The following is a 144,179-nucleotide window of genomic DNA, read 5'->3' on the forward strand; positions in this document are numbered from 1 at the left end:
GACAGACATTCCCAACTACAAATTTTCTACCCCGCCCCTAACAACTCACAATGTCACCGTATCCCTTTGCCTATGAGACCTCCTAGCCCTTTGTCCACCCCCTACACCCCAACCACATGCACCACGACCCCTACTTCTACCTTGAAGTTGACCCCTCCAATAATCCACCAACTTGTATTTGAGCTATGAATGAACCATTAGCTCCCTCGGCAGTCCAAACACTAGCACAATCTCCCAATTGACCACATGGTCTCTCATAGTGTGCCACCCCTCCATAGCAACCCACCTGCGTGTGTTTTCATCTTCCATGGCTTTCCACAGGATGAAAGGATGGATGTTTGGTGGGTAGCCAGGAACTGCCACCCAATCACCAAGAGCCGTGATAAACCCTCATCTCGGCTTCACCAGCGCAAGCAAATCATCCAACCCCACCCTCCATTACGGTCTCACACAACGTTCCATTATTATTTTCACCTCTTGGACAATGTTACATTCCAAACCCCACACGTAGAACATAGAAGAATTGTCTGTATTCACTCGATACTTCATATTTGCCAGGAAGAATTCATACCCCAAAACTTGCCTGACCTGGATGAGAAAGAAGGGTTCATCCATAGTGAATACATTCTTCAGTCGGTCGATTGAAATCTTCCCCCAGAATACCATTTATTGTTTGGTCACTTTCAGACTGAAATTTGCCTCCATGATATTTGCTTGCCCACACTCAACTTCTACGGGAAGCTTTTGGTTTGTCCTTCCAACTCCAATATGAAAGACATATGCACAAATGCATAGGCGCAGACAATAAAACTTGCAGACGCCAAGCATGTGGGAAATAAATGCCCAAACCCAAACAAGCTGCCACCTCAAAAAATCTTGTCCTCCCAAAGCATTTGATAGTCGCCAATCCTTACAAGGAGTGAATGCAAAGCACGTACCAATCCAACTCATCACCAAGTCATCACAACCGATGTCACTCTGCCATCTCAACTGCTAGCTTGGACAACGAGTCAGTGAAGGCATTGCCTTCCCTATACACATGCAAGAGTGTGAATTTTTTAAAACCTTCTAATTGTTGAACCGAATAATTTTGACCCATTTGTCAAATTTCTAAACATGAGCACCACCATTGGAAATTGTATTTATTACAATTTGAGACTCTCCTTCAAGATGCAATTGATCAACTTTGATCTTTTTTGCCAAATCAATTGCCAACACTGTCGCTTGAATTTCTACCTCATTATTAGTCACATTCTCCAATTTTTTTTGAGTCTATGGCCAGGATGTTGCCATCAGAATCCCGAGCAACACACCCCGCCCTCAAAGATCTAAGATTCCCTTTCGATGCACCATCAAAACTAACCTTCACACAACCTTGCTCTAGTTTGTTCCACTCCACATCTTCCCTATTCGAGCTAGGATTAATCCTATATTACCCATTAGCAGGCAAACAATTAATGTTAATGTTGTTTGTAATCTATTTGTTATATTTTTTAGGTAGATTTATTAATATTTTAGTTCTAATAAATTAAAAAAATAATTTCATTTTTTATTAATATTTGGATTTTCATATATTTTGACTTTGAATTTAGTTTATTCTATTTTTATTTTAATTTTAGATTTAAGTTTGAAATTTATTTTCAATTATTTGTCTTTTTATGAAATTATAAATAATAATTAAAAGGTATTATAATTAATTTAATTTAAACTATTTATTTTATTCAAATTTTAATTTATTGTAGAATCTAGTTATATGTTGAATTTTTATTTTAATTTATATAATACATTTAATTTATATCTCCATCACTCTCTCTCTCTCTCTCTCTCTTTCTCTCTCCCCTTAACATTCCCACCCCTCGCCCTCGCCCTCGCCCACCCCGCACCCCTTCGCCCAACCCCTTCCCCAACCCCCCCCTCTCTCTCTCTCTCTCTCTCTCTCTCTCTCCCATCTATCTCTCCCACTATGCCTATCTCTATCACTCCCTCTTTCTATCCATTTCTCTCTCTATCTCTCCCTCTCCCTCTCCCCTCTTTGTGATACTCTCTCTTTCTATATCTCAAGTTATTTTTCTATCCTCTATCTATCTATCTCTCTAAATCTTTCTCACATACTCCTTGTTACTCCTTCCCATCTCCATCTCAATATCTCTCACACTTTCACACACAGTCCTAGTTTCTCCCCCTCTCTCTTCTTCTCTCTATTACCTCCTTTATCTCTCTCTTGGTCCCTCTAGCTCTATCTTCCCATCTATTCCTCTCCCTCTCCCTCTCTATCTATATCTCATTATCTCTATCTTTCTTTTATTCACTCCATCATCTGTGTGTGTGTGTGTGTGTGTGTGTGTGTGTGTGTGTGTGTGTTCCTCTCCCTCCTATTGGCATTATTGGCATTAAGTTGTAATTGGTGTCAACCGGTTTGGCCAAGTCACTAGTAAGTAAGAAATGACAATCGATATAAGAAGAGAAAGACAACAGGAAGGCTACTGGTAAAGAAGACTTACCGGTAAGGCATAAATTGGTATGAAGGTTGTTTGTTTGTTATGAAGGCACAACAATCCGTGAGCAGAACAAAGAGGATGTTTGATGGTCATACTGGTGAGGTGAACTAAACCAGTAGTAAACCTTGGTCGACAAAGAATGTCAAACCGACATAGTAATCCAAGCAGAGGTGGATGTCAACAAGCATAACAACTGGATGCCAGGTGGAGAGATTGCACAGGTCGGTAGAATGTGCATCGACATAACAAATCTGCAAGCATGTCTGCTTTAATGATGAACCCGCAAGTCATGGAGGACGCCAGAGGATTGTGGCTCGAGGAAGGCAAGCTGGCAAAGCAACATAACTGATCCTGCACGAAGATTTGATCTTTGTACTTGCTTGGTGAAGGAAACAACAAAGCCATTAATGGTGAATGACAGAGAAAAGCAAAAAAGCATGGTGTAGATCTCCAGATTTAGAAAATGCACATTGGAATACGAAGCTTTGATGGTGATTGATCAATGTCATGAAGATATTATCCCTGGAAAAGTATATCAAATCAAATCGGATTCGGATTGAGTTGAAGAAGTAAAACCTAACACGACAGTGTTTGAATGTATTCTTGGCAGGAATCCACGATTATAAATACATGAGCTCAAAACAAAAAAGGTTGATGCTTGAGGAGAAGAAGAAGAGTGAAGAGAGCTTGAGTGTAGACAAGAATAATCTCCCTTAGAATTTATTCTAAGAAAGTTGTAGAGTGAGTTAACCAGCAAAACGGTGAGAGGGTTTAATCAGCAGTGATTGAGTACCGGTATAACTATAGCAAGTCCAACAATTGAGCAAACCGGTGAGGTGTAGTTGAGTAAGGCGACATCCAAGTGTGATACAGTGGGTTGTGAGGCAGAGAGAGAGAGAGAGAGAGAGAGAGAGAGAGAGAGAGAGAGAGAGAGAGAGAGAGATCTCATAACCGGTAGTGTGAGATCCAGTAAAGAAGAGAAGACTAACTGACAGTAACCTATTTGATCAAGCGTTGCAGAACCTATTTGCAACAAGAAGCTATAACTGTATCAAAATTATATTTCAATATACATCACCAATTTGGAGCTTGGTGCAGGGGTTCGTGCCCTAAATTAGAAGGGGTTGGTGCTCCTTGGGTTGGTGCCCTAAATCTTTGTAATTCAGTGTTTCACTTGTGAGGATGGATTGAAGTAGTAGTTTCCAACAACATTTCTCACCGAGTTTTTTCCCATATTGGGTTTTCTTCATACATCTGGTGTTGTGGGTTGCATTTGTGTGATTGTCTTCTTTGGTTTTCGCATTTGCTTTACTGGTTTGATTGTCTAGTGCTTAAGATAACAACCGATATTCTAAAGTTGCTTTAAAAGTCTGAAGAGTTTAGGAACCACTGATTCACCCCCCTCTCGGTGGTACTTTGTGTTCAACACCTCCCTCTCTACTTATTCATATATCTATCCCCCTCTCCACCTATTACAAACATAACATGATCTTGTTGGTAATGGAATCTAGTTATCTTCTCGATTTAGAGTTTATTTTTTAGTCATGCTTGGATCCCTATAACTAGATGAATAGTTCTTTTTAAGCTATCACTTCTCAATTAAGACCTTGGTTATACAAACAACATCAATTTTTAAATAGCTTACCAATTGAACTTTCACATTGAACAAATACATACAAAATACACCAAAATTTTCCCTAATCGACCTTTCACACCTCTTCAGCAACCCATTACACACCAAAGTGCGATTTCTAGTATATAAATTTAATGTTAATGTAAGAATAATCAATCTAAAGTCATCCCTTGTTGGACACACAATATCATTTGCTTAATGATCAATTGATTTCATATTCACTATACTACCAAAATGAAAAACTACTAATAAATCTCTCGATGCATCCATTTCGGATACATCTTTCAAACTCTTGATGCCCAAAATAAAAAAATAAAAAAATAAAAAAAAATAAAAAATGAGGGCATAGTTAGAGAATATTCACCAGTAAAATAGTCCATTTAAAATTGAAAACGTACCGGCATTTAAGCTGGTTGCAAATTCCAACCCTGTACACACCTGGACCAATGCTGCGCGTCTATTGACTGATAAAACGAAGATGTTCTCACCTGGGACCATCGTAAGTACGACAAGAGTGATGGCGTCCTGTTTGTTAGTAGAGCTAACTGATTCATTGAACACAACACGATGTATCTACTCTTCGCCATCCCTCCTCCTAGCAATCCCCTACAGCCGCTACAGAGCTCAAAATGGCAGCTTTTCCCGCCTTGAATTTGCATTATCTACTGCACACAACTCCCAAACCCTCAAACGTCAAAACCCCAAGAAGGCTCTCTATCAGATGCAGTGACGACAATCCCTACGGAAAGTGGAGGGGTATAATCCCCGGAGATGGAATGGCGTATAATTCAGAATGTGGCGTGTTGTTCCCTGAGAATGCATATCGCATCAGTAATACTTTCGTCCCACCTCCTCGGCCTCGCAGAATAATTCTTGTGAGGCACGGGCAGAGCGAAGGCAATGTGGATGAGAGCGCGTATACTCGAATCCCTGATTCAAAAATAGCTTTAACGGAGCAAGGGTGGCATGAAGCCGTAGAGACCGGGAACAGGATTCGAGAATTGGTAGAAAGGGATGGTGCTGACGATTGGCAGGTATATTTTTATGCGTCGCCCTACAAGCGCACTCTTCAGTCTCTCAGAGGAATTGGCATGGCATTTGAGCGCCAAAGAATTGCAGGGGTCAGGGAGGAGCCCAGGTTACGAGAACAGGATTTTGGTATGTAACTTTTGTTGTCAATTAGTTGTTCAAATCCCTGGCTGCTGAGATGAATATCCAGTAAAAGGTCATAGAATGCTGGTGAAATTAATGAGAAAGCTTTTGTCTGTCTGGTGAAAGCGTTTTTGTGTCCCCCCTCTATGATGTGTTGAACAGTTTTTTCAAAATGACGTCCTTGGCCGTAGCCTGTCCTACGAGGGCCGTCAAACCGATTGGCCAGTTTATGAGTGGTGTATCTGTGCCATGAATTTCACCTAGGACTTGCTCCTAGCCTTATGCATGCTCTAAGTATCTATACCATTCAGTTTATTGAAGATTTGCACATGGTCTAATTCTAGGACTTACATTATAGCCTTGTCCATGCTATCTGAGCCATCCGATTTGCGCAGAACTTTCACATGGCCTCTTCCGCACTCATTCCCACTCGGGCATTACTGAACATGGGACGTGTTAATACAAGTTTGTCACCTGCCATTTTGAAATAGCGCACGAGTATATGAACAAGGGTGCCACCTTCTTACGTTTGGATAGATTCATCCATAGTTGACAACTCGTAGAGGACTTGTAGAGTTTTTGCAGAGCTTAAAAACTTGCAGAGGACTTGTCGAGTTTTTTGCAAAAACGCGACGAGTCCGTAAAAAAACTTGGCCGCCGATTGGTAAAAGCCGACGCAAAAAGTCATTTTATTTGATCATTTTCAGTTGGGTTTTTTGTTGAGAAGGGGGAAAACACACTCCACCACTCTTGCAAGGTGATTCCCATCGATTCTTGTCAATTCAAGTGGATTTGAAGATTATGTCAGCCTTGTAGTTCATCCAGTTGTGAGCGCAATTGGAGCTTGTTTGAAGCCATCCACACAAAGAAGAGGAGCAAGTTAGCGCAAAAACGCCTCAATGATCTTGTCTTTGTGCAATATAATCTTCGGTTGCACATAAGGAAGGTAGAGGAAACATCAACTGGTCCACTTGACTTGGATGATATAGATCCTTACAGTGATTGGACATCACAAGAGCAGCCTCCATTGTTTACAAAGGATGACATCACTGATTTGGAGAGGCAGGCTATGGAGGAGGAGGGGGGTGGATTTGGTTTCACGCTGGATGACATTGAGGAGGATGAGGAGTCATTGCCAATGCTAGGAGCAAGTAGAGACATAGCTCATCCAGGATGGAGGACGAGCCACAGCCCGAGCCAGACATACCGAGCGAGGAGGCATAGTCACACTCACGAGTCACGCCATGCCCACAATAGACTTCTAGGACTAGAACCTCTAGTTCTACCTCTCCCCCAGTTTATACTAGAATTGGGAAGAGGAAGATGTAATTGTAATGATGTATTTACTTTTAGTTTTACAAAAACTATTTAGTATTTTGCTTCCAGCCATCAACATTCCTCATGAGGATGCGATTTTGTACCCACTTTGCATTTAAATATATCTAGACTCAGCTTGTTTCTTTTGTGTTCTCATTTACTGACTCATTGGATGCATCTTCTCATTGAATTTTGCAAAAAAAATGCATTTCTAATTAAATTTAAGCGTGTTTTTAAGTTGCCGAGTACTGGCCGAGTTTTTACCGAGTTTTTTTTTCCAAGCCTTGGCGAGTAGTTCAACTATGGCCGATAGACCAACCCATAGATGAGGGTAAGGTTTGAGTCCTGGAATTCTTGTTTCCTAGTGACAATCGATCTCTAGATAGGTTGGATATTGCACTCCTTGCATTCCAACATACATCTTAAAAGCCCCAATTAATGAAGGACTGAACTACGTGTTGTTATAGAAGTAAAACTTGCACTTGACGGTCCTAGAGTTTTAGAGAGTTGTTTTAACTAAAGAGCATTGAGAAGGACAGTTAAGCAGTAAAAGAGAGTAAGCATGGCATGAAAATAAAGTATAACACAAGACTGACCCATAGAAACCCAATCTTGGTGAAAATTTCAGAAGAGTGAGATCAAATCCCCTCAAGTCACCATTTCCAAATGCCGATTAAAAGGCTTATTGATTCCTTGAGGCTTTCATGGACATTTTACAATACTCATAGGAAGCTCTTAGACTACTCTGCACTACACATTTACAGCTGAAAAAAATGACAAAACCCAAAAACATGAAGGAACCTCATTTCTAGTTACAAAAGGCTCGTTATAGCTTGTCCTTTTGGAAATGAGAAATTTGAAGAAGTCATATGTCCCCATAAGCTCCAATTATACCCTCTTCATTGTTCTAAGTTATTCAACATTTGTGCATCTTTTGACTTTAGATGATGGGTTCAACCACAGTTGAATATGTTGTCTCCAGAGTGTTCGTCGTGAATAAATTCCACTATGGTAAAGCTTATCAATATGACATTTTTTAATTGTTGGCAAGTTCCCTTAGTTGTTTGGGTTACTTGAGTGGCTTTTGTTCAATTGTTCCACCTGTGTACTCCTAGTCACGTGAGTGCACAAAAGAAGCATGCAATAGAAATTTTGTTAACAAAAACCACATTTATTCTCATTCATTTCATGACTTGTGTAGAAATTTAAATGAGGAAGCTTCCAAAAATAAGAATAGCAAGATACCAAGAAAATACTATTTCTAAACTAATACTATTATTTTTGTTGGAAATGTTTGATGGTATGAAGACAGAATAAGTATTCGGTAGATTACTGAGGAGGGGGGGGGGGTGTGAATTAGTAAACTAAAAAACTGATACAAATTTCCCAAACTCAAACCCAATCACATATAGTAAACTTATCAATAAAATATCATTATCAAGATCAATACTCATAAGAATACCGGTTGACTGTTATAGCAACTTAACAGTAAACAACTTTAATCTTGTAAACATCCAAATGCTTAATCATATATCAACACACTCCATCTCTCAATGCTTCCAGTTATCATGTCTTATCAGAATAGTTAAGTAGTTAATCAAATCAACAAATAAGATCATAACCACAAAAACATTCACCACATGACACAAATGTTTATACGTGGAAAACCCAAATAGGTAAAAACCACGATGAGATGAGACTCATAGGATAGCTATCTGAACTCTTCTGAAGTTCGCCCTGTTCGGAGCCAACCCTGTTAAAGCTTTTACAATAAGTCCTGTTAAGAACTGATCCTGTTAGGAATCACCCGGTTAAGGGATTTACAAATGGCTTGATAAAAAGCAAATACCCTGTTAGGAGTAACCTTGGTAGAGGATTTGAGAATTCAAGCTAATGGACCACCTTGTTAGAGGATTTAAGAAGTAACCAAGCTTGTTAGAGCTTACCCGGTTAGGGGATTTCAATTCTGCTGTAATTGTTAGAAGACAACAGGTTTTTCTTGATTTGTTTGAATAGCACTACATTTGCTTGATCAGATCCTTTTAAGCTTCAATCTGCCTTTGCACAAACTGCAGATTCATTCTTCGGTTAGGCAACCACACACTCAACTGATTTCTGCCAACACCTTTTACAAAACAACTTCATCGACCTTAAATACAAATCAATTAGGTTGGTAACATAACAAAAACCTAATTCTCTCATAGAGATTACAAACAAATTGGTTCAAGTGTGACTGTTGGATTTACATAGCAATCTATACACATTCTTCAAGAAAATTCCAACTACTCCATGATCACCGCTTCATCGGACTTGTAACTCATCATGCGCTTTGCATTAGATGCAATCCACTTTGCTCATTCCCTAGACAATCAAACAAACGCACCATAACAATCTGAACTTATCTTCATACAATGACCACACGTGTCATCATCATTATCGCTCAACATCAGATAATAAACCAACATAACCATTTCAGCAAACTTAATCGGTTAGGGTTTAACAAAAACAACTGGTAGGGTTTACCGGTTAGATTGCATAGAAAGGGTTTAACCTTCTACATCGGTTACTGGTTCAACTCACATACTTACATACCGGTTTACAACATCTTCCATAAAACTCTTCTTATCGGTTACAAGACAATATCAATAATAACAACAATATCAGCAATATCATAAATACCATTACCGGTTCAATTGACATCAATGACAACATAACATATCATTAATGCAATCTTCATGCAAATGCCAACAATGTTGCCATTGATGACAAAGCATGTTTTGTTCAAGAAGGGAGATTGTTGGAAATATGGTCATTGATGTCAAAGTGAGATTTTGTTGGAAATATTATCATTGATGACAAAGGTTGTTGATTTCAAAGTTTGGGAGATTGTTTGTTATATTGGCTTTGAGTGGAGGCCAACTGATGAAATTTTATTATTTTGAAAGATGTGCAATTGGAGGCCGACTCAATAATTTTAATTATTTTGAAAAAGGTGTAATTGGAGGTCGACTCTTGGAATTTTATTATTTTGAAAGAGGTGTAATTGGAGGTTGACTCATGGAATTTTATTATTATGATTCAATTTTATAGGGCTGACTTATGTGTTTTATGTAATTAATTTTGGCACCCAAAGGGGTATAAAAAGGTGAAGCATATTTCTAAGCATGATGGGTGAGAATATTTTATCATTCGAATATAGAGCAAGCAGATTTAATGCAAAGCAAATTTTGTTATTTGTGAAAGTGCAGAAAAGAACGTTCATCGTTCATTAAAGAAGCAACATCCAGAAGGTGAAATTTTGCAAAAGAGGTTGGTGCTTCCTAAATGAAGAGATTGATGTTGCTTGCTGAGTTGGTGCTTGCAAATATTGTAAGATCATTTTTTTTGTGGCTGGATTTGGATGGTAGATCTAAGCAGTTTCTCTTCGTGGTTTTTATTTGAAAGGGTTTTGTTGTGACCATTTCACACATCGCCCCATTGCAAATGGAGACCCCCTCTTTTTTTGCTCGTTTTTCGCTCGCCTTTCGCTTTGCTTTTTAGGGTTTTGTTAGTCAGTCAGTTGTCTGGATTTAGGGTCAACCCTTAGGGTTTTAATTAACCTCTTTTCAAGCCAGAATCCAGTCAGTTTTGAGAGCTTTTGAGCTTCCTTTCGTTGAATGCAAACTTTGAATGCAATGATTTCGCCAGAATGGTCTATTTTCAATTGGAATTTTGAGTGCAGAGCTTAAATTTGTCTAAGTGTTGAAGGTGTAATGTGAATTTTTGTCCAATTGACTAATTTTGACCGAATTTTGACTTTTTTGATTTTTGATCCCGGGCATGGGGAATGATTTGTTTTCGCCTCGGGAATTGATTAAACTTGTAAAATCATGATATTTTGGCCTGTAGGAGCAAAATCGCTCCTGTCCCTCAGTGAAGGACCGGAGCTCATTTTCGAATATCTTACTATCCTTGCAGGGTCAAGGTGAATTTCGAGTTGGAAATGATAGAGAAAGGCGTGATCTTTCCATTGAATATAAATTGAATATTTTCACAAACACAGAGGTGCCTCTAGGAATCAAAATCGCTCCTGTCCCTCAGTGAAGGACCGGAGCTACAAATCGAATATCGCTTTGTCCTTGCAGGATTTTAATGACCTAACAATTTGAAATGTCCAAGGGAAAATGTTTTATCAAATGAATATAACTTGAAGTGCAAACATGAAGGAGAATGACCCAGAATGCTAAAATCGCTCCTGTCCCTCAGGAAGGGACCAGGGTGAAATACATTGTAGCTCCCGTCCCTCTCCCAGGGACCAGAGCGATATTCTTCATAAGGCGAGATTCAGGCGAAGATCAAGTCAAGTTTATGTTTGAAGGCAAGGACAGAGGTGAATTGAACTCATTGAAGATAAATTGAAGATTTTGAAACGTCAGCAAGGACCCTAAATGCTTAGGTTCGCTCCTGTCCCTCAGGAAGGGACCAGAGCGGTTTTTGTTGTAGATGATTTTCTCGCCCATTTTGAGTGGATCCCAAGGCATGGACGAATGGAATGGAACATTGCGAATCCGTTGAATATAAGTTTTAAAGATGACGAAGTGAAATGAGGCCTACAGAGCTAGGATCGCCCCTGTCCCTCTCCAAGGGACTAGGGCGATAGAGTGGTTATATTGTCGTCCCTTCAAAATTCAAGACATTCTAAGACGAAGAACAAGGTGGCGAGGGCATTTCAAGGCATTTCGATCAAGCAAGAAGTTACAAAGGTCGCCAAGTTGAAAGATTTACACTAAAGACTCCCAGTTCGCTCCTGTCCCTCAGGGAGGGACCAGAGCGATATTTCCATAAAGGCATAGATTTCAAAAGTTAAGCAAGTTTCAAGCGACCAAGGAGAATCAAGGGATGTCATTTCACGCATTGAAGGTAATGGCAAGTTGAAGAATATGAGAACAAACTCAAAACCTTGAACTTCGCTCCTGTCCCTCAGGAAGGGACCAGAGCGATATTGAATGTGTTGACTAATTCATGCAAAAATCACGTAAGGACAAGACTTCACAAGGTTGTAAAAGGTTCAAGGCGTCTTTTGAAGGAGATATACAAAAACTTCAAACGTAAAATGATCGTCAAATTGAATACAGAAGCTATATCGCTCCTGTCCCTCTCCAAGGGACCAGGGCGATTTATATGGAATCATTCATTTTCCTTCAAGTTCATGCCAAGTCAAGGTCTTTCGGGATCACACAATGTGTAAGGTGTCATTTGAAGATGATTTACAAAGGTCTCGAACGTCAAAATGTTATCAAATGAGCTATAGAGCCTATATCGCTCCTGTCCTTTGGACAAGGACCAAAGCGATTTCATTAAAAACACTCATGCTCCTTCAAAATCAAGACAATGCAAGGATTGGCGAAGTTAAAGACGACCTTTGGAAGACAATGAACGAAGAACGAAGATCAAATGTTTACAAATTTGAGCCAGGACATGGAGATCGCCCCTGTCCCTCTCCAAGGGACCAGGGCGATATTTGCCAAAACACATGATATCCTTTGAAGATCACGTTAAGATAAAGTCGCACATGGTTTTAAACATCATTTGGAAGGCGATGCAAAGGGAAATGGACGTTAAATATTACCAATTTGAGCTTAAAATGGAGAAAAGACAAGGATCGCTCCTGTCCCTCTCCAAAGGACAAGGGCGATGATCCTTTAAACATCAAAGTGTCTTGTGAAAAGCAAGTGGGACGAGCATGGAATGAACAAACGATGTTATTATTTGCCTTATGATGAAAATTGGAGTTCGAAGATGCAAGATCAACGTGAAAACATGAAGATCGCTCCTGTCCCTCTCCAAGGGACCAGGGCGATAATGGTTATAAAGGCATTGGTTCACACAAGCAAGACAATCAAACTCGAAGGACCCGACAAAGTGGTTGATTTGAACGCGGAGATGAAGACTTTGGACGCCAAAAACGCAAGAATCATGACCAAAATAGTGGATCGCTCCTGTCCCTCTCCAAGGGACCAGGGCGATGAGGTACGTATCTACCATTTTCAAAATTTTGGCGCTCAAGCAAACTTTTTTAATTTATTTTAAATGCTAAATCGATAATTTTAAAAATCCTATTAAATTAGCATTTAAATCTTGCGCTTAATATTTATTAATTATTTTGCCTTTAAAAAAATCGAACTTATTAATTAAAAATAAAAGGCATTTAATAATTAATTAATTAATAAAAAATCGATTGGAGCGCTTGGTATTTTAAAGGTCGGCCTTGTTATTTTATTAAAAAATCGTTTAAAATTGCCTTATTTTTACCAAGTCGGCCTTGGGGGTGAATGGTGAGGTGAGCGCTATAAAGGGAGAGGTGAAATCTTCATTTTCACAATATTATTTATCATCTCACACATGCGATTGGAGGAAGAAAGTGTGAATTGTGTTTGGAGAAGTGCGATTTTCATTCCAAGAAGGGTGGTGCGAACTATCATCCAAGGTGACGCTAACATCATCCAAAGGTGGTGCGAGACTTGGAGATTTATTTGTGCGAACTTGAAGATCCATTTGAACGAATTTTGAAGATCACGTCAAAGGCAACTCAAAAGGTGGCGAATTGCTATTTTGCTAAGGCGATTACATTGAAGGCTATTTTCGATCTTTTTGCCTAGGCGATTTTGTCCTTTTTGCATTCTAGAGTTAGCTCTCTATTGAGGTATGGCGATTTGGTTTTATTGTTTTATTTATTCATCGTCATATTTTAAATTTTGAATTTTTTGAAATTTTGAATTCCTAGCTCAATCGTTTCATTTTAGGAAATGATAACTCAAAGACTTATCATGAAGTTTCCTAAAATTTATCCTCTAATCTATGTTATTTATTGCAAAATCTAGTTCTCATTATGAAATGTTGTGTAGGTATGGCGACCCCGAAGGCGGGAACATCCACCAGTCGCTCAGCTCTCATGAAAGAAGATCAGAAGACCGAAGAAGTGGAGACCAAGATCGTGTCGAAGTGGAGCAACATTGGAGATACAAACTTGGGTAACTTTAGCACGAAGAAGTTTCGAGAGGTCCCTTACATTGGCAAGCCATCACCTGTCGCCCGGAGAATAATAGAGAGTGGCATCATTAAGGCGGCCGGCTTTCCTCCAGCTGTTCAGTGCCACGAGTTGATGATCGAGTGTGCCCGTCATTATGATCCACAGTCCAGGACGATCGTGTCCAATGAGGGAAACACTTTGGCGTACCTTTCAGAGGAAGCTATAAGTGAAGCTTTCCATCTTCCAGAGCAAAGGGACATGATATACAAGAGCATAGAAGGAGCCAGATCAGTGTACGAAGATGATCCAGATGCTTGTCTAAGCATTATCAATAAGAACTGGCTACTCAAGAGCCGTCCCCGTCTGAGCAAGGTCCCGAACACACCGCACAGGATTGATTTCCAAGAGGAGTACAGAGATTTGATTACCATGCTCAACCGAGTTACAGGAGCCCCTCATGCCTTCTATTTTGAGAAGTGGATGTTTTACTTCATCCAGGTGATCGTTCAGGGAAAAGGTACGATACATTGGGCTAGGATAATTAGCCATTGCTTGGACGTACAGTTGAGAAGACTCAAGGCTACTAAGTCCTTCCACATGAGTTCATATGTCATTTATGCCTTGATTAGGAGTGTTGAATACGCAGGACTACCTCACAGAGGAGTGATTGGAAGAGGACCCGACGAGGTCAGAGCTTGTGATTCCTATGCCTACTTGCATCATCCGCCAGGGAGCAACTATAAGTTGGTTAATGATACTTTCACGATGAACATCACCAGGACGTTGCAAGGTGGAATTCACAACAGGTTATCTCAGGATGCCCAGGAATTCATAAAGAGGTACGGTGCTTGGTTCATTCAGTTTCCTAAGTTCACTTATATTAGAGTGCATGGATGTCCTTTACCTCCATACATGTTGCCAAGATATCCGACAGACAGAATTGTGTTCCTTGAAGTAACGAGACAGTTGGCAGCATATGTGAAGGCATTCAGACACAGACATCAGAATGGAGTTCCAGTACCTATCATTTTGGGTAATTCAGTTGAGGTATGTCCTAATGCTTTAGCCATGGATGACGCAGAGAAGGAGTTAGCCTTGTATTCTTTTTCATCTTTTGCTTTGAGAGAAAGCTTTGATCCACATGGACATTTAGAGGAGACAGTCGGCAGAAGGTTTAGGCATGAGTACCAAATAGAAGATTTTATGATGAATCTCTTAGATGATCTTGAAGTGAAACGAAAAATGCATTCTAGATTGCCTTTGGATTTCATCAGGAAATGCAGGGTATACAGAGTGGCTGACCAAGCTCAGGACAGTGGCAGACATATCCAGTCTTCCTATGATCGAGAAAGCAAAACAATAAGGTTAGATTGGAATGAGCCCGAGGTCGTGGATTTAGATACTTTGATGGCACCAGTCTTGTCTTGTACTCGCAGATGGGTTGACATTCAGCATCAGAAGTTGAGAGAACAAGGCATAGCCATGACTTTCACTTTGGAAGAGAAACCTGCCGAAGGTGGAGCTAGTGTGAGTGAAGGCAATCCTAATCCTAGAAATTCAGGTGAAGGAAACCTTCGATGTGCCAGTGAGGGCAATCTCCATTCAAGAGGTTCGAAGAGGAAAGAGAGACCTGGAAAGAGAGAATCTTCCAAGAAGAAACAAGAGGCTAACAGAGATCGATTATCCGGTACTTCTTCTAGACCTGAGAAAAGAACAATTCAAGTGGAAGAATCCATGGAGTCGATGGTACAGAACGATAGGCAGGAGGAAGGACAGGCACAGCATGGGTCACCGGATGGATCTCTCCAAGACTATGAGTTAGATGAAGACAAAGAGGACAATGAAATGACATCTCCTCCCAGACAAGAAGAAATAGTGCATAAAGAGATTCAAGTTCAAGAAACAAGATCGATTATCCCAGATTGGTTGAAGGAAAGATTAACCAAGGTGATCGTAGTAGAGGACGAGGACAATGCAATTGATTTAGAGAGCCTTGTTGGATGCTCACATGAAGTAACAGAAAAGAAGAAGGCTACCAAGATGTCCAAGATGATTCGAGATGAGACTGGATCCAGGAAATTGCAGATAGCTACACCGGCAGCAGACAAATATGAAGGTGAGATCCTAGCAGAAGAATATGATATACAGACTTTTGAGTTAGGACCATCCACAGCAGAGCAGACTTTAGATGATGCTACCGATTCATTTGAAGCGTTGAAAGACAAGCTTAGAGAAGAAATGGAGAAGAATAGAAAGCTTGAGAGAGAGGTCGGTGCATGGAGGACATATTTCAGTCACATCAATGAACCTTTGGGACGTCAGGATCCAGTTAGATCACCAGTACAAGCATTGCCGCTTCAATCAATCAATGAAGCAGAAAGATTCAGGAACATGGTCCAACGTACAAGTAATTGGATGGATAGATCTCATACAGTGGCCATAGAATTTGTAACAAGGATGATGAAGATTATTCATCAAGCTATCCAGGTTCTTGAGATGATCCACAATTTGATGATAATAGTAGCTGCATTCGCCCATACCAAGGATGTTATCATTCCTGTCTTGAAAGTTATTAGACACACATCAAAGAAGATTTTAGCGCAGGAGAGGATCTTGGAAGGAGAACCTCACAGTTTGTTTCATTGGTCAACCTTACTCCATATGAAGAATGTTTTCTTTGAAGACATTAGTACTAGATGTGGCCAAGTTGAGGAGGTGATCAATCCGATCCAGGACAGAGTATTTGAGGTACTTCGTACCATTCTTGGCAGAAGGATCGAGGTTGAGACAGATGTGGATATGCAGGAACTAGAGGATAGAATCAAGATCATCTTTTGCAAGGACACAAATGTTACAGATGAGCAGTATGATCAGATGTTTGCCACCATGCTCCTGATTGAAAGAACAAAGGAACTTGAATCTACTTGGGACGCAGCTCTTCTAGATGCATTCGATCAGGTCATCCACTTGGAAGAGAGTATGAAGAATCTTCCCGAGATTCCAATTGCAGAAATCGAAGGAATCGTGACAAGATTCATTGCATATGCCAAAAAAGAACATTGGAAAGGGAATAAGGTTCTAGATAAAAGGTTGTTATAGATGACAAGGCATCTTATTTGTCATTGGTTTATGTCTCCTAGGTTTTTGTGCCAAATTTAATATTTGGCTATGTATTTAATATTGTTCAGTAAAAAGGAGGCCATTTGTAACAAACCCTAATTAGGGTTTAGGTGTCATGATCTTGTCCGTTGATCTACTTTCAATCTGGACCTTTCATTGTAATTGAGGATGCTATTTATACCCTCATTTTTCATTTCATTTGATAATAGTGTAATAGTCAATAGTTGATGTAATAGAGAAGAGAGATTAGAGCTAAAAGCAATTTTATTTTGTAGCAAGATTGAGTTTTGAAGAGAGGAATTCAAGCAATTGTTGTATATGATGACTTGGAAATCAATGAAATATTGAAGTTATGGTGTTTTGTTGCAAATTTCTTGAGTTATCTTCATGGTTGTTTGATTTACTTGAATTGTGCTCAATCAAAGTAGCTTGTTAATTTGAAGGACATAGTGTGAGACTTGATCTTTGGTAGGATTCGCAATCCAAACCACTAGCTTCTTGCTGATTGTAGGAACGCCTTGCGTGGTCGACTGGAGAATACTTTGAGTCCCTTTAACCTTCAATCATTATTGTATCTTGGATATGTACCTTCGTGGTTGTGTCTTTGATCTTTGATGCATTGAATATCATTTTGTTACCTTAGAAGATCGCATCAATTTCAATTGAGTTGTTATCTTATGGCAAAATTGAAGTTGGTTGAATCTTGCCAAGTCTTGTCTACACGAAGTCATTCTTAGGGTTAGATTAGATTAGACCTCTTTCAAACCCTACTCTTTTGTTATTTTTGAAAAGCTTCTTAGTTTAGTAAAATCTTGAACTTTCGGAATACGTAAGGCCCCTTGGAGGAAACAGCAAATCACATCATACCGCTGGAAGCTTGTCCACACGTAGAGACCCTACTAAAAGAACCTTGGAGTCTACCTAACTGATCCTTTACGCGAATCTTCAGCAGTTAGAGACTATTTTCTCAAGAGAGGATAAGATGCCTATTGGTATTTTATTCTGTGGATGATGGTGTACAAAATACACGTCAACAGGTTTCCACATGAATTTTGTGTTCTTAATTGTATGGATCTTGTGTTTTTGCTATTATTTTGGTTGTTAAATTTTAAATAAGTAAAATTTTGTCTTATGCTGATTCACCCCCCTTCTTAGTTGAAGTGTGTGCTTGTCAATTGGTATGGGAGCAGGTTCCTTTAGAAATAGTCTAAACGCTAGAAGGTAGATCTTTGGAGCACACATGGCTTGTCAAGAAGGTTTCTCTTCAAATAGAGCTCCATTGTTTTATGAAACAAACAATGCATTTTGGAGCATAAGGATGCAAAATTATCTAATGGCTTTTGGCTTTGATATTTGACAATCAGTAGTAAGTGGTTATACAACTCCAACATATCCATCAATGGATTAGGCTGTAAAGAAGGCTAGTGAAAACAATGCAAAAGACATGAATGCTATATTGTGTGGTCTATCCAAATTTGAGTTTGTCAAGGTAATGCATTGCGACTCAACAAAAGAAATCTAGGACAAAAACATCTATGAAGGTGATGACAAAGTTAAGAAGGCTAAGCTCCAAACTCATCGAGAGCCTGAAAATGAAATATGAAGAAAATGTTGCAACCTACCTCCTTCATGTGGATGAAGTTGTCAACGCCATCAAAGGACGCAAAATGATTGTGATTGTGCAAAAGGTGCTAAGGTCTTTCCCCCTAATATTTGATGCCAAAGTTTCCATTATTGAAGAAATGAAGGATCTAAATTTACTAACATTGGATGAATTGCATGGGACCCTAACCGTATATGTAACGAGGACAAAAAATGAAAAGCCATCAAAGAGAGAAGCAACATTCAAAGTTTCGAAGAAGGTGAAGAATGAAGAGTCTGAATCCAGCAATGAGTCAGATGCTGGGGAAGTCCATTTTGTAAGAAAGTTGAAGAAAGGATTTGACAAATGTTGCAAATGTGAAGTTGATAGTGTGTTAGCATGGTTGCCATTGATGTCAACATACTGATTGTGTGTTTTAGTGATTGGTTTGTGCTCCACATTTGTGATATGTTGCAGTTGTAGTCATGAAGCTTTGGTATGTTGTTGGATGTTGCCTTGGGATGTCATGCTTATGATTCGGTGCTTCGGAAGTTGTGCTCTGAAAGTGTACTTAATGGTGATGATATTTGACAATGCTCGCAATGCTCCACATTTCTCCGCATTTCTCCACATTTTTGGTTTTGTTGATGATATCTTGGATTTATGTCGTTCATGTCTTTATCTTTATTATTTTGATATGGGACGTGATGATGTGCTCCAAAGTCATGGTTGCGGATATGTTCATTCCGGGTTTGGTTGACCTTGAATATTTTTTTTTTTGCTCCGGTGATTGTGGCGTATGGATAATGTGTTGTTTTGATTGATGTAGTGTGGTCCACTTCTGATTCCTTTCCACCGTGGGAATGTTTAGTGTAGACCTATTTCAAATTGTGTTCTGGGAAATTTCTATGGTCAACTTGAGAAACTTCTTATTCAAGAGATTGGTATAAATAAAGGATGATCGTAATGAAGAATATATAGAAGCAAGTGGATTGAAAAAGAAAATTTGTTTTCTGTTGATGCGAATTTGTGCGAAGTTATGTGAAGTTGTGGTTGAGCAGTATGGTTGTGTGCTGTTGCTGTAGGGTACTAGAGGCAGTGAGTTAAAGGTTTCTTTCGACATTGTAGCATAGTGGCAGTTGTGCTTTAGTGGTGGATTCTTTCTTTTTCCTTCTTCTTCTGGGCAATGAGTCTTTTTTTGGCGGTTTTTGCTGGTAGTGAGCCCACCTGCAGTGAGCATTTTGGCAGTGAACCACCCTTTGTAAAAATCACCTTAATTGGTGTCACCCTAATATGTGTTTTATACTTGAGAATTAGCATTCTCTGTGGTTTTTCCCTTCTTGGGTTTTCCACGTAAAATCAGGTGTTTCATATGTATGTTTCATGTGTGTCCTCTCTCATGCTTATATTTGTTTATGGTTAAGTAATTAGGAATTAGATTATTGGATCTGCTTCTGTGGAATAAGTAAAAAATTTTAATTAACAACCAATTCATCCCCCCTCTCAGTTGTCCGGGACATTCAACAACAAATGCAAAGTTAAGCTACCATTTAAATTTTTAAATTGTGGTAAAATAGGAAATTTTGCTTCTAAGTGTCCATATGCAAAAAAGGATGATAGTAATGATGAAGGAGATCATAACAAGAAGAAAGGGAGTAGACATTATCAATACAAAAAGAACTTCCATAAGCAAAAGACAAGCCTCTACTCCAAAAGGGACAATAACTTATCTGAAGAGAGCGATGAAAGTGTCTTAGATAGTGACATAGAAGAAACTTTGTTTATGACAGCAGAAACAAGGGATGATGTCATGAAAGGTGAAGACAACTGTGTGAAAGAAAAGATGGATTCAAAAGAGGAAGAAGATGTAGAAATCGAAGGAGAAGTGGAGCTTGAAGAACTCATTTGTGCCCTAAGTGAGATCAAGAATCTTAAGAAAATGAATCTGAAAAAAAATTGTAGTTGTAGAAATATGAAAAAGAGGATTGTGATTCAAAAGAAAAATTGTCACAAACCTTGAGGAATCATAAAGGATCATCATCAGCCTAAAGATTCAATTAGAAGAGGCAAAGAGGATGGAAGAGGTGGTGAGAATTCAGCTGAAGACATAGGAAGAATATTGTGAGAATTCAGCTGAAGACAAAGGAAGAATACTGTGAGAAGCTAGAGTCTGAAGTTGTTACCTTGAGGAAAGAACTAGAGAAAGCAACTGCTGAGTTTGACAAAATTTGAAGTTTGAGAAGAGTACTGAAATTGTGGATGACATTATCAATTGCCACATGTCACCATTCATTAAGACTGGTCTTGGCTATGAAGAAAATCAGAAGAAGGCTAAAGAAGGTTGAATCCAAAGGCTATAGAACCATTGAAAAAGATAAATGAAGAAAAGCCTAAAGGCTATACAAATGCACTCAAGGGTCCATTAGTAATGAAAGCAACAAAAAGGAAGAGAACAGTGTTCTTCATAAAATCAGAACTCCTCACAAGGACGAGGATAAAAATAAATTCAGATGATCTTTTCCTCCGAGGCAGTTTCACATGACCACGTTCCAAAATTCTTTCGCTAGTGATTGCCTTTTTTTGTAATCATGTTTGTTATATAGCAACAGATTGTAGGGCACCTACAAGAAATAATTTTGTATGGAACAAAAACAAAGTTCTTATGGGTTCTTAAATAGAAACTACAATTCATTTGCTCCTTTATTGGACCACAATATTATGTGCTATAAGTGCATCAACTATGGTCATACAAAATGTTTTTGTTGAAGTGGTTTTGTGGGACCTTCTAGACAGAACACGAATGTGGTACTTTTGCTAAATAGAAGAAAGAACTTGCAAAAGTTTGGAAAAGGAAGCAAGAGCAAGAAAAATAGATGAAAGAGGAGGTTATCTAGTGCAAATTACTTTTCATGCCCTAGATGAAGGAAACCAATGGCACATTGACAGTGGGTGCTCAAGCCACATGACAGGAGTCATGAGCAAGTTTCTCACTTTGAAGATAGTAGATGGTGGTATTATGAAATTTGTAGATAATGCTAGAACGAAGATAACTAGAAAATGTACTCTTAGCTTGGATAATGGAAAGACAAAAACAAAATATGTCTTGTATGTTGAATGTTTGAAGCATAATCTTCTTAGTGTCAGTCAAATGTGTGATCAAATACATACTCTTACATTTCATGCTCAAGGTTGTAAGATTAAGAAGGCAAGTATAGGAAAAATAGTTGTAGAGGCAAATAGAACAACAAATAACCTATACATCCTTGGTGTGATCAAGGCAGAAGGATGTTATATAAGACTAAGAGATAAAAGTTGGTTATGGCATAGAAGAAGAACTTTTGATAATTAGACACTTTATAAGTCAATGTTTGGCAGCCTATTATATATGACAACATTAAGGCTAGACATTATGCAAGAGATACTTGTGCAAATAGTCAAAAGAATATTCAACAACTTGAAGGGCATTTTGGATTTTGGTTTGTGGTATCTCAGAGGTGAAGTTTTCACTAAGTTTAGTAGCATATACAAATGTAGATTCGTAAGGCAATGTTTGTTAATATCAATAGTATCATGTTGGAAAGGCAAAATACACGAGGCAAAATAACATAATAGCAGTGTCATGTTGCAGACAAGTTCTTTGGATGAAAGAAGACATTGAAAGATAGTAAGGTAGTAGAACAACATGTCAAGTTGGAATATCTCAAGCGAAAATTTTGAGTGTTTAGGAGAAGCACCGATTTAAGGGGAGTTAATGATTGTATTATCTCTCATCCTTGTAGATTTCTTGGTGATATGCTTTTAGAAGACAACATAGAGAAAGATTAGTCGGTGGACTTAAAAAAGAGGGAGTGTTACAGGAAAAGGGAGATTGATTCCATTGATGACTGGCGGAAGAATAACAAAAAGGGGGAGCATTGTAGAAAGAGGGAGTATTATGTTCTTGTTGTGTTCATAGATGACTAATTCTTTGCAAGGTTGTGTTGTGACGTATTCACAAACCGCCCCATTGCAAATGGGGACCCCTACTTTTTTCGCTTTGTGGGGTTTTGCTTTCTAGGTTTTAGGGTTTTGTCTGTTAGCCTTTGCGTGATGAGTGTTGTTAGGGGGATCGCTAGGATGGCAGGCTTTGCTTGAGCCGAGGTGAGTCTTTGGGGCCCCAGAATTAGGGTTTCTTTGAGAGTCTTCCTTAGGGCCTGGTTTTGATCTTGTTGCTAATTGTGTCTTGCTTGGTGAGTGAATATCATTCTTGAAGGTCCAAGCTAGGTCAAGTTGGTGAGTGGTGAAGTCTGGAATGTCATCCTGATCTTCAAGTGCCCTGAAATTTGGCTAAGTCTGGAATGTCCTGATCCTGAAATTTGGCTAAGTTTGGAATGTCCTGATCCTGAAATTTGACTGTCTGGAAAACTGAAGAATCCTCCAAAAACTAGATTTTGCAATATAACTCCTAGAGGTCCGAAACCACTCTCAAACATCCTGATAGTATATATGGAATATAACTTAAAGTATTCACTTATGCTTAAATGTTATATTCCATAAAATGATCCTAACGGAGAGACCAAAATGTCAAATTTCGCTCTTGACCCTTCCAAAGGGTCCAGAGCGAATTTCTCCATAAGACATTCTACTTTGACCAAAACCTAGAACTAATGCATTCCCAGGCTTGAATGAAGGTAAAACGCTTGTTTGAATGAAGAAATGTGAAAATGAAGTTAGGATCTTGGCCAAGAATAGGGATTTCGCTCCTGACCCTTCCAAAGGGTCCAGAGCGAATCCTTGAAGACCTCAAATTCTCACTTATCAAGGCCAAATTTCTAGTTCCTAAGGCATGTTTGAAGGTATTTTTGAATGTTCTAGCCTTGTCAAGATTGAAAGATGAAGGATTTTAGTCAAGAAGATGAATTTCGCTCCTGACCCTTCCAGAGGGTCCAGAGCGAAATTCTTGAAAAGACTCATTTTTCCTTTAGCAAGAGTCAAGACCAAGGTGGAGATGCATGAGGAAGGATCTATGTTTGCCTCCCAAAGAGGATGAAAATAGGAAAAGTCAAGGATCCAACCCAAAACATGATTTTCGCGCCTGACCCTTCCAAAGGGTCCAGAGCGAAAATCTTTGTAGCTCTCATTTCCTTTCAAATTTTGACTAAGTGTTGGTTTCTAGAGCGAAAATCTTTGTAGCTCTCATTTCCTTTCAAATTTTGACTAAGTGTTGGTTTCTAGGGCATGTTGGGGAATGAATTGGTATGTTCTTGCCTTGAGATGGAGTTGGATGATTTTGAAGAGCAAGATTTTAGCCTAAAAGAGAATTTCGCTCCTGACCCTTCCAAAGGGTCCAGAGCGAAATTCATCATAAACTTCATTTGCTACCTTGTTTGAGCTTGAAACCTCGTCCCTTAGGTGGAAAATGATCTAAGTTTGCTTCTTGAGATGGTTTGAAGTTGGAAAAGTGAGTGATCAAGCCTAGAATGAGATTTTTGCTCTCGACCCTTCCAAAGGGTCCAGAGCGAAAATCTTCCTAAAGCTCATTTCCTCCCTAGTTTGACCAAATTTTGATTTGCAGAGCATCTTGAAAGGAAGGATGGACGTGTTTGGACTTTGGAAATGTGTGAGAGCTTTGAAAAAATGAAGGATTCTAGCCAAGAAGGTGAATTTCGCTCCTGACCCTTCCAAAGGGTCCAGAGCGAAATTCCTTGCAAGCCTATTCTTTTGACCTTGTTTTGGCTTAAGACCTTATCCCTTGGGTGAAGAATGATGTCTAGTTGTCTTCTAGAGTGGATTGGAGTTGAAGAAATGGAGAATCAAGCCAAGAATGAGATTTTCGCTCCTGACCCTTCCAAAGGGTCCAGAGCGAAAATCCTCCTAGACCTCATTTCTTTCCTTATTTGGCCAAATTTTGATGTCCAAGGCATGTTGAAAGAGAGAATGGGCATATTGAAATCCTTAAGGACGTTTCAAAAAGTTGAGGAATGAGTGTTTTAGCCAAGGAAGAAAATTTCGCTCCTGACCCTTCCAAAGGGTCCAGGGCGAAATTCCTTACAAGCCTATATTTTTTACCTTGCTTGAGCTTAAAACCTTGTTCCTAGGGCGAAGAGATGAGATTTTACCTTGCAATGAAGTTTCAAGTTGAAAGAATGATGATTTTTGGTCAAGAATGAGATTTTCGCTCTTGACCCTTCCAAAGGGTCCAGAGCGAATTTTCTCAAAACCTATCTTTTCCCTCAAATTTATGCCAAGTCTAGTGTGGGTCAAGATTAGAGGTGTCTTTAGGCATGTCCTTGAATGGTCAATAATTATCAAATTTGAAGGAATTAAGCCAAATGATGAAAATCGCTCCTGACCCTTCCAAAGGGTCTAGGGCGAAAATTCTTCAACCACCTGTTTCCCCTTGCAAAATCATGTCAAACTTGGGTTGGATGTGAGAGGAGTAGTGTTTTCTAACCTTTTGAGGTGAATTCAACTTGAAATGATGGAGGAATAAGCCTAAATTAAGAAATTCGCTCCTGACCCTTCCAAAGGGTCCAGAGTGAATTTTCTCTAAATCACCTTTTTTTCCCAATTTTGTGCCAAGCCAAGTGCTGACTAGGGCGAGTTTTGATGGGAGAGGTCCTCAGGAATGACTTTGACTTAGCAATGATTATCAAACTTGAAGGAATTGAGCCAAAAAGTGATTTTCGCTCTTGACCCTTCCAAAGGGTCCAGAGCGAAAATCTTAAAACCACCTATTTTCCTTGCAAGTCTAGTCAAACGTTAGGTTTTCATGGCTTGGATGGGTGCGAGGAGACATGTTCTTTCCTTTTGAAGTTAATTGGTGTTGAAAAATGATGGAAATTAGCCCAAACCAAGGATTTTGCTCCTGACCCTTCCAAAGGGTCCAGAGCGAAAATCCTAGGATCACCTACTTTCTTTGCAAGACAAGTTAAAATTTTGATTTTTATGGCCTAGATAGGAGTGAGGCAATGTGTCCTTAGTCTTGGAGGTGAATTGAAGTTGAAAGAATGGAGGAACATGCTCAAAACTTGAAAATCGCTCCTGACCCTTCTAAAGGGTCCAGAGCGAAAATCCTAAAAACTATCCTTTTCTCCAAATTTTGTGCTAAGTCAGGCCTAGACTAGGGTGAGAGAAGCTATTTGGAATGCCTTGGAAAGATGTTTGACCATCAAAAGTGTGAATTTTGAGCTAGAATGAGAATTTCGCTCCTGACCCTTCCAAAGGGTCCAGAGCGAAATTCTGGATAGGTCCTGTCCCTGCCTAGTTTTTTGAGCGAATTCTCCTTTTTGGACTTTGTGAAGATCAAACCAATGTTGCCAAGTTGAGAAGTGGATTCAATATGAGGGAGTCCAGATGGAGTGAAGTGAAGAAAGTGAAATTTAGTGTGAATAGGCAAGCAAAAAGTGAATTTCGCTCCTGACCCTTCCAAAGGGTCTAGGGTGAAATTCTTCAAAATCACTATTTCCCCTTTGTGTCAAGACAAAATTTTGATTCCTAAGGCATGAAAAGACTGGAGGGAGGTTATTTAAGCCTTGCAAGATAAATTGAAAGTGAAGAAGATGGAGGAATAAGCCTAAAACAGGAATTTCGCTCCCCCTTCCAGAGGGTCCAGAGCGAAATTCCCAATTTCACTCAAATTGCTCATGATAGAGGTCAAGGCGTGGATCCCTGGGCTCTGTAGGAAGGAAAACTAGTGTGTGCTCGCCTTGGAAGGTATTTTGGAGAGGAAACATGATAGATTTTGTCCAAAAAAGTGAATTTCGCTCTTGACCCTTCCAAAGGGTCCAGAGCGAAATTCTTAAAAACCTCTCTTTTGCCCCAAATTTGCATCAAGATTGGTGCTGGTTGAGAATGAGGGTGTCCTTGGGCATGTATCTAAGCAAGTATGGTTGCAAAGTGAGAACAATTTGAGCCAGGAATGCTAATTTCGCTCCTGACCCTTCCAGAGGGTCCAGGGCGAAATTCTTATAGAGGCTGTCCCTAGAATGAATCTTGAACAAACTTCATTTTGATGTCTTCTTGTTGATGATTTAAGGTGTAAAATACTATGTTGAAATGAATTTATTATGTGTCCTTAATCATCTTTTGGTTTGTCTTGCAGTTGAAAGAAGACCAGACCAAGACAAGGACGACCTTCTCCAGTCTAGCATCAACAAGGATGACCTTCTCCAGTCCAGCATCAACAAGGACGACCTTCTCCGGTCCAGCGTCATAAGGGACGACCTCTTCCAATCCAGCATTTGAAGGAAAGGTACACCATCCATCCTGCACATCAAAGACAAAGGAGGTTAAAGCAAGGGTTCGTTGAAGAAGCAGACAGTTTCAGAAGAGTTAATTAAAGTTAGTTTCTCAGCATCATCAAATTGAGCATCTACCAAGTTACAAGTGTCAGATAAGTTGGCATCCCAGTTATCACTCCTCCATTCGGATTGGTCCACCTCAGCGTGTCCAGATTCAATGTACCTGACTCATTGGAGATGGCACAAACTTCGATGTACCTACCCCGGTTATCCATTGGTCGAATATTCTAGAGAAGACGTGTCCAAATAATGCAATTATTTCATTGGCCAGAATTGAGTTGTTGTAACAAACCCTAATTAGGGTTTTCATTGTAAAATCTCGGCCATTGATCTCAAGTTGATCTGAGCCATTGAATTGTATTGAGGGCACTATATAAGCCCTGGCTCCTCATTTGTAAAGGTTTATAGAGAATAGTTAGTCAGGAGTTAGAAGGTGAATACTTAGAAATAGTGAATAAGTCAGTTAATAGTATAGCAATTAGAGTAGAATAGAAAGAGAAGGCAAAGATTGTTGCCAAGATGTTGTTGTAAAAGGCTTGTAAAACTTCATTGAAGAAATGGTGAAATCTATGGGTCAATTCAACAATTTGCATGGTCTCTATACTTCTCAGATTTGATTTCATGTTATTAAATGAGTGGAAGAAATGTGTTTGATTGATGGTGAAATTTGTATATCCATACTACTAGCAGTTTGTTGATTGGAGACTTGCCTTGTATAGTCAATTGGAATCATTCAACTTAAGCTTAACTTCAATTGTCGCTTCTTCACTGATATGCATCAGCCTGATGGTGTCTATGCCTGTAGTGATGATTTGAACATCATAAAGCTTTCCTCCGAAGATCGCACTAATCTTGTGGAGATGGTCCTGGGATGTCAAAACAAGACTTAGTTAGAATTTCATCAAAGATCAATCATTGCTCCTACATTTTTAGTGTTAGAATTAGATCCTTCCCTTGCCCTCATCCTTTTTTCCTTTTTTTCAAAAAATTTAGGCTAGTGAAATCCCGTGTTCTAGTAATATTCAAAGCAAATCAGACGTTTAGTCATCAAGTGTAAGTCCCCTTGTGATTCCAACAAAATCACATCATACCACAAAGAGCTTATCCACGAGTAGAGAACCTACATACAAGAACCTTGGAGTTGCCTTGACTGATCCTTCGGCGAGATCTTCAGCAGTCGGGAAACTTTGCTCAAGAGAGGATAAGGTAGGTATTTTATTCTGTGTTCGCATGTGCATGAAAAACACATCAATAGGTTGCCATCAATGAAGTAGAGGGAGATTGTTGGAAATGCAATTGATGTCAATGTGTGTTTTGTTCAAGAAGGGGGATTGTTGGAAATATGGTCATTGATGATAGATTGAGATTGTTGGAAATATTGTCATTGATGACAAAGGTTGTTGATGTCAAAGTTTGGGAGATTGTTTTATTGGCTTTAATTGGAGGCCAACTCATGGAATTTTATTATTTTGAAAGAGATGTATAATTGAAGGTCGGCGAAATTTTATTATTTTGAAAAAGGTGTAATTGGAGGCCGATTCATGGAATTTTATTATTTTGAAAGAGGTGTAATTGGAGTTCAACTTGTGGAATTTTATTATGTAATTGTTGAAAAAATTAGTAAAAAAGTTGCTTAAAAAACTATGGAAAATACTTGTCAAATTTGGGTTAAAACTCTAGCTTTATGTAGTTAATTTTGGTGCCCAAAGGGGTATAAAAAGGTGAAGCGTGTTTGTCAGTGTGATGGGTGAGAAAATGTTTTATCATTCGAATATAGAGCAGAGTAGATTTTGTGAAGTGTGAAAGTGCAGAAAAATATGTTCTCATCCGTTGGAGCAACATGTAGAAGGTGAAATTTGGTGCCTCTTAAAAGAATAGATTGGTGTCTCTTATTGAGTTGGTGCTTGCAAATATTGTAAGATCATTTTTTTATTTTTGTTGTGGTTGGATTTGGATAGTAGATCCAAGCAATCCTTCTATGTGGTTTTTCTTCGAAAGGGTTTCTACATAAATCTTGTGTTTTTGCTATTATTGTAGTTGTTAAATTCTAAATAAGTAGAAGTTTGTCTTATATTGATTTGCTCCCCCCTCTTAGTATAAGTGTGTGCTCATCAATTTCTAATACCCCTACTAAACTAGAACCTAAGTCTTATCACATGGGACTCAATGTTAATGCAAGTTTTTCATGTACCAATTACCACTCAATTGTACTCATGTGTGAACGTACCAGATCATTAGGGTATACACATGTTAGTAGTCTTTGTAGAGTAGGATATAGGTACATGTATGCCATTTTGAAATAGTGCATGATTATATGAAGGAGGGTGCCACTATCTTACTTTTAAATAGACTAAGCCATAGCTGAGGGTAAGGTTCCCATTGGAATCCTTGATTCTAGTTTCCTAGTGACTATGTGATCTATAATTAGGGTGGATATTGCACTCCTTGCATTCCGACACAAATCTTAAAGGCACCAATTAATGAAAGACTTAACTACGTGTTGTTATAGAAGTAAAACTTGCACTTGACAGTCCTAAAAGTTTTAGAAATAGAGTTGTTTGAACGAAAGAGCGTGAAGAAAGACAATTAAACAATAAAATAGAGTAAGCATGACATGAAAATAAATGATAACACAAGATTGACTTATAGAAAACCAATGTTGATGAAAATTTCAGAAGAGTGGGATCAAATCCCCTCAAGTCATCATTTTGAAATGCTAATTACAAGGCTTCTTGATTCCTTGAGGTCTTTATGGACATCTTACAATGTATCCAGACATATATAACAGCGAAAACCCATCACCCTTAGGCCTTCCAATTGCACTAACACTCATACAAAGCTCTTAGACTACTCTCCAACACTTGCAACCTGAGTTTATGTCTTGTTACTCTCAAGGTGAGTGTTGTCTTCATGTGGAGTGCATTCGGAAGGGATTTATAAAGTGACTGAAATGAGATTGTTTATCCTCTAAACCAATACAACTGGACCAATTTGGATGACAACTCTCAAAGAGGCATTTGTTCCCAAAAGTTTAGGAACTCAATATATGGAGGAATGCTTTCCTCACATTCTCCTTTGGATAACATCTTGCTTTGCTTGGTCCTAGGCCCTTCAAACCAACTTGCCAAGTCTCTTTTACCTCCCTATTATTACCTTTTATTTAACCTGTAGCATAGAATTCTTGTCCAATTCATCTTGAGAATTAAAGGAACATGGTCTGTAATGGAAATTAACAAAGGTTCCTTTTCTTCATTCATCATAGAATGTGCATAGAGAGGAAGAACTTCAACATTAATAAGTGAATATGCTTTCATGTTTTGATGCAATTTAAATACGAAAACATTGCGTCCAACCTGCTTATCGTTTTCAAATGGGTTATATAAATGGTTTTACAATCTTGGCTTCTCTCTCTAGTCTTTCCTTGCTCAAGCACACCGTTACTTTGTTCCAAACTTGGAATGTGTGCTTAAAATAGTGGCGGATACACCTTGCTTTGTACTTGGCTTATGACTCGTTGGACCTCCCTTGCACTTGGAGGTGTATTTGTTGAGTCTTCTTAATGCTTCTTAATGAATTGTTTTGCCTTTGGTGACATTCAGATCCACTTTATTTTGAACCTTGTGTGACTCTCCCATCTCAACATCAAAGGGACTTGGTAGTAAGTAACAATAACTTGTTTTATAAGGAGAATCGTTAGCAGAGGTATGCAATACTGTAATATAAGACTTCTAGATATACGTCAAGTTCTCAACCTAATTCTTATGATGCTTCCAATTGTAACCTCCCAGAGTTAAGTCAAAATCATTTTTACTACTTTGGCTTGTCCACTTTTCTAATGTTGTAAAACAAGGTGAAGAAAGCTTGCAATATGAACATCAAATTGAATATTATTGCAAATCTGAAACTAAGATTAACCTTTATCAATGTGATTGTAGAATCAAAACAAGAACAAGAAAACCATTACACATGAAACACCAGTTTTATGTGGAGAAACCTTTTTGGGAAAAAAATCCACCACAAAAAGAGAGGCAAGTATATTACTGATCCAATGAAGAATACAACAGCAATATACTTCTTTGTAGACCTCTATAAAATCCGACAAAACTCCATTACCCTAGAAACTGAACAAGAGTGAATGAGTGATTCTAGCTTAAGACACCAATTTGTAGGAGTTTGCGAGGATGAATACCACTGTGGTATCACTAAACAACGGGTTACAAAACCACCTCGAAAAACTCATGCCTATCTCCTTGGAATGAGTCAAATTCACCCAAAAAAGCAACTTACAGATGCTCTTACAGTTGTCATAAGGCATCTCTCATGCATGTGTACCTATGGAAGGAATCTATCATAAATCATCATAGGTGTTGTCATAGAATATTATGACATCTATCATAACTGTCATAGATGATCTTACAACCCTTAACAAGTGTCCAATCACCTCAAAATAGAAGATTCCAAGAGGTGATGCCTAGCTATTTTATCCTTTTCCTAGAGGACAAATGGTAAAAGTAACTTTGCCTTTACATGATCTCTTTCACCACTGTCAGTTAAACGATTTAACCTCTTATGGGAAATATACAAAAGTACTTAGAAAAACAAAAAAATAAAGGATTTACAAGGTTGATGGCACCTAAATCCTAACATTCTTCCACTTGACATCATACATTGTAAATTAGCCCACAGAGATACATAATACAAATCAAGTGTAGTGATCAAGGTCCATGGCCTTTTTGCACCAAGAGAATTTATCCGTGGTTATTGGCTTTGTAAGAGAATCTGCTACATTATCCAAAGTGTCAACTTTTTCAATCAAGACCTGTCCACTCTCAACCATCTCTCACACAAATTGGTACTAGACATCAACATGTTTAGTACGAGCATACATAGGATATTTGGCCAAACATATGGCACTCTAACTGTCACATCCAATCCTCACTGGTCCTTCACATGCCCTCTTTTACTACAATTCCAACACTTTTCTTTTTTTGGGGGTCTTAGAATGTCCTTTTGACTTATCCTTCTTTTTCTCCCATTTAAGCCCTTTCTTTGTGATGTCCCCTTCTAGTTGACATCTGTCAGCTGAGTAGATTAGCCTATCATTGACCCTCATAGGCTGATGGGGTTGGTTAGAGGGTCCTTCGGAGTTTGATTCGTCATCTTCAGAGCGAGCACTCTAGGACTGGTGTTCGTTTGAGGTCTCCAGGACTCTGTTTGAGATACTTTCTATTTTTAGCAGTCTTGCTATTTATAGCTAGTGGGTTGGGCAGGGGCAGAGTATGGTTTGGCAGTCTCCAGTTCAGATGACAGACAATTCTGATGAATACTTAGAGAGATATTAATTTTTAATTATTTTAATTAAATATTAAATGGGCGAACTTTAATGTTTTAATGTTTTAAAAGTCACTTTAAGTTATAACTTAAGTGAGGGTCTATTTCTCATCAGATGGGGCCAGTTTTTATATTAAATGGAAAGTGATTTATTTTTGACACTTCAATAGTCAAAAATAAATAATAAAAGTTAAAACATCATTAAATGCCAAATTGCACCTTTCTTTTGAATCACGCCAAACCCTAAGTGGAGAAGATTAAAGAAGATTTTAGGTCTTCTTTTCATTATGCCGAGTTTTGATATTTTGGATTTGAGCTCTGAGAGGAGTTTTTGGCCAAGGGTTTCAGCAAAAGATTCTTCTGCAGTGATTAGAGGTATCAGTGCAGGAAAACGTGGGATTCTTGTACAACAACATCAGAGGCTATGAAATATTAGTTGATCTTGCTTATTCAGTTGGTTTCATTCAGGGACCAAGTTTGTGCTAATTAATCAGAGAGTCACCGTCAGTCTTCAGTGTTTTGTTGCAGCAGCAAGAGGGAAACAGAGATACACAAAGGGGATATTATTTGGTGGCTGTACGGCTGCTTGGGAGTTGCGCCAATCACTTGAAGGAGGCTGCGATCTGCATGCTGGAGGGTTGCAAAAATACATTAAACATAAGAAGAAGGTGCGCCTAGCCTGGACTCTTCCATTAAGCTATCATGCAAGCTGTTTGGGCCAGTCTAGAATAAATTACAGCATGCTGCCATAATGGACTGTGTATGACCAGCAAGAAGGAAATAAGGGGTTTCAGAATTTCTTGGTACTTATCAGTTTCCTCTCTAGTATTGTTTGTTTATGTATTGAGGTTAAATAAAGGTTGAATAAATGTAATAAGGGTTTGATCAGTTTACTATCGAATTATAATTGATTTCTAGCAATTCCCCATAGTTGCTTTTTGAGCTTGTAATGGTCAAAGTTATACTTGCTGTTCAAAAAATTGCAAAGAATAAACTTAAAACGCAAAAGGTTCAACTAAACTTCAGTTGTTAGAGTTGAGGGCCTTTTGAGGTTCTTACATTCTTCTTATACCTTCCTCAAACATGCAAGGCATCTTGGGAGCCAACATTCATGGTCTTTCTCCTCATCTCTTCTGAAAGGAGACCACACTATCCATCATAGGCTCGGCACCTCCACTACACATGGCAACAACTAGATTTTCCCAAGAATCAGGCAAAGAGTAAATTGGTAAGATACATTTATCTTCATCCTCAATATTAACATCTATTGAAGCAAGATGACTTATAATCAAATTAAATGCATTTAGATGTTCAACAATAAAATCGCCCTCTTTCATTTTTAGAGAATACAAAAGTCTTTTCAAATACAACTTGCTAGACAAACTCTTAGTTTGATAGATTTCACCTATTTTCCTCCATATCTTTTACGTAGTGTCTTCTATAGAGACATTTAAGAGGACAAAGTCTGAGAGCTACAACCAAATGGTTCCTTGTGCCTTCTTGTCATTTTTCGTCCATTCTTCATCTGACAACTGAGAGTTAGCTAGTTTCTTTTCTTCAGAAACATACAACCATTGATCTCTTTCTTCAAGGAGATCTTCAACTTTCAACTTCCACATCTCGTAACCAATGCCATTGAACTTGTCAATATCTTGATGAGAGGTGGAGGCCATGGCATACAATCTTTCTCAAATCTGCAAAAAACCCACAAAAACAAAAGCTCCCATTGTAGCGAAAAACCTTCAACACTTATAGAGAAAGGCGTCCCTCAACATAACTATTAGCTTTGATACCAAATGTTGTAAAACATGGTGAAAAAAGCTTGCAATATGGACTCTAAATCAAATATTATTGCAAATTTGAAACTAAGATTATCCCTTATCAAAGTGATTGTAGAATCAAAACAAGAACAAGAAAACTATTACACATGAAACACCAAATTTACATGGAGAAACCCTTTCAAGGAAAAAATCCACCACAAAAAGAGAGGCAAGTATTACTAATCCAATGAAGAATACAAGAGCAATACACTTCTCTGTAGACCTCTGTAAAATCCAACAAAACTTTGTTCCCTTGGAAATTGAACAAGATTGAATGAATGACTTTAGCTGAAGGCATCAATTTGTAGGAGTTTGTGAGGATGAATACCACTATGGTATCACCAAACAAAAGGCTACAAAACCACTTGGAAAAACTCACGTCTATCTCCTTGGAATGAGTTAGATCTTCCCAAAATAGTAACTTACAGATGCTCTTATAGTTGTCATAAGGCATCTCTCATGCATGTGCTCTTGTGGAAGGATTTTGTCATAAATCGTCATAGGTGTTGTCATAACTGTCATAGATGCTCTTACAACTCCTAACAAGTGTCCAAACACCTCAAAATAGAAGATTCCAAGAGGGGACGCCTAGCTATTTTGTCCTTTTCTTAGAGGACAAACGGTAAAAGTAACTTTGCCTTTACATGATCTCTTCACCACTGTTAGTTAAACGGTTTAACCTCTTATGGGTAAATTACAAAAGACATTAGAAAAGCAATAAGTTAAAGGGTTTACAAGGTTGATGGCACCTAAATGTTAACATCTAAGGATTAAAAGTAGTAATTTTTTTCAATTGAAAATCTATCTTCTTGTGTAGTGTTTTCCAAATTTTTTTTCCCATAAACTATGACTCCATGCTTGCAACAGTAAAACTTTGCAAACCAAAATGCACCCAAACATTAGCAAAAACAATTCAGCGGCTTCACTTGGTTTGAGGGTTGCTTTACAAAGAATGAGAATACACATTTTGCTAAACCGATACACAATAATAAACAAATAAGCATTCCTTCTTTTTGCATGGCAATCCTTCTACAAAATCCATTCTATAGCCTAGAAGGAATGGCAAAGGTTGGGACATGTTGACATGTTTTTTATGACAACGTCTAACACAAATAAAGTTGCCCAATGGTCACTTTACTCTCTCTTGATCAAAGTTCAATCGTATGCTAAGATTACAGTAAGTTCAAACGATTGACTCCAAGGTTCTGGTTATGCAATGGATGTGACTCAGTTGGCTTGATGTGATATGTTGGTAATCCAAGGGGACTTATGTTTGCATCATTCTTTCACTTCTTTGCTCTGGCTGAAAATTCGTCATCGGATATGGCAATTCTGCGATGCTTTTGCTTCAAATGAACTGAACTGGAATGGACTGAAATTAAAGGGGAAAGGGTTAGAAGGATCTAAATCTACTCCTAAGGGCAATGATATCAATAGATAGTGCTCTAATGGACGAATTCCAAATAAACCAAATTTTGCTTCGCCAAGATTAACTACAACTCCACAAGAACTGGTGCAATCTTCCAAGAATGTTGAAGGATTTTTACATCGAGAAAGTGCATTTGAATACCCAAAACGATGCAATCCAAACGACTATCCTCAATCGAACTTAGCACAAATTTAGTGGCTCAGGCTAACTTTACATTGCAACTTATAATCAACAAGATGCAAAAAGTATGAACCATGGAAATTCATCAAACACCATTACATTCTCCATTGAAATCAAAGCACTACTCCTACTCTAAGTGAGGAAGGTGATTCACCCATGCAAGTTTTGAAAAATAACTTAAATGGACACCATCAGATAACAATGTTTCGCTATTATTATCTCAAAACTTATCGCAACAATTTCATACAAATCTCCCCCCTCTTTACAAATGAAGGAGTCACCCCCTTATATAGGCTTCTAGCCTTGATTACATGCAAACCCTAATTAGGGTTTGACCCAAAAGATTCCACACACATGATGCAACAAGGTGGGAATAAACATTAATAACCCATCATGCCCATTATCCATTAATTACATTCTACCAAAAATGGCATCCACTTTGCATTATATCCACCACTTCTTTCAAATTCGCCCTATGTGTAATAAATGCTCCATCACCTCCAAAATCGGTTATATGCAAAAGATACTCCACCACTGAATTAAGTACGATGACCGCCATGCAATGGATTAGCCGCCACCTTGGTCAAATATACTAGCAATGAATGCGCCACTATGTTTTCGTGTACTCAATAGATTCTCGCCATGCAAATGGACCCTACCGTCATTCATAATTTTCCTAGTTCTGCGTCATTAATACGGAATATTCTCTTTGCATATCGCCAACTCATCCTTTACAAGGATCTTTCCATTCTTGGCCCACAAAAGACATTTTGGAAGATTTTCCTACCTTGAAGAATTTTAACAAATTTATCCACTCCTGCAGGAATCCTGCACATCTGGAATTCTTGGAGAGAGAAAATTCTTGAAGAGAGAATTTTGTCCTTAAGGAAAATTTCTATGCACACTTCATCTTGAAGGAAGATTTTCCTGACCACTAACCATTTTCATGCCTCAGGAATTTTCTCTTGTTTTGAGCTCTAGAGAGAGAAAATCTTCTTACTTAGCCAATTTTCCTTGTGCCTTGAAGTTCTTCACCTTGGGCACATTTCTTCCCTAAGGAATTTCTTCAATCTTTAGCTAAATTTCACAGTTTCCAAGAATTCTGTCCTGAAAGAAGGAAATTCCAACACTTAGTCAATTTTTTACTTTCCTGGAATTCTGTCCTGAAGGAAGGAATTTCCATCACTTAGTCAATTTTTCACTTTCTTGAAATTCTGTCCTGAAGGAAGGAATTTCCAACACTTAGTCAATTTTTCACTTTCCTGGAATTCTGTCTTGAAGGAAGGAATTTCCAACACTTAGTCAATTTTTCACTTTCTTGGAATTCTGTCTTGAGGAAGGAATTTTCAACACCAGTCAATTTTTCACTTTCTTGGAATTCTATCCCGAAGGAAGGAATTTCCAACGCTTTAGTCAATTTTTCACTTTCTCGTAATTTCTTCATCTTGGGTGTAATTTTCTCCTTGGGAAGAAATTTTTGATCCATTCATCACCTTTCCTATTTTTTAGGTTTTTTTTTCCATTTTGAGCTTTGGAGCTTAGGAGAGAGAAAATTCTCTCCCTTGACCAATTTTGTCATTGCCTTGCAATTTCTTCAATTTTTGGGCAATTTTCCATGTTTGAGGAGAATTTTTGACTTTCTTTCTTGAGGGGTTTTTTCTTTCCTCCTTATTCTTGACTTCATTTCCATGCCCCTCTTTCCAACTTCTTCCTTAGGCGTGGAATTGACCTTGTGGAGGAAAGTCTATTTGGAAGAATTCCTTCCTTACCCTTATCCGACGCTCCCCCTCTGATTTGGGCGTTGATTGCATATAGTGGAGGAAAATTCCTCCACAACCCCATTCTAGCGCTCCTTCCTTGATGCTGGGTGCTAATTCCATGCCTTGGAGGAATTTCACTTTCAATTGCTTTTCCTGAATGACCTCATTCCAGCGGTCTTCCTTTGATTTGGGAGTTGAAACCATATGATGAAGGGAAATTGGTCAAGGAGGAAAATTCCTCTTGACCCTCAGTTTGGCACCCAACTGCCTGACTTGGGTGCTGAATCCATATAGTGCAGGAAAATGTGGTGTGGAGGAAAATAATTCAACCACCTAGTTCTAGTGCTCCCCTTGATGCTTGGGTGCTAAAAGGACATGGAGAAGGAAATTTGGACATGGAGAAAAATTCCTCCATGACCCCAATCTAGCGCCCAATCCTTAACATGAGCGCCAAAAGTACCTAGTCATGGAATTTTGGGGGTGGAGGAAAAAGCTTCCATGACCCCAATTTGGTACCCACCTACTTTTGAAAGCCATTCATTGCCGAGGTAAGGATTCTCTTGGATTTTGCCAGACAACCAATTTTGCCCTTTTCTAGACTTGGGATGCCATCTTGAATTGAAATGGATTTTTCTGCCAAACTTAGAAGATTTTTCAATGCCTTTCCACTTCTAGAATGATTTCAGACAGTCATTTTTCGATCAACTGCCTGGTTTTTCACACTTTCCAGATATAGACAAATGTGCAAGAATACTTAGTCTTCAGTGTTGGGACCCCTGCCTACGAAGAACCTACCAAAAATAGACTTACCAAAAATAGTAAGCACTTCAAAACGTAAAAAATTAGGGCAAATCAAGGTGGGATGACACTTACTAAAAATAGAAACTGCAAAAAATAGTAAGTTTGATTTTTGGTAAAATAAAGACAATTCGGGAGGTAGTGTAATCCCCCTAAAAATAGGAACTTTCTAAAAGTAGAAAGTTACTCAGAATTTGCTCAAATTTCATTGGTAGGTTCCTTGAAGGGGTTTGATTCCAATGCAATGCTCAGTTTTTCCAAAACCCTAAGGAAAAGTTCTCAAATATAAGTCTGAAGGGCAAAATCCTAAAATAGGCAAAACAGGTTCCAAACATAGCCAAATTTACTCAAACTACTTGCAGACTTGATCAAATTCACCCCAAACACTTGCAAACCGAGGAGATCGAAAGGACTTCTGCGAAAAGACCCAAAGAACCAAAACCAAATGACCAAGATGACCTAAAAAGTAGGGGGTCACCATTTGCAATGGGGTGATGTGTGAAAACGTCACAACATGACATACCCAACTCCCAATTATTGGATTAGCGAGTACTATATAATACACATTTTTGAACAAAATTTGAATCAACTTGCATCATGGGCTAATACACATGCTTTTGAAAGTTTACAACTATTTTTGTGATCCTAAAGTACCTTGCAACCTTCAAAATGGGGTCTTCTCTCATCAATTGAATCTTCCCACCCTTTGGCACACAAAATTACTCCAACTAATAGAGCAGCCTGTTGATGTGTTTTTTATGACACCTTCAAACACAGAATAAAATACTAAGTATATTATCCTCTCTTGAACAAAGACCTCTCGAATGCTAAACTATGTGATCAAACAAGACGGCTTCAAGGGCCTGATAGTTAGGTCTTGACTTTATGTTGGATATAGACTCAGCGATATGATGTGATTTCGCTGGAATCACAAGGGGACTTGCGTCGAACATGGACGTTGCTGGAACATGAAGACTTCCTTAACTTGGAAAACAAATAGTAAAAGGAATTAAGGGTTAAAAAAGCTAATCTAATCCTAAGAATGTAGGAACTAATTGTTGATCAGGTGTGACCAAACCAAGCTTTGTTTCACCATCAAGGAACAACTACACAAAACTGGTGCAATCTCCTAAGGATAAACGAATGATTTTCATATCACCAATGCACATCAACCACACTAACAATGAGCATGAAGTAATAGAAGTTAATCTTTCACACAAGTTCAGTCGACTATGCATTGCAATTTGCAATCAACAAATTACAAGTAGTATGAACATTAGGTACACCATTCATCAACAATGATATCTTCCATTCATCTAACCAACTTTAAAGCAAATGCAAAGTAGAGACCATGCAACATGTTGAATTAACATAGAGAATTCACCATAACTTCAACGAAAACAATGTCTCTTACAACAAGATCTTGGCAACAATCTTTGCCTTCTCCGCCTATTCTAACTCCTACTCTAACTTCTAATTCCTAATTGTTGTCTATTGACGTTTACAAATGAGAGCATTGAGCCTTATATGGAGGTCTCTTTATATTTTGAAGGCTCAGATTGCTTCTCAAATCAATGGCCGAGATTACATTATGAAAACCCTAATTAGGGTTAGTTACAATAACTCCTTTGTGGCCAATGAGAAAATTACAATTATTTGAAGATGTGTATTACATTGAATGTGAACCAATAGAAGACGAGGTTAGGTATCTCGAATTGTGTCTTTATGGGAACCATCAGGTTCATTGTATTTGGACACTTTGACTTGGGGCCCTTTGATTGGATGAATGATGGCTAGGATGCCACCTCAACTTGCCTTGTAGACTTGACTAATTTGCCTTGCTCCACTGAATCTTTCACCTTGAAGTCTTGGATTTCTAGAGGAAATTCAGGATTTTGAAAACATCCTTTTGTCTTTGTTACCATCTTCCTCCAAGACTTGACATGTTAATCCTCCTATTTGCATTTGTGATGTTGTCTCATTTTACTTGTCTCTTACATTGATGTAATTCTTGATTTTATGTTGAACGCAATCTCCTGACCTAAAACTCCTTCATATTGTTCATGCTTGATCATCCTCATGACGTGGGACGTACCTTCGTTGTTGTACTAGCTTTGATTTTGATTTTTTCATCCTTGTCATGTCTGTCTTTCCTTCATTTGTTTGCCATCATGGTGAAGCCCTCTTCATGCCTTGAGCGAATCCTCATCTTTACTTTGATCTTGTGCATCTTGACGTCCTTGTAGGGCTTTCATCTCCACCCATTTCCTTGCATGACCTTGCTGAGTCCTTCATCTTGCACGCTCCATACACCACATTGCTTACATTCAACCTGAAAAAGACAAAAAACATTTAAATCTTGATTATGAATGAAACCTTAAGTAAGCAAAATGCAAGATAATTCACAAAACTCGTTCTTGAAACCCTTCAAAAATCTGGAAATTGTCCTCTTTTGGAAATGATATTCCAGATCTGAAAACACTCAGATCTGCTTGCAAAACTCTGATTTATTCTTTCCAATTATGACCTCCTTTGCTCCAGATCTGATTTTAGCAAAATTCGCTATCTCCTCTATCCTTGGGTCTGATTTTCATGGTCTGAATTCCTTATGCTGGTTGTGGCTTTGAATATCTTCTTCCCTTTGTCCGAATTGGTCATATTCTTCTTCGTGAGCGAACTTGTTATGCTTCTCTCCTTGCTGTGATTTTGAAACAAATTTCCTTGCTATGATTTTTCTGTGTTAGTATCCTTGAAGCGAACTTAGGAGAGCAGATTGGAATTTGATTTGAATGTGGTTTGGACTAGCGCTTCCCTCCTTTGTTATATATGTCTTTCTTATGAACAATCGCACCCCTTGATCTTCATACACTTCCAGCCGAATTGTCTTGGAAACATTTTGATTTGTTTGCTTTTGTTAAAAATTGTATTCGTTTTACACTTTATGCTTAAGCCGACCCTCTTGCCTTTCATGCGATTTTATTTTGTTTGAATTCTGTATAGCTATGAGTGGAAAATTGCATCCCATAGGGATTAATTCATCCCATCCTTGTTTGTTTTTCTAAAGATCATACCTCTTGAAGGAAAATCGGGCTATAGAGATGGTTTCGCATTAAATTCCAATTGCTCTTGTGGGGAAATCGACTTGCATAGGGATGATTTTGTCCTTATAAAAATTTGCTTAGCATTTTTACTTCTTTGATCACTCAAGGAGTGGATATCCGATATGCATAGGGGCGAAATTGATTATAATTCCATCGATCCTTGCCTTGTTTGGAACCTCTCGATGGTAAGGGCTGATTCCCATTTTAATTCAATCTTCCTTGGGGAACTTCGATAGGGATAGGATAGTCCTTATGAATTCTCGTTGTTAACTTCTTCCACCAAATGCAATGGTGGAGAATTGATCCCCATAAGGATCAATTAGTCCTTGTAAAATAAATCGTTTATCATCGCACAATCTACCTTTGAGTAGAAATCCAATTTGGATAGGGACGATTTGGTTTTATTTTCAAATTGATCTGTCCCTATAGATTTGATCAATTTTTGGAATTTTAGTCTTGAGTGGAGATCTGATATGTATAGGGACAATTTAGTCCATATGAAAATTCTCCTTTGCAAGTTTCATCTCCAAGTGGAAATTGGATAGGCATAGAGACAAATTTAGTCCCTCTGGAATTCGCTCAATGCTCGCTAGGTAATTTGTCTAGTGGAAATATGACCTGTATAGGTACTTTTGATCCTCATTTTTGTCCCTACTTTTGTCTCTATTTTAGATGTGACTTCACATAGGTAAGTTGACTTTTAGGCTTGGAGTGGAAAGTTGGTGTGTATAGGGACAAATTTGATCCCTATTTTTGACGTAAACCTCCTTAGGTAATTTGATCTGTGATGAGTTGAGTGGAAAATTGATATGTATAGGGACAAATTTGATCCCTTTTTTTGTCCTTAAACTTGTTTCATCTCCTTTCATCTTCCACTTGGAGTGGAAATTCGATTTCCATATGGATAAAATTGATCTTTGAGTCAATTGCTTATGAATTTCCTTCGTTCAAATTTGCATTGCTTGTTCAAATTACTTCATTTATCAATCCCCCAAGTGGAAAATTGATCTCCATAGGAACTTTTCACTTGTTCATTCCAAAATTAACATTAGCTTGCAAACACTTGTACAACCTAGCATTCCAAAGGACTTCCTTGCAATTCGACAACTTTTTGCATTCTTTGACAACATTTCTTGCTTCATGACAACTTTGACAATATTAGCTAATTGACAACTTTGATCTTGATACGACTGCCTCTCATAAGCAAAGGTTAAACCCAGGAAATTATTGCTAAGCCGAGGAAATCTAAGCAAAACACCTACCTAAAAAGCGAAAAAGTGGGGGTCCCCATTTGCAATGGGGCGATGTGTGAACACGTCACAACACAACCCATGTTGGAGATGAAAGTTTTCATGGGACTCACAGTCTGCTGTTTTTGATTCCTTGACATATTGAAATGCCTCTCCAAAATTTGCATCATGCTCATAAGCTTCTCAGTAAGGCTCGTGCACAAATGTCTTAATTTATGTTAGTTTGCCCACAACTGAAATCAACGGAGGTCTACTCACACCCTTTTGATGTCACCTCCGTTTAGGAGCAATATTATTTTAATTTAATAATAGCATATAATTTTATAATAATAATATTAATAATAAAGATAAAATAATAAATATTTTAAAATATATTATCTGAGTTGGTCACCATTATAAATTAACAAGTCTAAATATTTGAATTTGTTTTTGGAGTCGACTTAGGGTCTATGGCACCCAAGGACAAACAGATATAAAAGAGGGAATGCTGTGACATTTATCACCATCCAGTTTTGATTTTGTTCATTGCAATTTTGCATCATACCAATGCTTAGGACAAAACCCTCAAGCTAGCTAGACAGTTGGGATGCAAACCTCACTAGTCCTTGGTGTAATTTCCATTGAGGGAATTGAGTTGAGCTTATTTGAATTTGTTAATTCCAGGTCTGTGGTGGTGAAGGAGGAGAAGGTTTTGAAAGAATTTTCCAGCAAACAACATTCTAGATGGAAACCCAATTGCGTTGATCAGGAATTTATTGACAAATCACAAAGGCAGAAGCTGTAGAAGGGCAAAATTTGTTCCAGGCATCAGCACAGTTCAGTGTAAGCTTAATTCTGGAGGTAGCGCATTGTGAGAGGACAAATCACAAATCTGATCACATTTTGCTTCCAATTTATGGTCTACTACAAGTGTCATCTAGAGGCGTAAGGACTATCACCTGTGGTTGGGGTCCAGTGCACTATTCCAGAGCTGTCAAAAAGACAGATTGTGACTCTCATTGAAGCTTATCAATCTAAAGGATGATGCATTTATGCCTATCCTAAAAGAGACTCTCAATGAAACTTATCTATCTACTTTACACTAAAAGGAAATTGCACCTTGATAAAGAAATCATTGAGAAAAGTGAGAATCTTAGAGAATAGTGTTGTTTTCACTCCCATTTTTCCAAGTGGTTTTGTAGATTTTGCTTTGACAAATCAAAATGTGAAAATGCATCTCCACATGATTGTCCCTTTGTTCCATGTTTTGATTCCTTAGATGTGTTTTATCGTAGAATGATAAGGGCACTAAAGGATGGTGAATAATATGTGCCTTAAAAATCAAGAAGAGGATATATATGTCGAGTATGAATAATTCAATAGTCCATTAAAACTATTACCGTCGGTCGAAGATTTATCATAGGTTAGCCACCATTTTGCAAGAAAACATCTGAAACAAAGTTGCAAGGAAAATTGACAAAGCAAAATGGGAAAGAAGCTATTTGAGTGATCCAGACACTCTAGACACAAACGAAGCTGATGCTATAAAGGATATTTGTTGGTGGTCATTTTGGCTAGGGCTCAAAAAGGCATAATAATTTAGTTGGTGCCAAAATAGTCTTTGTTCAGTCTGAGTTCTTGGGGTGTTTCTGTAACCAATTGAAATTGTCCTAAACAAGACAAAGTTGCAGTTTTTGGGGATTGAAGTGTTTTCGGTTTTGTAGATTGTTGGGCTTCTCTTTGAAGCGATTTTGCACTCTTGTTGATAAATAGATCCTTTGAGGGCCTGTAAAGACAATCAAAACTTTTATAGTTTGCAATATTTAATTGCTAAGCTAGAGCTTAGGTGAAGAGAAAATTAGTGATAAACGTTTGCAGGATAAGCAATGCTAACAAAATCTAAAAATGTAACAGAAAAATAATGGCATATTATAGTATCTACAAGAGATGTTATCCTAGGGAATCCATTTGGGAAAAAATTCCATCAAAACAACACTCATACTAACTCGAATATTCACAATGCCATAAGGTATTTCTAGTGGTGCTTAACTGTAACCCATGTTTGAGTACTTGTAGGAAAATCAATACTGGAAATCATTAAGTGGTCTTACAATATAATGACTAGTTTATAGTGGTCGAGGAACCACCCATAAAGGACCCAAAAAAATTGTGGCAAGCTGTATAGTCTACAAGGGATGCAAAACATGTTAAAAAAATATCGAACTTGAGGAAGATGGGTGCAAGTGTTTGATTGCTGTTTTTGTCACAAAGTGTTCCTAGAGGTCATGGAGGAAGTCACTTGTAAACAATTTAAAAAGATAATGGCTTGAAGAGGCTGTTGCCTCACTCTTCCAGGAATTTTTTGCACACATTAGGTTTTCTCAAAACCTATTCTTTATTATGCTCTATATTTTTGATGTATTTCCGTTTGGCTCATGCTCATGGAATTTTTTTTACATTAGCATTTAAGCAACTCAATTGAGGACACGGATGCTATTTTCCTAGAGTAATTTGCACTAAAATAGCAAGCAACTCATTGGAGCAAGTTCTTAAGATCTGTGTCGATGAAAAATGGAATATCTTAAGATTTGTGTTGATGAAAAATGGAATATCCATACCATTTAAAGATCACTTAGAAGAAGACCTTTTTGATGGGCTGCCAAAGAAAAATGACAAGGGGTGCAACTCCACAAGAGCAAGTGGCATGTGTACAAAGAATGTCATGCCATATTACTAGTTGAAATGTGAACCCCTGCACCAGTGCCAACTCTAATTGCTCATGATGTACAAAGGGAAGCAAATCATGAAGGCAAATACCTATTACACCTATCATTGTATAAGTGTCCTCAAATTGCGAGGAGGGAGAGTGCCTCTTCCACTAATAAATGTGGGTGAAATCCTAGTTATCCAGGCTTTTAACAAATGAGTGACAATGTTTGCCACTGCTTTATTTTCCATTTAGAAACGAGGCTACTAAATATTAGAGTGCCTCTTCCACTAATAAATGTGGGTGAAGTCCTAGTTATCCAGGCTTTTAACAAATGAGTGACAATGTTTGCCACTGCTTTATTTTCCATTTAGAAATGAGGCTACTAAATATTAGAGTGCCTCTTCCACTAATAAATGTGGGTGAAGTCCTAGTTATCCAGGCTTTTAACAAATGAGTGACAATGTTTGCCACTGCTTTATTTTCCATTTAGAAATGAGGCTACTAAATATAATTTTAATTGGATTACCCCCTTGATCTGATTTTTCTCATCAAATCTACCTTCATATGTTATGGCCCATTACACCTTTCTCCTGTCTTGCCTATTGCTTCTTTAAAAGCACATGTCTTAAGTCATCTTAATAATATTGTCGTATTTCTCAAGCTGGTCTTTAGTGCATATGTTTTTGGTTTTTTCAGGAAATTTTCAAGATAGGGAGAAAATGCGTATCGAAAAAGCTGCACGTCTCCGTTTTGGACGCTTCTTTTATCGTTTTCCTAATGGAGAATCTGCTGCAGATGTGTATGACCGAATAACAGGTACCAGAACTTGCATAAATGCATCTTTGCCTCAACACTGCTTAGATGATCTCCACATTGACTTTTTAGTGAATGAGTTAACTATAAAACAGAATATAGTTAGTGATCAATAGTGTCTTCAAGCTCACTTTGGCTAAGATTGAATATCAAGAAGGTTATGGGGTTGAGACATATCGTTCATTATCTTAAATCACTTAGATTGTCGATTATGAAGTGTTAAACTAATTTTTATGAACAGAATTTATCATGCTAAACTTGCGAGTTCAGTTCCACTACTGTAAGTTGCAGGTTTTCTGTGCAAGATGTTGAAAATAATTTCTATTTACAGGTTTTAGAGAGACACTTAGAGCAGATATTGACATTGGTCGTTTTCAACCCCCTGGAGCAAGGTCAAAATTTATGAACTTGGTTCTGGTATCTCATGGGCTCACTTTACGTGTCTTTCTTATGAGGTGGTACAAGTGGACTGTCGAACAATTTGAGCGCCTTCATAATTTTGGAAATGCTGGCATGCTTGTGATGCAGACTGGTTCAGGTGGAAGGTATGTATGATTCCTTTCTACAGTGATAGTAACTGGTTTAAGTGGTATTTTAAGATAGATTGATTTTAAGCTAGATAAGGAGATATAGCATTCTAGTTGTTATTTGATAATGAACACAACGAAACTCCTTTTAGATCAACTTATGAGCAAGTTAATATATATGAAACTTCACACTTTTGTAATTTGTCCAGTATTCCTCTTAGAGGAAGTGTTTCAATTTATAATAAGATTTAATCATTTTGATACTGAAGTACGGAATGTTTTTAATATTCATAGTTTAATAAAGCATTCAAGATTTCTAATATGTGAATAGGAAGTGAACCAATAGAGAGAAAACTAGTATGAGGGGGTATATAAGCAGTTAGGGTTCATAAATGAACTTATTTTATCTCATTTAATGATCAAATTTGAGTTTGTAAGTTAGGGAAACTTAATTTATTGTAAAAAGTAGAATTGGACGAATGTGACATTTACTGAAATTCCTGCACAGAATAGGATTATCTTGCAACCAAGAGTGTGTACAATGTGGGCAATCTCTGTAGGAGAGATGCATGCCTCAAACATTAAATTTTTGATACTTGACTCAAACTCACCTATTTCATATCTTTTCAATACAATAAATTTTTTACTAAAAATAGTGAATTATGGCTTTTGGTAAGAACTGATGATGGATCCCACTTGGTAGTGATCAGTGTCTTTTGAAGTTGAAGCAGGTAGTAGGATAATAGTTCTGAATGTTTTGTGGAGGCATTGCAGTGATTTCCCCATAGGAAAGAACCCTGAGCTAATTTTCCATGGCTTCTAAGGATACTTAAGTTACAAGTACTGAAGAGGGTGTATGGATTATCTTAATTGTGGATTGTATTGTTTCAGTAGGCAAGGCAAGAACCAAGTCAGGACTTTGAATTTCTGCTGGGCATCCACCACCTTTTGTAAGACCTTTACTCCATTGTTTGGTGCATGCGTGACTTCCTTTCTATATGTCAAGTCATTCCCATAAATCCTTGGTATCCATTTGCCCAATATGAGTGTCCCAAATTCCTTTAGTGTCTGATTGAAATGCCTTTTTCTTATCAATGGCCTTAAACTTGTATTTCATGCAGAGGTGGATGAAGAAATAAAACTCATTAAGGTTTGGCAATGGGATGAAAACCAATTGCAGCCATGAAGTGTAAAATGCAAGTTCAAATTCTGCGAAAGGCAAAAGCAGTTGAAAGGAAATAGAATTGGTTTGATTGTAGAAGAAAATGTCAGATGAGTGCAATGAGTGCTAGGGTTTGGCAAAGGCAGAATGTGGTAGGAGATAACTTTAAAGAAAATTACTCAAGTTTTAACAACATAGTAAATAGCCATAGGCTAAAAATCACAAGAATTTTTTTGCCTTTCATATAACATTTGTTTAACATGATCAATATTAAATTGGAAATACAATCATTACAAAAATGATCAAATCTGATATGCAACATTTCAATAATGAATTTATAACAATCTTTTCCTCACTTATTACATACATGCATTGCATAAAAGCAACATGATTATTGTTACACTAGAGTGTGTTATAGAATCTTCCATATTTCGAATCCTACATCTGTCTCTCAAGTCTCAAGGAGTTGTCTACAAGTGAGAGGGCATCACGCAAGTGATTTTCCTCCAACCGCACAGTAGTGGTCCCCTACACACCTTCCATCTAAAGTGGCCCTACCCTTCACGAAGAGTATAGACAAAAGAAACCAACAAGTTCATGCCATCTGAGACCTAGTGCTGTACCCTACATAACCCAATCGACAATACAACTTTAGACATTCCTATAACTAAGTATGACCAATCTCTGTTGATTATGAACTTTGGGACATTGTGAATCAATTAAATGCAAGCAGAGACTTTGCATTACTTTGGACAAAGTTTTAATATGATAGACACTTCCATGGAAAATGCAGTTGTGTGTTCACACACTTCTAACTCGACTTGGAAATGATGTTCATCCTACGGTTTAACACACAATTGACTCATTTGACTGATCATCTACTTTTCATAGAGGTTTAAGACCAAACATGTATTCTTTCTTTTGTCAGAAAATGAATAAGTTATGGAATTATACATTTGACAAAGAACTTCCATTTTGCGTACTTGCAATCTACAGATCTTGGCTATTGCCACGTGTTCATATGTCCATACGATTAATTCATGAGTATACTACTCTTTTAAGTTTCACAACATAAGACATTTTTACTCTATAACAGGTTATAACAAATAATGTTACCTTCCTACCACAGAATCGTGATTTTGTGATTGTCACTGAAAGGTCTTGACAACTTGTAAATATAGAAGACTAAGAGTTTTTTTTTTTCATACTGTTTAAAACAAAATATATTCATTATTTACTTATGGTTTTTTATATTTTCCATATTTGGGCTTCATTCAAGAATATAATTTAAAAGACCAACAAAGGTACAAGAAGTTATCTAATTCTTTTTGCAATAATAAGCATCTATACAGATTCTATGTCATAAATAAAAGCTTTGAGTAAATCAGATTACTGACTGCCATAATAACCAATCCAAGCATCAAGCTTTTCATACATATATACATATATATCCATAATAGCCTATATGTAATTGTGTGGTGTGTGTGTGTGTCTCTCTCTATATATATATGTTGATCAGATATTTAGTTTTAAGAATATATAAGAATAGTGCTGTTCATTTCAAATTAGCAGGATAAATGAATCAATAAAAGCATATACTGTTGTTTCTTCCCTACCATGAAATGAATTCTCTTATGCTAGGACTCAATGCAAAATTAGCACAATAATAAGACTATTTCTGAATTAAAATCTTATATTTATGAAAGCATGCCCAACTTTTGTTCTTCCCTCACGCACGAGAGCAGAATACACAACCAAGCTAAGAGAAAATTTTCTTCCAACACAGCAAACTACACAACTGAGATGTATATTTCTCATGCACTGTTCTGAAACTAAGCCAAAACCATCTCTTTACTTGCACGAGCAACTCTCCAAACGCCCAGACCTGCTCACGTTGGGTCTGATTTATTCCTCGAAGCACAGCAGTCCTGTTGGTGGTTGTTTTATCATCTACCAAATATTAGAATAAGATACCCCAAGGATACTCTATCCTCTCCCTAAAACCACCGCTTATGCTAAGATTGCGAGAAGATCATATGGTGATCCCAAGGTCTATATGTGCGAACAAGCGACTTTAGTGGGATAGCTTCTTGGGTAGTGTATACTGAAAATCTCAAGGGGGACTTACATTGTCAACTCATATCATTCAAGCTGTACTTAGGCAGATTTAACAATTTATGCTCTATGTTTTTGGATTTTCTGGTTTAGGACATTAAAAGAGAAGATAAAAGAGGATAGGGTTTAGGAATTCTAACTAATTCTAGGAACTCAAGAGACGGTATAGACGGTGAAACTAATAACAATACTCTGTTTCGCCACACTTTGGACAACTACGCAAAGTATGTGCAGTCTTCTAGGATTGTGCTTATGATTTTCACACTTAGGAATAATACCAACAATTGAACAATATTATTCCAAGTAGAAGTTAAACATCCATATTAAAAGCTCAGGCTAACTTTACACATTGAATGGAAATCATCCATCCAAAGAAAGTATGAGCAAAATTTCACCAATCTATACTATCAAATCTATCATTCATCTAACGACTTTAAAGCAAATAACTTAAGCAAATTTAATCTAAGTGTTGAAGGAAATATGCAACCACGCAACCATTTAGCAATAAAAAGATTTCAAGACGATATTGATAATGAACTTTTATTACTCAAATAGCTCTAAGCAACAATTTCATAAATCTCTTCACACTGAAATGAAATGAGAGAATGAGTTTATATAGAGTTTCTGAAAACAAATGAATGGTTGAGATCGATCTAAGATCAACGGTCGAGATTAAGACAACCTAACCCTAATTAGAGTTTCCCAAAATGAGATGCAAGATCAACTGTAAATGAGACAAGTGGCACAAGATGCTATCTTTTAAGATTGCACCCCCTTCTTCTGATATTCGATGAACTTGGACACAATCTGGTCAACTTCCTCCATTGTGACATGTGGCAACATGTTGATCCTGAATTCTAATCCGTCCAAGTCATCTACACATAGAGTAAAAGTGATTTCCCAGTCTAGTTCTTGCTTCTAAGAAGCATCTCTGATTGACAGGAGGTTCGATGCCTTAGCCAAATTGCTCTTCAAGACTGGTCCTATGATGGCAAAGAAAATGTCTTGCGTTCTGACCTTCAGATTCTCCAATTTCATATCTCTTTCTTGGATAGTTTCTTTCCCTAGTATCTCTGCAACTATAAGGAAAATCTTGTCCTGAATTGCCTTTATCTGTTCTTCTATTCTATCAACATCAACCTTTACCTTTTCTAAGACTTCATTTCGTGCAACTAGCGTCCAGTGCCAACTATTGAAGTCATAGGCAGCCCCTGCCTCAATTATCTTTCCATTAACCAATTCTTGTGGTGGTACTCCTTTCAATTCTCTAAGGTATGGGATAATTTCTATCTTGGATATCCTGGAAGTCAGCCCACGCTTCTTCCATGTTCACAATCCTGGAAAGTAAAGAAGAAGTTTGTTCATATGCTAATCATATTCCTTCCATAAATGTGGCTTCTTCTTTTCTTACACTTTCCATCCAATCTCTAGTCTCTCTTGCTGTCACTGCTTGTTCCTTAGAACCTTTGACTACCTACTGTGAATTCAAAAGTGGGAGAGCCTCTAGACTGGCTTGATTGAGTGGCTTAGTTAAGTGCTGAATATATTCTTTTAAGCAGTCAACTTCTCTTTTATGTTCATTATTCTTTCCTACTTCCCTATCTAGTCTTTCTTTCATGGAAGCAACTGAATTGTCCAAATCCTCAGCTTCCTGCTTCTTGGTAGTTGGTCCTGTTGTGACCTTTTCACACATCGCCCCTTTGCAAATGGGGACCCCCTTCTTTTTAGGCCCCTTCGGTCTTTTGGCTTTGTTTTTTGGGTCTTTTCGCAATAGTCTCTCCAGTCTCTTTTCTTTGCAGGTGTTTGGGGGGTTGAATTGGTCAAGTCTGCTTTTCGTTTGAGTGATTTTGGTGAAGTCTAGGGCCTGTTTCGTCAATTTTAGGATTTCTGCCTTTAGTCCTAGATTTTAGGGGTTTCTATTAGGGTTTTGAAAAAACTGAACATATCATTGGAATCAAGTACCTTCAAGGAACCTCCCAGTAAAATTTGAGCCAAAACGGAGCAACTTTCTATTTTTAGAAAGTTCCTATTTTTTTAGGGATTTTACTGAGTCTCGGAATGTCGTCATTTTGCCAAAAATCAAACTTACTATTTTTAGTAAGTTTCTATTTATAGTAAGTCATTCCTGTGTCCTGTTTGAGAGATCTAACACTGACATTTTGAAAAGTTTTCTATTTTTGGAAAGTTTGTTTTAACAAGACCATTCAGGCAAATGATGAAGATCAAGCATTCATGAATATTTCCAATTCCGGAAAGTCAAAAAGCAGATAGGATCAATCAAAAAATGACTAAGTGTTGGCATCGAGTCCTGAAGTGGAAAGCTCAAAGAATCATCCAAGTCTGGAAAGCAACGTGAAAATCCTTTAGCAAATCAATTTGACATCCAAGTGAAGGAGTTTGGCATCAAGGAAGGAAGAAATGATGAATTTCCTTCCCTTAGGCAATCCAGCGCCCAACTAAGGATGAAGGCGCCAAAATGCTCACACCATGGAATTCAAGGAAAATTGTGAATTCCATGCCTTAGTGAAAAATTCGCCCATGCACAGGAAAGGGCGTTAAAACAAGGGAGTCAAGGAAGAACTCCAAAGTGTGAAATTCCTCCTTCAGTACAAAATTTCGCCCTAGGAGTTGGAAGGGCGCCAAAGTGCCCATGCCATGGAGAAAACCAAAATCATGAATTCCATGCCTTAGTGAAAAATCCACCCATGCATAGGAAAGGGTGCCAAAACAAGGGAGTCAAGGAAGAACTCCAAAGTGTGAAATTCCTCCTTCAGTACAAAATTCCGCGCCTAGGTAGGTTGGAAGGGTGCCAAAGTCAAGAGGTCATGGAGAACGTGGAAAATCAAGATTTCCTTGCCTCAGTAAAAATAGTGCCCAAGGAGTACACAGGGCGCCAAATAGAAGGAGCCATGGAATTCATGGAAAATAGTGAATTCCTCCCTCATAAAGAAATTGCACCCATGCCAGGTGAATGGCACCAAACAAGGGTGTCCATGGAAAGCATCAAAAAAAGTAAAAAAATCCTTGCCTTAAGGAGATTTGTGCCTAGGCAGGATGGAAGGGGGCCAAAGTGCCCATGTCATGGAGAAGCCAAATAATGATGAATTTCTCCTTCATGAAGAAATAGCGCGCCTAAAGATGATGAAGGGCGCCAAAGTGGGGGTTGCATGGAAAATGAACACTTGATAAAATACCTCCTCCAATTGAAGAATACGCCCTGGCCAAGGAAAAGATGACGAAACGACTCTTAAAGAAAATCAAAGGAATGAAGAAATTCCATGGCAGAATGAATTCCACGCTTAAGTTGGAAAACTCAAAAAATTGTCTAAGGCATGAAAATCCAAGGGGTCAAGGAGGAATGAAAAGCAGAAATCCCCTCGGGGAAATTTCTGAAATTTCCATTTTTAGACACCAAATCTCGTCTAAATTTCGAAATTTTTGCAGATTTGGATTCGTAGGAGAATTTTCTCTCTCCTTGACCAAAACCCTAATTTTGTGGACTATCTCTAAAAAAAAGGAGTGGAAAATCATCAAAAATCTCTTCTAGAGCAAGGAAAGTTCGAAAAACTTCAAGAAAATTCTTCTTGAATCAAATTTTCTCTCTCCAACAATTCTAGATGTGTAGGAGCGGATATATGACGACGGGGTCCACTTGCCTGGCGAGGATCTATTGAACGCATGGCAGTATGATGGCGCATTCATTGTCGGAATATTTGACCAAATGGCAATCCGGTCATTACATGTTGAATTTATGGCAGATTCTTTTTGCATGTAGCCGTCGCATGGGGAATGATGGGCATTTATTTCTTGCATGGGTGTTTATTGTATTTTGGGCATGTTTGATGTAATTGGGTGCATTTAATGCACTGATGGACGCTATTTTTGGGCTTTTAGAATAATTGTATATTGGCTTAGTGGGCATTAATAGTCGATTCCCACCTTGTTGCATCTTGAGTGGGAAATCTTTAGGGTTTGCATGTAGTCAATGCCAGGAGCCTATATAAAGGGGCGACCCCCCTCATTTGTAAGGAGGAGAGATTATTGTCTGAGATTGTTGCTAAGGATTGTTGAAGTAGCCAACTTAATACATTGTTTGATTTTGATAGTGTATTTTTGTTCTATTTTAGCAATCTACATGGTCTTTCTCTCTTCAGTTAGAATAGATTTTGCTTTATGTTATTAGATGGGCTGGATTTGATAGGATTGCTTGTTGCAAGATTCGTGCTCATACTTTTGGTGTGCAGCTGATTGTTGCATACTGTGCAAAGTTAGCTTGAGCCTACGTTATTTGTGTATGCTTAACTTTGATTATCAGTAGAGATTGTTCGATTTGATGGTTTCTATTGATGATTTGAAAAACTTTAACACACCCTTTGAAGATTGCACCACCTTCGTGTAGTTGTGCATTGCTGGCGAAGCGAAGCGTGGTTGGATTTTGCATAAGTAATCCCGTCTCCGTGTTCATAGCATTAGATTAGCCTTAGCTTAGTCCTCTAAACCTTTCCTCATTTACTTTTCCGCATATCTTAAATCCAAAAAATAGGGCTTTCATTGCAAATCATTCACATAGAAATCCTTGAACTTGCATAAGTTTGTTATCCTCTTCAGGTGAATACGTAAGGCCCCTTTGGTTAACAGCAAACCCATCAATCAACTGAGTCACATTCACACATTGAAGGAACCTTAGAGTTAGCCGTTTGAACTTTTTGTGCAATCTTAGCATACAGACTAATTTTGTTCAAGAGAAAGGTGACCGTTGGTAACTTTATTTTGTGTTCGACGTAGTCCTAAAAAACACGTCAACAGGTCCCAAATTGAATATAGTGATTTCGTGTTCATGGAGACCAATATATCCCTTTGTGAAGTAGTCACCGATGAGGAGGGACCCCAAAGAGATCAATCCGGACCGGTCAGCAAGAGTAAACACAATAGAAACACAAAGATATGATGGAGGCAATGCAGAACAGGTTGTTTTATTTCATGAAAATAGATTACATCCAACCGGTAACAACCGGGTTACAACATACCGACTCACAGGCCTAGTAGAACATATAGAATAGATCACAACCGAGACCTTGAATCGTGAGATCTATCTTCTACGCACAGTCTAGCTACTTGATTCTCTGATTGATTACATTCTAATGCGCAATTACAATTATATATCGATCCAAAGGATCCAGGCAGCCCAAAAGGGATCAAAACCCGAAGAACAAGACCTAACGTGTAAAATAACAAGGTTGGCCTCCGCCAAGAGATTCCTCCGGAAAATCCAAAGGATGAAACGTAGATCACAGGAAAAGGTTGGCCACACGCCAAGGAACATCGGAATCAAAGCCCAAGGCTCCGCAAGCTTCGGAAGGGGTTCCGATAGATCACCAAAAATAGGTCCAGGCAACCAGTAACAAGAACTGCCAACCGGTAGCAAGAAACTGTCAAGTAAACCTATAGCGATATCTTGCCGGAAAATGATTTAAAGCGATGCGGTCTAGAAGTAAGAAAGATGATTAAGTCTTCAAGAAGAATCCAACTCCACAGGATCTAGTGAGCCAAAACCGGGACACACAGAAAGGAAAATTGAAACTGCAAACAAAAAGCAAAACATAAAGGAAAATGTTTTTGGTTGATGCAAGATTGCTATGAACCGGGGATGCTCCTGCATCACTTTGCCTTGTCTACTTTTGGTACTGCAATCTGTATTGTCCTGCATCCTGTTTCATCTCTCTGGATGGAGAATTATCTGGTTGGTTTCTTCACAACAGTTTGCTCTAATCTGACCATGTCATGTCCCTCCCTTGATCGTTATATATATACTGAATGAAGCAATTATTATTATTAACTAATATAATGATTATTTGAAATTTATTTATTTATTAGATATTATTATTTAATTGATATTTTTACTAATAATAATATTTTTTAAATATTCAAATAAAAAAAAAGAAGAATTAATATTATATTATAAACATAATTTAAGTATTCTTAATTGTAAATACAATTCATATATTTAAAATAATAAATATATAATTGTGAAAATTAAGGATGATAATTGACCAATATAATTGTTGAGCGCATTCATTATGGTGAAATATGTAACATCGTAAGGGACAATACAATATATTACGATAATATTGAGAAGAACAAATTGACCAAGTCTAAAGAAGTTGTCAAATACCAGTAAACACCATAATCACAAAGGGTATAAATTATTAATACTTCGTAAAGAAGCCAAAATATCATACATGTTAAGGGAGGTGCTTAAGATCAATCTCCCCAAATCCGTTAAAGGGAATGGAGTATGTTTATCGAAAATGATGGTACATATCCAAGTTATTGAAACGTCTATAATTCAGTCATCACATCGTTGGGAAAGGAATAGAACGATCAATAAGTCATCATCGATTAATGATAAAGATTAGCGACTTTATCTACAAGACTAATTGAGTAGAACTAAATAGATATCCATCAAGGAATATCGACTAAGGATGAAATAACAAATGTAGTAGAATTATTAGTTAAGACTTCATATAAATTCTTAAACGTAAAGAGACACCATTCGTATATTATTTGGAAATGCGCTTCATAACTAAGAAGTAATAAATAAGTGTTCTTAGTTTATAAACTACACTTGGTTTTAAGAAGCTGTCTGATTAAGAAATAAGGATGCTTAATGAATAGAAGAGATTTACATGGAAGGGTGTGACTGAAGAAGGATACCGTTCAATAAAGTATTAAAGGAGAACACTGAGAGGAAGATCATATAGAAGGGAGGGAGATGGAAAAACAGATTGTGAATCAAGAGCAGATTGAAAAGAGGAATATATATATATATATATATATATATATATATATATATATATATATATATATATATATATATATATATATATATATATATATATATAATGGGAGAGCCATCGATCATATTAGAACTATTAAGTTTTAGGTGGTAGCATCCTTGACCGTGATGGTATACATGAGAATGTATGTTTTATATATATGAAGTTTGATAATGTTTCTATGCAGAATTTAATATTAATAGAAATATTAACATAGAGTGCAATATAAGGATACCCAATAACATGACAGTGGCAGACCAGATCTGACATGCGTCAGATCTGTCTGCCATTACCAGCCAGTAAACAAATTACTAACTAGGATTGCTTTAAGTTGTAATAATATTAGTAAATTATATAAAAGGATTTAGCTGATACATAATTAATATTAGTAAATTATATAAAAGGATTTAGCTGATACATAATTAATATTAGTAAATTATATAAAAGGATTTAGCTGATACATAAACAATTGGTAATATTACACTATATATATATACTCAAATCAGAGTACGGGATAAAATAAGGATTGTAAATATAGATATGGATAATAATAAATATTAATATAATAATAATATTTTTAGAAATTAGTAATAATTCATATAATTAGTAATTAATAAATACGCTAAGGCTTTGTAAATGGATCTGAGCAAGATTAATTATTTATTATGATAAGATAGTAAGTACCTGATAGAGTATAGAAGGATAGAACATTACAGATTTGATTCATGCTAAGGTAGTCTTGACACTTAATCAAGTTAGTTTAAGCCATAAGTAATTTGAAATGATTAATTATGGTTAAAATAGACCAAACCCTAGTAGGGGACATTACAGACCAAGAAATCAGCCATGTCATCTTCTTGTTCTTCTACTTCTTGTGTTTTTATTTTCAATCTCTCCCTCAGCTAATCAGGAACAGTGGGCTGCTTAATGCCTTCTACTTCTTGGTTGTCTTCTATTTCTTGGTCGCTTTCTTTATGTGCAATACCCCAGAGAGTGGAAATCATTCCCTCTTGAAACTCTCCTTCTTCAACATCCATTTCATTTTTTGATTCTAGAATTTCTGTGCCAGTAGGAGATGGTGGTTGTTCATCTTCTTGATGGACTGATTCTGCATTCTTCTCATGAATTGGGGAAGGAATTTCCATCTCTGCCAACGACTGATCGATGGCCAAGACATCTATATTTGCAGATGCGGCAGAACGAGATGGTTCCAACTTCCACCCTTTGTTTCTTTTGAACAAGTCCTTCAGTCACAATTGCCTTTCCTTTAGTTTTTGAAGAACTTCCCACTTCTTTTTGTTTTGCACTTTCAATTTGTCTGGCACCTTGAGAAGCTTCAGCATTTGAGGAACATTCCTTTGCTTCTCCCATAAAGTCATATGTCAAGTTTACATTTATTCTTCTTAGCCTTTGGATCTGCTAATCAACCCACCAATGGGAATAGTTTTCTAGTGGTCGCATCAGGGTAGCTAAGTCAGCATGTTCAAGTTCAGACCATTTGATAGGACGGAGAGGCACATCCTCATCAAAGTGTGGCTGAGTGTACTCTTCACTTTCTTCCACTTGATCTGGTATAGGGAAAAGTTCAGTGATTCTAATCAAACAAATTGGCAACCTAGATCACATCCCTTTCCTGACAGCATACTCATCAACAACATTTGCCCAGTAGTCTTCTATATCCACTCTATGTCTAAATCTTTCTCCATTCACTGATTCAATATTGCTGTGAGGATCAAAGTTTGCCTTGGATTTGTAAAAGGTAAAAGAGTACCATTGCATCTCCAATCTAGCTGTTTCAGCTGCTTGTGTTGAAGGACAAGATTCAAGCATGTTTCCAATAAAGAATGGAAAAGAGATAGCAGCCTTCTGCCTTATTTTCTTGAAGCTCTGATATGTTTCTAACTGTCTGAGAACTTCCAACAGGACCATCTTGTTGGTTGGATAGATTGGCAATCGGTAAGGACAGCCAGTGAAACCTTGGATTTTGATATAAGTGAACTTTGGAAACTGGATAAACTAGGATCCGTACTTGCTGATTAGACTTTTTGATTCAGGAGAAAGTCTCTTATGAGTACCTCCTTGCAATGTTCTTGTGATATACATGAGGAACGCATTATTCGCCCGTTTAAAATGACTTTTCTCTTGAGCTGCAGCTGAGGATAACAACCATATGACTGGAATTCATTCTCACCACCTCCAACTATGCCTTTGCAAATCAGTCCTGAATATTTCATAGGTTGCAACCAGTAGATGGATTGTAAGAACTCCTTTAAAATGTCTTTGTCCTCTCCAAGTTCATCAACTATTCATGAAGGTTGTCGTTGATTATGAGAGACCAGTTAAATAACTTGGTTCCTGAGGTGATTTCATCCATGAAATAATACATCCATTTGTGGAATGGTGCACCTTTAGGGCTGCCCATTATTTTGTTTAGTAGCAGGATGATATCACCATATTCTTCTTCAAAGTAAGGATGCAACAGATGCTTTGACACTTTCCCGTGAGGTCTTTTCTTCTCTAACCAAGACTTGTTAACATTTGCAACATAGAGTTCAGACTGACTGTCATAGACCCTCTTGGTTTGCTCCTTAGTCTTGTATGTGGCCTTACTATGGCTTGGTATGCCAAATGTCTCTTGAATGGATAATTTTGAAAGATTAGCCATGACTCTTCCATCTGGTGCAATTATCTCTCTTGATTGTGCGTTATAGTGCAAGGCACATTCAACTATCAGCTCAACACACTCCTTGGCTGGTGGAAATCCAGCTGCTTGGACAATTCCTTTCTGCATCATCTTGCGAGCAATAGGTGTAGGAATGTGTCCACCATGTCCATACATTCTTTTCTTAAATTCCTCCAAATCAACATGTCCGAGGTCTGTGTCAGTGATGCTCTTCCATTTGGATTTGATATTGGATTTCAACTATGCTTCCCTGTTGGCGAACTTCATTGGTGCTTCCTTGGTCATCCACCTGAAAAACACATGAAAACTTAATGTTATTTTGAGATTTTAATTCTGATTTTTAATCATTTTTTCTGAAAATTTCACTTTCAGCCTATTAAAAGGTTAAGTTTCTGCAAAAAAGAAGACTGAAAGTGAAGGGTTTGGCCAAGAAATTGATAAAATTGAGGAAAATAAGAAAGTGACTGAAATTTACCTTCCACTCTGAAAATCTGTCTTAAAATCAGAGAAAGTACTCAATTTCTTGACCTCTAACACTTAGAAGATTATCACTTCTTGAAAAATTTCTCTTCAAAAATTCAAAAATCACAAATTTAAATCTGTCTTAAAATCAGAGAAAGTACTCAATTTCTTGACCTCTAACACTTAGAAGATTATCACTTCTTGAAAAATTTCTCTTCAAAAATTCAAAAATCACAAATTTCGAGAGAAAACTTCTCATCAATGCTCTCCAAATTCTCAACCTGAGTAGTGAATTGTGAAATGAATTGGTTGAAAATATAGAGTTTAGGGTTTTTAAATTTAGAAGTTTTATTTTTGTTTATTTTTTTATTGTTTTAATCTTTCCAAAATGGAAAGTTTTTATTTTCTCTCAAAATTCCATCCTTTGCCAAAAAAGAAAAGAATCTTCTAGAATTTTCTTTTAATTTCCAAAATTCTTGAATTTTTTGAAAATTCAGTTATGACAATCAAGAAAAGATTGAATAAAGAAATAGGAAAGAAAGAGGAATTTAAAAAAGAAAATGAGCAGCTGAGGAATTATATCCAGTACTTGACCAATCCCATTGCTCAAGGAGATGCAGCGGTTCCCTTGCTTTTGGCTCTTCCACATGAAAGAGTTGAATATTTTGAAGAAATGAAGGTGACAGCTTAAGAAACTAAGGAATGGATGGCAAACATCAATAATGAAGTAGTCACGTTCGTAGAGGAATTGATATTGGCACATGGGCAAACTTCTTCATTACTATCTCGAGTTCAAGACATGGTAGAAATGTGGGAGGATCTTCAAAATATTCAAGACAAAGTAATCCCATGCTTGAAGGTGTTGAAAGGAATTCCCAAGCAGGAATTAATAGATGGACAGGTAATTGCAGCTGGGGATATCTATGATTTCAACACGTGGTATTGGGCATTGATAGCAAGAAATGAAGTTTTGGATAACATAAGGGTTGATGGTGTCAAAATTGAAGAGCTGATTTAAGAAATTCAAAATAAGATTTTCCTTATAGCCACTAATGTGCTTGGAAAGGAAGCAATTCAAGATAATGAAATGAGCGTGGAAAATCTAAAGGTCAAAGCTCAAGAGAATTTCTTCACTTTCACGGGATTGATCCTTAAGCAAAATTTGACTAAGGCAGCGACCTTTTTCATTGAGAATGCCTTTCAGAAATAGGAATTGGATTGGGAGAATGCTTTTGCCACCTATGCTGATGACTTGGATGCGATCGAATTCAAGATAAACATGCTGCCACATGTCACAATGGAAGAGGTTAATCCTCTTGTGTCCAGCTTCATCGAATATGCTGACACCAAAAGTGGATAAGAATGCATTCTTCTAGAAGAAAGCTTCTCATGACACATGTCTTTCTTTTATTTGCTCTTATTGGATAACTATTGTAAACCCTATTCAGGGTGTTTGTGTTTTGATCTCAGCCGTTAATCTCTATTTGATTTGGGCCTTTCGTTCATTTTCAAAACTCTATATTACCCATCTTCTCTCATTTGTATGGGATAGATTGGTGAAATTGTTGCTTAAGACTACTAAAATTAATAAAGTTCATTTGCATTGCTTTGAATCTCTATGTTATCTTATGGTTGCATGGTTTCATATTTTCTTCAACATTAAATAGAATTTGCTTTATAAAGTTGTTAAATGAATGCAAGATTTGATAGTATTGGTTCGTGAAATCATTGCTGATACTTTTGATGAACAAATGATTTTTGTTCATTGTGCAAAGTTAGCTTGAGCATATTCTGTGGATGTTTAACTTATACTTTTGAATAATTATTGTTCATTTTGATGGTATTATTCATGGTATGAAAATTATAAGCATAACCCTTGAAGATTGCATGCACTTTGATTAGTTGTTTAATTTGGCAAACCAAAGCGTGGTTTAGATTCACCCAATCATTACTGTCTCTTAAATTCCTAAGAATAGTATAGAATTCCTAAACCCTTTTCCTTTTTTCCTTTGTTTTTGAAGTCCAAAATAAAAAATCCCAAAACTAAAGTGGAAAGTTTTCATTGTGAATGAAGTTCTCAAGTTCCCCTTGGATTACCAGCATACATCACCAAACGAGTTATATCCAACACTAAAGTCCCTAGTTCGCAGTAAAAACATTGGAATCGCCATATGATCTTCTTTGCAATCTTAGCATACGCGGTGATTTTATTCAGGAGAGGATAGTGTCTTTTGGGCATCTTTCTTCTGTTTTCGGTGTGTCATAAAACACGCACCAACGGGACCCTTAAGCACAAGGTAAAATCAGGGAAATTGGTGTTTTAAGCACTTATGCCCAAGTCTAAAAAGGTCCAATTTGCCCCATTTTACCAACAAATTTTAGAATTTTCAAGGGGCAGATTAATTCAAAGACACTACAAAGTATGTCGAAGAGTTTTTGACTCAATTTTACTTGAACAAAATCTGAAAAATTTGAAATGCCCCTAGACATTTTACAGGGCAAGATTTTGGATAACATCTTGCACTTTCTGAGTGCTCAGTCTGATTTGACCAAAAGAGAAGCCAGTCCCTGCAACACACACCCATAAAGGTTACATAAAGACTGATGTTGAATCCACTGGGTGATAGATTTAGAAACCATGAAGAAAAAGAGAATACCAAATAAAAAGGAAAGAAGGAAAAAGAAGGGGCAAAAATACAACAAAAATTGAGACAAGGAAAAATCTTTTTAATGACAGTAGACACTGATTTTAACTGAAAAGCTGAAACTTTAGACCTACCAACAAATAGTTGGTATGGTTCTCACTTTGATACCCATTATATGCATCTTTAAATAGATAAGGTTAGTGGTGCATTGTGTGAAGTATCTTGAAAGATATTAGTTGGGCTGAAAAATGACCACATAGGCTTTATCATGAATATTCTCCAAGAGTTTCGTCCACTGAATATCGTCTACACATCTCACAATGTCATGTCAGTGGCCCTGTTGAACAATACATTTTTCTAATCAATATATTTGGCAGCTTGCAACTTCAATGTTTTAGGTTTTGCATCCAATGACCTGGACATTCTCTGTAAGCAACGAAAAGCACTATATTTGTGTACCATTTGTACATGGCAGGAGTAAATAGAACTAAAGGCAATACCTCAGGTTGAGTTTTTCTCTTGTAGTAGAGCAGTATTCATTCTTTTTTATTATTTGACATAGCACTTTCCCTCATACAGGGCTTGTTTGTTTAGTCTGAGGATCAAATTCTTGGGCTTTAGCAATCCACTCCCCTTTTGGAACCCAATTCCTAATGTTTAATTATTGACTTTATTGCTGGATCTTTAACAAAGACATTTGTGCGAGAATATAGAATATACCATCTGAATTATTTCACTGTCTTCACTATAGAATAGTGATGCTTTTCCATTTGACAATACTTGATTTTGTAGTCCTTTAATATGAAGCATCTAAAAGTGACGTTTTATTTGATTTCATCATCATTCTTTGAGTGAGAATTGGTATGCCATGAGTCCATGACACATAGCTGTAAAGAATAAATTCCTTTTTGAGGTCTCTTCTTGATTTCTTCAAAAGCTTTCTTGCCTTTAGAGTTCCATTTAAATGCAGCTTCTTGAATTATCTAATAAGGGAATACATCGAGTCAATTTAGCATAATATGGAAATATGCTTTGAAGGGAATTTACCTTTCAAAAGAAGGATTGCACGCTAGGCTTGCATTTAGAAAGAGATAACTGTTGTGTGGCCTTAAGTTGACTGCGATTGATTTTGGTTTGATTTTTAAATTATGACCCAAGAGTTTTCCCTTTATCACTGCAAAAATAGTATTTTTGGAATTTAAAGGAATCCCGTGTTAGGTGGTCTTTTTGTTTCTGGGAAAATTTTAAAATACTTTAAGATTGTCCAGGTAAACTGCAATATTTTTTTCATGGGGTCACTAAAACCAAATCCATGGCTCTTAGGAAAGTGGTTTCTGCATTCGTTAATCTAAATGACATTCTTTTTGTAAACACATGCATCCCAAGGGGTGAAAAAAGCTGTTTTATGTGTCTTCTGGCATTACCTCTCTCTAGTTGTATTTGGATGAACCATCCAGCATGGTTATCATCTTAGAAATAGTTACTGATTGGAGAATTTGGTCCTTATTGGCAGAGGATAGTTGTCTTTAGGAGAAGCCTGATTTATAGTTTAGAAGCTACACATATCTAAGTCTTGCCTTTCTTTTCTCACATTTGGACAATGTTTGCTATCCACCTGGAATGTTGGAGAGGGTAGATTCTACATGCTGCCAATAACATCTATACTTCCTCTTGCTAAGTCACAGCATTCGGTGAATTTCATGGTTGAAATTTGAATTTTGCCGAATTTCAATTATTTATACAAAATTTGTTAAATTTTGGCCATTTATTCGTACAGAAAAACCCTCCTTTGCGCATCTCTATTTCCACCATTTCCTTGCATCACTCGACCTTGGGGACGATTGAAAGAGAAATCTGTGGCTGGTGGCTGGTGTGTGTATTCTGGCAAGGTGAGTGCATTTTGTGGAGAGTCGACTCTACAACTTCCATACCATTCTCAAACTCCTGCTGCCGACGTTGTGTCCAGAAGAGGCAACTCAGCAATTTCCATACTACTCTCGAACTTCTGCTACTGCTGCCATGTCCAAGCAGGCCATTCTTTCCTTACATCTCCACCATGTATTTATTTGGTTGTTTTAGGTTTTATTTTTCTAAGAATTTGATATAGTTTATACTCTATTTTTATTAATAGATTTTATAAAATTTATAAACTATAAATCAACTATATTAAAATACAGATATATTAAATTTTTAATAATATAAATCATAATTATATAAATTTTAATATGTTATTTGATTAGGTATATATTTTTATCTTAAAAAACTGTTATATTAAATAAAATGATTTTATATTATACTTAATTAAATTTTTGAAACATATATGTTAAATAATATAATTATATAAGTGTTATTATGATGGATATATTATTTATATTTAAAAAAATTATATAAGGCTAATTTAATGTCATTTTTTTTTCTGAATTTTTACCCTTGCTGAACTTCATCCGAATTTTTTGGTTGCTGAATTCAAATTCAAATTCGAATGTTGTGATAGAGTCCTCGTGTATAGTTCCAGCCATCTTGGAATTGTAGTGCCTGGCATGTAGCTTCAATGGGTTGGTGTGATAACATGTTTGTAGGCTTGAAGAATTTGAGGTCTTCATATGACCAACCGAATACATTCTATTCTTTTAAAAGAGCTATAAATCTTCTCTATTCCTTAGGTGAGCAACACTCACCTAGATTAATTAGTATGGGCTCTTTGAGTGCCCAAATTTTAGTTTTCTTTTATTCGTGCAAGCATTCATTGCCTTTTTCAGCCTTTTTATTTATGCACCCGTCATTTTGATCAAAGAGATATTCAAGAGACGTTTATCCTTATGGAATTTTGTTCCCTTATTGATCCGGTGGATATTTTCAGTGAAAATTGAAGTGTCTCTAAATCTCCAAATTTTTGCACCATCAGAAAGATCTCAGCGTCCTGATTCCAACGCAACTTGAACGGAGCAAAACGGAGTCCGTTTGTGCAAGTTATGGCCGGTCAAAGTTTGGTCAAACTTGGCTTCAGGTGGCATCCAAAAGGCGAAAAAATGATGTCATCAAAATTTGTCAAAATTGGCATCATCGCGTAGAGCTCGTCAAGACGATTCCAACGATATGCTATTTGTCAAAAACAGAGTTCGTATGCTCGAGTTATAAGCAGTCAAAGTTTGGTTGACTCAAGAGCACAATGATGACGTCAGCATCCGTACATGATGATGTCAGCATGTTTGGTGGAAAAAGAAATATGGATTAAACCATATTGTTAAAAGAAAATATGTATGGTTTAAAAATTAAAAGATTTTTGTGATTTTAAGGAGGATTTGGTGGGATTTTATCCTTTAAAGTTCTCTTCCCTTGCCCATAAAACAAGGAGAGGAAAAAAATCCCGTAAACTTACATTTCAACAAAATAACCCCTTTAACCACCTTTCTCATATTTAAAGGGTCTATTTTAAAGCATATCCAAGGGGATTATTATGGTGGTTATTTGGTTAGTAACCAAATTTTTATTAACCAAACAAATTTATTTTGTTAGGGGGATTAGTTTTACTTGTAAGGCTTATAATTATAAAAGCCAAAATAGGTTATTTTGTTATTTAAAAATGGGGCTATGTAATTATTATGTTGGTTATATGGTTTTAAGCCATTTTTGGTCAAAATTATGTATAAAAGGAGGTGATTTTGTATTTGGAGGGGCAATCAAAAAGTTGGAGAATTATTGTAATTCTTGAAGGAGACTTGTAGAGAAATTGGTCTTGGTGAAGTTTTGAAAGAATAGAGAGGTCTTGTAAGGAGATTTTTGAGCCATTCTTGTACGTCGGAGTTTTGTTGCTGCCGAAGTGCTCGAAGGAATGGACTTGGTGCATTTGTAATTTGATTTTGGAGATTAATCGGATCGGTCGTACTCTATTGGAGCCGACCCGGAGACGTAGTCACGTTGTGGCGAACTCCGTAATCAAACTTTGTTTGCGCCTTCTATCTTCTCTCTCTCAATCTTGCTTATTTCACCTTAAGATTTTAAGTTTTGATGCATAATTTCATTTATGTATAAATGCATTAAGACTTCCGCTAAATTGATTTTATTTAAGCATTCCATACTGCAATTAGTCTAGATCCGTTTTCAGATCACTTATAATTCAATGTGATCTTCTATATTGTTTTCTTCATTAGTTTCTATTGTCATAGATTCTTGATATGCCAAATAATTTCCCTCAAATAAGATACTACAACAGTTATCAGCCTTTTCAAGGCAGTGAATGCTATAGCAGTCGACATTAATAACTTGCAAGTTTGTAGAATTCATGTGTAACAAGTCTGTATAGCATTTCAATGGTAAAATTTTCATATGTGAATTTAAGATGAGCAAGGAACAAATATGCAGAATACAATTGAGCCTGCTTTACTATATTCTTCTCTGGGATGTTGGATATTTTGTCATTGATGTCAAAGGTTGCTTGGTTGAGCTACCTGGCTGTCTACTTGAGCTGGTTGCTTATTTGGTTGAGCTACTTGCCTGTCTGGTTGAGCTACCTGGTTGTTTTGTTGAGCTTCTTGGGTGTCAGCTTGAGCTGGTTGTTTGTTCACGTCACTTGCCTACTTGTTTGCTTGTTTGCCAAGTCAGAATTATTTGCCATGTCATTGTTTAAATATTCAAAGGGATTTAAATGAGGTGGCTAAACTTGGTGTTTTGAATGTGGTGGCAAATATAAATAAGCTTTCATTGCATTGGAACGGCATCAAAAATTAATTACTGGCATTTTCTTTAAAAAAATTATTACTCCTTCCACTTTGGTCCGACGGCTTCTAATGATTCTTTTAATGCATCAAATAAATGAATTATGCATGGCTCAAATTTTGTCGTTGATTGTTCATTTCATTAGCTGGCCGTTGTTAAAAAAGGGAAGTGGTGTCGTGCAAATTTTTGGAGTTATTTGTATCATCGAGTGGAGCTGGCAGCATTTTAAATATTGGAGTCATGTCTATCAAATGAGTGGAGGCTGTGCATTCTGTTTGAATTGTTGACAATTCCTTTTATAGACGGGGCGGTGTTTCACACAACATTTTTTTAATGGGACAAATAAGGAATTGTTCAATTTTTTTTTTTTGACTGTCTTTGAAAGATATGTGTGTCGTTCCTGAGTTTAAATTTTTTTGATCGAGCAAGTAATGGGTGCTGGAAAGTTTTCATAATGTTTTTGAGTGAAGTGACTTAATGAATTGAGTGGTATGAAGTGGTTGAGGTGTTGTTCAAATCATTTGTTGAGCCGTTTTCAATTCATTTTATGGTTTTTGTTATTGAGCGTGAGCGGTATTCTTTTTGCTGAGCTTTTAGTTGTTTAAAAAGATTGGTGATGGGTAGTATTCTGAACAATATTGTTGAGAAAGGAAGTATAGTATGCTGTTAAGTAATTGTTAGTTGTGTGAAGGGGCAGTGCGTTGAAGGTGCTTGTTTGGGGGTTGTGCAATCTGGTAAAACAAAGATATTTCTGGTTTCATCTGCTGCAAGCTCATATTGTTTGTTTGAATTGTTGACAATTCCTTTTATAGACGGGGTGGTGTTTCACATAACATTTTTTTAATGGGACAAAGAAAGAATCGCTCAACTTTTTTTTTTTGAGTGACTTTGAAAGATGTGTGCCGTTCTTGAGTTTAAAAAATGTTGATTCGAGCAAGTAATGGGTGCTGGAAAGTTTTCATAATGTTTTTGAGTGAAGTGACTCAATGAAACAAGTGGTATGATGTGGTTGACGTGTTGTTTAGATCATTTGTTGAGCCGTTTTCAATTCATTTTATGGTTTTGTTATCGAGTATGAATAGTATTCTTTTTCCTGAGCTATTAGCTGTTTAAAAAGATTGGTGACAGGTAGTATTTTGGGTGTGCTGCAATAATATTTTCCAAAAAGGGGTTTTGAGTGTGTGAAATAGAGGAATGAAAGAAAGGACATCGGTGAGAAAGGAAGTATAGTATGCGGTTAAGTAATTGTTAGCTGTGTGAAGGGGCATTGTGTTGAAGGTGTTTGTTTGGGGGTCGTGAAATCCGGTAAAACAAAGATATTTCTGGTTTCATCTGCTGCAAGCTCATATTGTTGGTGCTTCAAAGAGGGTTGGTGCTCACTTTTGTAATCTGGGTTGGTGCCCATTTTTTGTTTATGAAAGCTATTATATGTCGTGGTTTTTTACCCAAAAGGGTTTTCCACGAGAACTCTGGTATTTGCATCTTGATGTTTTACTTTGATCTATGTTTTATGAGGTTTCATGTTTTTTAAAGTTCAAAATATTGATTCACCCCCCCCTCTCTCAGTATTTTCTGTGTGCATTTCATGGGAATCATAGATATAGAGAAAGCATCCAAAAATTTAATCGTCACACTGTCCAATCTTAGCCTAAAATTTAGTTCTTTGATTTGTTTCAACACAAGTTTAACATATTCGTGAACCTTCATAATTTTTACTCCAATATCACAAACCTCTTAAAAATTAAGTAAAAGAGCTTCACATTCTTGTAGGAGCTGAACATTAGCTCAACACTGTAGGAATGTAGGATTACCTGCAAAAACAAAGACAACCTTCCACCAGAGTGTATGCAAGAAATGATCTTGCTTGATATTAGGATCTATGAGATATGATCTTCTGATCTATGTTACAAAGTGTACATTGGCCTTGTTTATAAAGGCAAGGATAAAGGATAGGATTAGACAAGATGACGTGCCTTGATCCTATAACACGAGATAAGTTACTCAAACAAATATTAAATAAATTAGGACACGAAGTAAATAAAAGCCAAAAGATAAGATATATTCTAATTGGTAACTAAAACTTCTAGAAAGACTCCTAGGATCTAAGTTAGCATGTGAATAGGACCCACTAATAAATTAGTTAGGTAAAATACGCTATTCACACCAACACCCCCCTTAAGTGCAACTTAGGGAGGAAGAAATGAATGCAAATGATGCATGATGGGTCCTTGTTGCGAAGCCATTTTAGGTACTGTTGTGACCATTTCACACATCGCCCCATCGCAAATGGGGACCCCCTCTTTTTGCTTGTTTTTCGCTCGTTTTTGCTTTCGTTTTTAGGGTTTTGTTAGTTAGTTGGTCGTCTGGATTTAGGGTCAAGCCTTAGGGTTTTAATTTTTGTCTTTTCAGGCCAAAATCCAGTCGTTTTTGAGAGCTTTTGGGCTTCCTTTTCTAGGATGCAAATGTTGAATGCAATGAATTCGCCAAAATGGTCTAATTTTCAATTGGAATGTTAATGCAGAGCTTGAATTTGTCTAAGTGTTGACAGTCAATGTGAAATTTTTGTCCGATTGAATATTTTGACCAAATTTTGACCTTTTTTGATTTTGATCCTGGGCATTGGGATTGATTTGTTCCCACCTCGTGAAGTGTTAAAATGTGAAAAATCATGTTATTTTGGCCTGTAGGAGCAAAATCGCTCCTGTCCCTCAGTGAAGGACGGGAGCTCGTTTTCAAATATCTCATCATCCCTGCAAAGTCCAGACAAATTTCAAGTTGGAAGTGATGGAGAACGGCGATATCTTTCCATTGAATATAAATTGAAGATTTTCATGAGCACAGAAATGCCTCCAGGAGGAAAATCGCTCCTGTCCCTCAGTGAAGGACCGGAGCTACAAATTCAATTTCGCCTCGTCCTTGCAGGATTTTGATGACTTAACAAGTTGAGGACGTCCAAAGGAAGATGCTTTGCCAAATGAATATAATTTGATATGCAAAAACGAAGGAGAATGACCTATATTGACTAAATCGCTCCTGTCCCTCTCCAAGGGACCAGGGCGAGGTACCTTGTAGCTCTCGTCCCTCTCCAAGGGACCAGAGCGATTTCCTTCATTATGCAAAATCCAGACAAAGGTCAAGGCAAGTTTACGTTCAAAAACAAGGGAAAACATGAGATAAATGCGTTGAATATAAATTGAAGATTTTTGGGACGTCCATAACAGTGTTAAATGCCTAGTTCGCTCCTGTCCCTCAGGAAGGGACCAGAGCGATTTTTGATATAATTGCTTTTCTTGCAAAGTTACAGATGATGTCAGGGCATGGACGAATAGAGTGAAGAGGGACGAGTCCGTTGAATATAAACTTGGAACCTGGCAAAGTGAGATAGTGGCCACAAGGGAAGGATCGCTCCTGTCCCACTCCAAGGGACCAGGGCAATACAATGGTGATGATACTTCCTACGCAAGTTCAAGGTCGTTCCTCCAAAGTTCAAGGTCGACACAAGTCAAGACAAGGTGGCGAGGGACATTTCAAGGCGTCTTCATCATGCGCAAACACTCAAAGGACGTTAAAATGAAGAGATTGACACCCTATAACATAGATCGCTCCTGTCCCTCAGGAAGGGACCAGGGCGATGTTGAATGCATTGGTCATTTCATGCAAAATTTACGTAAGGACAAGATGTTGCAATGTTTTAGAGGGTCCATGGTATGATAAAAGGATGATATACAAGGGTTTTGAACGTAAAATGATCATCATTTTGAGCATGGAGACTATATCGCTCCTGTCCCTCTCCAAGGGACCAGGGCGATTTGCTTTGGATTCCTCGTTTTGCTTCAAGTTCAAGCTAAGTCAAGACGTCATAAGATAGCATATGGTCCAAGGCATCGTTTGAAGATAATTCGCAAGAGTGTTGAACGTCCAAACATTGCCAATCAAGGTAAAAGCTCACATCGCTCCTGTCCTTTGGACAAGGACCAAGGCGATACTATCAAAAACACTCACGTCCCTTCAAGATCAAAGCGAAGCGAGGTTAGGAAGAGTGAAGGACGGCGTCTAGAGGACATTGCAAAGGAGATCAAAGTGTAAAGTTGCCAAGGTCAAGGAAAAGAACGTGGATCGCTCCTGTCCCTCTCCAAGGGACAAGGGCGATGGTCCCTTTAATACGTCCAAACACGTAATGAAGACAAATGGAATAAGCGCAAAAGGAATGAGCATAGATGTTATTCGCTAACAATGAAAGATCGAGGAGCAAAGATGCAAATTGAACGTAGAAATTTGGAGATCGCTCCTGTCCCTCTCCAAGGGACAAAGGCGATGAACACTCAAAAGACATTTAAGTACGCATGCAAGATGATCAAATTCAAAGGGCTCATCATGATGATCGATTTTCAACGCGAAGATGAAGGAGTTGGACGTAAGAAATGCAAAATCAAGACCAAAATCATGGATCGCTCCTGTCCCTCTCCAAGGGACCAGAGCGATGAGGTACGCCCCTTCCTTTTTTCAATTTTGGCGCCAAGTAAGCAATTCGAATTTTCCTTAAATGCTAAATCGATTTAAAAATTGAAAATCCATTTTTATTTAGCATTTAATATGGCGTTATCTTTTATTAATTATTTTTCGCCTTTATTAAAAATCGAAATTCACATTTAAAAACACAAGGCATTAATAATTAATTATTTAATTAATATAAAAATCGATTTGAAGCGCTCAATTAAGCAAGTCGGCCTTATTATTTTATTGCAAATCATTTAAAAAATGGTTTTATTAAGCAAGTCGGCCTAAGGGGTGAAAGGATGAGCGCGCTATATATGAAGGGTGAGAGATTTCATTTTCACATAATCATTTTTACCTTTCTTCATGCGAATCAAGAAGAGGCGAATATAGTGCGAAGTGTGTTCAAAGGTGGTGCGATTTCAAACCAAAGGTGGCGCTAATATCATCTTGTGTGGAGTGCGAATTACGTTGAAGACCAAGGGTAGCGCTTAGTTATCAAGGGTGGTGCGAATTTGAAGACCACACCAAATGCGAGCTTGAGGATACATTAAGGCGAATTTGCTAAGGACTTGGAGGATTTGTTTGAGCGACTTGTCAAGGCAAATTTGTTAAGATTTGAAGACCACGTCTAAGGCGATACTTGAAGATCACGTTCACTCCAGAGCTGGCAAAGTCAATTTTGAGGAGACCACATTGAAGACTATTTTATACCTCAAATTTTTCCTAGGCGAATTTTGTTTTTGCATTCTAGAGTTAGCTCTCTATTGAGGTATGGCGATTTATTATTTTTGCTTTATTCATTCATCGTCATATTCCAAATTTTGAAATTTTGAATTTTGAATCTCTTAGCTCAATCGTTGTTTTTAGGAAATGATAACTCTAGAGACTTATCATGAGGTTTCCTAAAAACTTTATCTCTCTTAATCACAGTTATTTATTGCAAAATCTATTTCTTATAATGAAATGTTGTGTAGGTATGGCGACCCCAAAGGCGGGAGCATCCACCAGCCGCTCGGCTCTCATGAAAGAAGATCAGAAGACCGAAGAGGTGGAGACCAAGATCGTGTCGAAGTGGAGCAACATTGGAGATACCAACTTGGGGAACTTTAGCACGAAGAAGTTTCGAGAGGTCCCTTACATCGGCAAGCCATCACCTGTCGCCCGGAGAATTATAGAGAGTGGCATCATCAAGGCGGCCGGTTTTCCTCCAGCTATTCAGTGCCACGAGTTGATGATCGAGTGTGCCCGTCACTAAAATCCACAGTCCAGGACAATTGTGTCCAATGAGGGAAACACTTTGGCGTACCTTTCAGAGGAAGCTATAAGTGAAGCCTTCCATCTTCCAGAGCACAGGGACATGATATACAAGAGCATTGAAGGAGCCAGATCAGTGTACGATGATGATCCAGATGCTTGCCTAAGCATAATCAACAAGAACTGGCTACTCAAGAGTCGTCCCCGTCTGAGCAAAGTACCGAACACACCGCACCGGATTGATTTCCAGGAGGAATACAGAGATTTGATTACCATGCTCAACAGAGTTACAGGAGCACCTCATGCCTTCTATTTTGAGAAGTGGATGTTTTACTTCATCCAGGTGATTGTTCAAGGAAAGGGTACGATACATTGGGCTAGAATAATTAGCCATTGCTTAGACGTACAGTTGAGAAGACTCAGGGCTACTAAGTCCTTCCACATGAGTTCATATGTCATCTATGCCTTAATCAGGAGCGTTGAGTACGCAGGACTACCCCACAGAGGAGTGATTGGAAGAGGACCCGGCGAGGTCAGAGCTTGTGAATCCTATACCTACTTGCATCATCCACCAGGGAAGAACTACAAGTTAGTCAATGATACTTTCACGATGAACATCACAAGGACGTTGCAAGGAGGGATTCACAACAGATTATCTCAGGATGCCCAGGAGTTCATCAAGAGGTACGGTGCTTGGTTCATTCAGTTTCCCAAGTTCACTTACATTAGAGTGCATGGATGTCCTTTACCTCCATACATGTTGCCGAGGTACCCGACAGACAGAATTGTGTTACTTGAAGTAACAAGGCAGTTGGCAGCATATGTGAAGGCATTCAGACACAGACATCAGAATGGAGTCCAGGTACCTATTATTTTGGGTAATTCAGTTGAGGTATGTCCTAATGTCTTAGCCATGGATGACGCAGAGAAGGAGTTAGCCTTGTATTCTTTTTCATCTTTTGCTTGGAGGAATAGTTTTGATCCACATGGACATTTAGAGGAGACGGTCGGTAAAAGATTTAAACATGAGCACCAAATTGAAGATTTTATGATGAACCTCTTAGATGATCTCGAAGTGAAACGAAAGATACATTCTAGATTGCCTTTGGATTTCATCAGGAAATGCAGGATTTACAGAGTGGCCGACCAAGCTCAGGACAATGGCAGGCACATCCAGTCTTCATATGATAGAGAAAGCAAAACAATAAGTTTGAATTGGAATGAGCCCGAGGCCGTGGATTTAGATGATTTGATGGCACCAGTCTTGTCTTGTACTCGCAGATGGGTAGACGTTCAGCATCAGAAGTTGAGGGAACAAGGCATAGCTATGTCTTTTACTTTGGAAGAGAAACCAGCCGAAGGTGGAGCAAGTGTTAGTGAAGGCAATCCTAATCCTAGGAATTCAGGTGAAGATAACCTTCGATGTGCCAGTGAGGGCAATCTCCATTCGAGAGGTTCGAAGAGAAAGGAAAGATCAGAAAAGAAAGAGCCTTCCAAGAAAAAGTTAGGTGCCAACAAAGATCAAGTACCAGGTACTTCTTCCAGACCAGAAGATAGAACAGTTCGAGTGGAAGAGTCCATGGAGTCGATGGTACAGAATGACAAACAGGAGGAAGGACAGGCACAGCATGTTTCGCCAGATGGATCTCTCCAAGACTATGATTTAGAAGGAGATAATGAAGTAACATCTCCTCCCAGACAAGAAGAAATAGTACATAAAGAAATTCAAGTTCAAGAGACAAGATCGAATATCCCAGATTGGTTGAAGGAAAGATTGACCAAGGTGATCGTAATTGAGGATGAGGACAGTGCAATTGATTTAGAGAGCCTTGTTGGACGTTCACATATGACAGCAGAGAAGAAGAAGGCTACAAAGATGTCCAAGATGATTCGAGATGAGACTGGATCTAGAAAACTGCAGATAGCTACACCGGCAGCAGACAAATATGAGGGTGAGATCCTAGCAGAGGATTATGATATACAGACTTTTGAGTTAGGACCATCTACAGCAGAGCAGACTTTGGATGATGCCACCGACACATTTGAGGCATTGAAGGACAAGCTTAGAGAAGAAGTAGAAAAGAATAGAAAGCTTGAGAGAGAGGTCGGTGCATGGAGGACATATTTCAGTCACATCAATGAACCTTTGGGACGTCAGGATCCAGTTAGATCACCAGTGCAAGCATTGCCCCTTCAATCGATCAATGAAGCAGAAAGATTCAGGAACCTGGTCCAGCGTACATGTAGTTGGATGGATAGATCTCATACAATGGCTATAGAATTTGTTACAAGGATGTCAAAGATCATTCATCAGGCTATCCAAGTTCTTGAGATAATCCACAGATTGATGGCAACAGTAGCTGCATTTGCCCATACCAAGGACGTTGTCATCCCTGTCTTGAAAGTAATAAGACACACATCTAGAAGAATTTTAACACAGGAGAGGATCTTAGAAGGTGATTCTCACAGTTTGTTTCAGTGGTCAACCTTACTCCATATAAAGAGTGTTCTCTTCGAGGACATCAGTGTTAGATGTGGTCAAGTTGAGGAGGTGATCAATCCGATCCAGGACAGAGTATTTGAGGTACTTCGTACCATTCTTGGCAGAAGGATCGAGGTCGAGACAGATGTAGATATACAAGAATTTGAGGATAGAATCAAGATCATCTTTCGCAAGGACGCAGATGTTACAGATGAGCAGTATGATCAGATGTATGCCACCATGCTCCTGATTGATAGAACAAAGGAACTTGAACCTACTTGGGACGCAGCTCTTCTAGATGCATTCGATCAGGTCATCCACTTAGAAGAGAGTATCAAGAATCTTCCCGAGATTCCAATCACAGAAATCGAAGGAATCGTGACAAAATTCATTGCATATGCTAAGAAAGAGAATTGGAAAGGGAATAAGATTCTAGATGAAAGGTTGTTATAGATGACATGACATCTTATTTCTCATTGGTTGATACCTCCTAGATTTTTGTGCCGAATTTAATATTTGGCTATGTATTTAATGTTGTTCAGTAAAAAGGAGGTCATTTGTAACAAACCCTAATTAGGGTTTAGGTGTCATGATCTTGTCCGTTGATTTACTTTCAATCTGGACCTTTCATTGTAACTGGGGATGCTATTTATACCCCCATTTTTCATTTCATTTAGTAATAGAGGAATAGAGTAATAGTCAATAGTTGATGTAAGAGAGATTAGAGTTAGAAGCAATTTTTATTTTGTAGCAAGATTGAGTCTTGAAGAGAGAAATTCAAGCAATTGTTGTATATGATGACTTGGAAATCAATAAAATATTGAAGTTATGGTGTTTTGTTGCAAATTTCTTAAGTTATCTTCATGGTTGTTGGATGTACTTGAATCACGCTCTATCAAAGTAGTTTGTTAATTTGAAAGACTAAGTGTGAGATTTGATATTTGGTAGGATTCGCCATCCAAACCACTATCTTCTTGCTGATTGTAGGAACGCCTTGCATGGTCGACTGGAAAACATTTTGAGTCCTTAACCTTCAAGCATTTTCGTATCTAGGATATGTACCTTCGTAGTAGTGTCCTTGGTCTTTGATGCATTGAACATCATTATTACCTTAGAAGATCGCACTAATTTCAATTGAGTTGTTATCTTATGGCAAAATTGAAGTTGGTTGAGTCTTGCCAAATCTCATTCATGCTAAGTCGTTCATAGGGTTAGGCTAGATTAGACCTCTTAAACCCTATCTTTTTTTTTTTTTTTGAAAGTTCCTTTAGTTTAGTAGAATCTTCGAGCTTTGAATAGGTAAGACCCCTTGGAGGAAACAGCAAATCACATCATACCACTAAAAAGCTTGTCCACACGTGGAGACCCCACTAAAAGAACCTTGGAGTCCATCTAACTGATCCTTTTTGCAGATCTTCAGCAGTTAGAGACTATTTTCTCAAGAGAGGATAAGATGCCTATTGGTATTTTATTCTGTGTATGATTGTGTATAAAATACACGTCAACAGGTACTCATTTACAAAAGATTTCTCACTATTGAAGAAACAGAGAAAAACCACATGGGAAAACCAATAGGCATCTTATCCTCTCTTGAGAAAAAGCCTCTAACTGCTGAAGATTCGCATAAAGGATCAGTTAGGAAGACTCCAAGGTTCTGGTTAGTAGGGTCTCTACGTGTGGACAAGCTTCCAGCGGTATGATGTGATTTGCTGTTTCCTCCAAGGGGTCTTATGCATTCCGAAAGTTCAAGATTTTACTAAAACTAAAGAAACTTTCAAAAAATAACAAAAGAGTAGGGTTTGAAAGAGGTCTAATCTAATCTAACCCTAAGAATGACTTCGTGTGAACAAGACTTGGCAAGATTCAACCAACTTCAATTTTGCCATAAGATAACAACTCAATTGAAATTGATGCAATCTTCTAAGGCAACAAAATGATTTTCAACGCATCAAAGATCAAAGACACTACCACGAAGGTACATATCCAAAATACAATGATGATTGAAGGTTAAGTAATTCAGGTATTCTCCAGTCGACCACACAAGGCGTTCCTACAATCAGCAAGAAGCTAGTGGTTTGGATTACGAATCCTACCAAAGATCAAGTCTCACACTATGTCCTTCAAATTAACACACTACTTTGATTGAGCATGATTCAAGTAAATTAAACAACCATGAAGATAACCAAGAAAGTTGCAACAAAACACCATAACTTCAATATTTTATTGATTTCCAAGTCATCATGTAAAACAATTGCTTGAATTCCTCTCTTCAAAACTCAATCTTGCTACAAAATAAAATTACTTCTAACTCTAATCTTTCTAATACAATAAACTCTTTGATATCTAACTATTACTACCACTCCATGAAATGAAAAAATGAGGGTATAAATAGCATCCTCAATTACAATGAAAGGTCCAGATTGAAAGTAGATCAACGGTCAAGATCATGACACCTAAACCCTAATTAGGGTTTGTTACAAATGGCCTCCTTTTTACTGAACAATATTAAATACATAGCCAAATATTAAATTTGGCACAAAAACCTAGGAGACATAAACCAATGACAAATAAGATGCCATGTCATCTATAACAACCTTTCATCTAGAACCTTATTCCCTTTCCAATGTTCTTTTTTGGCATATGCAATGAATCTTGTCACGATTCCTTCGATTTCTGCAATTGGAATCTCGGGAAGATTCTTCATACTCTCTTCCAAGTGGATGACCTGATCGAATGCATCTAGAAGAGCTGCGTCCCAAGTAGATTCAAGTTCCTTTGTTCTTTCAATCAGGAGCATGGTGGCAAACATTTGATCATATTGCTCGTCTGTAACAATTGTGTCCTTGCAAAAGATGACCTTGATTCTATCCTCTAATTCCTGCATATCCACATCTGTCTCAACCTCGATCCTTCTGCCAAGAATGGTACGAAGTACCTCAAATACTCTGTCCTGGATCGGATTGATCACCTCCTCAACTCGGCCACATCTAACACTGATGTCCTCGAAGAAAACACTCTTTATATGGAGTAAGGTTGACCACTGAAACAAACTGTGAGATTCTCCATCCAAGATCTTCTCTTGCGCTAAAACTTTCCTTGATGTGTGTCTAATTACCTTCAAGACAGGAATGATAACATCCTTGGTATGGGCGAATGCAGCTACTGTTATCATCAAATTGTGGATTATCTCAAGAACCTGGATAGGTTGATGAATAATCTTCATCATCCTTGTTACAAATTCTATGGCCACTGTATGAGATCTATCCATCCAATTACTTGTACGTTGGACCATGTTCCTGAATCTTTCTGCCTCATTGATTGATTGAAGTGGAAGTGCTTGCAATGGTGATCTAGTTGGATCCTGACGTCCCAAAGGTTCATTGATGTGACTGAAATATGTCCTCCATGCACAGACCTCTCTCTCAAGCTTTCTATTCTTCTCCATTTCTTCTCTAAGCTTGTCTTTTAATGCTTCAAATGAGTCGGTAGCATCATCTAGTGTCTGCTCTGCTGTAGAGGGTCCTAGCTCAAATGTCTGTATGTCATATTCCTCTGCTAGGATCTCACCTTCATATTTGTCTACTGCCGGTGTAGCTATCTGCAGTTTTCTGGATCCAGTCTCATCTCGAATCATCTTGGACATCTTGGTAGCCTTTCTCTTCTCTGTTACTTCGTGTGAACGTCCAACAAGGCTCTCTAAATCAATTGCACTGTCCTCGTCCTCTACTACGATCACCTTGGTTAATCTTTCCTTCAACCAATCTGGGATAATCGATCTTGTTTCTTGAACTTGAATCTCTTTGTGCACTATTTCTTCTTGTCTGGGAGGAGATGTCATTTCATTGTCTTCTTTATCTTCATCTAACTCATAGTCCTGGAGAGATCCATCTGGTGAACCATGCTGTGCCTGTCCTCCTTCCTGCCTGTCATTCTTTACCATAGACTCCATGGATTCTTCCACTTGAATTGTTCTCTTCTCAGGTCTAGAAGAAGTACCGGATGATCGATCTCTGTTAGCCTCTTGTTTCTTCTTGGAAGATTCTCTCTTTCCAGGTCTCTCTTTCCTCTTCGAACCTCTTGGATGGAGATTGCCCTCACTGGCACATCGAAGGTTACCTTCACCTGAATTTCTAGGATTAGGATTGCCTTCACTCACACTAGCTCCACCTTCGGCTGGTTTCTCTTCCAAAGTGAAAGTCATAGCTATGCCTTGTTCTCTCAACTTCTGATGTTGTATGTCAACCCATCTGCGAGTACAAGACAAGACTGGTGCCATCAAAGTATCTAGATCCATGACCTTGGGCTCATTCCAATCTAACCTTATTGTTTTGCTTTCTCGATCATAGGAAGACTGGATATGTCTGCCACTGTCCTGAGCTTGGTCGGCCACTCTGTAAATCCTGCATTTCCTGATGAAATCCAAAGGCAATCTAGAATGCATCTTTCGTTTCACTTCAAGATCATCTAAGAGATTCATCATAAAATTTTCTATTTGGTACTCATGCCTAAACTTTCTGCCGACTGTCTCCTCTAAATGTCCAAGTGGATCAAAGCTTTCTTTCAAAGCAAAAGATGAAAAAGAATACAAGGCTAACTCCTTCTCTGCGTCATCCATGGCTAAAGCATTAGGACATACCTCAACTGAATTGCTCAAAATGATGGGTACTGGAACTCCATTCTGATGTCTGTGTCTGAATGCCTTCGCATATGCTGCCAACTGTCTTGTTACTTCAAGTAACACAATTCTGTCTGTCGGATATCTCGGCAACATGTATGGTGGTAAAGGACATCCATGCACTCTAATATAAGTGAACTTCGAAAACTGAATGAACCAAGCACCGTACCTCTTTATGAATTCCTGTGCATCCTGAGATAATCTGTTGTGAATCCCACCTTGCAACGTCCTTGTGATGTTCATTGTGAAGGTATCATTAACTAGCTTGTAGTTGCTTCCTGGCGGATGATGCAAGTAGGCATAGGAATCACAAGCTCTGACCTCGCCGGGTCCTCTTCCAATCACTCCTCTGTGAGGTAGTCCTGCGTACTCAACACTCTTGATCAAGGCATAGATGACGTATGAACTCATGTGGAAGGACTTAGTAGCCTTGAGTCTCCTCAACTGTACGTCTAAGCAATGGCTAATCATCCTAGCCCAATGTATGGTACCTTTCCCTTGAACAATCACCTGGATGAAGTAGAACATCCACTTCTCAAAATAGAAGGCATGAGGGGCTCCTGTAACTCGGTTGAGCATGGTAATCAAATCTCTGTACTCCTCCTGGAAATCAATCCTGTGCGGTGTGTTCGGGACCTTGCTCAGACGGGGACGACTCTTAAGTAGCCAGTTCTTATTGATAATGCTTAGACAAGCATCTGGATCATCTTCGTACATTGATCTGGCTCCTTCTATGCTCTTGTATATCATGTCCTTGTGTTCTGGAAGATGGAAAGCTTCACTTATAGCTTCCTCTGAAAGGTACGCCAAAGTGTTTCCCTCATTGGACACGATCGTTCTGGACTGTGGATCATAGTGACGAGCACACTCGATCATCAACTCATGGCACTGAACAGCTGGAGGAAAGCCGGCCGCCTTAATGATGCCACTCTCGATTATTCTCCGGGCGACAGGTGATGGCTTGCCAATGTAAGGGACCTCTCTAAACTTCCTCGTGCTGAAGTTACCCAAGTTAGTATCTCCAATGTTGCTCCACTTCGACACGATCTTAGTCTCCACTTCTTCGGTCTTCTGATCTTCTTTCATGAGAGCTAAACAACTGGTGGATGCTCCCGCCTTCGGGGTTGCCATACCTACACAACATTTCATAATGAGAAGCTAGATTTTGCAATAAATAACATAGATTAGAGAATATTTTAGGAAACTTCATGATAAGTCTTTGAGTTATCATTTCCTAAAATAAAACGATTGAGCTAGGAATTCAAAATTCAAAATTTAAGCTATGACGATTTAAAACTTAAAACAATAAAACCAAATTGCCATACCTCACGAAAGAGCTAACTCTAGAATGCAAAATGAATAAAATTTGCCTAGGCAAAATTGATATTTCAACGTGATCTTCAAATAAATGTCCTTCTTATCAATATCTCCACCCTTCAAGTCTTTGACGTACTCTCTAATGCCTTGGCAAATTCGCCACCTTTGGTATGTCCTTGACGTGATCTCTTTTAAATGATCGATCCTTTATCAATTCGCTCAAGTGAAAACCAAGTTCGCACCTCCTTGGATGATGTTTGCGCCTTCCTTTGGATATGAATTCGCACCCCCTAACTTGAAATGAAATTCGCACTTGAACTCAATTTCGCACTTCTCCCTTTGTCTTCCAAATCGCATGTGAAATGGCAAAAAATGATAATGTGAAAATGAAGATTTTCACCCTCCTTTTATAGCGCTTACCTCTCACCTCCATATAGGCCGACTTTCATAAAAAATATAGCAATTAAAAAAATGATTTTAAATCAATAATAAAGGCCGACCTCTATAATACCAAGCGCTCCTTTTGATTTTTTTTATTAATTTAATAATTAATTATTAAATGCCTTCATTTTTAATTAATAGACTTCGATTTTTACAAGGCAAAATAATAAAATAATACCAAGCGCAATATTTAAATGCCATTTAATTGAATTTTCAAAACATATTGAATTTTAGCATTTAAAATAAATTCAAAAATATTTGTTTTGGGCGCCAAAATTTGAAAATGAAATATACATACCTCATCGCCCTGGTCCCTGACTGAGGGACAGGAGCGATCCATCAATTTGGTCTTGATCTTTGCATTTTTGACGTCCAAAGTCTTCATCTCCACGTTCAAATCGACATTTTAGCTGGGTCCTTCGAGTTTGATTGACTTGTTTGTGCGAAGGAATGTCTTTAAATGTGATATCGCCTTGGTCCCTTGGAGAGGGACAGGAGCGATCCTTGTCTTCTAGCTTGAAATTCATCGTTTTTGATTCTAACTCTTCGTTCATTGCCTTCCAAATGGCGTTTTAGACCCTTTGCAACTTGTTTTGTTATGATCTTCGAAGGATAATAGGTGTTTTGGCAAATATCGCCCTGGTCCCTTGGAGAGGGACAGGAGCGATCCTCATAATTTCTCCTTGACCTTTGTAAATTCGAGCCTCAATCGTCTTTGTGAAGGACAAACAATGCTATTCTTTCATTCCATGCTCATTTCGCTTGAATTCCACAAGACATTTAAACGTTGGAAGGATCATCGCCCTTGTCCCTTGGAGAGGGACAGGTGCGATTCATGTGTCTTGGCTCAAATTTGCAAACTTTTGATCTTGGTTCTTTGTTCATTGCCTTCGAAATAGCATCCTTGATATTGCCTATCCTTGCCTTGTCTTGGTTTTGACGGGACATGAGTGTTTTAGTAAAAATCGCTTTGGTCCTTGTCCAAAGGACAGGAGCGATATAGGCCTTTTGTACAAATTGGTAGCATTTTAACGTTCAACACCTTGGTATATGACCTTCAAAGGACGCCCTGAACCTTTTACGACCTTGTAAAGTCTTGACTTAACGTGATTTTTGCATGAATTGGCCAATATATTCAATATCGCTCTGGTCCCTTCCTGAGGGACAGGAGCGAACTGGGGGTCTTGATGTAATTCGTTCAATGTTGACGACCCTTGATGCTTTGTGCTTGATGGAGATGCCTTAAGACGTCCTTGCCACCTTGTTCTCCGTCTTAGAAAGTCTTGAATTTGGAGGAACGATAGTATAATCATTATATCGCCCTGGTCCCTTGGAGAGGGACAGGAGCGATCCTGGCCTTGTGGGCTTCATTTCACTTTATTATCTTCGAAAACTATCTTCAACGGATTCGTAATGTTCCATTCCATTCACCCATGCCTTGGGGTCCATTCAAATTGAGCAAGAAAATCATCTAAAGTAAAAATCGCTCTGGTCCCTTCCTGAGGGACAGGAGCGAACTTAGGTATTTAGGTCCCTTGTTGACGTTTCATAATCTTCAATTTATCTTCAACGGGTTAAAGTCACATCATTTCTTGCCTTCAAACTTATAACTTGCTTGATTTTTGCCCAGAACGTACCTTATGAAGAATTTCGCTCTGGTCCCTGGGAGAGGGACGGGAGCTACAAAGAATTTCGCCCTGGTCCCTGACTGAGGGACAGGAGCGATTTTGGCATTTTGGGTCATTCTTCTTCACGACGGCACCTCAAGTTATATTCATTTGGTAAAACATATCTCCTTGGACCTCTTCAAATCGTCAAATCATTAAAATCCTGCAAGTACAAGGCAAAATTTGATTTGTAGCTCCGGTCCTTCACTGAGGGACAGGAGCGATTTTGCTCCTACAGGCATTTCCGTGTTCGTGAAATTCTTCAATTTATATTCAATGGAAAGATCACGCCGTTCCTCATCACTTCCAATTCGAAATTCATTTTGACTCCGTAGGGACAGTAAGATATTTGAAAACGAGCCCCGGTCCTTCACTGAGGGACAGGAGTGATTTTGCTCCTACAGGCCAAAATAACATGATTTCACAAGTTTAATCAATTCACGAGGCAAAAACGAATCATTCCCCATGCCCGGGATCAAAAATCAAAAAAGTCAAAATTCGGTCAAAATTACTCATTTGGACAAAAATTCACATTTCATCATCAACACTTAGACAAATTTAAGCTCTGCACTCAAAATTTCCAATTGAAAATAGACCATTTTGGCGAAATCATTGCATTCAAAATTGCATCCTACAAAAGGAAGCTCAAAAGCTCTCAAAACTGACTGGATTCTGGCCTGAAAAGACGGCAATTAAAACCCTAAGGCTTGACCCTAAATCCAGACAATTGACTGACTAACAAAACCCTAAAAGCGAAGCGAAAAGCGAGCGAAAAACGAGCAAAAAAGAGGGGGTCCCCATTTCAAATGGGGCGATGTGTGAAATGGTCACAACACACCCCCCTTAAGTGAAACTTAGGGAGGAAGAAATGAATGCAAATGATGCATGATGGGTCCTTGTTGCGAAGCCATTTTAGGTACTCATTTACAAAAGATTTCTCACTATTGAAGAAACAGAGAAAAACCACATGGGAAAACCCCCCTCCAAAAGAGAGAATGCAAAATACAATTGTGTACAAGTGATGAATGGAGGACCCAATAATACCCCCAAGGACTACATCCATCACAAAGATACAATCGATAGTGCCCCTCCCCCCCTGCCCAATAAGGGGGGAAGAGAGAGACTATGTAGCCCCCACAAATTATAATCTCTTGCAAAAATGGTAAGTTCTTGAAGACAAAACATGATCCAATGTCTACAAACAATTTGTCTCTCTTTTGGAAGAATCGAAACCAAGTATAGATGCTAGAATGCTACCCATTCCATAGAGGAATTGACAAGTAGAAGCATGAAGAGGAATAGTGATGTCTTTGGAATCTACTCACGTGTCTCCTTCTCCTTGAAAGATGATGATCCCCCACAATCCAATCAGGTACATGTCCGATCAAAGACGGTGACATACTAGGACTATCTGGAAACTAATGTTGAACAAGATCTAAAGACAAAGATGGTTTGACAACATATGTGCAATGATTGTCATCAAAGAGGAGAGGTAACCCCTCAATGTGTCCTCCAAATCTGAATGACAACGATGGTCTTGCTAAATAGTAATAATGGAAGTCTCAATCAATGACTTTGCATAAGGAATCATTGAAAGTGCAGGATGAACAACCATCTCTAAAGGAGTAGAAAGATTCAAAGTATCTCAAAGAATCAAACTCCTAAATAGCATCATAGTCATCAAACTCCTAAATTACTTTTACAACAGTATTTCCATTTGATCATAAAAAAATAAAGAAGCATAAAAATGCTTTTTTGCTAGAAAACATTCTTACTATTTATTTTCTTTTAGTTTTCCAATGTGAATTTGAAAATCGATAGAATTCTTAGTCTATAAATGAATTATAGATGTATATGAGTACATTTACATTTTTTGAAGTACATTTAGAATAAAAGATATAATTTGCTATAATCTCTATTATAATCGAAGAAGTTTTTCATATTATATATTAACTTTTTCCTAGTATATATTTACATTTAGAATAATATAAAAATAGAATGTATTAGAAACAAATACATTATTTGATAATGAAGAGGCACAAGATGGTTTTAAATAAGATCATCTAGGAATAGCTGAGTATCAATATCTCCATCTATCCCCCAAATGTAAGTCCAAAGAGCATGACAACTCTCAAATTCAAGAATAGTCTCCAATATGCCATCATCAACATGCATAGCAATAACTCCTAAGATATGATCCATTTTGAAATTCCAAGCAAATTTCTTACCAGGTGTAACTGGATGAGGAACAAGACCGTGCAAATGTGGCAATGAATGAAACTGTCAGAGATGTTTTATGATGCCATTGAAAGGAAATTTGCAGCCACATCATGACAATTTCTACAACCCAAAAGAGAAATCTATGCAAACAAGTATTTAGAATTCACATGTAAGAGAATAGACAACATACCCATTAAAAGATGACACGAGATATATCCTGGGACAATCCTCAAGAGGGAAAAACCTGGCCTCCAAAAGCATCCATGCTCAATGTATATTTTTTTTTTTTAGTCACCCAGAGTATCCCTGCGACTCAGCCCAGCGACACTGGTTTCCCATTATGGGGCGAGCTGAGGTGAGACTAGTCCCTGGAGATGAGCTAAGCAGCCCGTCAGCCAAGCCCATCGGTTGAATCCAAGCCTCAGAGTCAAACCCGAGACCAATGGGGAGCAAACCCACGGTCCAAGCCAACTCTGCTACCTGTCCGGGCTTGATCCATGCTCAATGTATTATTCAGCAACAAACATTACAATACATCTTCAGAGCTTCCATGAACATCTTTGAAACATCAAGCCTCTCCAATGCATCCTCCATGCATCCAAGCATGAATCCACACATCCTATTCCATGCTTCACATAATTCACTCTCCAAAAGAAGACTCAAAGTCTCAACTAGCCAACTTTAGGCAACTACCCTTGTGTTTTCTTTTATAGAGACAAGCTCACACAAATTCACCAAGTTTGCATTTATAGAAACAAGCTCACACAAAACCACCAAGTGGTATTATATAAAACCATGCAACTAATACCATGAGATTACAAAATCATTGACCCCACATTTGATATTGGGTACTAAGTTTTCACTTTATTAATCTTTCCCCAATCTTAAATTAAATACATTTTCCCAATTTGAGACCCCACAAATATATTTCCCAATGTTACATACAACCCATAAAATGGCCCCAAGAATCTTAACTCCCAGTGATGCATGTACTTTTAGGTCCCCTAGGTGCACCATACACAATCATAAATTAAACATTAGAAGCATTTTGCAAGGTGTAGAACACCTAATTCCTAACAGCCATCTCTCCATTGTTTATAATTTTTCCTTTTTAAGATGATAAAAGAAGGATGAAATGAAAAACTAGTAATCAACTATGAGAATTCTCCAAAATTACAAAGATAGAAACCCTCAATAGCATATAGAAACTCCCAAATATAATCAATGCTGAAAATGAAGCCTTCCGAAAAAGATAGAACCTCTCTAGGAGTCAAGATGTCTAAGTAATCAGTTACTGTACCAAATGTGCAAAAAGCTGAATAAAATATACCTGGGGCTGAATTTGGAAAAAGTGTATATGCACAATGATAGAGCTTTTCAATACCCTTCCAATGCCACAAAAATCACGAAAATTAGAGATCGTGGCAAAAAGTTATGACCTTGGAGGTTCAAAAGGGCTGTTTGATTTCAACCAGCAATAACTTTTTCCAGCAACAAGATCTGATAATGAAACCCACACCATTGAAAAGTACACGAAACCAGATTTCCAATGATATCTCACTTGTAAAAGATTGACTTTTGGATCAAAAGTTATTAATTCTTGAAAAAATGGCTGAATTTTGCTTGCAGTGATGAGCCTCTCAGCAAAATAAAAATTTATCAAAAGTCAAATTCATAAAAAGTAAACAATTTAAATTTGAAAATCCTTTTTGGGCCTTCTATATGCAATGGCAGCATCCATTTGGGCTAAAAATGCTCCTATAATATTCACTAGATGTGAGCTTCGAACCTCCAGTCCACAATTGTATCATACAATGGCCAAATTGAGTTAAACAAAAGTCATACTTGGACACTCCAAACTCAATGGTGGTGCTCTAAAATGAACCTGCAATAGAAAACCACTAAGAGGAAACCCAAATCGGTTATTTCTTTCAAGTTTTTTTTGATTTTCCAGGGCATCCCATGATGCAAAAGAAGAGCATACTCAACTTTACTAGATTCCCCAAGATCTCTCATCTAGCAATAGCTCTACCCTCAGATTCGAGAAGGATTTTGCAAGACTAGAGCTTTGATACCATGTAGGAGTTGAAGATTAACTCAATGCCCTAGGACCACTTAAAAAACATAGACAACCTTCCACAAGAGAGTATGCAAGAAATAAGCTTGCTTGATATAAAGATATGTGAGATATGATTTTCTAATCTATGTTACAAAGTGTACAATGGCCTTGCTTACGAAGACAAGGATGGAGGATATGATTAAACAAAATGATGAGATGTATCTTAATCCTATAACAGGAGACAACTAACTCAAACAAACATTATATGACCTAGGACAAGAAATAAAAGCCAAAAGATAAGATATGTTTTAATTGACAACTAAGACTTCTAAAAGGACTCCCAGGATAAATATGAATAGGACCCACTAATAAATTAGTTAGGTAAAATACCTTATTCACACCAACAATTCTGTTGTATAGTTTGTCTAACTAATTCTATCTAGAAATAAAATGGATGAAATATTCTATTAGACTTCGGATTTACATCAATGCTTGAGTCATTTGCGGAATGACATCTGTCAAATTGCATGGTCCATGGTTGATAAGGTTGAACCTCTTCATCACAGAGTAGGGTTTTGTCAAGTAATTCAGTGTTTTAGAGGACATTCACATGGAAGTTCCTCAATCTACTTTTTCATTAAGAATTGTGACTAATGGTTCACTTGGCTTTTCAATATTTCTTTCTTTTTTTTTTCTGGATTTAGACATGTCTTAACACCATTGATTAGGATGGTAGCATGAATCCAATCTAGCTAAATCTTTATTTGCAACAATTGCAACTTACAATATTATCCAATCTTGATTGCTTCTTCATATTACTGTATTCCATTTGATAATCACTTCAACACCACCTGTTTTTGATCTTCTTTGAGTTTGCTCTTTTAGTCGCATTTGAAATCTTGACCAAATACTTATCAAATCTCTATTGAACTTGGCCGTTTTAAGGAGACCACCTTTGGGAAACTTGAGAATTCGTTATTTATTTGCCTTCAAGTCATAGGATTGCTTATATCATCAATGGGAGTGCTATGAAGCTTTTCAATGAAGCCTTCAATTTGTGAGAACTACATTCATAACTCCCTTGTCATAGAATTCAGCTATTTATACCTCAACCAAATCAATACTATATTTCATGACATGTGCCCATTCATGTGGTTCATCACCATTTGGCTCCTGTTAGATTTTTTTTATTGAGCTGATGGGTGGTTGTTCTCCTACAGCTGGGCACAGGAGTCGAGACAAGATTTAAGTTGTTTTTGCTTTATCTTTTTTGTTTTGTATTTATATTTTCTTTATTCTTCTATTTTAAGCTGGCTGCTGTAGTATTCTATTTTCATATGTTTATAGGGGTTCTAGATTTATGAAAAAGCGATAATTGGTTCTAGAATTAAGTTCTTTCTTTTACCTTTTTTTTCTTTTGTTAAAGTGCTTCAGTTGATTGGAAGTGTGTAAAAGCTCGGAAGTCTATTTAAGAGACCTTGGGGTGCTTCAGTTGATTGGAAGAGTGTAGAAGCCCTGGAGTCTATTTCAGAGACCTTGGGTGCTGAAGCTGATGTATGCAAAAAATCTACAGAATAAAAACACAGTGATAGAAATATATAATTTTTATTTCAGTTTAATAATAATAAAGAAAAACAGGTCTTAAGTGTTCATACATTTGGGTGTGTTTGTAGATTAGTGTGCTTAGGGTTGCAGTTTTGATTGAAGTAGTTAAGATTTTTTTTTTAAACATGGTATCAGAGCAGAGTAACTGAAATCTTCCAGGTCTATGAATGGTCATTGTTGCTACTTGTGAGAGGGACTTGCTAGATGATTTCAGTTAAATTTACTTTAGTGATAGAAGTAATCGAGACTTGCAAGAGATTGTAGGGTGTGATGTCATTATTGCTCTTGTGATTGGAGTGTTGATCTGCACCTGCAATAGGCTGCTGTTCTGATTTATTTAGTTCCAATGTGTCATAGTGTTGATGTGTTTTTTATGCACATGCGAACACAAAATAAAATACCAAGGTATCTTATCCTCTCTTGAACAAAGTTATTCGTATGCTAAAGATTTGCCTAAGGATCAATCGAAATAACTCCAAGGTTCTGGTATGTAGGGTCTCTACGTGTGGATAGGCTCTGTTGGTGTGATGTGATTATGCTGGATTCACAAGGGGACTTACATTCGATTGCCTGAATGCTTTGATATGCTGGAACTTGAGTCCTATCTACTAGCTAGGAGATTAAAAAAAGAGCAAAAGATTGAGGGTTCAGGAAGTCTACTCTTAGACCTAAAATGCAAGAAGATAGATGAATGACTAGGTGGAGTCCCACTAGGCTAGGTCTCACCATCAAACTGAACAATTCAACACCAGCTCATTGCAATCTTCTAAGGAACATTTTGGGTATGTTCAAATCATTACCATCAGACATTGATCACCATTCAAGTTAATGCATGAACAATAGACGCATAACAATTTGAAGTTAAGTTCATTCAATGCCAGTTGACCACGCAGGGTGCACTTACAATCAGTAAGAGGCTAGTGGTATGGACTAGGTGGATTCCACACGAGTGCATTCAACAATTTTCTCCATTCAATCTAATTATCTACCATCAAATTTGAAGATCCAATAAGAAACCATGCATATTGCAAGAAACAATACATTTCACCTTAACTTCAATGAAAATGGAGTTCATTTACAATTTAGGCAACAATTTCTTGCCTTCTCCTATTCTATTCTAATTGCTATTCTATTTGCTATTCTATTCTACTTACTATTAGCTATTCTAACCACTATTAACTAACTATTAACCTTCACAAATGAAGAGCCAGAGCTTTATATAGAGAGCTCTTTACATTTTAATGGCTTAGATTGTTTTAGAATGAATGGCTAGGATTTTAGGATGAAAACCCTAATTAGGGTTTTTTATAACAAACTCCTTTAGCCAATGATAAAATTACATTCAATGCTTGTAAACCGATAAGAAATCGGGGTAGGTACATCAGAGTTTGTGCCTTCATGTATAAGCGTGGTTCATTGAATCTGGACATGTTGATGTGGACTTTTTTGACTGGAGGAATAGTGGCTGGGATGCCACCTTGTCTGGTACTTGCTTAATCAAGGAATGTTGTATCTCTTGATATTCAATATGATGATGATGAGAAGCTAATTTTGATTAACTCTTCTGAAACTATCTGCTTCTTCAACGTACCCTTGCACTGACCTTGGTTGATCCTCTTCTATCCTTGATGTACTTGATGAATGATGTACCTCTCCTTGACTCTTTTGTGCTTGATGAGGCCTCTTCACGGTCAAGTCACTCCTTTGGTAGCTCACCTCGCCTTGAAGTATTTATAAGATCTTTCTTCTCTGTCATCTTGTGATTTCTCCATGTGATAGAATGAGGTCCTTGAGGATGGTTAGCTTCATTGCTTGCAACTGTTAAACACTTGAAGTCTTTAGCACTTTGAATCGTCTTTTATGCGCTTAAGGGGTCCCTTGAGGATGATGAAGCTTCCTAATGACGTCCTCCTTGTCTTTGTCTGTTCTTCCTTCTAGCCCGACCTTCTTGATCTACAAAGAAAACAAAAGATAATTAAGAATACATGATATATATTTTAACATGGCATTTCTTACCTTAAATCATCAACAAGAAGATATTTGAATCAATTTCCCTTGAAGCTAGGAGGAAAAGACACTTTTAGAAGAAATTCGCCTGTACCTTAGAGAGGGTCAGGAGCGAATTTGACATTTGTGTTCAAATTCATCAAGTTTACTCATTTCTACTAGCTCAAACCATGATTATAGGTCCTTAAGGCTTGGATGAGGTCATTCTTCCTTATGCAATGTTCTTGAACCAAGGATTCTACCCAAACTAGAGGTGAGATGTAGATTTTGAAAGAATTCGCTCCTGTACCTTTGGAAGGGTTAGGACCTATAATGAAATTCGTTCTGGACCCTCTGGAAGGGTCAGGAGCGAATTTGCTCCTTTAAGCTCAAATCCTTTACTTTCTCATCATTTTTCTTTACTTCAATTGTTTCCAAGGCATGATAACGTCCTAGTTGAGGTTCCAAGGCATGAAATTAGTCCATATTTGAAGCAAAACGGAGGGTCTTAGGAAAATTCGCTCTGGTACCCTTGAGAGGGTCAAGAGCGAATTTTGTCATTTAGCCTCAAATTCATCATTTCCTTTGCTTTAATTCACTTCTCAAGGCAAGCATACATCAACCCTCTCTCAACCATGCCATAGGAACAAAGATTTTGACCCCAAACAAGGAGTAAATAGGTGTTTAGGAAAATTGGCTCTGGACCCTTTGGAAGGGTCAGGAGCGAAATTCTTCCTTTGATGCCATTCATCTTCCATTCTTCATTACTTTGCGTTGAACTTAACTTTCCAACCCTCCTCTTATCATGATTATGCAACTCACCTCTATCTTAGCTTAAAACAAGGTGAAATAGGGAGTCCTTCTAAGGATTTCGCTCTAGACCCTTTGGAAGGGTCAGGAGCTTAGGTGAAATTCGCTCTAGACCCTTTGAGAGGTACAAGAGAGAAATTGGCTTTTCATGCTCAATTCATCCTTCATTTTACTTTTGTTTTGACCTTCGTCCATGCTAGAAAGGCATCCTAAGGGTTTTGTTACTCAAATTTGGAGTCAAAGAGCAACTATTGACAAGTTCGCTTGTATACCTTTGGAAGGTACATGACCTTAAAGAATTTCGCTTTGGACCCTTTGGAAGGGTTAGGACCCTCCAAGAAAATTCGCTCTGGACCCTTAGGAAGGACAAGACCTATAATGAAATTTTCGTGCTTGACCCTTTCCAAGGATAGGCCCTAAAATGGAATTTTCGCTCTAGACCCTTTGAGTGGTACACGACCCTCTAAGAAAATTCGCTCTGGACCCTTTGGAAGGGTCAAGAGCGAATTTGGCATTTATGTTCAAATTCCTAACATTTTCATCACTTCACTTTGTTGCAATTCTCTTCAAAGGCATGTATACATCAATCCTCTCTCAATCACGCCATAGGAACAAAGATTTTGGCCCAAACAAGGAGCAAAAAGGAAGATTTAAGGAAATTCGCTCTTGTCCCTTTGGAAGGGTCAGGAGCGAATTTGGCCATCTTGGTCAAATTCTTAACATTTTCATCATCCAATCTTGTTTGAATTCGCTCACAAGGCATAGATAGGTCACTCCTTCTTCAATTAGGGCTAAGAAGCAAGGGTAATGGTCTAAGCTAAGACCAAGGGAGGAGATCGAAGGAAATTTGCTCTGGACCCTTTGGAAGGGTCAGGAGGGGATTTAGCTCTAGGGCTCAAATTCTCGAATATACCTTAAGTCTTCAGGTTTAAGCTTCATGTCCTCGCTCTTCTACTTTGTTTAGAACGAAATCCTTTCAATGCTTTGGGTGAAAAAGGGGGTCTTTGAAGAATTTCGCTCCCGTACCCTGGGAGGGTCAGGAGCGAATTTGGAGGATTAGTCTTAGATATCATTCAAGCATTCATTCTTCACTCTCATTCACGTTGTCCTCACCTTAGATCAAATTAAGAAGTCACTTTTAGGGGTTCCCTTGCTCAAAATGCTTGATCAAAAACAAGTCTTGACAATTTCGCTCATGTACCTTAGGGAGGTACAAGGTCCTTTAGAAGTTTGCTCCTGTCCCTTTGGAAGGGTCAGGAGTGAATTTTGCTTCTTGAGCTCAAATTCTTCATGTTTTAATATTCAAACTTGTTTCAACTCATTCACAAGGCCTTAGCATTCTCACTCAAACCATGGGAAGAAGGTTCATGATCCAAACTGAGGGGCAAGAGAAGAGTAAGGAAATTCGCTCTTGTCCCTTTGGAAGGGTTAGGAGCGAATTTGAGGTTCTAGCTCAAATTCTTGACTGTCTCTCCAAATTTCCAAGTCTAAGTGTGTCTCAATTCGCTTTCAAAAGTGAATTCAAGTTGATCTTCCTCAAACCCAATCAAGACTCAACCCTAGAAACGAGTCCCAGGCCTAACCAAGGGGAGGCTTTCAAAAAAGGAAATCCAAATTCACTCGTCCTGTGCTACTCATTTTACTCACTTTAACCCAAAGAGACCATCTTATCCCAAAGAGCTCCCCAGAAATTCTCCAATGCAAAGTGTTGTTCACCAAAAGTGATAACCCAAGAACACCTGCAATCCTTCTATGAAATGGCCAATTTCAGTCTACAAAACACATCAGGGCTTGAACAACATAACATAGGACCCTATTTGATCCTCCCGCACTTCAGGTTCTGCTAGACCTAGGGGGGGACACCCTTTGATGCTTTGAATACAACAATTACAAACACATAACTGCATCAACTATAAGTAGATAGATCATTTCACAAGCTCACCAAATCTAGAAACACACTACAAATTGGCTAGATCTATATAAATCATAAATGAAAACAGAGCTTGGAATGAGAAGAACACACCCCTAAACATAAAGGGAAATAGATTTGTCTTTAATTTGATCTGCAAGACCAGTGCCTTGTTCATTGGGCAACAGAGTCACACACAGAACTGTAATTGTGTATCTTAGTCACAAATTAATTTTCCTTAAACAATATTCTTGCATTAACACCTTATATTAATACATTACTCAATTCCATTCACAGAATTATCAGATCCGGGACACATTCCATTATTCATGATTGAATATAGAGTTTAAAACCTTCATTGAAGGATACCTATAGACAATCACACAATCTCTTTGAAATTGACAAACTTCATCCTCCTTAAGAATTCATTTCATAATAATGGAAATACATACATAGAGACAATACTGTGGGAAATTTACTCATGCCTGACACAAGTAAGATCTGCAACTAGAAAACATCTGTCATCCTGCAATGTAGCCTCTATACCTTGAAAAGATCCATAGAATTGTACACATTTGGGTCAAGAATTTCAGAAAATGGAAGCCATGAAAACTGGAGCACTTCCTCCAAATTTCTGGAACCATTACAAAATGAGAAGAATTGGGAATAAGAAGGAGAGGGAAGAAAATCAAATCTGCAACTAAAATTGCCAAGTATCTCCTCTCTAACTGAATTTCACTCCCGTGGAAATTGCTCTCGAAATATCCCACATTTGTCAAAATTAACTGCCTGATCGGATTCCTCATTCTGAGAGCTTTCCGGCAATATATAACACTTCATATTTTGAGCAAAAATGAGACCCTGAGCGAATTAATCCTTTATGTGTGCACATCATTTAAATTTTTGAATTTTCGATATAGTCTACACTATATGATAAACTGATTTTAATTTTGATTTTTGCTTTGATTGTCCTCTGACACTTTGCCACGTGGCGGGACCTGATTGGTCGATGGGGTACACTGGGCGCCACCTCGGATGACACCTCATCACTCTGCCACGTGTCCGCTTGCTTGTCGGCCACCTCAGCGCCACCTACGTGCCACCGGACAACCACCTCACCGGGGCTCGCCTGCTGGACAACTGACTGGACCTGCCCCCTGTGCGCCACTTGGCGTTCGCCATTTCTCAATGCTAATTTGACGAGCATCTTCCTTTCGCGAAGTCGCGCGAGCCATTGGATCTTTCAAACTTGCAGGGTCTTTAACCATCTCAATTTTCGCATGTGCTTTTCGCTGTTTTGCAGACCTTAACCAGCGAGCAACTTTCCTTCGCGAAGCAGCGCGGATCGTTCGATCTCCCGAAACATGCACGATCTTTACCTCTTTTCGCTGTTTCGCGGACCTTAACAGGCGAGCAACTTTCCTTCACGAAGCAGTGCGGATCGTCCGATCTCTCGAAACATGCACAATCTTTACATCTTTTCGCTGTTTCACAAGGTTTAACTGGCGGGCATCTTCGGGCTCCGAAATCACGTGCTTCGTCGGATCCTCTGCAACCTGCTCACTGGTTAAGCCGACCCTTCTTTGCAAAATTTGTCTGTTTGCCTCGAGAAGCGTGCCTGCGTGGGGTCCACCTGGTCGTTGCTTAGTCACCTCCTTCGTCGCCTTGGGATCCGTGCCCGCGCGTGGGCCCACCTTGGGCGCCCAACGACACCATCCGTCAAAAGCCCAGAGGCTTTGACATTATAGATGTGTGTGTTCTTGGTTATAAACATTAAAAACCATCACTTTCCAGTGAATGTGGGATAATGTTGTTTGCCCAGAAACTGCATTTTGAAGCTTTCCTCCTGGGTTTTAATGGTGTTTTTTGAAACTTACATTGCTTGGAAGATTTAAAAAGTCTCTCCTCCACCTTCTACGCCATCTACATTTGCTTGAAGGTTTCTAATTTCTGTACATTAGCGTGAGAAGAAGTAGGCCCCAGACCATGCTACAACAGAGAGCTACTGGCTTTACACTTGCCATAGTGTGCATTCGCTGGGAGTTCAATCCATGCCCTTCCAACACCATGTAGAGAATCACGGCAAAGGGAGGAGAGTATACATATGCAAAATGCAGCTTGCTTGACAGATCACCTTGCAGTTTATGCTTCAATCCTTTAACTTCAACGCCTCTTTTCAAAGGTTTCACATGAGGGGATGCTATGGTATTCACACATCACAAAATGCACTTTGCATTGGGAGGATTTGAAATGCCTTTTAACAGATCATTGCATTTGTTAACAATTTAAAAAAAAGAATATGCCCACTCTGGCTCATACGGGATGAAAGGATGCTGGCAAATGTTGAATTTGGTCCACACTTGCCAATTGAATTTGGCTGAAGATTTAATGCCTTGCTCACCTTTCATGTTGCTGCTGCTCATTGTTTCTCCTCCTTCCACCTAGTAGAGGGATTCACCATGCCACGTGAGATTAGAGGGATGACTGGCAAAGGAAAAGAATGGCTGTGACATATTACTTGCTGGAGTTTTCTGCTGTCCAAAGCAAAAACCACGCTGGAGCTGCAATTTCATTTACATAAAAGTCTCTAAAACCCTTTTCAACACCTTCTACTTGCAATGTCATAGAAAATAAGGAGGAGCTGATGTTTGCATTTGCTTGAAATGTTTATTGCTTCTCTCCAGCTATCACATCCACCTTGGAGGTCCTCTGCAGCCCTTTCTGCATACCACGTGAAGCCTGGAGGGAGATGGGGGGAGGCACGTGAGGGAGGACAGACATCCAATTTACCAAATCTGCATTATATGAAGTTTAAAACGCCTCTCTCCATCCACCACGTCCCAGTTTGCAATTTGGAGTTTTGACATTGGCAATTTGTTTTGATAATTTCTGTAGCTACTTCAACTCACCACATGAGCATTGCTGAAGATGACTTTACAGCTGCCAATTTGCATTTGACAAAGATTTAAAACCTTCTCCTCTTCAAATGTCACACACGGCAGAGAGGAGATTGGAGGTTAAACTGCACTGGCAGAGAGTTTGATGGTCTTTACACAAGCTAATTGCATCTGCTTGAAAGATTTTAATGGCTACTAGACACCACATCATTTGCTCAAAATTTCTGTAAAGCTCACTGGAAAACCCACTTCAAAATGGCCCACTTAATAACCTCTTAGTTATATGTCCACAATAAACCCACATAATGAAACGAAAACACCTCATAATAAACCAATTTGCCAACAAAAATAAAATAGACCGAGCCGGAATTAATATGCCCCGCCATGAAATAAAACATTTCACCATAAAATTTAATGCGCGGGCACGAGCCAGGTCGGGCCCTGTTGTGACCATTTCACACATCACCCCATTTGCCAAATGGGGACCCCCTCTTTTTGCTCGTTTTTCGCTCGCCTTTCGCTTCGTTTTTTAGGGTTTTGTTAGTCGGTCAATTGTCTGGATTTAGGGTCAAGCCTTAGGGATTTAATTGTCGTCTTTTCAGGCCAGAATCCAGTCAGTTTTGAGAGCTTTTTGAGCCTCCTTTCGTAGGATGCAATTTTGAATGCAATGAATTCGCCAAAATGGTCTATTTTCAATTGGAAATTTTGAGTGCAGAGCTTAAATTTGTCTAAGTGTTGAAGATGAAATGTGAATTTTTGTCCAATTGAGTAATTTTGACTAAATTTTGAAGTTTTTTGATTTTTTGATCCCGGGCATTGGAAATGATTTGTTTTTGCCTCGTGAATTGGTTAAACTTGTGAAATCATGTTATTTTGGCCTGTAGGAGCAAAATCGCTCCTGTCCCTCAGTGAAGGACCGGAGCTCGTTTTCAAATATCTGTCCCTGCAGAGTCAAGATGAATTTCGAATTAAAAGTGATGAAGGAAGGCGTGATTTTTCCGTTGAATATAAATTGAAGAATTTCACGAACACGGAAATGCCTCAGGGAAGAAAATCGCTCCTGTCCCTCAGTGAAGGACCGGAGCTTAAAATCAAATATTGCTTTGTCCTTGCAGGATTTTAACGACTTGATGATTTGAAGAGGTCCAAGGAGATGTGTTCTACCAAATGAATATAACTTGAAGTGCCGTCGTGAAGAAGAATGACCCAAAATGCAAAAATCGCTCCTGTCCCTCAGTCAAGGACCAGGGCGAAATCCATTATAGCTTCCGTCCCTCTCCAAGGGACCAGAGCGAAATTCCTATAAGTGCCTAGATTTCAAAAGTTTGCCAAGTACCAAGCGGCTGAGAAGGATCGAGGGACTTTATTTTACACGATGAAAGTGATTGCAAGTTGGTCAAAACAAGGACAAGCTCAAAATGTTGAAGTTCGCTCCTGTCCCTCTCCAAGGGACCAGAGCGATATTGATTATATTGGTTAAATCTTTCCAAAACCTCGTTAAGTCAGGGTTATGCAAGATCATACAAGGTCAAAGGTGTCTTTCGATGATGATATACAAAGGTTTTTAACGTCAAAATGTTATCAATTGAGCCAAGGAGCCTATATTGCTCCTGTCCTTTGGACAAGGACCAAGGCGATTTTTATTAAAACACTCATGTTCCGTCAAAACCTAGACAAGGCAAGGGTAGGCAAGGTCAAGAACGCCATTTGGAAGGTGATGAACGAAGAACAAAGATCAAAAGTTTGCAAATTTGAGCCAGGACACAAGGATCGCTCCTGTCCCTCTCCAAGGGACCAGGGCGATATTGGTTAGAGCACTCTTTATCCTTTGAAGATCACGTCAAAGCAAGGTTGCATAAAGTTTAAAACATCATTTGGAAGGTGATATAAAGGAGGTGAACGTTAAGATGTTACCAATTTTAAGCTTGAAATGGAGAAAACACATGGGTCGCTCCTGTCCCTCTCCAAGGGACAAGGGTGATGATCCTTCCAAACGTCTAAATGCCTTATAGAAGTCAAGAAAAACAAGCGTGGAGTAAAGAAACAAGGTTATTGTTCGCCTTATGATGGAAATTGAAGATTGAAGATGCAAGATTAAGGAGAAACAATGAGGATCGCTCCTGTCCCTCTTCAAGGGACCAGGGCGATATTTGCTAAAGCACTTATCATCCTTCAAAGATCATGACAAAACAAACTTGCAAAGGGTTCAAAACGTTGTTTGAAGGATAATGAACGAGGAATTGATATCAAGAACGAAGAATCTCACATAAAAGAATAGGGATCGCTCCTGTCCCTCTCCAAGGGACCAGGGCGATAATGGTCATGAGATGCATTTATTCACACATGCAAGACACTCAAGCTCAAAGAACCCAACAAAAATATCGATTTGAACGTAAGGATGGAGACTTTGAACGTCGAAATTGCAAGAATCAAGACCCAGTTGATGGATCGCTCCTGTCCCTCAGTCAGGGACCAGGGCGATGAGGTTTGTATATTTCATTTTCAAATTTTGGCGCTCAAAACAAATATTTTTGAATTTATTTAAATGCTAAAAAATCGATGGATTGAAAATTTAATTAAAAATAGCATTTAAAATATAGCGCAAAATATTAATTAATTGTTTTGCCTTGTAAAAATCGATATTGTTAAATTAAAAAACGTTGGCAAATAATTAATTAATTATTTTAATAAGAAATTAAATGAAGCGCTTGGTATTTATTTGTTTTATGGAGGTCGGCCCTTGTATTTATTTAAAAATCGTTTAAATTGCCTTATTTAATTACCAAGTCGGCCCTAAGGTGAATATGAGGTGAGCGCTATAAAGGGAGGTGATGATTTCCATTTTTACATTATCATTTTATCATCTTCATTCAAGTGCGATTTGGAAGACAAAGGGAGAAGTGCGAAGTTGTGTTCAAGGTGGTGCGAATTTCATTTCAAGTTAGGAGGTGCGAATTTATATCCAAAGGAAGGCGCAAATATTATCCAAGGAGGTTCGAACTTGTCAAAGGCATTGAAGATCACATCAAGGACATACCAAAGGTGGCGAAATTGCTATTTTGAAGAAAAGATCACGTTGAAGGCCATCTAACGTCATTTTTGCCTAGGCGATTTTATTCATTTGCATTCTAGAGTTAGCTCTCAAATAAGGTATGGCGATTTGGTTTTATTGTTTTAAGTTTTAAATCGTCATAGCTTAAATTTTGAATTTTGAATTTTGAATTCCTAGCTCGATCTTTTTTAGGAAATGATAACTCTAAGACTTATCATGAAGTTTCCTAAAATATTCTTTAATCTATGTTATATATATTGCAAGATCTAGTTTCTCATTATGAAATGTTGTGTAGGTATGGCAACCCCGAAGGCGGGAGCATCCACCAGTCGTTCAGCTCTCATGAAGGAAGATCAGAAGACCGAAGAAGTGGAGACTAAGATCGTGTCGAAGTGGAGCAACATTGGAGATACTAACTTGGGTAACTTCAGCACGAGGAAGTTTCGAGAGGTCCCTTACATTGGCAAGCCATCACCTGTCGCCCGGAGAATAATCGAGAGTGGCATCATTAAGGCGGCCGGCTTTCCTCCAGCTGTTCAGTGCCATGAGTTGATGATAGAGTGTGCTCGTCACTATGATCCACAGTCCAGAACGATCGTGTCCAATGAGGGAAACACTTTGGCGTACCTTTCAGAGGAAGCTATAAGTGAAGCTTTCCATCTTCCAGAGCACAGGGACATGATATACAAGAGCATAGAAGGAGCCAGGTCAATGTACGAAGATGATCCAGATGCTTGTCTAAGCATTATCAATAAGAACTGGTTACTTAAGAGCCGTCCCCGTCTGAGCAAGATCCCGAACACACCGCACAGGATTGATTTCCAGGAGGAGTATAGAGATTTGATTACAATGCTCAACCGAGTTACAGGAGCCCCTCACGCCTTCTACTTTGAGAAGTGGATGTTCTACTTCATCCAGGTGATTGTTCAGGGAAAGGGTACGATACATTGGGCTAGGATGATTAGCCATTGCTTAGACGTACAGTTGAGGAGACTCAAGGCTACCAAGTCCTTCCACATGAGTTCATACGTCATCTATGCCTTGATCAGGAGTTTTGAGTACGCAGGACTACCTCACAGAGGAGTGATTGGAAGAGGACCCGGCGAGGTCAGAGCTTGTGATTCCTATGCCTACTTGCATCATCCGCCAGGAAGCAACTACAAGCTAGTTAATGATATCTTCACGATGAACATCACAAGGACGTTGCAAGGTGGGATTCACAACAGATTATCTCAGGATGCACAGGAATTAATCAAGCGGTACGGTGCTTGGTTTATTCAGTTTCCGAAGTTCACTTATATTAGAGTGCATGGATGTCCTTTACCTCCATACATGTTGCCGAGATATCCGACAGACAGAATTGTGTTACTTGAAGTAACAAGACAGTTGGCAGCATATGCGAAGGCATTCAGACACAGACATGGGAATGGAGTTCCAGTACCTATCATTTTGGGCAATTCAGTTGAGGTATGTCCTAATGCTTTAGCCATGGATGACGCAGAGGAGGAGTTAGCCTTGTATTCTTTTTCATCTTTTGCTTTGAGAGAAAGCTTTGATCCACATGGACATTTAGAGGAGACAGTCGGTAGGAAATTTAAGCATGAGTACCAAATTGAAGATTTTATGATGAATCTCTTAGATGATCTTGAAGTGAAACGAAAAATGCATTCTAGATTGCCTTTGGATTTCATCAGGAAGTGCAGGATTTACAGAGTGGCCGACCAAGCACAGGACAGTGGCAGACATATCCAGTCATCCTATGATCGAGAAAGCAAATCAATAAGGTTAGATTGGAATGAGTCCGAGGTCGTGGATTTAGATGCTTTAATGGCTCCAGTCTTGTCTTGTACTCGCAGATGGGTTGACGTACAGCATCAGAAGTTGAGAGAACAAGGTATAGCTATGACTTTCACTTTGGAAGAGAAACCAGCCGAAGGTGGAGCTAGTGTGAGTGAAGGCAATCCTAATCCTAGAAATTCAGGTGAAGGTAACCTTCGATGTGCCAGTGAGGGCAATCTCCATCCAAGAGGTTCGAAGAGGAAAGAGAGACCTGGAAAGAGAGAATCTTCCAAGAAGAAACAAGAGGCCAACCGAGATCGTTCATCCGGCACATCTTCTCAACAGGAGAAAAGGACACTTCAAGTGGAAGAATCCATGGAGTCGATGGTACAGAACGACAGGCAGGAGGAAGGACAGGCACAGCAAGGGTCACCAGATGGATCTCTCCAAGATTATGAGTTTGATGAAGATAAAGAAGACAATGAAATGACATCTCCTCCCAGACAAGAGGAAATAGTGCATAAAGAAATTCAAGTTCAAGAGACAAGATCGGCTATCCCAGATTGGTTGAAGGAAAGATTAACCAAGGTGATCGTAGTAGAGGACGAGGACAATGCAATTGATTTAGAGAGCCTTGTTGGACGTTCTCACGAAGTAACAGAGAAGAGAAAGGCTACCAAGATGTCCAAGATGATTCGAGATGAGACTGGATTCAGAAAATTGCAGATAGCTACACTGGCAGTAGACAAATATGGAGGTGAGATCCTAGCAGAGGAATATGATATACAGACTTTTGAGCTAGGACCATCCACAGTAGAGCAGACGTTGGATGATGCCACCGATTCATTTGAGGCATTAAAAGACAAGCTTAGAGAAGAAATGGAGAAGAATAGAAAGCTTGAGAGAGAGGTCGGTGCATGGAGGACATATTTCAGTCACATCAATGAACCTTTGGGACGTCAGGATCCAGCTAGATCACCAGTGCAGGCACTTCCACTTCAATCAATCAATGAGGCAGAAAGATTTAGGAATATGGTCCAGCGTACAAGTACTTGGATGGATAAATCTCATACAGTGGCCATAGAGTTTGTAACAAGGATGATGAAGATTATTCATCAAGCTATCCAGGTTCTTGAGATAATCCACAATTTGATGATAACAGTAGCCGCATTTGTCCATACCAAAGATGTTATCATTCCTGTCTTGAAAGTAATTAGACACACATCAAGGAAGGTCTTAGCGCAAGAAAAGATCATGGATGGAGGACCTCACAGTTTGCTTCAGTGGTCAACCTTACTCCATATGAAGAGTGTTCTCTTCGAGGACATCAGTACTAAATGTAGCCAAGTTGAGGAGGTGATCATTCCTATCCAGGACAGAGTATTTGAGGTACTTTGTACCATTCTTGGCAGAAGGATCGAGGTCGAGACAGATGTGGATATGCAGGAATTAGAGGATAGAATCAAGGTCATCTTTTGCAAGGACGCTAATGTTACAGATGAACAATATGATCAGATGTTTGCCACCATGCTCCTGATTGAAAGAACAAAGGAACTTGAATCTTCATGGGACGCAGCTCTTCTAGATGCATTCGATCAAGTCATCCATTTGGAAGAAAGTATGAAGAATCTTCCCGAGATTCCAATTGCAGAGATCGAAGGAATCGTATCAAGATTCATTGCATATGCTAAAAAAGAGAATTGGAAAGGGAATAAGATTCTAGATGAGAGGTTGTTATAGATGACATGGCATCTTATTTGTCATTGGTTTATGTCTCCTAGGTTTTTGTGCCAAATTTAATATTTGGCTATGCATTTAATATTGTTCAGTAAAAAGGAGGCCATTTGTAACAAACCCTAATTAGGGTTTAGGTGTCATGATCTTGACCGTTGATCTACTTTCAATCTGGACCATTCATTGTAATTGAGGATGCTATTTATACCCTCATTTTTCATTTCATTTGTAACTAGAGTAATAGAGAATAGAGATAGTTGAGAGATTAGAGAGATTAAAATTAGAAGCAATTTTACTTTTGTAGCAAGATTGAGTTTGAGGAGAGGAATTCAAGCAATTGTTGTACATGATGACTTTGAAATCAATGAAATATTGAAGTTATGGTGTTTTGTTGCAACTTTCTTGGTTATCTTCATGGTTGTTAAATTTACTTGAATCATGCTCAATCAAAGTAGTGTGTTAATTTGAAGGACATAGTGTGAGACTTGATCTTTGGTAGGATTCGTAATCCAAACCACTAGCTTCTTGCTGATTGTAGGAACGCCTTGTGTGGTCGACTGGAGAATACCTGAATTACTTAACCTTCAATCATCATTGTATTTTGGATATGTACCTTCGTGGTAGTGTCTTTGATCTTTGATGCGTTGAAAATCATTTTGTTACCTTAGAAGATTGCATCAATTTCAATTGAGTTGTTATCTTATGGCAAAATTGAAGTTGGTTGAATCTTGCCAAGTCTTGTTCACACGAAGTCATTCTTAGGGTTAGACTAGATTAAACTTCTTTCAAAACCCTATCCCTTTTGTTATTTTTTGAAAAGCTTCTTAGTTTAGTAAGATTTCGGAATTTCGGAGTGTAAGATCCCCTTGAGGACACAGCAAATCACATCATACCAACTGGTGCTTATCCACACGTAGAGACCCTACTAACCAGAACATTGGAGTCATCCTAATTGATCCTTCATGCGAATCTTCAGCAGTTAGAGACTTTTTTTCAAGAGAGGATAAGATGCCTTAAGGTATTTTATTCTGTGTATGATGGTGTACAAAATACACGTCAACAGGCCCCAAAGTGGGTCCGACTAAATTTTTTTTCGCTTTCATGCAACTGACCTTTGAAAAGCCTCACGGACCTCAAACATACCTCTGGAAACGATCGGCATCGTTTTCGGATCATTAAACTGAGTTTCACGACTTTCAGGCAATTATGCCACATCTTCACATTTAATCGCGAAGACGTAATTTTCAAAGTGATCAAAACACCTTTTTGGACCTCGCCATCTGATAGGCGTGTACTCTGATATACAAGGATGAACTCTACCAAACGGTTTTTCAAGACGAGTCCCGAGCAAAGAAATATTAATTGGCAAAAATGACCAACTGGCTTTGTCGACACTGCGGACCTGACGAAGTCAATGTTCTGGCAACACATGACGCCTTTCTCAAAAATACCAAACGACCTCCGTAGACCCTCAAATTTGAAACACAGGTACCTTGAAGTACATACTAAAACTTGGAAATCTCAATTCGATCACAAGATTGACAGGATGCAAATGGCGCGCTCACAAAAATGGCTACATTAACTGATATAGCACTAAAAGTACGGATAACTGAAAACGATGGCTAAATGAACCCTTTTGAAAACCAATCAAACGGATTGACAGAGGCTTAAAATTTGAAACGTAGCTCATCATTTATACCAGTAATAACCCGGAGCAAACATTATGTCATAACACTTACTGAGGAAACTTTTACACTTGTGCAAAACAGGGCTCCGACTAGTTGTCGAAACAGGGACTTGCCAAAACACACAAATTGCAAATGGATTGATCTTCAAAAACTGAGCAAATGGATTCGTTAAGACTTGAAACTTTGCAGGCTAACTCACATTTATGCATAGAATTGAATCCACTTTGAATTTCTTCATGACAATCAATAGGGAAAAAGATACAAACACCCAAAGTAGGCTACTCAATAGAATCTGCATTTGTGCCTAAAATGCACTTCCAGCTCACCCCTCGAAATGGGTATCTCATAAACTTATCCAAATTGAATTCTGAAAGTTGCACATCACTGAATAGGCCAAATGAAAGGTGTAGGAGATGTCTTTCGAGCCTTACCCTCCGAAAATCAACCGGCTCCATTTTGACCTCTTCTCGCAAGCTGGGCATTCAAACTGACTCATTTAGGTACTTTTTTGACATGCAGAGCAAAATTTTGAAATGGGCCTCTAAAATTGACTCAATTTTAATGAGTCCCAACACAAAGATCAATAACCAAGACCTAAAAGGCTAAACTAAGAAAACTAACCTAGAAAGCTAAAAAGTAGGGGTCCCCATTTTCAATGGGGCGATGTGTGAATACATCACAACACACAGTAGTTGCAAAGATGACTAACCTTGGTCTCAGAGAGTATGATTTCCTAGAAGGCACTTTCAACTTTACACTTGGAACTGCAAATTTTAGATGCTACTAGAAGAAGCTGATTTTTGGGTGTATGTGGACACCTATATTTAAGATGATGTTGAAGAACAAGCTCAGTGCTACATGTATGAGTAACACAAACACAATAATCACCTACCTAATGAATATCATAAAACTTTGTGATCAACATGTTGCAATTGGAGTAAAGCTGAGGATGAAGAATTGGTGTCCATAGCCTTAAATGGGTTCAATTCATCTTGGGATCTGTTTGTTTGGGGTGTCAGTGCTCATGAAAAATTTTCCACTTTGAGAAGTTTTGGGATGATTTTATCTCAGAAAAAACTAGACTTGAATCTACTCTAGTGAGAATAGATGATAGTTAGAACCAAGTCATCATCAAGAAGACGAGGAAAGTTGGCAAGAAACTACTTGGGAATGGTTAGAAAGGAGAGAAGGACGCATAGTCTTCTCAATAGGGGAAGAATAACTTTAAAAATATCAAGACTGACTTGAAAAGAAAAGAAGTGCAATTAACAACACAAGTAGTTTGTAAGTAGTGCAAAAGCTTCATCAGTAAACAAGCTTTCATCAAGGCTTGAGACAACTTCTCCATGGGTGTCATGCTTATCCACCATCACCATTTCTAATGTAGAGTGATATGTATATAGTAGCATCAAGACAATTGACCTTAATTAAGTAGGTTCATAACACCCCAGCAAGTGGGTTCTTTACAACTCAAAGGTTTTAACTGGGAAATACTACAGCATTAATAATACATGTATTTCATAGTAAAAATTCTGAGCTTAGTAGAAAAATTTGCAATTCTTAGGGCTTAAAGAAACAATATCCATCAAGGTCTTCACTTTAATTTGAGCAAGCTAATGGGGGATACTTACCACCCTATTGTAGGGCATCGTCAAGCTCAAAATTTTTGTATGGCTGTAGCCAACCCCTAACTCTAAGCCAAGATACAACATTAAAACCAAGAATATATGCTTATTTTTGCATAAAATTCTTAAGGCTAACAGCAAGTAACAAACAAAACCTTGACTGCTCACAGCGAATCAATTCAATGCTTCATGCGAGGGGGAGCTGAGGGGAAATGTAACTTCATGGGAAGCACGGAATGGGTCTGCAACCCTGTTTAACAAAAATCAGAATTTCCAACTCAGCCTTGTCAGAAATCCTATTTCAGAAATCTTAAACACGATTTCACAACCCTGTTAATTCCAGCCTGAATGCAAATTACACTACAACAACAATCCTACTCATTCCTTCAATTTCCAGCAAACTGGTACACAAAATGATGCCTCCTATGATAGGTTTATGCACCTAACCCCATACATGGCTTGCCCTAAACTAAGTGAGAAAGATATGAAGATGGAGTGAGTTCAACTCACTCAAAGTCTCACCTTTGAGCACTTACACTTACATAACCCAAAACATGATAACATTGTAACAACGTCAATTTTCAGCAACAAGGCTTTCACATAAATAACACCAGAAATCTCAATACAAGAGAAAATACTACATCTAGTTTTGTTTCTTATTCTAAAACACAAAAATTAGACATGTACATAAATGAATAGGGAGGCCTACCTCACAAGAATGCTTCCAAAATGAGATGGCTCTTTCTCTTCTCTCAACTCACTTTTTCCAAGAAATCACGATTTTTTGCAATATGCATGCAGTCCAAAGCTCTCAAGCTCTCTCCTCATTCCTTACCCAAAAATGTAAGGTAAAAATATTGAAAAATGAGGAAAATTCCCCATTTATCCTTTAGCCATTCCTCAAGGTTACAACCTTTTAAATTCGTGTTGGAAGTTATAGTCATGACCTTATGTCGCCTCTTGCTTAAACATTTTCTACCACGTACATCAAAGTCGTATTCGCATAAGAAATCTATCTAATGCCACTAATAGATATGTTTAGATTGAGCTACTGAAAATATAATGGTGTCTCACATATGTTGCCACATTTTCTATCACAACTTGGCCAACATTCTCCATGCTTGCCCATTACCACCTCATCCAACATGTTGCCTAGTGTAAACATCTCTGATATCAATAGAGGCACCAATTGACTTTAGGGACACCAATTGTTTACTTGAATCCATAAGGAAGTAAGTTATTGTGTGGCTCATGCCATTTGTCCACCCATCAAACAAAATGGTGTAGCCCTTTTTGTGCCAAATTCTTTTGTTCTTCAACTAAGACCCTTGCCTTTGTCATAGCATCCTCCAATAAGGGCCCACTCAAATCATAGGGGATTAGTACCTTGAACCCTTTTCCTGCTATAGTTAGTGTATTGACCAATGGATATCAATAGGTTTTCTTTGCAATGCCAAATGGTATGTTGTTGTAGTACCCAAAATGGGCACATGCAAATTTCATCTGATTATGCTTCTCTTGGTTCCCTGCAGTACCTTTGGCAAAGACTGCAAATAAGGAGTGTTACGTGGGGCAAGGAACCCTTTGTGATGTCCCCTTCCTAAGTTGCCCTAGAATTTGCCCTAAATCACAATTGCAACAAATTAGGTTAGGGTTACATCTTACCGAATAAATATTTCTTCAATTATGTGATCTTGAATTTGAATCTTGCAACCACATGTACCTACTTTCCCCAACCATATCTCGTCTCCTTACAGATAGTTGCCATCTTGTCGAGTCGAGCGGAGGTTGTAAGGGGGTTCCTTGACTCTGTAAGTGCCCGTCCTAGGCCACTATGGTCTTTCTAGGATGGCCTACTTACAAGCCCACTTGTCACCCTCCTCTTACACCTCAAGCCCTCTCCGGCAAGATGGATTTCAGACAGTATGCATATTTATTTACTACCATAGAGGCATACACTTGAGCATTAATCTTACTAAGCATCAGCTGCATATAAAGATACACACATATAAGGAATTAACTAATATATGTGAGTATTATTTATACTAAGATATTGGATGTAATGGTTAGATTGAAATCTCTCAACTGCTATTTATTGATTGACTGAGTGACCTTGTCTGATCTGATGTCAACTGCTGGATTCGATGCAATTGTTGCAGTCTAAGTGATGCTGGAAGTTCGATCTGCCTTGTGATTTGATTGATTGCAGATCTGCTGATATCGATACCGATGTTTCTGAAGATGTGTTTCTGGATGATTACTGATGGCCCTTCTTGGAAGCTGATCTTGTCCTGATGTTTCTGAAGATGTGTTCTGGATGATTCCTGATGGCCCTTCTTGGACGCTGATCTTGTCCTTTATACCTTCGCACATGTCGAAGAGGCATGTCTTTTCCAAAGGGAACAACTTGCAACAGATGTTTTCATGCCCTTTGACTCTTCACTAATTGCACCACGTAACAAATCCTTATCGAACTTGTTAATACTTCATTCATTAAGTGTTAGACTTGTGGTTTATCGCTGGTATGAAGCTTGCATCAAGTCAACTTCCCTTATGCTGCTCCTGTTCCTCTTGTGACAATGGAATATTCATATTAAGGTTTGTCATGTTTTATCTATCTGAGTTCCTCTGTTCGCATGGCTTCTAGAGTGGACGCGATTTGCAACTTTCACTCGCAGTTTCTTGTATCATCAGCAGCTCTTCCTTTGGCATTGGCGGAAGGTATTCTATCAGTTTGTGGAGGGAAGCAATTGCAATATGTATTTCCGGTTGAGAGAAAAACGTGAGTGATTCTTGGTGCATGAGTTTCATGAATAGAGGACTCATTTGGAGTCTGTTGTTCTCCCCTGACTAAACATGGCTGCGAGCTAAACCATTGTTTTGTTTGATTATAAAACGTTTTATGATCACTGAAATTGTGAAGTCTTACGGGTGTAAGACAATTTTATGCTTTGGTCTTTGCTGTTCTTTTGATGTTCGGTCGGGATTATGACGCCCTTGTGGTTGTGATTAGGAGTGTGCTGATTGGCAGGAGCTTATGTAGTCAAGAGCTACATAGTTTGGTACCAATTTCACCACATTCTATATTATTGGTTTACTAGTATAATAATATTTCTTAAGTAGATGTTTATGAGCTTCAGATGGTGGTCTTCTTAGTCAAGGAAGGTTGAAGAGGAAAGAGTTGTGAAGACTGTTTTTGATGATCTGTTTGCCAACCACATGGATGAGGTCCACAAGGTAACTTCAAGCATTTTTCTAACTTACAAAGTAATCACTTTTTTTTTCATAATAACAGGTTATTCATTTTTTAATTTTTTTAATTTTTTGTTTATTTTCTATATTATTTTGTTTTCACTGTTAGAATCTTTGGTTAAGGTTCTAGGGTTGGTGGATTGGGAGAAATATCCCATCGGTTATCCATAGAAGGCCATTGCTAAGGCCAAGGAGGCCATCCAGTATCAGTATGGGTCAAATAGAAAAAGATTTGAAGCCATTTGGCTTATTATTGATTTTAAGTAGTACAAACAAATCATACAGACCAGGTATATAGAAATACATACATGCTTACTACTTCAATCCAACGTTTTTCTTCTCCAATTCCTTCAGGACTGATGGGGAGGTTATGTATGGCGTCAACACGTGAGAGATGATGGTCCTTCTGAAGGCTTTAGAAACATGATTTTGGACAAGTTGTAGATTAATAAGGCCATAGAGGGGAGGTCATTTTCATCACATCTATGCATTCAAGAAGAATGATTTTGCAACTAGGTTAAAAATAAAATCTTAACTAGAAGTTAAATTTAAATTTTATTTTTTCTTTAATTTTATTAAACTACAATATTATAAATGTTGTTCTTGTCGCTTTGTGGTGTAAAGGTTATGGTGCAAAAAAATCTTTATTTTGAAACCCACAACATTTGCATTTTTTCCCAACATTCTAGCACCTCCAGGTGGGAATGCAATTGGAGTTTATTTAAAGCCATTCACAAGAAGCAGCACAACAGGTTGATTCAAAAGTGCTTAAAGAAAATTGTTTTTCTGTGGAACACGAGACACATGAAGTGGTTGAACTAGATGACAGATCCATATTCAGATTGGATTGCTGATGATGTGAAACCTATGTATTCTGTGCATGAGATCATTAATTTTGGGAGGGAGGCAGCAGAGTAGGCAACAAATGTAGTGGCATATGAGGAGACAAAAAGGGAGGTGATAGAAGGGGCTACATTGGATAAATGTTATATGCTTAAGGATGATATTATTCCTTGTTAAGAATCATTATGATTCAGTTTGAGGGCACCCACATGCCCTATTAAAATTTTAATGGGAGGATTTTTTCGCAAAATATTATTATGGACTTTTAAGTATAATCATATGACCCTTTGATGTGCATTGATTTTTGTTTTTGATCAAGAAATGAAGGAAAAACTGCTTATGAGTTCCTTAAATTCAGTTTTATGCATATTGATATTTTTAAAGATTGTTTTAGAAATTTATGTGTTTCTTAATGTTTGGAAATTTTAGGCCCGTTGAGATTTTGCTGAGTCCTAGTTTGAACATACGAGTAGCTGCAAGAAAGATGCCTTTGCTGATCATGCGATTCATCTTGTTCTTAGTGAAGTTCATAGTTCTTGTATGCGTTATATATAAATCTTCTGGTTTTATAAAGATCAATTCTGTCTGTAACAGGTATAGCCTTCTAGTTCATCACAGTCCTGAAGAACTTAAAGCATTTGGTATGACAGATGAAATGTTGGTTGACCAAAGCTGGTATGGTTTGGGAATTATCCTTAATTATAGGCCTTGCAGTAAATTTTATAGAAATCCCTGACTAGAAGATATCTTGATTGTTTTAGGCTAGGAGATGACTCTAACTGCATACAGTAGCTTTTTGATTAATTAAGATTGATTTGATGGCTGACTCATTTTGAATGTGAAATGGATGATCATCAGGCAAAAAACTGCACGGCCTGGTGAACTAAACTATGACTGGATGACATCAGGACCCTCTTTTTTTACTCATTTTGATGAAAATTGTTGTGGAGGGGACTCTTGCCGAGTACCTCCTGATATTTCTCAGGTTCATACAGATCACAGCAGCAGCAATCCAGAGCAGCAACAATTTGGCCCAAATAAACACATGTTCAATAATTCTGAAAAATTAACGTAGTCATAATGACAAAAATATCTGATTGAGACCATGAAAACATACCAGTGCCGAATCTGTACAGGAAAAAGGTGACAGTGATAAAGCTCCATTGTTAGGTTTTTTGTGCGCTATCTAATTAATCGGGGGCATTTATACTATATTGCCCTGTATGAACCTCGCAAGTTTTATCCTAATGCAGCTTATCAAAATCAGTGATTATAAAGAAAGCCAAAAATCAATCAAGGGTGTTCTTGGTCTTTTAATATTTTTCCATTGAAGCTGGTGAATGGCATTTAACAATTTCCTAAGGTGACCAACCAGAGAGCCGAGTCAATTGAAACCATTTCTGATCCTACAATATTTTCTCAAGGTAGGCACTATAGACACCTTGAAGATATGCTTAAGTTTGAAATTGTTAGCACTTCATGCAAAATAGTTTAGTTGGCTTTAGTTCAGTTTTTTAATGTTAATTTAATTTAACTCAGCAATTGCTTGTATCGCTTAACTAGTCTATACAAAAATTTGACCAATCTTTGCAAAGCCAAATTGGAACAGTTGAGTAAATGTAAATTTTTGTATAAGCTCTGTCTCATTTGATGATATTCTACAGTTATAAAGTAACAGGAATACTGTTGAGGTCCAATTGAAGCTATTTCTAATCCTACAATGTTTTTCTCATGAGAGTTGCTGATGCCTCTAAATATAATTATTCAAGTAATTGAAGTTTCAAATTGTTTGCATGTACGCCAGTCTAAAAGTTTCCAGAAATTATACTCAGAAATTGCTTGTATATCACTTTGACTAGTCTAAAAAAGAGTGTCAAATTGGCATAGTTGAGTAAACGTGAATTTCCTGTAAGCGTTGTCTCTCTTTCGGTGTTTTTTTTCAGTAATGAACTCACAGCAATACTGTTAGAGGTCCAATTGCAAGTACAGACATCAACATTGTTTCTTGGTTCCTCCATAATATTCTGGGTCCTAAAGTGTACCTGCACCAATACGGTGCATCTAAATTGTAACTTGACGTGTGAAGTTCCATATAACAAAATTTCCAGAGTTAAACATGCCTTAACCTAACATAAAATTATTAAGCATCAACTTAAGGAGCCTTCGGAGATTGGCAAGCATCTACACAATTTTGACAGAGTTGATGACCAAATCTAAGCCTCTCATAGATAAATTAGCCACAACTTGAGGATAGATTCTCACCTATAGGAATGGTGCAGTAATATGTTGGTTAATTGATAGTTTGTGGGATCTACCTACTTTATAATAAAGTAGTTGTGCCTTAAATATTCATAACCAGCGTTAGATTACAATAAATTTGTAGGCCTGGATTGAAATATAAAATATAATGCTATTTCTTTTTGTTATTTCTAAAAGTGGATTTTCACTTATATTTAAAAGGTAGTAAAGAGCAATTCACTGTCACAAAATAAATAGATTTTTTTTTTATTAAAGTATCAAAATTAAAAGAAAAATAGAAAGTGTATTAGCCTAGAAGATATGAGATATAAACACTAATTTACATTCCCCCTTAAATCTTAAGGGGTTAAAGTTAAACCAAATGTTTTTATAACTTGGAAATTTCGTGTCCTAGTGGAACCGTAGTTGAGTTGTACATGCTATCTTTCACATGAAATTCATTCAAATGACACTTTGTGTTGGTGTGTTTGATTAGTTTGTGAAAGATTAGTTTTTATTTTTTTATTTTAATTTAGATTTATGGTCAATTAAAAGAGTTGTTGATAATATTTGTTACTATAAATTTTTAGGAATATTTTTGAGGCATAATATTTGCCTAGTTGCTTTGAAAATTGACATATATTTTGTTTCTATAGAGGTAACTATTATTTATTACTATTTAGATTTCTAAGAAGTGACAATTGATCTTAAATGTATTTGTAAATTTAAAGTAGATTTGAATAATTGACTAATGTAAAATTTGCTGCCTTGGAGTATTTGATCTCATAATCTTTGAGTTCCATTTGGATAGTAAAGAGCTTGCTTTTTATGTCTATTAATGATCTTCTCTACGTAATTGTGTAACACACTTTTTAGAATGATTCTCTTATTAAAACAATAGTTACACCACATATACCATACAATACTTGCAAAATAATCGAAAGGACAATTAAGTTAACTTAATAAATTAAGATATACCACAAGTACATAAATAATATAACTAACAAATCAAAATTTACGATGGGGTTAAATAGTACAACGATCGCCAATAAGTATAATAAATACAATTTAGATTATGCCTTAACTTGCCATAAAAGAAAAAGTTGTGTATACAAATACAAGGGTCTTCAACTTGAATCTGCAAGTTAATCCATCTAAGCTCAAGTTGCCAATAGGTGAGGTGTTGAATCCACACTTTTGAGGAAATTCCTTTCGTACCCATTCTCTAGTTCAATAATGAAGTATTTGGTTGATAACTCAAAAGTCTGACTTTGAAACACTATCTTATGGTTAGATTTTTAGTTAATTTTTCATTGCATTCACATATATTTATAATCCAATTTATAAGCTAAATAACTTATACGATATGATTCATTTCCACAACACATTCACATCATCATTACCACAATGATGCATCATACCAAGCCCACCAAAGTTTTAGAACATTTCACATGTCAACTCAAACATTTATGAAGAGTATAAGGGACAAAAGTACATGAGACACACACATACCAGGTAATGTGTATTCACAATAAGATACACCACTTATACAATCAATATTTCATTTCAACATTTGTAAAGGTTTCACAATAACACTAAGCACACTTAATACCATGCACTCAAGACCATTTGGAACACCTCTACTTGCATCTCACACCACAAGGACATTCATTAATTGATGCCATATGTCTTAACCAATCAACACATGTATTTCGTATACATATATTTCGTAATATATGTATCCTATCACATTAATGGAATCCCTTGATACACTAGAACAATCAAATAGCACACATCCAAAAATATACATAAACTCAAACACAAAACTAGACATAACTACAACAAAGAGCAACATTCACATAAAGTCTTATAATGCAACTCGTGAATATCCTATACCACGACAAGATGTCAACATTCAATTTTGTGGTGTGCATTGTACAAAATGTCTCATATAAGATAGAAAGCTAACGCTAACTAGCACTAAGCATGTCATTTCAATAGGTGGAATAGGTATACACCATCAAGTTAGCATACAAAGAATCGCCTAGCTTTGATGATGGAAGGTGATCACTAATGAGAACACTAGAGCTTATGTGACAATAAGTCTATAGTGAGGAGTAACCTTGAATTTTGCATACAATCCTATCTTAATGGGATGATGATCTTCAAATGTGTTGAACACAAAGTAGAGAAAGTGGTGCTAGAATGTATCCATACAAGGATACCCACTTCCTTTCACTACAATCTAATCCTATCACCTCAATAGTAACCAAGATGCTCACGCTATTAGGGTACAAGTGTTAATAAGGTGACGATAGACTTCCCATCAGTTGCTTACTCATCCAACAACCATCATAATAACACAATCTCATTAATGAGGTGATTATTTGCACTCAAACTAAGTTAGTGAGAACTAAAGATATAAATCTTGTTAACAAGACAATTTTTATTCAAATCAACTTGGAGAGTCAAATAAAAAATAACAAATATCAAGACTATCATGCTCAAATCCACTAAGGGACACTTTTTTGTTTATGGAGCCCAATCTTGTTGGTTTTGAAGCCCATTTCATCAAATGTTATTTTTATGTGGTAAACTTGGACCATTTATCATTGGGTCACATATTTGATGGAAGAAGTTATCTTGGGTTTTCATGCCCTAGAAAAACGCCCTTTTTATAAGGGCATTACAATACAATTATGTATTGGATTGTGATGTGTGCGGAGACTATGACATGGCAATGGATGTGTTGTAGGTTGTATCCCTTCATTTTGCTAGATAAATAAAAAGGGATTGGTTGTTTCTCCATGGATGTAGCCTATATTGGGTGAACCAAGTATATTTGTGTCTATTTGTTTTGTGTAATTATATGTTTAATTTTCCATTCATTTTTATTGTATATTTCTCTGTGATTTTATTCATAACACACTCAAATACAAAATTGTTGTACTCACAACGAGTGACAAAATCAATAAACATCAAAGATAAAAACATTGAGGAACTCTTTCATACAACCATACAGATTACTACTTATTAAAAGTCACAAATGTTGCTTGGTGTTGTCCTGATAGTTGGAGACATGCCCGAGACTCCTCTGCTTGATTATGAAGGCCTCCCCTTCACATGTCAATGTTGCCTCGCTATAGGTTATTTGGCATTAGATCTCTGTTTGTCTCAATGAAAAGGTCCTACTTCTTGGTGAAAGAATGCTACTAGTGATCACTTGACTATTGAGGAATCTCTAGCTAATATTTCTTCCTGATGAGGGTATTTCTCACGTATCACTTTTGGTGTGGCATTGTTGTGCTTGTGATACTTGGTGGGTCTCCTTCTACTTCATGCTCTCCACCCGTCTCACCATTTGCTTCTACTCATTTTCACTCTCCTCTTTAGGTTGATGCCAACCTTTTTCCTCATCATCCTATTATACCCCCTTCGACTAATGTTGGTCCTCTAGTGGGAAAGTCTTCTCTAGATTCCCCTCATTGTTCCCAAACCTCGGATGATAGTATTTCTTCGATGGTTGTTCAAAGGAGGAAAGGTCCTACTTCCATACTTCTATAGTGAAAGATAAAGTCATAGTATAGGGTTGAGACCCTTGTTTCCCATCGGTTCATTGCTCTAATCAAAAGCACTAGTTGTCCTTGTTTATTTTCCAGTCTCACTATTGACGAGACTTGTCTTTTTTGCCTCAATTAGTATTCTTGTTATGGGTTTGTGCCCTTCTTTCTTTATCTAATCAAAACAAGTCACAAATACAAATTTATAACAATACAAGTTTTAAGAGTCCATCGTTAGTAATCCAATCAAAGGTAACATACCAAACAATATCTATTGACTTATATCTATTCATATAGTCAAAACATAATATGTAATATATTATAAATCCTCACATTAACTTTTAAATTAACAAACATAGAGAACAAGGCCATTGACTTTCAAGAATTTTCTTATAGTCTTTAATTAAATTTCTTCTTGGAGTTGATTGAATCTCACTACTACTAGAAACAACTTGCAACCAAACACTTATCACAAAGAGAGAAAAAAACAATTGATTTTCCATGCAACACTTGAGAATGGTATGGATCCAAAAAGTATCTAAATAAGTATAATATACAGTAATAAATCTTTATAACAATGAAAAAGTAAAAACAACTATAGATGACACCCCACGTAAGGATGAAATTAGATAATGAAAGGTGTCCTCATATTATGTTACAAGATAACAAAAGCACATGACATAAGTTTAGCTTAAGTGTGCCAAAACAAAAAGGAGACATAATAATTATTTAGGTGATTAGCTATTTTACTCCACCACCTGCCTTAAGTACAATTTATGGAGAAGCTAAAAAATGCTAATGATGAATGCAATGGGTCCTAGCACAAGACCTAATGAATTACCCATGTACAAACAAACAAATCTCCCATAACAAAAAAAAAACCCATGAAAAAAATATCTTTAAAAAAATAAAAGGAAATAAATATGTACTTGTAGGGGAGGGGATTTTCTACCCTTGAAGTGATGAAACCTCAAGGAATAAACCTTCCTTCGCTATCTCACTTAACTAACACTTTGGTGAGCCAAGAAGATACAAGCAATTAACTATCCAAACCTATGAACAAAAAATACTAAATGGAAGAAGAATATATAATAATAAAACTATTTTAACAACTAAATAAAAAAGGGTAGGTCAGAAAGATCCTTGATGACCTCTTCTTGCTCTCTACTCGAGGATGCATGCGTAGGTCATGGATGATAGCTTGATGCATTGCCATCCTATACATACATAATATAGAGGCTATGCCAAAGAATGCAACAAAATGACTATCCCTTGGGTTTTACATTTATGATGTTATCAAAGCTATCAAATGACAACAACAAAAACAAAACACACACTAGAAAGATAGAAGGAAAGGGAAAGAGAGAGAGCTCACAAAGGTCCATGAATGAAGTCTCCATCACACACGAACTTCCTTCGATAACTTGCACACAAAACCAAGATAAAATGTTGGGGCTATGTTTAGAGGTCTACCATAGTCAGACCCCCGCTTTGGTGTTTCAACCTCCATAAACCACCAAGATAATAGATAATGGATAAATAAGATGATAAAAGATAATATGAGATAAACAAGATAATACATATGCTATTGGAGATGCAATTAGAATAAGGAGGAAGAAACTCCCCTTCAACACCAAAGAAGCAAGATCTTGCCAGAGTGAAGGTGAACACCAAATCCTTGAACACACAACTGCAATGATGGTGACAAGATGAACAAAGCACAACAATGGTGAAATACAAAACAAGTGATCAAGACGTTGTAGTTGCATAGAAAGCCTAAAGAGTGACTAGAAGACCAAAAAGGTATAAAGAGAGTAAATGAGGTTGCTAAAGGAATGATATGAGGCCCAGGGATAAAACTGACATCAATGGCCATAGGAAGAGGCGTTACAAATCCTACTAGTCACTGGTGTAACACTCAGATGACCACTTGCGAATTGTAGATTTGTGGGATGCTAACAAGACATTCATACATCTCTACAACACGTGTTTATGAGCCATGCAACCGACAAGGTTGGAAAAAGGACACAATAAAGGGTGATAGAGTGAGCCGAGTGAACAAAATGACAAAAAGGTAGAGTTCTCCAATCAGCGTAAAGTGGAGGTGCATACACATCGTGGAATTACATGGGGTGCAATTTATGACACAACTATACTATTGAAAGAAGAAAATGAGGACTTAACATGATCACCAAGGATTTCTTCTTTCACATAAGTACAATGAATGTCCCCTTAATAGGGGAGGGAAGATGATAATATGAGTCCCCACATAAAAAGTAGCTCCTATTCCAAAAATGAATGCTTGAAGATAGAACACAATCTATTGCTTGCCAATAGCATTTATCCTCTTAGGAAGAAACATATCTACTGGTAATTAGAGAAGCCAATCTCATAAGCTAGATGATTAGGGAATATAAATTCAAATACGTGTCATTAAAAACTATGCAAATGTCCACATAATGGAGTTTGGTGATGCCAATCTAGAATCTTATGAAGATTGATGTGAAACATGATCCAAAGATAATGATGATGGGGTAAAAATGCTAATGGGGTTGTCATGGAAGAGGAGATGAATATCTTCAAATGAAATTTTCAAATCTACAACATGAGACTCTACAAAAAAATATGATATGTCTGATAGATATGAATCCTAAGTAACTATATCTAGAAGAGGATGAGTGCCTTGCTACATTGAATCAACAGGGTCTATAAATGTAGCAATACTAATCATATTAAGAACAATCAAAGATGGAGATGCAATCTTTATCAAAGGAGAGGGTCAAGGACATAAGTCTCTAAACCATCAAAACATGCAAGAGTTTTGATATACTCAAGCTCCTATTAGGTATCATTAGAAAAGGGTATACTATCTGCATCACCAAAGGGAATGAGACAATCTACATCAAGAATATTTGGGAATGCAAAGATGTGAGGGTTTCCATAAATCTCCCACAATATGATCCAAAGTGTGTGGGGATATTCACTGTTCAATACAATACAAATAGTTTTACAATCAACACTAGAAAATGTTAATCTTATAACATGTTGAATCATATCACCCTGTGCTGATGTTCTATATAGTGTAAAGACAAGGCAAAAGATCAAACCACCTAAGATGTGTAGGTGCCATTTTGTTAGTACTCATAATTGTCATTTTTCAAGATTATCATGAAAGTTGTTAGAATCTAAAAAGATAAATAACATGGATTACCTAGTGCAAATGAATAGAAATAAAAATGTGAATGTAAATGATGCAAGATCAAAATAACAACATAGAGTGTTCTCCAATAGAGAAATGCAAATGCTGAAAAAAAACCCATTAAGAGAATGTAATAGAAAATATATACAAAATGTAATTGCAATGCAACAGAATATAATTACCAATAGTACTTAGGAGGTGAGTATATATAGAAAATGAGAGAGGGGAGAGGTGAAATCTACAACCAATGGGAAGAGTCCACTACAATAGCCTAAGATAGGCAAGTGTAACTCCCATGGAAGATGCCAACACTTTGCACCCACTCACACTAATACTCACTTTATTTATCCTAAAAAATATTAACTGAAAGTGTAGAAAAACAATAGGAATCAGAAAATAAATAAACTAGGATATAATTAAAATGTACACTAACAACCCCCTCCAAGTGTATCTTAGGTGGGTGAAAAGATAGTGGGTCCTAGCAAATGAGGCCAAATTAGGTAACCATTTACAAATAAACCCCCTCATCCAAAATAGAAGAATCTCCCCAAGACAAAAGAGAAGACCCCTACAAATAAAGAGAACACCTCCAAAAGAGACAGAGTAAAGAGGACTAAAAATCCCCTCAAAGTGGACACCTGTCACACCCCCAACAAAGCTCACAAATGAACAAAATTTCTCCCAGTAAAGGGTTTGGTGAAGATGTCTACAGTCTAATTTGATGTTGGATAGTACCTGACATTAATTTTTTTCTCATGAATCAACTCTTGTATGTAGTACATGCGAATCTCAATGTGTTTGGTCCTTTGATGATGGATTGAATTGCTAGTGATCTATATATCACTATGGTTGTCACAAAAGATGATTTAAGGCCTTGAAAAATAAATTCCAAACTTAGTGAGAATGTTTTGAAGCCAAATAACCTTAGTAGCAACATTAACTGCTCCTTGATACTTAGCCTCTATAGATGAAGGAGAAATTGCATACTACTTCTTGCTTGACCAATGAATTGGACCGAAACCAAGAGAGAAGAAATATCTTGAAGTAGACTTACAATCCTAAGAATCGTTTACACAATTTGAATGTGTTTATCCCACCAAGTCAAAATCCACGCCCACTACATAGTGAATCCCATAATCATGAGTACCCACGAGGGCTTCACTTAGTGAACCTGGGTTATATCACATGAATTCATGGCGTACTAAAGAATCCTCCTATTTTCAAAAAATATTGCCCTAGAATCCTTTTTTTCCACCCCCTCCCAATACACAACCTAAATTAAAATCCCCCCATATTTGCACTAAATATTGCATTTTTTCATAGCCTGAATTAAAAACCCCCCTATTTTCATCGATAGGCAATATATTGTACCCTCATTTTTTGGGTATTAAACCCCCCAATATGAACACACGTGATATGATATTGCTTAGCTAGCGACACCCCTGTGTGATTAGCTTGAATGTAGTGAAGAATCCTTATAGCTACCTTCCAGTGTAGTTCATGGGGTTCCTACATGAACTGAGAGACCATGCCTACAACATATGAAATGTCAAGTCTTGTGTGAGTCAAGTATTAAGACTACCAACAAGTTGTCAATACAAAGTGTCATCCACCAAAGGTGAAGAACTCTTAACCTCAAGTTTGATCCCAAATAGAAATGGAGTTGATGTAGGCTTACTATCAACCATGCAAAATATAGATATCATATCTAACGAATACTTAGGCTGTGAAAAGAATATCCTTGAAGAAGAAAAAGTGATCTCAATCCCCAATAATTAGTGAAAAAGGTCTAAGTTTGATATAAAGAAATGATCATGAAGGGAAGTTTTGACTGCTTGAATGATGGATGAGTGACTCCCTATGATCTAGAAGTCATCTACATAGAGAACCAAAAAAGTGAGAGTATCATCCTGCTACAAAATATAGACATTTACAATAGAATGGTAATGAGTGAACCCAAATATATAAAAAAAGGAGTTCATCTTGGCATACCAAGCTCGAGGAGCCTGTTTGAGGCCATAGAGAGACTTTTGAAGACAACAAACAAGTGAAGGACCCTGAATGAACCCTTATAGCTGCTCCATGTATATCTCCTCCAAAAGGCCACAATGAATAAAAACACTCTTCACATCTATATGATGAACTTCTCATTTATGAGTTTCATCAATAGCAAGGAAAATTTGAATGGAATTCATTTTGGAAGTTGGTGCAAAAGTCTTAGAGTAGTCAATCCTGAGAACCTAGGAGAATCCTTTACCAACCAAGTAAACTTTATGTTTATCAACTGACCTATTTGAAGCAAATTTTACTTGATATATCCAATTGCATCAAACAAGTTTTCCTCCCTTAGGAAGAGAGAAAATATTCCAAGTGTGGTTCCTCTCCAAGGAATTGAACTCTTCTTGCATAGCTGCATCCCACTCGGGGATACAAGAAGCTTTCTAAAATGACCGCGGATCAAAAGTTGAAGCAATGAAGAAATGTGGATCTTCTAAAACTATAACCTTGTTCTTCTAGCATATGAAGGATTACCAATCCAATCATTTACTGACTTTAGTGTTTGATGAGACCAAAGTCTTGATATTGGAGAATCTAGAGGCAAAGGACCTCATTGCAGTTGTCACTAGTCTCTCAACCGACGGGGCAAAGTTTTACGAAGACAAAAAATTCTCTTAAAAGGCGCTTAAGCTTTTCCCGAAAGAGGAGAAGGAGAAGAAAGACCTGGTAAGAGATGAGACAACTAGCTATAATACTGCGAAAATTAAGACCATTTGGGTTGATGTCCTGAAGGTGTTTAAGGAGTATTTTACTCTTGATGAGCAGTATACCAGAGCTTTTTCTTATCATTTTGCGCTCCTAAACCACTTTCAGCATAAGGTGTTAGGTGAGAATTTATTTTCCTTTCTTTCTTGCGTCCTCAATGAATGCTAGTATCGTTGAACATAAGAAGGATTCTGTCAAAAACCCTATCTTGCATGAAGGTTTGATCCTTCTTAGTTTTGAATATGTTAAATCTTTTCTGTCCGTGTCTTCCTCCCCCCCTGAGGTTAATGTCGACACAGATGAATCTCAGTCCTTGAAGGATGATTACCACATTGACAGTGATGATGATGACTTTTGTCCCACTGCGTCTCCCCCTAAAACTAAAGAGAAAGTCATTTCTATTAAAATCCCTAAATCTAAAAAACATCGTAGTTCCATCTCCTCTTCCCCTATCCAAAATCTTTAATTGGGTGCTAAGAATGTTGGTGTTTTGGTTGGTAACCCTCAAAGCTAGGGTAACCTTCCCTCCCCTTTAGCTTCTAGTGAATCTTGTCCTAACCAAAACATGGAGATCCGTCAACCCTTTTCGAGTACCCTTGATCCCTCCTCGCATTTGCTCAATTTTGAGAATGAGACTGTGACTGATGTCCTAGCCTTAGCCAGAGATGGGGTGGTCAATACCTTTAAGATATTTAAGTGGATTTTCCATGAGATAAAGGATATCTAGCTAAAACAAAGAGACGACATATGCAACCTAGAGATAGTTAAAGGTAAGGTTAAGAAAATGGATATGTGTAGGTTTCCATTGAGAATAGCCCCTGGTCTGACAAGGAGAAGGCCTCTGTCATCAATTTCCTTAAGACCACAATGGAAGCTTTTGATAACTTTAAAAAAGATTATGAAGTTAGGATGGCTACTCAAGAAGATAACATTGCAAAAATTAAGGAGTCCATCAAAGCCATTGTTAAGACTATTCATGGTGTAATTGGTGCCATAGTGGAAAGATTCAAGAACATGATTTGCAGACTTGAAGAGCAGTTCCAGCTGAAAGATGTGGTGGATGTGGAAATCAATAATGAACAGGACATATCCTTGGGCCTCAATAAAAGGACAAGAGGCAATTTTAAGAGAAAGGCAACGAGACCTCCTCTTGACTTTCAGAAGCTTAAGAAGATCACCAACACTATAATTGAGATTGAAAAAGAGATGGAACAGTCTATGAAGTAGCTGGAGTAGTGCTGGTTTTCTACTGTCCATGTGCTGGTTCTGGTTCTACTGGTGTTTCTATGTCTGGTTTTATCTGCTGGTATTTGGTTTTGTAATTTTGAATTGTTTAGCTAATGCCCTTTTGATATAATGTTGCTTTTTATTTTTCTATGGGGCTAGTTGGATCTTGTGGTCTTTTTAGGCTTAATGCCTTGTTAAGTCTAGACTACTCTCTTCTTTTCTGTTAAAGGGTTTTGGGTCCCTTGAAAACCCGTTTTTGCCTTAATCAAAAACATCCTTTGAATGATGACTATCATAGGAATACAAATCCTCATAATCACTATCACCATATGAAGTGGAGAAATAATTATCCTCATCAAAAGTAGGAGGATTAAGATCCTCAGAAGAATTATCAATATGATGAAATATCTAAAAAGTGATAGTGGATGGAGAAGTGCTAGAAGAAGAGATAGCATGAATCTCCTCAAATTGAACACTCCTCTCAATAAATTTTTTAGTACTAGTAGGATGAAGAAGTCTATAGCCTTTAACATCGTCTGGGTATCCAACACATATGTAAGGCTTACTTTATAGGTCCATGGCCTTGTTTTTATCTACTAGAATGTGGTCCCATGCATGAGATCCAAACACTTGAAAGTGATTAAGGGTTTATGGCCAATCCAAGCTTCAAAGGGAGTTAACTCCTTTATATCTTTATGAGGAACTCAGTTCAAGATATAACAAACATAGTAAATGACTTCTACCCAATATGGTGGTGCCAAAGATTTGGATTGTATCATACAGATGGCCACTTCTTTTAGTGATTTATTTTTGTATTTTGTAACTCCATTGTACTAAGGACTATAAAGAACTGTATGTTGCAAGTTAATTCTATTAGATACACAAAACTACTCAAACCTATTGTTGACATACTCCCCCCATTATCTGTATGCATAACTTTGATTGATTTACTAGGTTGTTTCTCTACAAATTATTTGAAGTCCAAGAATGAAGCAAAGACTTAAGAATTTTGTTTTAGAAAATATACAACAAAGGTGTATCTAGGAAAATTATCAATAAATATCAAAACATAGCGATCTCTAGTGAAATATGGGTGTGGAAATGGTCCAACCAAATCACTGTGTACCAAATCCCTCTCCAATCTTTTCATTTGTCAAATTTCTCCTTATGACACTTGCCAAGAATGCATCCTTGACAAACACCATAAAAAAGCAAACCGAAGGCAATCCTTTAACCATATCATGTTGATCGAGCTACTACAAGTAGTGGTAGTTTAAGTGGCCAAACCATTGATACCACAAGTTACTCACTTCATTCGAATTAGTGAGAAAAAAAATAAAGGAGGATAAGGAACAAAATGAGAGAACATATAAAATCATGATTGATGATCTACTCTCCCAATTGCACTTGTAGAATCATTATACAACACATGAATTACCACTAAACCAGGAGAGAACTCGGTCTGCTTTCTTGTTTGAGTGATCTAATTACTGATAGGAGATTATTTGATAGTGAAGGCATGCAAATAAAATCATGGAATGTGACATCCACCACATCAACAAATCCTCTCATACACACCTTAATAGGAGTGTCATCACACATCAAAGTAGAAGGCATAAAACATGGATCCAAAAATGCAAGTTCATCCTTTGATGAAGCCATGTGGTGTGAGGCGCCTAAATCAAGAACCCATGTGGATGTTAGTGAGGAAAATGCTACAAGGGCCTTTCTCTTTCCTTTCCCTTTGTTGTTTTATTTAGCCTTTTTAGATCCCTCACTTGAATTGTGTCTTACTAATTCAAGAACACTAATATTATTCTTCCCAAGAATGTCTGTCAAGCGATCAATTTACTTCTTCAAACTTTTAAGCTCAGTTTAATTGAGTCTTTTACAATAGGTACATTTTATCTTGTCTTTCTTAGGCTTGCCACCATTAGAATATTAGGTCTCATTAATTGATTTTGGGGCGACTAGTTCACGATCCTTCTTCTCACTAATATTCTTTTATTTCTTATCCTTATTGTTACTACTTTGTCCTTTTTGTTATTTTGTGCCTTGGCTTACAACTAGTGCATGTGGCTTAAAGAATTTAAGAGTGCCCATCTAGATTATCTTATCTTACTCGTGTGAGAGAAATAGTTAAATCATCCAACAATGGCATGGTAAATTGAGTCCCAAGTGCACCCTTAGTAACATAGAAGTAGAAAAAAATACAAAATATTTAAAACTTGGAGAAAATATTAAGGATCATTTTTTCATCTTTATTTTCAATTCCACATTGTTTTAATTGCAACCTTATTGATTTCAATTTTGTGAAGAAATCTTGGATTGTGTTAAAATTGTTTGGACTTAGACTTATGAGTTCATATGACCCCTAATTGAAAGTTGCGTTTAAAATAGAGTTTCTAAATCTGTCTAGATTTCATTAGGATTATTCAAGGATTCAATATGAAAGAGTAAATTGGAAGAAACAAACACAAATTTTTATATGCTTCATCACATCTATTGAACCACTTAGGATTTTTAGTATCTAAAGTAGGTTCAATTTCTTATCCCATTATTATCTATGCAAATTAGATTTCATTAAGTAGATTGTCATGTGTGATTTCCACTCAAAATAGTTGCAATGAGTTAGAATGAGAACTATTGTTTGATCCATGATGCATAAATTCAAAAAAAAAGTGTTGAAAGAAAGAGAAAACAAGCACACCAATATACCCCCACCGTTTCCAATAGTCTCAAAAACCATCTCCCCAAATATTACAATGTTTTCACTTTATAGAATAGTGTGATCACAGAGCTTTTCCCAAATTATAATAGTGTCAAGGCCCACAATGGCCAAACACATAATGCTTGACACAAAATTTAGAAAAAATAGCTCTAGTTGTGCTTAGCACCAACTTCAATCTACAATATTTGTAAAGAATACAAAAAACCTAATCAAGCCTAATATGGATGGATCATTAGTTTTCCTATGATATCTTGTTCGCATAAATCTAACACTTCGGGCAAAATATACAAATTTTTGAAAAATTGAATTTGTCTTGTAGGAACAAGTTTTCTCGCAATTTTTTTACTTCTGATTTAATTTTTGAAAAATATATTCTCTATGTAGAGAATAATAGAAACCTAGAAATATTTTGAAATTAGAAAGACTTTTTCTTTCTAGCAAGTAGAAGATGAAAAAAAGAAGTAAATTCAACCTTAACTTGTTGAAAATTTAATGGATGACACTTTTTAGATAGAAATTTTTGCAAAATCCACTTAGTATCTGAAAAAATTAACAAATATCTAGATGGTTTTTTGACCCGAGGAACAAAACCCATAAATTTTTTTCTATTTGATTTGTAGAAGACACAAAGTGGATGCAAAAAAGAAAACACCTCCAATCTTCCTTGAATTTTTGTGCTTTATTTTTGGTAAAACGAAACCAAATCTAACTTTCTTGAGCCTTCTAAACACTATAAAATAATTGAAAATGCTATTAGGATTACCATAATGTTGAAAACACCTAAATTTTATGGAATATTACATAAAAAACCTCAAAGGTTAAAATTTTATCTGAAACTTTGATTCTCCAATTCATATGAAAATGGGAAGAGAAGAGAAAATTGGATAAGTTGACGATACAACCAGAAGAGAAAAGATTATCTGCTAGCAAAACACTTGCCACACAAAAGAGATCAAGTAAGGATGATTTGCTCAACACAACCTGATAATTTTGCATTGGTTACACAAAAGAATATGATTACAATAAATGAATGAATCCTTATGAAATGATGAATGTAATCTTACATGTAAAACCTTAATGCACAATTAAATTATCTAGCACCAAGTGTTGCAATCAAAATGAATGATATAACTTAAGCCATTATTGACCTAATCAAATAAAAAAAAAAAGTGCCTAAGTTTAGCTTAAGTGAAAATGTAATTAAAAGACCTAATTAATGAATAATTACATAAAGTTTCCTAATTACTCCAACACCCCCCTTAAGATTAACTTATGGATAAGATAAAGAGATAACAATGAATGCAAATATGTAAGCATGAGTGGGTCCTGACAATGAAGGTTTGATTAGATACCCATGTACAAACTAATGCAACTCACAAACAAAGAAAATGAGAAAAACCCAACGGGAGAAAATTCCTCTCCAAAAGAGAGAAAAATAAATGAAAGAAAGTACATGTGACTAAGCATGAAGGACTCAAAATGTCCCCCCAAGTACTGAATTGGTCACACAACTACAAACAAGATCCCCCATAGGAGAGAAAAGAAGAGACAATGTATCCACCCCATAAGAGACAAGATCCAATGTTGAAGATGAAGGCTTGAGGATGAATGTTGATGATCTAAGATTGATAAACCACATTCCTCCCATTGGGAAGAAACAAATCAAGTGGCCAAGATAGAAGAAACTCCATGAAAGGAGATGGAAGTAATAGTCTCAAGATGTCTATAGTGGAATATTTCTCAACTATCCACATGTTTGAATCAAAATATGCTAAATCAATTGAACCAAGATCAAACAACTATTAAGATACCTGATGAACAACCACTGAAAGCACTGCTAAAGATGGGATGACATGAACACTCAAACTACCATCAATGAGGAATGGACTATCCTCAATCATGCCCCCAATATCTAGAGTGTGTGATTATCAAACAACCCTGTAGTATCTGGCAAGTATTCATCCCACTCTGCTAAAATCAAAAGGGAACAATCAACTTGTTGAATTGAAATGATATCTGAAGAAGGAGGCGGATGATGCTCAACACAAGTCTCAAGAACCACTGTGGATGACTAAATCACACATAGGTTCAAGTGACCAAACCTATCCTATGATTTTTGATCCATTCTTGATGCATGAGAGATAGGAATAGTCAATGCAACTACATGCTTAATGGAAACAAAATTAGAGAACTCATATAACTGTGATGCATGATCAACATTGCTAACTACAATAATCTCTCTAGTTTGTAGGTCTATGATAAGCACTAAATTAGGTGTGAACTCTAATGTCTTGCCTATCCCACTATGAGTAATCTAGTAATGGAAAGGATGTTAGAAGATAATGCAAGAACACAAAGAACATTATTGAATGTGCCACCATCAACTTCAATAGAAACATTCCCAGTAATACTCATGTAAGTGTTAATACCCATCAAAATATGTGGAAATGCACGATGCTCAAAAGAAGAGAACATACACTCGGATCATACCATATGATGAGAAGCTCCTAAATCAAGAAGCCACCTATAGGATTGAAGATGTGTTAATACAAATAGAACATAACCTTACATCTTGTATTCACCAGATGCAATAGAAGACGTCCCAAAATGTACAGGTCCTAAAGTAGTAGAAGAGGATGCACTAGATGAAGGCATCTAAATGTGATTCTTTGGAAGAAGATATTTCAGCTCATCATATTGGCATAACTGATGAAGATAATAATGGGGAGATTATTGGCATATGAAGATGATGATGAGATGAGAAGATGATAGGTAAAGTTATTGTTGGCTTAACTTGTAAAGTTGATGGAGATTGTTGGCTAGATGATTATGATATAGTTGTAAGTTGTTTGATGACTTTATTTGTGTTGTCATTGATGGAAACCATGTTTTCTTGGTCATCTAAGTCATCTAGGCCTACCAGTATAGCCTAATCGGTAGAGGAATGTGTTAGGCAACAAAACTGCTAAGTTGCTGCAAACCGGTAAACAAGAACAAAGCGATGATCAAGAGATTGGTACAGACAATTGGTTAAGAGTTAGATGTTGCGGTTTGAAACATATATTTATGATATTGGTATGAGTTTGTGATTGCAACCGCATTAGTATATTCAACATATTGAGTGAGTTATGATTGACTGTTGTGAACTCAGTGGAGAAGAATGTATTCCGATAACAGATCTTTAACCGATAATGATTTATGGTTTGAGTGTGGATCTTATCATGTTCATAACCTAGTGATGACATGTCAGAAACCATGTGTAATGATAAGATTGTGTTTGAGTGCACAAGGATCAAATTTCTTGAGAAACAATAAAGTGCTTAGTAGAATGTGACAAGGGGTTGATTGCTTATTAAATCGATGTACGGTGATCATTCAATGGTGGAAATTGTCTAGAAATTTGTTGTAATAATATGTAAATATAAATTAATTGTATTTTGAATGTAGTTAGAGTTATGTAGCCGACCTAACTGAAAAATGTATTTAAGAGCTAGCTGGAGAAGAGATTTTGTGTCGGTAGTTTGAGAAGAAAGTGTTGTCGAACCAGATTGAAGTGTCTGCATGTGTGTAGAAGAGTTGATCTGAAAAGGATCTATACTATCAAGCAAGGAAGTATTGTGATCAGATCATTTACCTTGTTGTTCCCTAATAGTTACAATAGTTTGAAATCCCTTAACCAAGTAGATCCTAACAAGTCTTACATTGTAAATCCCTTCACCGGGTGGCTCATTAACTTGAGTTTAAAATCCTCTAACAAGATTACTCCTAACAGGGTAGAGCTCCTAACAGGGCTGAGGCAAATCCCTTAACCAGGTGACTCTTAACAGGGTCTGCTCTTAACCGAGCATATTGTAAGCTCCTAACTGGGCTAGGCCTTTAATCAAGTGCATTCTGAAGGAGTGCAAATATTTTGTGGGTGCTAATTCTCACCGTGGTTTTACCATTTGGGTTTCCATGTGAAAAATATTTGTGTTCACGTGATGGTTGCATTATTGGTTTGAATATTTGATATCTTTACATTATTTGCATAATGATGAACACTTGAATGAATGGTTTGGTAAATCCGCTAACCGGTACAATTTTTTGAAGTATTGTAGAATTGTTTAACCACTGACTCACCCCCCCTCTCAGTAGTAACCAGATTCCTCATAATAACACATCAATCTTCTTTGCATAACACCGATGCTCATCATGTCTTGTCTTGTTGCAATAAAAACACTTAATATTTTCTTTCCTAGATGAATACCTCTTGGAAGAGGAGGAAGAATCTAAATCATGTGCATGAGACTTTATAGTTGGCTCAATAGATTGTGAACTTTTGTTCTTGTACTTCTTCTTCTTATGTTTCCTTAAAGATGTAGATGTATAAGCAACCAAAGCCTAAGATTTGGAACCAAAAACTTAATCACGCTAAGACATCTTTGTTAGAATATTTTCATTGATGTTTTGGTGATCCGACAACATGAGTTCGATATACTCCAGTACAGTTTCTACAAGCTCTAGTAATCTCTTTGGTCTGACCTATTTCAGTTTTTGGATCCACATCACTCTTCTCTATCATATGTTTATGCAAGGCTTTCGGATTATGTTGTATATCTCATCCATTATCTACATTTGAGATCTTTGGTGGTGATGTTTCTGTTGCAGTATTGTTTTGCATCTAGTAATGAAGTACCCTGTCTTTTGGTTTAGTACAATATAAATTTTTTAGTCTGGTTTTCTCTAGAATCAACAACAATATGTTAGCATTAGTTACCCTGTCTATTCCTTGAGTCATAGAGAAAGTTTTTTTGTGTTTTGGGTAATGACTTCGACATGATGAAGATTAATTTTTTTTCAGTAGCATGTAAAGGACTTTTGGGCCAACCTTTACTCTAGCTAAGCCAACTTCATGAAGACTTATTTGGTATATATTCATTTTCTTAGAAATGATTAGAGCAATGATCTTTGGATCTTTGTTTTGTATGAACAACGAATGTGAAAGTGATTATAGTAGATGTATATAGTGAATATGAAAGCGATTATGAACCTTAGTGGAACTGTATCCATGCATGTGATAGATGCAATTATAATAGTTCAGTTTTTTGTAATATTGGTTGTAAGCCATTCACCGACAACGAGCTATTATACTTTGGATAGTGAGTCCATCTGACAGTGAGACACCTTCAATATTATGTAACCGGTTACATAATATTGAGAGCTAATCCTCTCTGTGGTTTTTCCCATCATGGGTTTTCCATGTATAAAATAATGGTGTCATGTGGTGTACCCTATTTTCGATTACTGTTCTTTTCATTTCTGCAATCTAGTTATGTTATGTGGATGGTTGTTTAAAACTTTTGATAAATTCAAAGGAATACTAATTCACCCCTCCCCTCTTAGTATTCCAGATATTCAACAATCTTGGCCGGTTCTCATGTCAGACACTCACAAAACAATTCAAATGAAGACATAGTTAATGCGGTACCCAAAGAATCCTTGGTAGAATGAAAGGATGAAACAAAGAATTAAAATAGGCATTGAAGCTTGGACATAATCTATTAGTCTTCTCCTTGCCACAAACCTATAATAACTATTTGATGGATTTGAAATTATCCAAAAATTCCTCAATGGATGTAAAAGAATTAGGTGCCAATGATGTCAAATCTATCTCAAGATGAAGTGCATGAAACTCATTAATACCCCCAAAGATTTGCTCAAATTCTAGCCACATAGCCCTAGGATTGGTACATATATAAATATGGAACTAAAAACTATCTGAAACATGCAAGCCAATCAAACCCATAACCTCATACATCTTATCCCTATGCTAAAGGATCTCAAACTAGCATTCCAAATTGGGTTAGGTCTCATCCAAAAAAGACCATAAACCCCCAGATTGAAGTAATCCAATCATTATGGTCTTCCAGCTATGATAATTATGGGGGGTGTGTTTCTCAATATAAGGGTCTTCCATTGGAATTTGATTTTCAAATTAGGCTAGGGCTAGGAAAATATGGGAATATGAAAGATAAGTCTACTCCCAAATAGAAAGAAAAACCAATCCTTTTGCATTTTTCTACACTAAGAAAACATAATATCAATAAATGAACTAAATTGAGATTACTGAGTACTTGGTGTAAATTCAAAAAAATGGACCTGATATCTGGATAAAGGACTCGTCAAACTTTTAAATGATATCTAGTTTGTGAAAAATGAAGTTTGGATGTGCAAGAGATGGCCTGGGAAGTGCAAAAATAAAAATATAGCTTTAGAGGCTTGCTACAAAAAATTAGACCATAATCTAACAAAACTACCAACACCACTAGATTGGTGTTGGAAACTAGCATTTTGATGATATCTCATTTTTGCGATTTTGACTTCATATGACCAAGTTATGGCCAAAAAACCAAAGACATGTCAAATTGCTTGAAGAGGGATCGAAGGAGGTGACATGGTAGTCTATACTATTGATGTTAGCATGATGCTAGTGAATATTCTTGGAATAATCCCTTTGTAAACAAAATGACCCCCTAGTCAACAAAATATTCCACAGATTACCTTTTCATGTTGGAATATACTTTGAAAACTTAAAGATTTGTTGAACACTAAAATTAGTAGTCTGCGAAAAAAATGTTGCCGATTTTGGTGATGAACTCAACTTTGTTGAATTCATGTGCAACCCAGCGTGTTCCAAGGTATAGATGCACAATCCTTGGTTAATTTTTTTTGTTTGTTTTGCGATAAAAAAATTGCTTGAATTTAAATATTTTTTTTGTAATTTTTTTTTTAATGCATGTGTTAAATTTTTCTACTGCTTACAACTAACAAAGGCTTATGACCTGGTACAATATGCAGATCCACATGATAGTACAAATTTTAGTACGAAAAATGTTCCCTCAATTTTTTTTGCAAATTTTCCTAGTCACATATTTTTGTTATTTGATAGGTGTTTCTAGGGTTCGAGGCTACTTTGAGAAAGATGGTGAGGTCATTTTCATCCCAAAATGTCTATATTTCTCATTAACCACTAGATTTTTCCTTTATTTTTGTGCTCTGAACCAAATCAACCCAAAACTTCAACTGGATAGATTTTGATAAAATGACAACTGATCTTTAAGATTTGGGATGCTAAAAACATGATGTAAACATCCATTTAAGCCTAATATGCACAAAAAATTACTCAAGGCTATACTTCTCAAGAATATGGAAAAAAAATTAATAGATATGCTTTGATACCACACAATAGAAAATATTGAGCTCTAATAAAATATAAAAGTTGATGTTACAACCATATGAGCCAAGAATCATTTGCAAGAAAAACACCTATCACACAAAATAGATGTTACACATTTGGATGTCATTGTTGTCATTGATGTCAAACCTTTTTCAATCTCATATTGTCTTGGTTGTTATTGGTGATCTGGATATTGGATAAAATTAGTTGGTGGTTTAAATTTTTTTTCTCTTGACATTATGCTGATAAGAAGATATGGAATGGCGTGTCAGTTTATTTCTCGAGGTCTAATGTTCTTCACTTGGTCTAGAAATAATTCTATTGATTTCTTTGGAGGAACCTATTGTGGATCGAGATAAATATTTATTCCACATATATCTGAGGAGATTAATTGTTTGATTTAGATAGATGCTATGATTCCCTTGGGTGAACCGCTTTATTTGTTTTTGGTTCGAGATAAGCAGTGCGTTGCACAAAACATATTTTTGGTGGTATCTTTTTGTGCTTTTTGGTTCAAGCGGTTGGATGCAAAATGCTTTTGATATTAGTTGGAAGGAGTTCCAACTTGGTATATACATTTTTTACCTTTTCAATAATATATTTTTGGGTTGATGCTATATACACATCACATACATGCTTGGTCGACCTAGTGATAGTTGTTCTTGATCTTATTGGTATACATTGGTTGTAATAGATGTGGATTAGATACATAGAGAGAGTATGAGAGAAGAAGAAGTAATGCAAATACAAGATGGATAGATGAGCAGTATGTGAAGTGAGTAAGAGTAGTGGTTTCAAAGTATACAAAAAAGTCAAATGAGTATATTCATGAAGTTGTTATCTGCATTCTAACATATGCATTTTGTGTATAGTTCAATTGATTATTCTTATTTATTTATGAGATTAGTTTTGTATCTTGTCCTGAAGGAGTGATCTTCAATAGAGAAAGTCTCTCTTTTATATATTTCTGGTGCAGGGGCACCCCTTCAACATGATCATTTAGGCTTAGAGGAGGAAGGATAAGACCTTAAACATGTCTTAGGATGTTTTCCTTGTTTTTTCAATCATGCATTTTGTGTTTGTAATAAAAAACCCCATCTTGTGAGCCAAACTCCTATTTTGGCATCTTGATAAGCCACTTAGGACTTTTGGACAAAAGGGGACTAAATATGCTTAGGATAGGTTTTTCCTAGTGATTTTAGTTATTTTATGTGCTTCTAGGGTGGTTAGAGGTGCTAGTATTGATCCAAGTCATTTAGGTGCAAGAAATGACATTTTTGACAACTTTATCAAAAGTTGTCATGAGCAACTTTTGTGCAATTTTTGAATTCTTATTGGTCTAACTCCTCCAACGGCTCTAAAATCTTGTTTTTGGTTGGGAGAAATTGTAGAGGGGTATAAACACCTTAAGGACACAATTCCCAAAGAGAGACTGTACGGAGAAATATTTTATGATTGCAAGCAATAAGAAATTTTGAGTTTTTACTGCAAACTGTGAGGTTTTGGAATGGGGTACGGAGTTGTACAGATTGGGATCAATCACCAATGTTGTGATTTTGTTAGTGCAGTGAGTTACCAATGATTTGGTCTTGATTTTAGGCCTTGATCATTTGTTTTGCTCCAGATATCAAGTTTTGCTGTAGGTACCCGAAAAACCAAGGTTTTGCCTTCCCATGGCCATAACTTGCAACCTGTTCATCTAAAACTCATGGCAGTGGGTGGAATGCAAGTGTGACCTATGTATTCTATGATTCCAATGGCATTTTTTAGGAGGAGCAAGGGAGTTGTGTGTTTGATCAGTCCCTAGGTAGACATCTCTATGTGGCTACCTAGCCCTTAGACTGCAATAATTACCCTAGAAGACAATTGGCGATGATTCTAGGTCTGTAACCCTGGAATATATAATGTTTTATGGTTCCCCACATTCCCATGGGGTTGTGGTTGTAAGGTGTGCCCATTTTGATATAGTTGCTTCACAAATGGAAGCCTAATTATCCCTTTAGGACAGTAGGTCATCACTGGGTTCAAACCTTTCCTTGTCAGATCTTGACCTCTCTTTTTGGGGGGTTGGGTAAGACCATAAAGGGTATCTGAATCAATGATTTTTTTTCTAGGATCTTTGGAAAAGTTTGGAATTAAGGTCCCATTACCCGTCTCCAAGGGCTACAAGGAAATAGGCCTAATTGTGAAGGTGTCATAGGGAATTGGGTTGAATCCTTGAAACTAGTGGTTGGTCTGGTCCATGTGAGTGTTGTATGATCCAAAATATGTGTTGTGAAGGTTAGGAACCTTAGGAGGTTTCATGATGCATGATGGAGCAAGTTACCCAATTTGAGTAGTATGAATCTTGGAGTGAGATGAGGAATTGAAACTAAGATCGTAGAGTCTTGCCTTGTAGGATCCTATTGGTGTTTTGAGGGGTCAGTGTCATACATCTTGGAGTGTTTGATAGGACACAAGGAGGGCTCTGCACCAATTTCCTGAGGCTATGCATCTCAGTCTACAAGTCCGAAGCAGTATGCTCTTTTTGGCACCTGAAGCCTTGTTGATTGTAAAACTATTATTATATATTGTGAGTTTATTTCTCACTGTGTTTTTTCTCAGTTTGAGTTTTCCACATAAAAATATAGTGTCACTATGTGAATGTGTTGGTTTTTACTACAATTTACTTTAAGCTCATTAATCTTGATGAATGATGAAGTTAGAAACTCTTTAATTTGATGATATTTTGTGAATGCTAATTCATCCACCCCTCTTAGCCTTTGGTAGTGTTCAACAATCAATATTGGAGCTATGGTTTCTGAAGAGTCAGTTTAATCATTGAGTAGATCTTGTATTTTGAATTCTATGTTTGAAAAAGAGTTGAATGATATGGATCAAAATGAATGGAATGATGTGGATGGCATAGTTGACATGGAAGGAGAAATGAGATCAACTTTGGCTGATTTGGATGATAGCATAGAGAAACATAAGAGGGTATTTGAAGAGATTTATTTCTTAAGAACCTTGTTGGATAGAGGAAAGAAGGTTATCGATGAATATGAAACTAATCTCAATGAGAATACTAGGGAATGTGAAAATCTTGTTGAAGAAGTTGTCAAACTCAAGGAGGAGCTGAAATTACAAAAGATCAGACTGATAATGAGTTAAAGCTTAATGGTGGCAGCAAAGTATTGGATGAAGTTCTAAAATCTTAGAGACAAAATAAAGATAAGAGTGGGCTTGTCTTTAAAGAAGGTGAAATCTCAAGAAATGACAATAGAAAAGAAAAAGTAGGATGAAGTTCAGAATAACCTAAACTTTAGAAATATCCAGAGAGCTCCTCCTTCTACTATCAACTATTTTTCTTTCAAAGGTAATTGTTGTACTTGTAATAGATATGGGCATAGAGCTAGTTAATGCAGAAGTTAGAACAAAAGTTAGTCAAATGACATGAGATGTTTTTCTTGCAATAAGTTTGGTCATAAGGCTACCAAATGCAGAAGTAGAGTAATGATGAAAGGATATCAAAATCTGAGCTATGTTCATACTTTTTCAGGGAATTTTCTATGCTTGCAAAACTTTTGGACACAAAGTTGTTGAGTGTAGGACAAATAGAAACTTTGGGAACATTAGGATGAATGACATAAAATCTCAGAAAGGTATGGTATGCCATAGTTGTAAGAAAATGGGTCATATTGCAGAAAATTTCAAAAGAAGAATAGAAAGATCTAATTGTTCATAAAGGAAAATTGTCATCAGTAACGGAAAGGAGAAGATGAAGATGAAATGGGTGAAGAAGTCAGATGTTGAGATTGAATGAAAAGACTATGGATGGTGTTGGCCATTTGGTGCAATTGATTATGTGTTGCATTGATGTTTTGTCATTGATGTCAACACTAGCTATTTGATGCTTTACCGACACCCTTCTGGGCCCCATAGGTTAAGTGGTTTCTGGTTAACTTGGATCTGATATGATCTGACAGGCTCCAATATAGTCTGGTAATGGAATTGGATTATTCATGATACCTATACTCATATTTGGTCAGTTGGTTTTGGTCTGGAGATTGAATGCTATCCTACTTGCATAGAAGATTGGTTTCTGGTTTCGGCGAGGGTTTCACCGACATAGATTTTGGTGGATATCTTTGATGAATTGCATAAGTGGTGTTGGTGCAGCTTCTGATAGAGTTTTAGGATGCTATTGGTGATCATGTTCGAGACTTGGCGGTTGGAGATCATTTCTGAAATGTGTGGACCTATACTTGATCCCGGTTGATCTAGGTTATCAACCGACTTTAATGTAACATGTGGATAGGACCTATTGTTTTATTTTTGGGATGTTTTATGGTTTTTAATTACTTGTTTGGTCTAAGGCCGACATGGTTTGTAATTATGTAATTAGTTTATTGTCTGGTGGCTGACCTGATTGTTTATGGTCGAGGGTTTGTATATATAGATGTAAGATCTCATTATAGATTATCATGGTTAATGTAAGAGGTCATGGTCAAGTAATGTAAAGTGCAAATAATGTAATATCATTCAGGTAGAGGAGTTGATCAATCATTGGAGATTGAATTGGGTTTATGTAAGAGGATTTAGTCCTCCGGTATTGAGCTTAACCAGAACTGTACTCAGGCATAGGAGATGCTATCTTTTGCGGTTCAACACTTCTCCGGATTTTAGTCTGGATTTATATGTAGTTAGTGAGACTTCTTTTGTGATGAGTAGTGTGCTCTAGGCTGTTGGACTTCCTGCAAGTGCATTCCCCCTTCATTGTAATTCACATACTTACTGCAGAAGTATTATCTGACTGTGGGTAGGCTTCCCACCGTGGTTTTTCCCTTTACTGGGTTTTCCCCGTACAAATCTTGGTGTCATATGGATGGTATTTATTATGTGATTACTGTTTATGCTTAATTGGTTTATCTGCTATTCCGGTATTAACGCTTTGGGTTCCAATATTAAAGTTTTAATTGCTAATGCTTTCGGTAATCTGTGACAACTGATTCACCCCCCCTCAGTTGTCTTTCGGTTATCTCAACTCTCTAGCCATTGGTATCAGAGATTTGGTCCTCTCTACAAAGAGTTTAACCACTTTAGGAAGATCCTATGGTGACTAACTGTTCAAGTTCATCCATTTCTTCTGGAGCTATCTTTCAAAGGGATATACCAGGGCTTGAAGGAACAAACAATACATTATGGAAGATTTAGATGGAGACTCATCTTAGATGTCTTGGCAAGGAGATTTGGGAGATCACACAAAATGGTGTCACACCCTATAATCCTAGATCTGGCAATCCTTCTTCAGAAAACCTGGACAAGGAGCTTGAGAATGATTGTAGAGAAAGAGAATCCCTCTTGTGTGCACTTTCTGATAAGCAAATAATGGGATTAATAGACAAATCATCTGGAAAGGCTATATGGGATAAGTTGCAAACTCTTAATGAAGGTGACCGTACAGTGAAGATTGCTAAACTTGATGGTTACCAGGTGAGATATGAAAACCTGAAGATGGAAGAAGATGAAAGGATTACTGCATTCATGGAAAGGGTAAATGAGATTGTTATGGGAATTCAATGTTGTGGTGGAAATCTGAGTGAAGATGAAATTGTTTCTAAAGTTATGAGAGCCCTACCATCAGCTTACAAAATGAAGGCTACTACTATTAATGAGTTGAGAACAATGGCTAATACATATTTCAACAAAGATACTTTGGTTGGGAAACTATCTTCTTTTGAACTTGAGGAATTTGGACCTTCTGGAGCTGTGAACACTGAACCTGCTTTTCATGCATCTACATCTGCAACCAGTAAGCAAGTCTGGAAAGATTTATATGTAAAAGAATTAGAAGATATGAAGAGAGAAGATGATGAGTTTGAGAAACTTGAAGAACTATTTTCTAGAAGAGTACCGAAAGGACCGATAGGAAGTAAGTATGAAGGAAAAGCACCTTTTAAATGTTTTGCATGTAATAAGATTGGTCATTTTGCATCTAGATGTCCTGAAAGGAATTCAAGATTTGAAGAAAGAGTTAAAAGATAATTTAAGCCTAACCCTAGATATCAGAACAAGTATAAGTACAAGAAAAACAAAGACAAATCATGCTACATAGCGGATGAGGAAGGCATTATTGGTTTAGATGATGAATCGACAGAAGACTCTGCTAGTGGATCTAGCAATGAGAAGGAATGGGTGTTCCTGGCTATCAAGGAAGATGATTCGACACTGGAAGAGAATGTACCTGAATAGAAGACACTTGCTACTAAAATTAAAGACAAGGATGAATGGGTGATTGATAGTGGCTGTTCACATCATATGATTGGAGATAAAGGGAAGTTTCTATCTTTTCAAGAATTTGATGGTGGTCTAGTTAGATTTGGATATGACAAGGCATGCATGATTAAATGAAAAAGAACTATATCATTGGATGGTAAGAATAATATTGACAATGTTTATTATGTTGAAGGTTTGAAGCATAATCTTTTGAGTCTAGGACAATTGGTAGATAAGGGATTTCAATTTCAGTTCAAGAATGGAAAATGCAATATCAATAACAGATCTGGCTTGGAGATTGCAACTGGTACATAGACAAAAGCTAATATATTTCACTTAAACTCTAGTGAGAAGACATGTTTTATTACATAGATTGATGAGAGTTGGCTATGGCATAAAAGGCCATGTGATGTGAATTTTGATTGCATTGTGAAGATCAGTTCAACTAAGGCAGTTAGGGATATACCTAAGATTATGAAGCCCTATAATCCGGTATGTAAAGAATGTCAAATAGGTAAACAAGTTAGAACCCCTTTTAGGAGTATACAAGATAAATCAATGATGTTCTTGATCTTATTCATACTGATTTGTGTGGCCCTACTAGAGTTAAAATTTTTCATGGTGATAGATATTTCATGCTAATCATTGATGATTATTCTAGAATGATGTGTGTTACTTTTTTTAGAGAAAAATCTAAATCATTTGAAAAGTTTAAAATATTTAAGGCTAAAGTGGAAACTGAGACAAGATTGAAGATTAAATGTTTGAGATTAGATCATGGTGGAGAATTCACATCCGGCGAGTTTACTAACTTTTGTGACAAGCATGGTATAAGAAGACAATTTTCTGCTCCCCGGACAACTCAACAAAATGAAGTTGTGGAAAGGAAAAACAAAACTATCTTGGATGCTGCTAGCACAATGATGATGGAAGCTAATCTACCTCATATCTACTAGAGAGAAGCAAGGAGTATAATGGTTTATACATTCAACAGAGTACATATCAAATGAGAAAGTGGTAAGACACCTTATGAATTATGGTTTGGCAATATACCCACAGTTAAGTATTTCAGAATTTTTGGTAGTAAATGTTATATCAGGAGAGATGATACTATTGGGAAATTTGATCCTAGATTTGATGAAGGAATATTTCTTGGTTATTCTAATGAAAGTAAAACATATAGATGTTATAACAAGAGATTGCAAATAATTTTGGAAAGTGCTAATGTCAAAGTAGACGAGCTAAACAAAAGTCAAATAAGAGTTTATGAAAAGGAACCAATAGTGGAAATGATTATATCTGAACCGGTAGCACCTTTACCAGAATAGAGAGTTGAACCTGTTACTCCAAAAATATCAGAGAATTCTACAATAACTGAAGAACAAGGAAGAGGAACAGAGAGTCACAAGACTCCTAGGTATGTGAGACTGAATCATTCTGAAGATCAAATCATTGAGGATAAGAGAAATGGAGTGATGTCAAGAAGAAGACTGTCAACTAATGAGGTATGTTTAATTTCACAAGTTGAATTGATATCAGTAATTGAGGCACGTAAAGATTAATTTTGGTTAAAAGCTATGGAAGAAGAATTAGATCAGATTGAGAAAAATAACACATGGACTTTGGTTCCCTGACCTAAAAATAAAAATGCTATTGGAACTAAATGGGTTTTTAGGAATAAATTGAACAAGGATGGTTAAGTTATAAGGAATAAGGCTAGATTGGTTTGTAAAGGATATTCTCAAAAGGAAGGAATTGATTATGGAGAGACTTTTGCACCAGTAGCTAGGATTGAAGCTATAAGATTATTTCTTGCCTATGCTGCTTACAAAACCTACAAGGTTTACCAGATGGATGTTAAATGTGTATTTTTGAGTGGGGATCTTGATGAGGAAGTTTATATGGAGAAACCTAATGATTTTTCACTATCAGATGATATTGATATGGTTTGCAGGTTAAGGAAAGCTTTATATTGATTGAAACAAGTACCTAGAGCTTGGTATGAAAGGTTGGATAAATATATATTGAAGCTTGGTTTTACTAAGGGCAGTGCTGACAATAATTTATATTATAAAATCACTGATGATGATATACTGATTGTTGAAGTATTTGTTGATGACATTATTTTTGGAGGTGAAGACAAATTGTGTATAAAATTTTCTAAGAATATGGAGAAATAATTTGAGATGTCTATGATTGGTGAGATTAAATTTTTCTTAGGTTTGCAAATTACTTAGACTAGCAAAGGCATTTTTATTTGTCAAACTAAATATGCTAAGGAATTGTTGAAGAAATTTGGTATGGGAGATTATAAACCGGTAAGTACACCTATGGTTACAAGTGAGAAATTGACAAGAAAAGATGTTTCTACACTGATAAATCCTACAAGATACAAATCTATGATTGGAGGTCTGCTTTATTTGACTCAGACTAGGCCTGACATTATGAATGTTGTTTGCATTATTTCAATATTTCAGAGTGATCCTAGAGAAAATCATGAGATGGCGGTGAAAAGAATTTTTAGATACTTGCAAGGTACATCAAAATATGGCTTATGGTACCCTAAGGATGATAACTGCACTTTATGTGCATATACAGATGCTGATTGGGCTGGAGATGTTGATGTCTGGAAAAGTATTTTCGGTGGAGCTTTCTTTCTTGGAGAGAAGTTGCTTTCATGGATCAACAAGAAATAGTCATGTAATTCTTTATCTACTGCTGAAGCTGAGCATGTTGTTGTTACTACTAACTATACACAAGTTCTATGGATGAAGCAAATGTTGAAGGATATAAAGGTGGATTGTGATGCACTGGTAGTTATTCACTGTGATAACTCTGCTGCTATTGATATATCAAAGAATCTGGTATTTTATTCTAAGACAAAGCACATATCTATCAAGTATGAGAAGGTGGAATCAAATGAAGTTAGACTGGTTTATGTGAACACTAAAGAGCAGATTGTAGATATTTTTCAGTAAACCATTATCCAAGGAATCATTTGAGTACCTGAGAGACAGATTGGGGGTTTTTTCCACTTCGATAGAGACTTGATTGATGCAGTTTGGCATCAGTCCGACATGCATTATCAAAGATACTATTCATTCTGACATTGATATGGGATGCTACTGCTCATGGGGAGTAGTCAAATTTGAGATTCAGAGGCTTATATTTTTGCTTTGATATTTCTGTCATGTCAAAGGGGGAGGGATAGTGATGTGAAAAGGATAAATAATGTGAAAAAGAAAAAGAAAGGGGTAGTGCTATTGATAAGAAAAAGAAATTCGGAGCTTTACAGAGCTATTGTTCATAGGGGGAGAGATATTTCAATGTTATATGTAGGAGACTGTTGGCTGTCTTCCACAGGGGGAGACTTGTTTGGCATTTCTTGGTACTTAGATGTTTTTCACATCTAGTGTTGCCATCAATGCCAAAGGGGGAGATTGTTAGCCATTTGGTGGAATTGATTATGTGTTGCATTGATGTTTTGTCATTGATGTCAACACTAGCTATTTGATGCTTTACCGAAACCCTTCTGGTCCCGATAGGTTAAGTGGTTTCTAGTTATCTTGGATCCGATGTGATCCGACAAGCTCCGGTATAGTTTGGTAATGGAACTGGCTTATTCAGAATACCTATACTCATATTTGGTTAGTTGGTTTTAGTTTAGAGATTGGATGCTATCCTGCTTGCTTACAAGATTGGTTTCTGGTTCCAGTGAGGGTTTCACCGACAGAGCTTTTGGTGGAGATCTTTGATGAATTGCATAAGTGGTGTTGGTGTAGCTTTTGATGGAGTTTCAGGATGCTATTGGTAATCATGTTCGAGACTTGGCAGTTGGAGATCATTGCTGAAACATGTGGACCTATACTTGATCCTGATTGATCTAGGTTATGGACCGGATTTAATGTAACGTGTGGATAAGACCTATTGTTTTATTTCCGGGATGTCTTATGTGTTGTTAATTACTTGTTTGGTCTAAGGCTGACATGGTTTGTAATTATGTAATTGGTTTATTGTCTGGTGGCCGACCTGATTGTTTATGGTCGAGGGTTTGTATATATAGATATAAGATCTCATTATAGATCATCATGGTTAATGTAAGAGGTCATGGTCAAGGAATGTAAAGTGCAAATAATGTAATATCATTCAGGCAGAGGGGTTGGTCGATCATTGGAGATCGAATTGGGTTTATGTAAGAGGATTTAGTCCTCGGGTATTGAGCTTAACCAGAATTGTACTCAAGCATAGGAGATACTATGTTTTTCAGTTCAACACTTCTCCAGATTGT

At 37.4% G+C, this 144,179-nt stretch overlaps 1 protein-coding gene across 2 annotated transcripts; it reads left to right on the top strand.

Moving 5' to 3' along the window:
• Window positions 1-4,584: 4,584 nt before the first annotated feature.
• LOC131043581 (phosphoglycerate mutase-like protein AT74H) lies at window positions 4,585-112,408 on the top strand. 2 transcript variants are annotated; one of them, XM_057976810.2, is made up of 5 exons: window positions 4,585-5,289; window positions 45,648-45,767; window positions 46,096-46,309; window positions 111,297-111,377; window positions 111,561-112,408. In XM_057976810.2, exons 1-5 carry the CDS (start codon window positions 4,761-4,763, stop codon window positions 111,775-111,777), a joined length of 1,161 nt encoding a protein of 386 aa, XP_057832793.2. In that variant the 5' UTR covers window positions 4,585-4,760; the 3' UTR covers window positions 111,778-112,408. The 2 variants fall into 2 exon arrangements, with proteins under 2 accessions (XP_057832793.2, XP_057832794.2); XM_057976811.2 differs by lacking the exon at window positions 45,648-45,767 and having other exon boundaries at window positions 4,607-5,289.
• Window positions 112,409-144,179: the final 31,771 nt, after the last annotated feature.

The sequence above is a fragment of the Cryptomeria japonica genome, chromosome 1, assembly GCF_030272615.1.
Source record: "Cryptomeria japonica chromosome 1, Sugi_1.0, whole genome shotgun sequence".
Lineage (NCBI taxonomy): Eukaryota > Viridiplantae > Streptophyta > Pinopsida > Cupressales > Cupressaceae > Cryptomeria > Cryptomeria japonica.

Excerpts from the sequence above, each read along its gene's own strand:
- LOC131043581 (XM_057976810.2), top strand. The coding sequence starts at position 4,761 with ATGGCAGCTTTTCCCGCCTTGAATTTGCATTATCTACTGCACACAACT. Across the intron at positions 46,310-111,296 it reads CAGACTGGTTCAGGTGGAAG|GTATAGCCTTCTAGTTCATC; the intron begins GTATGTATGATT and ends TGTCTGTAACAG. Across the intron at positions 111,378-111,560 it reads ATGTTGGTTGACCAAAGCTG|GCAAAAAACTGCACGGCCTG; the intron begins GTATGGTTTGGG and ends GATGATCATCAG.